General features: G+C 47.4%; 19 protein-coding genes and 1 long non-coding RNA gene across 39 annotated transcripts in view; 12 read left to right on the top strand and 8 right to left on the bottom strand.

Annotated features, from left to right (window-relative positions):
• Window positions 1–7,139, top strand: part of coro1cb (coronin, actin binding protein, 1Cb) — a 7,339-nt gene extending 200 nt beyond the window's left edge. Inside the window, exons 1-12 of one of the 4 annotated variants that reach the window (XM_029168211.3) lie at window positions 1,367–1,719; window positions 3,483–3,640; window positions 3,749–3,948; window positions 4,028–4,150; window positions 4,248–4,377; window positions 4,563–4,744; window positions 4,861–4,980; window positions 5,306–5,410; window positions 5,493–5,638; window positions 5,734–5,791; window positions 5,878–6,120; window positions 6,243–7,139. In XM_029168211.3, the coding sequence (XP_029024044.1) occupies window positions 3,631–3,640; window positions 3,749–3,948; window positions 4,028–4,150; window positions 4,248–4,377; window positions 4,563–4,744; window positions 4,861–4,980; window positions 5,306–5,410; window positions 5,493–5,638; window positions 5,734–5,791; window positions 5,878–6,120; window positions 6,243–6,362 (1,437 nt within the window). In that variant the 5' untranslated portion in view covers window positions 1,367–1,719; window positions 3,483–3,630 and the 3' untranslated portion in view covers window positions 6,363–7,139. The other 3 variants (XM_055513183.1, XM_029168212.3, XM_055513184.1) reach the window with 3 other exon arrangements.
• Window positions 7,140–7,434: 295 nt separating this feature from the next.
• Window positions 7,435–10,552, top strand: LOC114866453 (mucin-5AC-like). Of its 2 annotated transcripts, none has more exons than XM_029168207.3 (3): window positions 7,435–7,670; window positions 7,887–7,993; window positions 8,253–10,552. In XM_029168207.3, exon 3 carries the CDS (start codon window positions 8,268–8,270, stop codon window positions 9,732–9,734), a length of 1,467 nt encoding a protein of 488 aa, XP_029024040.1. In that variant the 5' UTR covers window positions 7,435–7,670; window positions 7,887–7,993; window positions 8,253–8,267; the 3' UTR covers window positions 9,735–10,552. The 2 variants fall into 2 exon arrangements, with proteins under 2 accessions (XP_029024040.1, XP_029024041.1); XM_029168208.3 differs by having other exon boundaries at window positions 7,887–8,003.
• Window positions 10,553–10,685: 133 nt separating this feature from the next.
• tmem119b (transmembrane protein 119b) lies at window positions 10,686–12,822 on the top strand. The gene is made up of 2 exons (XM_029168220.3): window positions 10,686–11,510; window positions 11,892–12,822. Exon 2 carries the CDS (start codon window positions 11,917–11,919, stop codon window positions 12,724–12,726), a length of 810 nt encoding a protein of 269 aa, XP_029024053.1. The 5' UTR covers window positions 10,686–11,510; window positions 11,892–11,916; the 3' UTR covers window positions 12,727–12,822.
• Window positions 12,823–15,971, bottom strand: LOC121202653 (iron-sulfur cluster assembly scaffold protein IscU-like). The gene is made up of 6 exons (XM_041073269.2): window positions 15,595–15,971; window positions 15,042–15,270; window positions 13,901–14,014; window positions 13,622–13,732; window positions 13,445–13,523; window positions 12,823–13,361 (listed from the first exon to the last, which is right to left on the bottom strand). Exons 2-6 carry the CDS (start codon window positions 15,141–15,143, stop codon window positions 13,270–13,272), a joined length of 498 nt encoding a protein of 165 aa, XP_040929203.1. The 5' UTR covers window positions 15,144–15,270; window positions 15,595–15,971; the 3' UTR covers window positions 12,823–13,269.
• Window positions 15,972–21,022: 5,051 nt separating this feature from the next.
• rnf185 (ring finger protein 185) lies at window positions 21,023–25,459 on the top strand. Of its 5 annotated transcripts, none has more exons than XM_029168227.3 (7): window positions 21,023–21,160; window positions 22,786–22,978; window positions 23,337–23,355; window positions 23,438–23,550; window positions 23,658–23,712; window positions 24,071–24,188; window positions 24,289–25,459. In XM_029168227.3, exons 2-7 carry the CDS (start codon window positions 22,800–22,802, stop codon window positions 24,384–24,386), a joined length of 582 nt encoding a protein of 193 aa, XP_029024060.1. In that variant the 5' UTR covers window positions 21,023–21,160; window positions 22,786–22,799; the 3' UTR covers window positions 24,387–25,459. The 5 variants fall into 5 exon arrangements, with proteins under 5 accessions (XP_029024060.1, XP_029024058.1, XP_029024059.1 ...); XM_029168225.3 differs by lacking the exon at window positions 21,023–21,160 and adding an exon at window positions 22,315–22,455; XM_029168226.3 differs by lacking the exon at window positions 21,023–21,160 and adding an exon at window positions 22,315–22,460.
• A 92-nt stretch (window positions 25,460–25,551) lies between these two features.
• On the bottom strand, window positions 25,552–27,621 carry LOC114866459 (uncharacterized). Of its 2 annotated transcripts, none has more exons than XM_029168218.3 (2): window positions 27,474–27,621; window positions 25,552–26,415 (listed from the first exon to the last, which is right to left on the bottom strand). In XM_029168218.3, exon 2 carries the CDS (start codon window positions 26,384–26,386, stop codon window positions 25,709–25,711), a length of 678 nt encoding a protein of 225 aa, XP_029024051.1. In that variant the 5' UTR covers window positions 26,387–26,415; window positions 27,474–27,621; the 3' UTR covers window positions 25,552–25,708. The 2 variants fall into 2 exon arrangements, with proteins under 2 accessions (XP_029024051.1, XP_029024050.1); XM_029168217.3 differs by having other exon boundaries at window positions 27,334–27,530.
• A 261-nt stretch (window positions 27,622–27,882) lies between these two features.
• On the top strand, window positions 27,883–31,083 carry LOC114866461 (homeobox protein goosecoid-2). The gene is made up of 3 exons (XM_029168222.3): window positions 27,883–30,152; window positions 30,247–30,482; window positions 30,679–31,083. The coding sequence occupies exons 1-3, from the start codon at window positions 29,735–29,737 to the stop codon at window positions 30,754–30,756; spliced, it is 732 nt and encodes a 243-aa protein (XP_029024055.1). The 5' UTR covers window positions 27,883–29,734; the 3' UTR covers window positions 30,757–31,083.
• A 301-nt stretch (window positions 31,084–31,384) lies between these two features.
• ess2 (ess-2 splicing factor homolog) lies at window positions 31,385–36,029 on the top strand. The gene is made up of 10 exons (XM_029168213.3): window positions 31,385–31,739; window positions 31,964–32,132; window positions 32,289–32,372; window positions 32,479–32,651; window positions 32,787–32,904; window positions 32,995–33,128; window positions 33,244–33,346; window positions 33,467–33,576; window positions 33,665–33,780; window positions 33,900–36,029. The coding sequence occupies exons 1-10, from the start codon at window positions 31,599–31,601 to the stop codon at window positions 34,180–34,182; spliced, it is 1,431 nt and encodes a 476-aa protein (XP_029024046.1). The 5' UTR covers window positions 31,385–31,598; the 3' UTR covers window positions 34,183–36,029.
• A 199-nt stretch (window positions 36,030–36,228) lies between these two features.
• Window positions 36,229–47,584, top strand: dgcr2 (DiGeorge syndrome critical region gene 2). 2 transcript variants are annotated; one of them, XM_029168204.3, is made up of 11 exons: window positions 36,229–36,636; window positions 40,853–40,885; window positions 41,762–41,884; window positions 43,323–43,409; window positions 43,529–43,739; window positions 43,997–44,073; window positions 44,150–44,332; window positions 44,402–44,605; window positions 44,741–44,893; window positions 45,109–45,345; window positions 45,428–47,584. In XM_029168204.3, exons 1-11 carry the CDS (start codon window positions 36,555–36,557, stop codon window positions 45,655–45,657), a joined length of 1,620 nt encoding a protein of 539 aa, XP_029024037.1. In that variant the 5' UTR covers window positions 36,229–36,554; the 3' UTR covers window positions 45,658–47,584. The 2 variants fall into 2 exon arrangements, with proteins under 2 accessions (XP_029024037.1, XP_029024038.1); XM_029168205.3 differs by lacking the exon at window positions 40,853–40,885 and having other exon boundaries at window positions 36,230–36,636.
• A 143-nt stretch (window positions 47,585–47,727) lies between these two features.
• car15 (carbonic anhydrase 15) lies at window positions 47,728–51,049 on the top strand. The gene is made up of 8 exons (XM_029168215.3): window positions 47,728–48,591; window positions 48,718–48,744; window positions 49,195–49,371; window positions 49,442–49,587; window positions 49,691–49,783; window positions 49,879–49,945; window positions 50,026–50,186; window positions 50,335–51,049. The coding sequence occupies exons 1-8, from the start codon at window positions 48,270–48,272 to the stop codon at window positions 50,563–50,565; spliced, it is 1,224 nt and encodes a 407-aa protein (XP_029024048.1). The 5' UTR covers window positions 47,728–48,269; the 3' UTR covers window positions 50,566–51,049.
• A 963-nt stretch (window positions 51,050–52,012) lies between these two features.
• On the bottom strand, window positions 52,013–66,360 carry setd1ba (SET domain containing 1B, histone lysine methyltransferase a). Of its 3 annotated transcripts, XM_055513180.1 has the most exons (19): window positions 64,164–64,480; window positions 63,785–63,936; window positions 63,429–63,527; window positions 62,828–63,098; window positions 61,782–61,903; window positions 60,171–61,247; window positions 58,030–58,758; window positions 57,698–57,862; window positions 57,524–57,617; window positions 57,243–57,454; window positions 57,115–57,169; window positions 56,679–57,020; window positions 56,459–56,587; window positions 55,365–56,005; window positions 55,035–55,202; window positions 54,782–54,907; window positions 54,500–54,619; window positions 54,164–54,301; window positions 52,013–54,051 (listed from the first exon to the last, which is right to left on the bottom strand). In XM_055513180.1, exons 1-19 carry the CDS (start codon window positions 64,222–64,224, stop codon window positions 53,878–53,880), a joined length of 4,875 nt encoding a protein of 1,624 aa, XP_055369155.1. In that variant the 5' UTR covers window positions 64,225–64,480; the 3' UTR covers window positions 52,013–53,877. The 3 variants fall into 3 exon arrangements, with proteins under 3 accessions (XP_055369155.1, XP_055369154.1, XP_055369153.1); XM_055513179.1 differs by lacking the exon at window positions 64,164–64,480 and adding an exon at window positions 66,244–66,360 and having other exon boundaries at window positions 55,365–56,587; XM_055513178.1 differs by having other exon boundaries at window positions 55,365–56,587.
• Window positions 66,361–68,609: 2,249 nt separating this feature from the next.
• LOC129604907 (uncharacterized) lies at window positions 68,610–69,666 on the bottom strand. Its single transcript, XR_008696234.1, has 2 exons — window positions 69,530–69,666; window positions 68,610–69,346 (listed from the first exon to the last, which is right to left on the bottom strand). It is a non-coding gene; the product is annotated as an uncharacterized LOC129604907 (long non-coding RNA).
• Window positions 69,667–69,763: 97 nt separating this feature from the next.
• rhof (ras homolog family member F) lies at window positions 69,764–72,448 on the top strand. The gene is made up of 5 exons (XM_029168223.3): window positions 69,764–70,276; window positions 70,463–70,550; window positions 71,310–71,419; window positions 71,713–71,847; window positions 71,928–72,448. Exons 1-5 carry the CDS (start codon window positions 70,142–70,144, stop codon window positions 72,087–72,089), a joined length of 630 nt encoding a protein of 209 aa, XP_029024056.1. The 5' UTR covers window positions 69,764–70,141; the 3' UTR covers window positions 72,090–72,448.
• A 268-nt stretch (window positions 72,449–72,716) lies between these two features.
• tmem120b (transmembrane protein 120B) lies at window positions 72,717–78,589 on the bottom strand. The gene is made up of 12 exons (XM_029168346.3): window positions 78,416–78,589; window positions 77,407–77,525; window positions 77,182–77,298; window positions 77,010–77,069; window positions 76,813–76,908; window positions 76,644–76,733; window positions 76,489–76,554; window positions 76,311–76,372; window positions 75,245–75,337; window positions 74,937–75,001; window positions 74,632–74,700; window positions 72,717–74,349 (listed from the first exon to the last, which is right to left on the bottom strand). The coding sequence occupies exons 1-12, from the start codon at window positions 78,476–78,478 to the stop codon at window positions 74,233–74,235; spliced, it is 1,017 nt and encodes a 338-aa protein (XP_029024179.1). The 5' UTR covers window positions 78,479–78,589; the 3' UTR covers window positions 72,717–74,232.
• A 183-nt stretch (window positions 78,590–78,772) lies between these two features.
• On the top strand, window positions 78,773–80,723 carry morn3 (MORN repeat containing 3). 2 transcript variants are annotated; one of them, XM_055513189.1, is made up of 6 exons: window positions 78,773–78,939; window positions 79,229–79,437; window positions 79,738–79,895; window positions 79,993–80,152; window positions 80,259–80,443; window positions 80,574–80,723. In XM_055513189.1, exons 2-6 carry the CDS (start codon window positions 79,293–79,295, stop codon window positions 80,640–80,642), a joined length of 717 nt encoding a protein of 238 aa, XP_055369164.1. In that variant the 5' UTR covers window positions 78,773–78,939; window positions 79,229–79,292; the 3' UTR covers window positions 80,643–80,723. The 2 variants fall into 2 exon arrangements, with proteins under 2 accessions (XP_055369164.1, XP_029024180.1); XM_029168347.3 differs by having other exon boundaries at window positions 78,774–78,939; window positions 79,262–79,437.
• A 438-nt stretch (window positions 80,724–81,161) lies between these two features.
• On the bottom strand, window positions 81,162–82,984 carry orai1b (ORAI calcium release-activated calcium modulator 1b). The gene is made up of 2 exons (XM_029168348.3): window positions 82,325–82,984; window positions 81,162–82,220 (listed from the first exon to the last, which is right to left on the bottom strand). Exons 1-2 carry the CDS (start codon window positions 82,436–82,438, stop codon window positions 81,663–81,665), a joined length of 672 nt encoding a protein of 223 aa, XP_029024181.1. The 5' UTR covers window positions 82,439–82,984; the 3' UTR covers window positions 81,162–81,662.
• Window positions 82,985–83,035: 51 nt separating this feature from the next.
• On the top strand, window positions 83,036–97,286 carry LOC114866505 (lysine-specific demethylase 2B). Of its 3 annotated transcripts, none has more exons than XM_029168339.3 (21): window positions 83,036–83,231; window positions 83,754–83,898; window positions 84,029–84,107; window positions 84,252–84,298; window positions 85,146–85,324; window positions 85,408–85,514; window positions 86,484–86,577; window positions 86,704–86,857; window positions 87,033–87,148; window positions 87,557–87,683; window positions 87,939–88,291; window positions 88,371–88,457; window positions 91,774–92,004; window positions 92,497–92,640; window positions 92,733–92,819; window positions 92,917–93,243; window positions 93,323–94,425; window positions 94,500–94,663; window positions 95,004–95,165; window positions 95,260–95,478; window positions 95,828–97,286. In XM_029168339.3, the coding sequence occupies exons 1-21, from the start codon at window positions 83,187–83,189 to the stop codon at window positions 96,007–96,009; spliced, it is 4,152 nt and encodes a 1,383-aa protein (XP_029024172.1). In that variant the 5' UTR covers window positions 83,036–83,186; the 3' UTR covers window positions 96,010–97,286. The 3 variants fall into 3 exon arrangements, with proteins under 3 accessions (XP_029024172.1, XP_055369156.1, XP_055369157.1); XM_055513181.1 differs by having other exon boundaries at window positions 92,733–92,820; window positions 92,909–93,243; XM_055513182.1 differs by lacking the exon at window positions 83,036–83,231 and adding an exon at window positions 83,587–83,608 and having other exon boundaries at window positions 92,733–92,820; window positions 92,909–93,243.
• Window positions 97,287–97,386: 100 nt separating this feature from the next.
• On the bottom strand, window positions 97,387–108,462 carry rnf34b (ring finger protein 34b). Of its 3 annotated transcripts, XM_029168342.3 has the most exons (8): window positions 108,324–108,462; window positions 104,639–104,857; window positions 102,723–103,202; window positions 100,483–100,545; window positions 100,215–100,416; window positions 100,111–100,134; window positions 99,957–99,998; window positions 97,387–99,346 (listed from the first exon to the last, which is right to left on the bottom strand). In XM_029168342.3, exons 1-8 carry the CDS (start codon window positions 108,327–108,329, stop codon window positions 99,162–99,164), a joined length of 1,221 nt encoding a protein of 406 aa, XP_029024175.1. In that variant the 5' UTR covers window positions 108,330–108,462; the 3' UTR covers window positions 97,387–99,161. The 3 variants fall into 3 exon arrangements, with proteins under 3 accessions (XP_029024175.1, XP_029024176.1, XP_029024177.1); XM_029168343.3 differs by lacking the exon at window positions 99,957–99,998; XM_029168344.2 differs by lacking the exon at window positions 104,639–104,857 and having other exon boundaries at window positions 108,324–108,452.
• Window positions 108,463–109,800: 1,338 nt separating this feature from the next.
• On the bottom strand, window positions 109,801–125,979 carry lrrc75bb (leucine rich repeat containing 75Bb). 2 transcript variants are annotated; one of them, XM_029169013.3, is made up of 4 exons: window positions 125,102–125,979; window positions 120,740–120,868; window positions 119,276–119,388; window positions 109,801–112,726 (listed from the first exon to the last, which is right to left on the bottom strand). In XM_029169013.3, exons 1-4 carry the CDS (start codon window positions 125,393–125,395, stop codon window positions 112,135–112,137), a joined length of 1,128 nt encoding a protein of 375 aa, XP_029024846.1. In that variant the 5' UTR covers window positions 125,396–125,979; the 3' UTR covers window positions 109,801–112,134. The 2 variants fall into 2 exon arrangements, with proteins under 2 accessions (XP_029024846.1, XP_055369419.1); XM_055513444.1 differs by lacking the exons at window positions 120,740–120,868; window positions 125,102–125,979 and adding an exon at window positions 119,566–120,733.
• A 2,041-nt stretch (window positions 125,980–128,020) lies between these two features.
• ggt1b (gamma-glutamyltransferase 1b) overlaps window positions 128,021–131,812 on the top strand; it is a 6,469-nt gene continuing 2,677 nt past the window's right edge. Inside the window, exons 1-7 of one of the 2 annotated variants that reach the window (XM_029168972.3) lie at window positions 128,021–128,179; window positions 129,731–129,932; window positions 130,016–130,146; window positions 130,597–130,686; window positions 130,797–130,989; window positions 131,080–131,240; window positions 131,335–131,484. In XM_029168972.3, coding sequence (XP_029024805.1) covers window positions 129,766–129,932; window positions 130,016–130,146; window positions 130,597–130,686; window positions 130,797–130,989; window positions 131,080–131,240; window positions 131,335–131,484 — 892 coding nt within the window. In that variant the 5' untranslated portion in view covers window positions 128,021–128,179; window positions 129,731–129,765. Of the gene's footprint in view, window positions 128,180–128,858; window positions 128,990–129,730; window positions 129,933–130,015; window positions 130,147–130,596; window positions 130,687–130,796; window positions 130,990–131,079; window positions 131,241–131,334; window positions 131,485–131,812 lie in introns of those variants that run through there. The other variant, XM_055513439.1, reaches the window with a different exon arrangement.

The raw sequence follows: 131,812 nt of genomic DNA, 5'->3' as shown, positions 1-131,812 counted from the left end.
GGTCCAAATGACACGAAGGAGGACGAGGAAGACGGTCCTTCTTTTTCATTGGAACAATGCTATTTGGTGCCCGGCTGTGATGTAAAGACACACAGCGCAGCCTTGGAGCGGGAGCCGGACCTCGACAGCTTCTCTCCCCTCACAACCCCCCCACCCTGCGTTTGTCGGTCGCCCGCGGCAACACAGCTCCAGGCGGACGCGACCACACGCGCGTCCGCGGAGGAGCCGGCGCCGCGGGAGAAGCCCCGGGTCAAAGGTCCACCTCCACCTGTGCCCAAGAAACCGCGAAATCCATTCATAAAGCTGAAAACCGCGCAGCTGATGTCCACGGACGAGCGAAGACCGGGCGGAGATCACGAGCGCTCTGAGGAGAGGGTCAAGAGGAGGCACACCTTTCACTTTAACAGGGCTCTGCAGCGCAGCACGGCCGCTAACCAGGACATGTGCTCGCTGTGGGACGATGAGGGCCCCCTCTCGGCGCCGAGCAGCACCCGGCGGCGCTCGCTGGGCCCCTGGGAGCCCCCGTCCCTCACACACATGGATGATCCGTACGGGGACGTGGTGGACTTCCATTACTGCCGGCGCATGGCCCGGCTCTGTCCCGACGAGCCGCCCCAGAACCTGGACATGCTGCAGCGGACGATTTCCCTCGAGAGGAGGTCCGGTTTCAAGAGCTCGCCTCCCACGCCGGCGAGGAAGCCCTCGAATCCTCTCGTTCGCGCGTCCCAACCCGCTGCCGCCGAGAGACGAGGGCCCGGCCCCGAGCTGGCGTGGGACAAAGTCCGCTCCGACCCGGGGGTCGGGGATGTCAGCGAGGTGGGGTCCTACAGGCCGGTGGCCAAGATCGTCCGGGAGACGAACCAAATGCAGAAACTCCAGCACCGAGCCAGGTCCGGAGGAGCCAAGGCCCAGGTCAGAGCGGCCGAGCCCGGTCCCAGCGTGAAAGTGTCCCAAATGAAAAGCGCCTTCGACGTCCCGCAGAAATCCAAGGAGAGACCGCAGCCGCAAGAGGTCCAGGCTCCATCAAAGAGAGGTAAGATGGAGTTTTCAAAGCATACACACACACACACACACACACACACACACATATACACACACACACATATACACACACACACACACACACACACACACATACACACACTAGGGGTTCTGCATAGTGATGTCACAGGACATGCTGGGGTGGGATGGGACAGGGGGGAGGGTAAGGACCCTAATACAAAAGAGGCTGCTGGACATTAAACCCACAGTTTCCCCAGAATGGACAAAATCAGCTGACCGAACAGGTTTAAGCTGCTATAAAAGACACGAGGCGGACGTACGATGGGGAGAAGCGGCCCCATCCCGTCCCAGTTCACAGCTTTAGAGACGAAATCTGGCGTCTCGTGTGCGCATGTGCCGTGGCCGTCATCAGCGCAGCCCCACAATTTAATAACGATGAGAAGAGGGGATTACTAGTCTTCCGCAGGTGACGAGCGCGCAGGGGGATGCTGTGTCTGTCCGCCGGCATCCTTAAACACCACTAGACCGATCACACGGCGTCAGGGGGCACGTTTTCCGAGGCGACGGAGCCGAGGGAGCGCAGCAGCGGGGCATTTTGTGGAGGAACGGGGCACCAGAGCAACGTCCTGCAGGATAAGGGCGCGCCTGAACTGCTAGATTCATGTGTTGTGATTGATCACCCCCGTGGTTACGAGAATCCTGCCTAGATTTCTGGAGGTAAGGACGCGTGGAGAGAGCGTGCGCGTGGCGCATTAAGCGTGCGATCTGTCATCATCATGCGTGTGTCTTCGCTGGACGCGTTTGGGAATGGGAGCAGCCGAAAATGTTGGGTGGAAATCTGCACTTGCGTCAGCTGGCGGCGGTCCACCGCAGCTAGCGGCTAGGCTAGGCTAGGCTACTAGCTAGCTAGCTTCATTGAACAGACTGGATGCACACGCACGGACGTGCCACTGGGGAGAAAAATCACACCCTCGCTCACAGTGGCCTAGTCCGCATGCATGCGTCGTTTTGAAAGATGTGTTATTTTAACAACACCCCGTGAGGCGGTCTCCTCGTTGGCGGTGAGGCTAGTTTAGTGTCTGTTAGCAGCGGCGAATAACGGCACCATCTCCGGCACAGCTGTTGAGCGGTCGGAGCGGTGCGGCAGAGCACGTTATACGAATATGCACGTAACTACAATTATGCTATGTTCGTGCGTACGTCTCAACAACGCCCCAAAGACGCCGGGTTCGTTTAACGTCCACCTGAGGCCACATCTGGAGCGTGCTAAGCAAAATACGGCATACATCTGCACCCCCTCCCCTCCTCCTTGTCTCTGGAGCGGCAGCGTTACGCCTAGCAAGCGGAGCCCGAATCACAGCTTCCGCACAACCGAACGGACTGGACTTGAAATCACCGGGACGATCGTTCAGCGCCGTCGCCGCAGCTTCCCGGCGTTTCGCTTGAGTTTGTGCCGCCCGCGTGAACCGGGAGGGCGGGACGCGCCGAGGCGTGTGGTGAACGCGGCTAACGCTAGCCAGCGACCATTGTTCAACGCTAGCGCCGTGCAGCTGTTTCCATCTCCAGAGGATGAGATGTCCCCTGCGCTCACTGTCTAAAATAAATGTAACATGTCGCTATTATAACACAGGATCTGTGGGAGTGATATAGATTGTGTGTGTGAAACCCGTTCACTCAGCGTTATTATCCAGACGGTGAAATGACGCCTACCGGTCCGTTGCCTGCATTTTATTGATCAACCGAAGCCATCACGTTGCTCGGCTTACTTTCCTGGACCCTCATGCATTAGCGTTAATCAAAACGCGGGCCCGATGCTGAGTGCGCCGGCGTCAGGATGCTCGGCGGCGTCCCGCTGCGCGCTGGGTGGCGGCGCGAGAGCGGCCGCGGCTCCTCGCAGTGTCAGATGGGCGGTTGGAGCGGGGCTGGCGGCTCCTACCTGGCGCTGGTGCTGACGGAGGGAACACGGTGTTCCGGTCCGACAGAGCTGCAGAATTCATCGCCAGTGTTAAATATGATGCTTTTCATGGACCGCTGTCACAGTAACAAATGAAAGGGTAGTAAGGGTTTCTGTCTGTATTTGCTGTGGGATGTTGTCATAATAAAGCCAGTTGTCCACTAAATGTGTGATATTGATATGATATAAATGTCTTGGCCTCAGCAGATGTGGAATCAAGGCAAGTGGCTAAAAGCCTTGTGGGTGTGTAATAAGTCAAACAAGTTTTGTTTGAGTCTTTCTCTTTGCTGATGAATCCATGTTCAAACACCAGGCTGTTATTCAGCGCTTCTATTTTGAAATTGGTGACTAAATGTAAAGAAGCAGGTGGTGAAGATGATGATGATGAGGCTCTGCAGCCTGTATGTAACTGCTCAGTGTGTGAGTGACGGCTTAATTACCGCCCTGAGATGCTCCATTTTCCAGGTAATTACATAGCAATGCACGCCACTAAAATCATGATGCATCTCCCCCTCACATGTCAAAGACCTTTTTATATTGAAGAAGGTCAAGAAGTTCAGCAGGCTTCTGCCGTTTGTCTCTGACAAGAAGGTTATGGAGACTAGAGATCAACTCACTGACATCTAAAAAAACTGAGCTAGAGGTAAACACAGCCGGCGAGCGAGAGGTGTCTCATGTTTCCTGGTAGGTTTGGGCTGATTTAATTAATGTGCAAACTCAATCAATAAACACAATCTGAGCCAAAACTTCCATGTTCAGTGGTGTTTCATCTCCCTCTCTCTCTCTGGGCAGATATGTTGCGGCGAGTCGTGCGACAGAGCAAGTTCCGCCACGTCTTCGGCCAGGCCGTGAGGAACGACCAGTGCTACGATGACATCCGCGTCTCCAGGGTCACGTGGGACAGCTCCTTCTGTGCTGTCAATCCCAAGTTCGTCGCCATCATCATAGAGGCCAGTGGCGGAGGGGCCTTTCTCGTGCTCCCTCTACAGAAGGTGACGCGATGAGCTTACGGAACTTTATTGCTGTACGTCAGGTCACTGGTTCTTGACAAACCTGTCCTCTGTCCTGCAGACGGGCCGCATAGACAAGGCCTACCCTACAGTATGTGGCCACACGGGCCCCGTGTTAGACATCGACTGGTGTCCCCACAACGACCTGGTCATAGCCAGTGGTTCGGAGGACTGCACAGTCATGGTAACGCCCACCATGCAGTCTACTGTGTGTGTGTAGAGCAGTGGGCCTATTTATTCCTGTGTTTAGTGTGTCACTCTTTACTGTCTTTACTTTTCAGGTCTGGCAGATCCCTGAGAACGGGCTGGAGACGGCCCTTTCAGAGCCCGTCGTCGTGTTGGAGGGTCACTCCAAGAGGGTCGGCATCGTGTCCTGGCATCCCACCGCACGCAATGTTCTCCTGAGTGCAGGTAACCTTTGGCTGCAGCACCTGGTACACCGTGTACCCTCAGACTGCATAAATCCCGCCTGACCTCTGAGTCCGCACAGCTGAGCTCCGCATTGGGCCCGTCATTTCATGGCTGCATTGCTTTGTGATGAGAAGCTCTGGAAATAGACGCGTGTGTAGTCAGGCTGTGCCGCGTGTCCATTTCAGGGTGCGACAACCAGATCATCATCTGGAATGTGGGCACGGGGGAGGCCATGATCAACCTGGAGGACATGCACCCCGACGTTATCTTTAGCGTCAGCTGGAGCCGCAACGGCAACCTGCTGTGCACCGCCTGCAAAGACAAGAAGGTCCGCGTCATCGACCCGCGCAAGAGGAAGATTGTGACGGTGAGAAGACTGAGAACGGGTTGGGACTCGATGCGATGCTCCACGCGTAGATACGCTTTCCTACAAGGCCTCGGACACCGGCTGCCTAGTCTGACGGGGTTTTTTGTCTGTTACAGGAAAAGGACAAAGCCCACGAGGGAGCTCGGCCAATGAGAGCTATCTTTTTAGCGGACGGAAACATCTTCACCACTGGATTCAGCCGCATGAGCGAGCGTCAGCTCGCCCTCTGGAAGAGTGTACGTCACCGCAGTAAATCTCAGTCCTTCCCACCTGACACTGCTGAGGCATACGATGAATAGTTACTATGCAAGTTAGCAAGTCATGATTCTCTCATTTTTACCAGTGGCTTCGTTAGTCGTACCCTCTGCATCTTTAAGACTCTCGTGTCTGTTACAGCTGAGCTCCAGCAGGTGGCAGTAAATACAAGGAGAAGGAGCTGTGAGACATTTTTAAATGAGCAGATAAGACTTTAAAGACGATGGACATTGGAACTGTAGCTCAGACTTTCATCAGTCACGCGCATGTATGTTCATAATGTAGAATATGTTTCTGTGTTTACAGGACAACATGGATGAGCCAATATGTGTTCAAGAGATGGATACCAGTAATGGAGTCCTGCTGCCCTTCTATGACCCTGACACCAGTATCGTTTACCTTTGTGGAAAGGTATTGAGGTTTACATAATCGAATTAGTTTTTTGAATCTACGATTAAAATAACTGGATTCACAAATTTACCCCTTTTTACAGGGCGACAGCAGCATTCGGTACTTTGAAATCACAGACGAGGCACCGTTTGTTCATTACCTCAACACGTTTTCCACCAAGGAGCCGCAGAGGGGAATGGGATACATGCCCAAAAGAGGCCTGGACGTCAACAAATGTGAAATAGCAAGGTGCCAGCTATCGCTGACTCATCACGGGGCTGTTTTAGAGCTTTGTGATGAAAGGGAGTAGAAATGAGTTTAACTTGTTATTGTTGTCTGTGTAGGTTTTACAAATTACATGAGAGGAAATGTGAACCAGTTATCATGACGGTCCCACGCAAGGTACTGTTTACATCAAAAAGAAATCTACAGTTATTTCTCTCACGGAGCTACTTTGGGTTTTACACCGTCCCGTTCTGTTTCCCCAGTCGGACCTCTTCCAGGACGACCTGTACCCAGACACGGCTGGGCCCGACCCTGCCCTGGAGGCAGAGGAGTGGTTTGCCGGGAGGAATGGCGGTCCCATCCTGATCTCCCTCAAGGACGGCTACGTCTCCACCAAGAACCGCGATCTGAAGGTGGTCAAGAAGAATGTGCTGGAGACCAAGCCGGCAACTAAAGCCGAGAACGTCTCCCCTGTCCAGAAACGCGCCCCTCCACAGTCCTCTGTGGTGAGTGCCAGGAAATCACTGTCAGACCTGTCGAAAGCTGATAGGTCGGATTAGGTTTGAAAAGTCAGTTTAAAAAGTGAAACAAACTTTATCGATCTAACTTCGATTCTGTTTCTGGGCAGAAAATGGAGGATAAATTGGATGAGGTGCTGCGAGAGTTCAAGTCACTCAGGGACCGTGTCATCCTCCAAGACCGTCGGATTGCCAGACTGGAGGAACAAGTTGCCAAGGTCGCCCTGTGAGACCCCCCTCTTTCCACGGAGCGCCCGGGATTTTTGGCCGCGCGTCAGATTCTCCAGATTCGGCTTTTATTCATCTTGGCGTCGCCTCCGCGCCGACAACCAAGCCTACATTCCAAGATGGACTTTTATTTTCCTCATCGAACTCGGTTTCACTCTCAGCCCCGACTCTCACACTCACACACGGAAAAGGAAAAGCTCTCCCGGGTTCTGTACACGTTTGAAGGAAAAGACGTTTTTGTTGAACAAAAAGTCTTAATTTTTATTGTCTCTCAAATTGTGGTAAAACATTCTTATGTGAAGTTTGTACTTACTACTCAGAAACTGTATGTAGCATCAGTATTTCCATTCTTTTTGTGTTGCCAAATATGAATTGTGTGCTTTTTCATGCACTGCTTTTACATTTGTTTCCTCTCCTGTTGTACATTCCACTCACGACTTCGTAGAATAAGTTAGTGGAGCTGGATTTTTTTTTTAAACAATAGCTGTTGAACTTTTTCCCTCCCATCCGTTTGTTCTCGATTCATGAATGTGGAACAATTCCTTGGAAGACATTTGTTCCTGTTCTTCTCTGTTTGAAGTTCTAACAGAGGGGGGGGGTCGCATCTCTTCTGGTGTAAAATGTTGTGCAAATCTCGTGGTACCTCTTGACACCGTTGGAGGTCTGAAGCCGCGGCCTCGATGCGTACGTGGTGTTGAGAGGGGGGCACTCGCCCAACATGTGCTTCACCGAGCCCCCGACAAACAGTTCTGTGGACATAATAAAGATTTTACACAAGATTGTGCAGCGTTGTGTCTTTTTTTGGGAGGGAGGTCATTCAACAAAATGGTTCCGTTAAGTGTTTTTTGTCACATTTGCCTCCTTTATGTTTCTCAACAGGAAATCTTCACATGTAAATGTGAACATGGCTCTGTCTTATGAACTGTGATATATGAAGATGTACTGTACTTCAGGCCCCCACGGGTCAAAAACATATTTAATGTATGTACGTTTTTGATGGCATGGCAACAACCGCAACTAAAAACAGTTTTTTTAATAACGACGTTTCAGTGTGAGTCACAAGTAAAGGAAATGACATTTCGACACCAGAGGAACAGTTTTAGTTCCTCGCACGTCACATTTGGATCTCGGGCTTCCTGGCGGCTCGAACGCGCCGCTGTGTGTTCGCATGCAGCTCGTATGGACGCGTGGCTGATCTTCTGCCACTCTGGTGACAAACAGCTGGTTTTAGGGCAGACGGCGACGCGGGACGTTTGGTGGACTTCCACCAGAGCAGACACACGTCACAGCAGCAGCTCCTCATCGTTACGGTAAGAACCTCCATCTACTCATGAATGTGAGTGAACGAGCAGCTGAAATCAACGCATCACAAACATTTGACCTATTTAAAGTTTAAACTGTGGGTCACGAAGGAGGTTCCTGTATCAGACACGACTGAGCGTTTTTTTTTTTTCATACCATGGCAACAGGTTTAGTGCAGAGTGACTTCATTTCAGAGTGTGAACGTTTCCTGTTTCCTTCGACAGACAGAGCAGCCGTCGACATGTCAGCGAGGCGCGGACGGTCCTCCACTCTGCAATGAGCTCGGTCTGATCCTCCTCCTGTTCTCCAAGGTTCTCTAAGGTTCTGTAAGGTTCTGTAAGGTAAGACTCTGTCTCTATACACTGATCTAATCAAAAAATGCGCAGCCTGCATCTTTATAAATATATATATGTATGTATGAACAGTCAGTGAGGATTCTCTGGGTATACACAGTTTATATAGATAGATATAGATTCAAATGCAGTAGTTCTGTAGCACTTGTTGTGGGGAACGACTCATGACTGCTTGATCATAAGATGTCACAGACGCATGACTCATTGTTTTTTCCTGTTGTTTCCAACACGTTTCAGCTCTTTTACCCAGCGATGGGGCTCCTCACCATGAACCTGTGCCTGACGCTGCTCTGGGCCTCTTCTGCTTTGCTCCCTGTGGAGACCGTGAGTTCGAGCGCTCCCGTCCCACAAACCGGCAGCACAAGCTCCACTGCTGAACCGAGTCACGCAACAGCGCAGCTCAACACTTCCCGTGTCCCTCGCGATGAATCACAGGCGCAGATCGCAACTCGAGGCCCAACGCCGCAGACCAACGCAACGGCTGAGGCGGCTGCGCCACACACGACGGAACGTCAGGAGGCGCCCGTGAGCAGCGCCGGCTACGGGTCCAACGTCAGCACGGCCGCGGGCGGCCGGAGTCACGTCTTCACACCTGCTGCCATGGCAACGCCTTCCCAAACAACAGCGGAACCTGAACGCACCGCTTCCACAGTAGCGACAACCACGCCGGCGCTGAGGTCCTCCGCAGCATCTGCTGCCATGGCAACGCCTTCCCGCAGTGAAACAACAGCGGAACCTGAACGCACCGCTTCCACAGTAGCGACAACCACGCCGGCGCTGAGATCCTCCGCAGCATCGTCAGCATCTGCTGCCGCGGCGACGCTTTCTCACAATGAAACGACAGCAGGAGAAGCTGAACCTGAACGCACCGCTTCCACGAGAGCGATGCTGAGATCCTCAACAGCAGCAGCCGCGTCAACGCCGGAGGCCGCGTCCACCACCGGGCCTGGAGCCACGTCGAACGTCTCCTCCACCAGCTCCTCTCACCCCCCGACTCACCCCCCACCCTCCACGCAGAGCTTCATCTCTCCTTCAGCTTCCACAGGAAGCACAAACACAACCAACCGCACTGTTGAGCCACTGCCGGCGTTCAACCCGGCGGTGACGAAACCCGAAACAGCCAGCACCGCAGCTGGGCCTCCATCTCCCCCGCAGCCCGTTTCTGGCACCCACACCCCCACGTCCGCGTCCAGGCCTCCTGCCACAACGGGTTCTGGTTCTGGCTCAAGCTCAGACGCTCCCTCTCCGTCACACTCCACCGCCTCCTCCTCCAGCACGGCGGGAGTCTTCATCCGCCCTGTTTCCAGGCTTTTACCCGTCTTCTCGACCAAAGCGGCCGCGGCCACTGCAGCGGCGCCTCGGACCTCCCAGAGCCCGTCCGGCACCGCGGTCCAGACCTGCTCCAGCCGGGGCCTGGTGACGCAGTGCCTCATCATCATCGCCTCCCTGGCCGCGCTGGCCACCGTCTTCATGGTGTCCACCATCGTCCTCTGCGCCAAGGCCTCGGCCAGGAAGTCCAGGGTGAAGAGGCCCGCGGAGGAGACGGAGATGATGTGCATCTCCGCTCTGCTGCCTGAGAGGAACCACGCTTACACGCGGCAGCACAACCCGGTCTCCAACGGGGTCCTGGTGCTGCCCATGGGCACGGACAGCGACGACGACATGGGGGACAACCTCACCCTCAGCAGCTTCCTCCCAGACAACGAACGCACTGTTTAGATGGATTTATTGTTATTACTGTAACATATGTGCTTTCACTGGACTCATTAATGGGCTGGAAACAGCCGCGGATGTTTCCTCTTTGATACCGGCGGCTTAGTATCGGTGCACAGGAAGCACCGCATTTGCCACAGACACCGTTCACCATATGTGGCCTCTGGTGAGGTCACGCCATCGGATGTAAACTCTGAGCTGGAACGAGATCTGAATGATTCGAGGCTCGGTTCTTCACAGGAGGCAGGATGAGACGCCATCAAAGCGCCGTTGAACATCCTGAGCGGAGCCCGCTGGTATTTCACTTAGCAACAGGAGACAGGAAGTCTTATTTTGTCGAGGGATTACTGTCCTTCACAGACGCTCTTCAGTCTCCGAGTGGCAGCTGTGAGGCTTAATTCTATGAACGGATTCACTGAATTCATCCTAAATGTTTTGTGACTCTTATGTGGGTGTGTTTCTAGAGTGAGTTATTTCAACATGTTTAACTTCATGACCACATATATTTTCTGGTATGTTGTTGCCTAATGACATCTTCCTGGAAAGAAGAAGTGTAGTTTAGTTTCATTGAGTTTGTTTTTTATTTTTCTTCAGTCTGAAATCTTCTCAAAAAATAATTTGAAGACTGAACTTTATCCACCTATCAAACAAAGTGTGACAGAGCATCTGTTCGCTCTGGGATGTAAAATAAGAACGACTGTACTCATTTTAAACAGCAGCTCAAGTGGCAGCAATAACAAAACGCGGCAGCTATGTTCTTCAAAATGTGCTGGTGTTTGTTTCAATGTGTCGCCAAAATAAAACCCGACGCTCCGGTGAACTCAGTCACTTCCCTTATTCCTACGAGGCGAAACAAAAGGGTTTCCTACCCCGAACCTGCTTTTATATTCACTTCCCTCCATGCACAGTGAGGCCCAAGGCCCGGTTTCTAAATTCTCTATCCTATCTTTATTCTTCGCAGCGGAGACAGACACCGGTGACTATCAACAGAGCTGAGACCAATGTAAACGATGCGGCGTCTCATCGGTGACCATATAAAGGCTCGTCTCAGCGATCGCAAACGCTGTGAACCTGCCAGAAACGCATTCACCCTCGCACACACTGACTTGGACTCACGCTTGTGAGTGTGATCGCGCACACACTGCTTCTCGGTGTGTGCGCCCCGTCCTCTCCCCCTCTTCTGCTGGCGCTCACTGAGGTCGACACAGGAAACATTAACCTCTTCCTGCATTAGCTGGTCACTCGTTTTTCACCCCCGGAGGTGCTGTTCATCCTCAGGGTCCGATGCTGAGGCTTAAACAGGAGGCCCTGCTGCCATTTAGAGGCTGTCCTATTGACCTCCACACGTCTGGCTGTTTTAAGGATAGTATTTGAATATGTTATTTATACTATTTATTGTCTTTATTCCCCCTGTCCGGGTCCTGTGCATCCAGACAGCCAGAGGAGGGTCCAGGCGAGGCCCCTGCCCCCACAGCCCTCCATAAAGTCCTACCTAACAAGAACAATCTGGAGCAGACTCTGTGGAGGGCTGGAGGGGGAGGAGAACAGTGGAGAGGCAGAAGGAGGGATCTCAGCTCGTGCTTAACAACATGGGTTCGTTTTTTTTTTTGTTTTTTTTTTCCAGCCTGAAATGTGAAACTGCAGAAGTGGTGGGACCCGCGCAGCCGCCGCCACTCTCTGCTGCGCTCTCGCTCTCGTTCACTTTTTCCAGGCCGCTTGAACGCGTCCTCCGTCTGAGGCGCTTCCAACAGAGACCGTCTCCGTCTCCAGCCGCAGCGGACGGTGAGTAAAATGTCTGCGATCTTCACTTTGACCCTCCGTGATGATGTTGTGATAGCGTGGTGATGCCTTCAGGGCCTCCAGTGAAATGAAGACTTAAAGATTCAGAGTGGCTCCATGTGTGCATGCGTTTACGTCTGGCCTGTACACTGTAACTGGAGTCAGTGACTAACTGTGAAAGCGACATCTTCCCACCCTCCGCGTCCACACGAGTGGAGCTCCGTGTGCAGCTTGCTCACAGATGCGGAGCTGGAGGCTGCTGCCAGCTGACACAGACAAATACCTCAGGCAGCGCTTTAACACTTGACTCACATTATTTTCAGTGGTAGTTTCAACTGACTCAGTTTAAATGCATTAAACGTAATGACTCATTCACTGTTCCAGATCCTGTGGAGAACCTCTGATCCCAATGGCGCTCCGTCGTATCGGACTGTGTGTGTTGCTCGGCATCAGCTGCAGTTTGGCCAAACCCTTAATGACCCACAGTCCCCTGGAGGGAAGCACAGAGGAGGAGGAACTCAGTCACTTCACTTCCTCCGTGTCCACCAACGACCTCGTCCCCGGGTACCGGACCACGACCGTCGGGCCCACTCACGTCCAGCCCGACTTCCTCAGTCACGCTGTGAGGTTCCTGGAGGAGAACATGCTCCTCATCCTCGTTTCGTCCACCTTCATCCTTCTTCTCCTCCTCATCATCACTGGGGCGATATTCATGAGCCGCCGGCGGAAGGTCAACGCCTACTACCCTTCCTCGTTCCCGTCGCAGATGTACGTGGACCACAGGGACAAAACCGGAGGCGCCAAAGTCTTTGACGAGGTGCCGGAGAAACCCGAATCCGAGCAGGATGCCGAGCCGGTGGACTCCCACAGGCAGCTCCAGGAGGACATCATGAGGGCGGCCAAGAGCCTGCGCACGCCGAACAAACCTGCCGACGCCGCGGAGCGAAGTGACCACAGCCCAAAAGCAGCGGGTCAGAACCCCGAGGCCGGTTCTACGCCGGACGGCGGCGTCCAGGACCGGCGGCGGGAGTCCAGGGGAGCGGCCACGGACGGCGGCCCGACGGATGAGCCTCGACCAGAAGCTTCAGAGCAGCTGGATCCGGAGAGAGACACTTCACAGGAGCCTTTGATGGGAAGGAGTCTGCGTCCCTCCTCGCTGCACCTCCACAATGACTCGGCCACGCTTCAGCTGATGGCAGGAGAGAAGACGGCCTTCTAGCTCCATCACTACCGTGGCTGTGACTTGTCTTTACAGGTTGAAAATCAAATCTTATCATTATTCATATTCAAATAATAAACAGCAACTGAAACCAGATACGGTTCAAGATACTTTTATTACAGACTTACAAGGAAGCATCATTATCGAAGTATAAATTACTCTCAGCCACTTTCCTTGATTGCATATCAAAACGTCAGTCTTTTGGATACTCAGCTTCACTTCTAACCTAATTCTGAATCCCATCACAACATTCAAACACTCCTCAGGCTTAAATTCCTAAATGTAACACAGTCTCAGAAATAAGGCTCAACTTTGTACCAACAACCTCAACAGTGCTTCGTTTGTGCGTTTACGTGACAGGCTAGCAGGTACAGTACAGGGTGAGGGGTCACAGCCTAAGCCCAGTGTGACACCGCTACTGGGGTCGTCGGGGGGGTACTGGTTATCAGCAGAGTAGGTGTGCGTCATCGACGCTGCAGGACGGGAGCTGGGGCTGCTGGAGGACCGCTGCTTCCAGCTCCAGCTCGGGTTGGGAGGGGGGGTTCAATTGCTGGCCCTGACTGCCTCCTGCTGGTCGTCCCGCTGCTTGAGCCGGTAGTCAGCCAGCGCAGCCTTGATGGCGTCCTCCGCCAGCACTGGAGGATGTGAACATGACAGAGACGCCTTGATGCGCGCGTGCAGGAGAAATGCACTCACTGGATCATCACTGACAACTTACTGGAGCAGTGGAGTTTAACTGGAGGAAGACTGAGCTCTTTGGCGATGTCCGTGTTCTTGATCATCAGCGCTTCGTCCACCTGAAGGCAAAAGCACATCTTTCCGCTCCAGCGAACGCGCAAACCCCCGAAAATGCACACAAAAAAGAACTGTCATTCGTCAAAATGTGATGACTCACAGATTTGCCCTTCACCCACTCAGTGGCCAGGGAGCTGGAGGCGATAGCAGAGCCGCAGCCGAAGGTTTTGAACCTGGCATCGACGATCTTCCCTTGGTCGTCCACCTCGATCTGCGCGCGAGAGATTTATTCAGGAAGAAGTGGACTGAAATGATTCCCACATGTTTGATTTACGCAGTGGGTTTACTCTGAACTGTAAAAGTATGTAAAACCAGACTGGATCAGTACCAACGGGCAGCAGCTCCCTGTGGGATCCACTGACTCTAATAATAAACACACCTGAAGCTTCATCACGTCTCCACAGGCTGGAGCGCCCACCAGACCAGTCCCGACCTTCTTGGAGTTTTTGTCCAGAGAACCCACATTTCTTGGGTTCTCATAATGATCCACCACCTTCAGACAACAGACAAAACAGTGTCAAAGTGTGTTTTAGTACATTACTTCATATTAAAAAAAAATATCTGCACTATATTATTGTTTTGTACAAATCAACCATTACTGTTACACAACTGCAGGATTCCTCTATTACATAAGGACAGTGAAACAAACAGATCGGGCTTGATTGTATTGTCCTCTACAGCCGCTCCTGCATCCGGCCGCCTTAAACTGGAGTCTGCTGAGTCATTCTGACCAACACACACGAAGAAACCCAACATACATGTGCTTGTACTTTTACACAGAACCCACTCATTCTAGTATGTATATTAATTTATGCACATGTACTTGTATTTCAATGTTGTTGGTGACATCTGACATGACTCTACTGACACTTGAATGTGCACGCTAAATTATTTAAAGAGCTGCATCTTCCCGTTGCAGAACACTGACATCACACTGTGCTCTTTCATTACTTAGAGTAAATTAATCGGATATGATTAACTAAAGCTGTTGCAGTGCAGAGCTGGGGAGGGATTAGTGATGTCATTCCAGTCTTAAACTTACAAACTAGCTCTAACTTTAAAAAACGCAATTCATTATTAAGTCACTACACTTAATGACTTCCGGTAAAACAAGTGTTGCATTATCTCCTGCTATGTAAATGAAAGTAACCCATAAGAAAGCAGACTGGCTTACATCCAGTAATTTCTGATGGCTATTTCTCATTATTATATTACGTTTTATTCTCTAATAATTACTAGTAACGTCACAGAATAAATTCATAAATTTATAATAAATAAGTCGTGTGTCATAAGCTCGTGGTTGTATTAGTTGAAAGGAGTGAATTGGTTAGTTAACTAATCAAAATGTAATACTTTCAAATGGAACAAATACATTTCATTTCATTTAAAAACAATTTAACAGCGCTTTGTTGTGGTAATTATTATCCTGTGCAGACCCTCTGACCTTAACCGGGTCAGACAGGGTCCCGCCAGCATCACGCGCCACACTGACACCGCAGCACGCGACGCACACGCTTTACCTTCTTGTGGTAACAGCACTGGGTGATGAACTCCGGCGCAGACAGCCTCCTGGTGAGCAGAGCCAGAGGACTCAGACATTTGTTCGCCACAGTACCCGCCATGTTGACAGTCTCGGCAATGACGCAGTTCGAAAGAGTGGAGCCGCTCGAGCCCGAGAGGGGAAGGTACGTCACTCGCAGGGGGCGGGGCTAACCTTGTGGCGTCTGCGCACTCACGGGCGTCTGCAAACTGTAACGTCCATAGTAATAAAGTAGTAACAAGCAGAATAAGTGAATCAATATTTAAACGATATTCATACATACAACACAAGCTGCCTGGTGCTGGTGATGTTTCTCTTTTACAGTTATACATGTTCTATTGTATCTTTTATTCATATGTAGATGATATTTGATTTCTAGCAATGAGGAACTACAATAATTATGTGTCATGTTTCACGCCATGTCCTGTTGTCACACTACTTCCTGTTTTATTTTGTAGACTTCCCGTTGCCAGTTCAGTGCTCACTCCCTAGTTCATTCACCCACACCTGTCTGTAATCAGTTAATCACTCACCTGTGTATTTAGTCACCTCCTGTTCCCGTAGTCACTTGCCAGATTGTCGTGTTTCATCAGTGTCGCGTGTTTCCTGAGCGTTCAGAGTTTCCCGTGTTTTCGTGTTCCGTGTTCCGTGCTCCTCGTGCCTGTTCCTGTTTTGCCTTGCTCCGTGTATCCTGCCTGTAAGAGAACCTGGACTAACTACCTGACCGTGAGTTTGCCTTATCCCCGTTTGTACCTTTACCGAGCCTGCTTGTGTATCGAACCCTGCCTGGACATTTAATCAGAGATTGCCTGCTCCCTTGTTTACCGCTCACTGAACACTTCCGTGTATGACCTGGACTGCCTGACCCTGCCTTATCTAATAAACCTGTGCTTTATCATAATCGTGCCTTCGTGCTGTGCATGTGGGTCCGCCGCCTGCCCGAGTCCTGACAGAACAATCTGGCCAAACTTGGACCCAGCCAGCACTTAGCCTCCGGTCAGGTCAGTGACTGTTTTTTTTTTCCTTGTTTTTGTACGGCGAATATTCTTCTCCCGAGGGAGCATGGAATTCACCTGCGCCGAGCTACCCAGCGACCTACGTGATTATTTCAAGATCCTCGCGGAGGATTACCGACGGGCGATTAACCCGGAGAACCAGCGTAGCGCCGTTGAGGTGGCGATATTGACGCTGGAGGACGATGACAGCGCGTTAGAGCGCCCCAGCGTTCGTCGCCTCTATGAGCGGCTGTGCGCGAGGTACGAGGAGTTAAGCGACGCGCTCCGCACCACGCCAGCGCCGGTCGCACCGCCGATGGTTTCGGCTTCCTCCTCCCAGCCCCGTCGGGCCGTTGTGTCTGCACCAACCTGCCCAGCTCCATGTTTGTTCCGCTGGGAGGACTTCCTGCTCTCATGCGGTCCCCCGCCTCCAGCTCAGTCGTGTTTAGCCCAGTCCCCAGTTCAGCCGTGTGTTGCCCAGTCCCCAGTTCAGCCGTGTGTTGCCCAGTCCCCAGTTCAGCCGTGTGTTGCCCAGTCCCCAGTTCAGCCGTGTGTTGCCCAGTCCCCAGTTCAGCCGTGTGTTGCCCAGTCCCCAGTTCAGCCGTGTGTTGCCCAGTCCCCAGTTCAGCCGTGTGTTGCCCAGTCCCCAGTTCAGCCGTGTGTTGCCCAGTCCCCAGTTCAGCCGTGTGTTGCCCAGTCCCCAGTTCAGGGTTGCCAGCCCAGTCATGTGTTGCCCAGTCCCCAGTCCAGCCGTGTGTTGCCCAGTCCCCAGTCCAGCCGTGTGTTGCCCAGTCCCCAGTTCAGCCGTGTGTTGCCCAGTCCCCAGTTCAGCCGTGTGTTGCCCAGTCCCCAGTTCAGCCGTGTGTTGCCCAGTCCCCAGTTCAGCCGTGTGTTGCCCAGTCCCCAGTCCAGCCGTGTGTTGCCCAGTCCCCAGTCCAGCCGTGTGTTGCCCGGTTCAGCCTCCAGTCCAGCCGTGTGTTGCCCGGTTCAGCCTCCAGTCCAGCCGTGTGTTGCCCGGTTCAGCCTCCAGTCCAGCCGTGTGTTGCCCGGTTCAGCCTCCAGTCCAGCCGTGTGTTGCCCGGTTCAGCCTCCAGTCCAGCCGTGTGTTGCCCGGTTCAGCCTCCAGTCCAGCCGTGTGTTGCCCGGTTCAGCCTCCAGTCCAGCCGTGTGTTGCCCGGTTCAGCCTCCAGTCCAGCCGTGTGTTGCCCGGTTCAGCCTCCAGTCCAGCCGTGTGTTGCCCGGTTCAGCCTCCAGTCCAGCCGTGTGTTGCCCGGTTCAGCCTCCAGTCCAGCCGTGTGTTGCCCGGTTCAGCCTCCAGTCCAGCCGTGTGTTGCCCGGTTCAGCCTCCAGTCCAGCCGTGTGTTGCCCGGTTCAGCCTCCAGTCCAGCCGTGTGTTGCCCGGTTCAGCCTCCAGTCCAGCCGTGTGTTGCCCGGTTCAGCCTCCAGTCCAGCCGTGTGTTGCCCGGTTCAGTCGAGTCACGCCCCAGTCCTTGTCCCAGTCAGAGGGCACCGTCTGTCTGACAACTGTTAGTTCCACCCAATCAGGCCCGACGTCTCCCCCGTCGAGCTCGGCAGCTGTAAGCTGTCATGCCAGCTCCGGAGGGGACGCCGTTCCAGTTCCTGTCGATCCATTAGGGGTCGTTCCAGTCCCTGTCGGCCAAGTAGATGCCGTTCTTGTCCCTGTCGGCCAAGTAGATGCCGTTCTTGTCCCTGTCGGCCAAGTAGATGCCGTTCTTGTCCCTGTCGGCCAAGTAGATGCCGTCCCAGTTCCTGTCGGCCATGTTGAGGTCGTCCCAGTTCCTGTCCCAGTTCCTGTCGGCCAAGTTGAGGGCGTTCCCGTCGGCCATGTTGAGGCCACTCCCGTTCCTGTCGGCCCTGTGGCGGTCGTTCCAGTCCTCGTTCCTGTCGGCCCGAGAGAGGTCGTTCCAGTCCCTGTCACCCTCGGAGCCGCAGCGCCCGCCGGCCTCCAGGAGGAGGCGGAGCCGCAGCGCCCGCCGGCCTCCAGGAGGAGGCGGAGCCGCAGCGCCCGCCGGCCTCCAGGAGGAGGCGGAGCCGCAGCGCCCGCCGGCCTCCAGGAGGAGGCGGCGCCTGCTGCAGTCCCCGCGCACCTCCAGGAGGAGGTCGCGCCAGCTGCAGTCCCCGCGCACCTCCCGGAGGAGGTCGCGCCAGCTGCAGTCCCCGCGCACCTCCCGGAGGGGGTCGCGCCAGCTGCAGTCCCCGCGCACCTCCCGGAGGGGGTCGCGCCAGCTGCAGTCCCCGCGCACCTCCCGGAGGGGGTCGCGCCAGCTGCAGTCCCCGCGCACCTCCCGGAGGGGGTCGCGCCAGCTGCAGTCCCCGCGCACCTCCCGGAGGGGGTCGCGCCAGCTGCAGTCCCGGCGGACCTCCAGGAGGGGGTCGCGCCAGTCATAGTTCCTGCCGACCCGGCTCCGGCCGCTCCTGCATCGGTTCCTGGCGGCCCGGCTCCGGCCGCTCCTGCGCCTGTGTCTCGTCGCGGTGGTCCAAGGAGGACGCCGCTGGTTCCTGCCTCTCGTCGCGGTGGTCCAAGGAGGACGCCGCTGGTTCCTGCCTCTCGTCGCGGTGGTCCAAGGAGGACGCCGCTGGTTCCTGCCTCTCGTCGCGGTGGTCCGAGGAGGACGCCGCTGGTTCCTGCCTCTCGTCGCGGTGGTCCGAGGAGGACGCCGCTGGTTCCTGCCTCTCGTCGCGGTGGCCCGAGGAGGACGCCGCTGGTTCCTGCCTCTCGTCGCGGTGGTCCGAGGAGGACGCCGCTGGTTCCTGCCTCTCGTCGCGGTGGTCCAAAGAGGACGCCGCTGGTTCCTGCCTCTCGTCGCGGTGGTCCAAAGAGGACGCCGCTGGTTCCTGCCTCTCGTCGCGGTGGTCCAAAGAGGACGCCGCTGGTTCCTGCCTCTCGTCGCGGTGGTCCAAAGAGGACGCCGCTGGTTCCTGCCTCGTCCTTGGCTCGGCTGCCGGACTGGTGGCCTCGCCCTCGGCGCCTCCTGCTGCCTGGATGGCGCTGCCTCCTGCGGCGACGCCCGCCTCGACTCCTCAGCCCATCGGATCAGCGTCCGCCTGGAGGACGTTGCCATTCGGGGTGGCCCCCGGGGACATCGGCCCAGTTCAAGGGCACTAAGAGTGCCACCCTGGCTCAGCGGCTGCTGAGCAGGATCTCGCCACGCCGTCACCCTCCGTGACGGAATCCCTGGACTTCGTGTTCTTCCCCGTTCGTGGACTTTGTTATATGGACTCTTGCCTTGACCCTCCTCCGGTCCTCCCTCCACCCACCCTGCTCGTGTGCCTTGTGGGGTGGGGGTTCGGTCCCTCCTCCTGGGGCCACCCTCCGCCCGCCCTGGTTTGGGGGGGGGGGCTTCCGTGGGCGCCGTGGAAGGCGCCATAGGGGGGGGGGGTACTGTCATGTTTCACGCCATGTCCTGTTTGTCATGTTTCACGCCATGTCCTGTTGTCACACTACTTCCTGTTTTATTTTGTAGACTTCCCGTTGCCAGTTCAGTGCTCACTCCCTAGTTCATTCACCCACACCTGTCTGTAATCAGTTAATCACTCACCTGTGTATTTAGTCACCTCCTGTTCCCGTAGTCACTTGCCAGATTGTCGTGTTTCCTGAGAGTTCTGAGTTTCGTTCGTGTTTCATCAGTGTCGCGTGTTTCCTGAGCGTTCAGAGTTTCCCGTGTTTTCGTGTTCCGTGTCCGTGCTCCTCGTGCCTGTTCCTGTTTTGCCTTGCTCCGTGTATCCTGCCTGTAAAAGAACCTGGACTAACTACCTGACCGTGAGTTTGCCTTATCCCCGTTTGTACCTTTACCGAGCCTGCTTGTGTATCGAACCCTGCCTGGACATTTAATCAGAGATTGTCTGCTCCCTTGTTTACCGCTCACTGAACACTTCCGTGTATGACCTGGACTGCCTGACCCTGCCTTATCTAATAAACCTGTGCTTTATCATAATCGTGCCTTCGTGCTGTGCATGTGGGTCCGCCGCCTGCCCGAGTCCTGACATTATGAACGGATTTTCAAAAAAATATGCAAAACCTCCTACTAAAATAAATGCTGTTAACAGGGAAAGAATCACATGTTGAAGTGGATTGTGCAATGAAAAAAAACCCAAAAAACCAACAACATCCTGTTTTTTTTCTTTTTGTACGAGTTCTATCACTGAAGAAAACCAGTGCAACAATGCTGATTTCTGAGAGACTGTATTTGTCTTTCTTAGCAAAACTTTGTTTGCTTTTAAAAACGTGTGTGTGTGTGTGTGTGTGTGTGTGTGTGTGTGTGTGTGTGTGTGTGTGTGTGTGTGTGTGTGTGTGTGTGTGTGTGTGTGTGTGTGTGTGTGTGTGTGTGTGTGTGTGTGTGTGTGTGTGTGTGTGTGTGTGTGTGTGTGTGTGTGTGTGTGTGTGTGTGTGTTATTTTATATATATTATATTCTAATATTTTTGAAGAATTTAGAATTTAATTTAGAATTGATGTTAGTAAGGGATGGGATTCTTTGACTGTTTTCATTTTATTTCAGTGTTTAACAGCTGAATTAGTGTTAGTGATGAGTAACAACACATCAGAACCTTTTTTATTGCTTAACTATTTAACCTTTTAGTCAACCTACTCAAATTACTGGTAATGTTTGCAACAACAAAAGGAAATGCCCCTGACAAATTTGAGATGGTTTTGCATTTCTTGGCAATGACACAGTTTAGAAAGCACAAAAGCAGAAGTTGTGGAAACAAACCTTCCCTGTGAGAAGTCACTTTCTGTTATTTCTACGTCAGCACACAACGTGAGTACTTACTTTAACCTGTATAAACATATTTTTGTTGCAGGATTAATTGTTTATGAGTAAAGATTTATACAGACAGTCTGTGCTTATTATTACAGGCAGTAGCAACAATGGACTACATTATATTTGAAGATTACACTGAAGTAAATGAAACGGAGAATGACACTACCACCGCTGAAATCCTGAACTTCAACAATTCGCAGTCGTCTTTGACTCCTGTTCTGGTGGCAGTGAATATCTTGATATCTGTCCTTGGCATTGGAGGGAATTCATTAGTGATCTGGATCTGTGGATGGAAAATGAAGAGATCTGTCGTCACCACCTGGTACATCAGTTTGGCCATTTCAGACTTATTATTCTGTTTCTTTCTGCCCCTGGAAGTGTTTTACATGATAACCTCACACTGGCCTTTTGGACTAGCCTTTTGTAAGATTATCTCCTCTGCCCTGTTTCTTAACATGAACAGCAGTGTGTTTCTATTAGTTCTTATCAGCGCTGATCGCTGTTTAATGGTTATGTTTCCTGTTTGGTCACATAACCACCGGACAGTACGGAAAGCATCTGCAGCTGTTTTACTCATGTGGCTGCTTGCTGCGCTATTAACGTTGCCATCAATGATCTTCAAACAGACCACAGCTCACGGTTCAGTCATTCAGTGCTACACAGAGTACGGGAATCAGTCCAATCACAAGGCCGTGGTACTGACTCGATTCATCTACGGGTTTCTGATTCCTCTTCTGATAATTGTGTTCTGCTGCTCTGTGCTTTCTGTGAAGCTGAGAACGTTGACTGTCAAGTCAACAAAGCCTTACAAAATCATGTTAGCCCTCATCTTGTCATTTTTCATCTGTTGGTTCCCATACCATACCTTTGTTCTACTGGAGCTAGACTTAAAGAACAGCAGTACATACGTACTTAATACTGGTCTGAAAGTGGGTTCCACCCTGGCTGCAGCAAACAGTTTCATTTCTCCAGTTCTTTACGTGTTCATTGGTAATGACTTTAAACAAACCTTAAAACGATCTTTGACATCAAGGATGGAGGAGGCAATGGCAGACGATATTCGTACAGGTGGTCTTAATCAGTCAAGATCAAGGTCAATGGAAGTCCTATAACAATAATTTGAACCATTATCACTGGGTAATTTACAGTAATGACACAGCATGGAAAACCCTGAATGTTTATAAATTGATCAGTTTTTTTGATTCATTATCAATATCTTTATAACTTAATGGTCAACACTGGACAATGTTGCTCAGATATAAAATTACTGCATCTGCTTTTGAATGTGTTTCTTTTTTAGGTGTCAGATACTGTTTTGTGTTGGTAAATACTTGATAAAATAGATCAAGTGTAACAGTAAAAGCAAGATTGTGTAACCTAATACACGAAAGTAAAAAAAGGTCCAACGAAATCCGTCGATTTACGGTTATAATGTGGTCAAGCGGGTACTGTTTTGATGTTCAAAAAACAATAAATCTGAAAACAATTATAAAAGAAAACAAGAAGTTTAGAAAACGGTTCTGCTCCTGACAGGCTGCAACCAGGGCAAACTTCCTGAAAAAATAAGCCACGCCCCCTCTACCCACTACCGGTCACTGCTGTGTGATGCAACCAGCTGTAAGGTCGCGTTTCAACTTTTAACAATCCAGAGCGACAACTTACAATTTTAGCCAGAACGTCACATATCTAAGGACGCTTCTATGTTTCTTCTTCGTAACATGTCACTTTGCTCAGCTCTTCGGTAGCTAGTTAGCAACTTCGTAACGTCACTATTTCTGAAGGGAGCTTAGCTAGCTTGTTAGCAAGCTGTGTTTTTAGCCGATCCGCTCCTCGAGTTCTGTCTCTAGGCTTCTGCCATTTACTAGCCCGTCCATCGCATAGTCCTATGTGTGTGCATTAAAGCGCTGGGTGCCAACGGAGTCACCCCAACTGTACCTTCTTCTTTAGTGGAGGTGCTTTAAATGGCCACCGCCGCCCCCCCTCCAGCATCGGGCTCTTCTGGGGCCACAGAAAACCAGACTCCCGGATCGAGCAGCTCGACCGCAGCAGACAGTGGCAACCAGGACAGCACCTTCGAGTGTAACATATGTCTGGACACCGCCAAGGACGCGGTGATCAGCCTGTGCGGACACCTCTTTTGGTAAGTTGCAACCACGCCACTTACGTCTGAGACCTGTGTTATGAGCAGGAAATAACTGTTAATTAAAACTGGCTGCTCTTAGACATAGACCTGCTTCTCTGGCACGTTTAAAAAAGCCTCTGTACCTTGGTCTAAAACGTTGAACTTTATCCATCTAAGTTCATACTAAACTTACTTATTAGAGGTTAACAACATAAGTTGATGAGTTTTATCATTTTCTCCTTTGTGAATGTAGGTTTCATCACTGACATGTGTCATATGTTGCATAAAATACTTTCCACTGATGTGTAATGTTTTACTCATCATCCCTCTCTCCCATCCCACACCTCAACTCGTATCTTTTGCTTCTCTTCGTTAGTTGGCCTTGTTTGCATCAGGTAAGCCAGACCTGTTTTTATTTCCATTATTTTATGTTGTTGTTGAAGAGTCTGTTTTTAAACTTAACTTGTCTTTTTGCAGTGGTTGGAGACCAGACCGAATCGGCAAGTATGTCCAGTTTGTAAAGCTGGTATTAGCAGAGATAAAGTTATCCCATTATATGGACGTGGAAGCACAGGCCAACAGGACCCCAGGTGGGTTTTATTTAGCGTAATGGGCCAAACAGATTCTAATGTCACATGCATAAATGTAACATTTATTATTTCTAGTGAAGATTATTGCAACTGGTTTTATTTCACAGAGAACGAACGCCCCCTCGACCACAAGGGCAAAGGCCTGAGCCTGAAAACCGTGGCGTAAGTTCTTCACACAAGTGCATTTACATTGCCACACAAAGAATATTATTTGCTTATTTACATGAATCATTACATGTTAGCTTTGAGTAATGCATCTATGATGAAACTGTTACATACTATGATGTAGATGCTGTGGTGTAAGTCCACGCTTTACTTGTTAGCATCTTCACCACTGGGACTTATTAGCAACTAAGTGTTGAGTTGTAGAAATTTCTCTAGAGAGTGATTGCACTTCATGCTGCCCCTTGCATCACATTTCACTCTTTGCTAAAATGTACCTTAGATATATTAACAAATTATGGGCAATATGACAATCTCTGTCCTATTCTATGTAGATGATGAACCATATGTTTTACAGGGATTTCAAGGATTTGGCTTTGGAGATGGGGGTTTCCAAATGTCATTTGGAATTGGTGCCTTTCCATTTGGTATTTTTGCTACAGCTTTTAACATCAATGATGGAAGACCTCCTCCAGGTATATATATAAAAAATATATATGTCACACACTTCACTACGACCACATATGCTTTGTCAAGAAATAATCAGATAACCTCTGTGAACCCTTTTCCAAACAGCAGCCCCTGGGACACCGCAGCATATGGATGAACAGTTTCTGTCTCGACTTTTCCTGTTTGTTGCTTTGGTGATCATGTTTTGGCTGCTGATTGCATAAATGAATTCAAAGACAACATCTTCCATCAATACAAGCATTTGACAGATGAAACTTTGTGGTACATTGTCACAGGAATCTAACACTTTTCATTTTCTGTGCCTCTGACTAGCATGTCATAATTCATCCTCGTGTTTTCTTCAAGCTGTACACTGTGGTGTACAAACTGTACTACATGCATGTCTGTTTCCATTGTGATTTTTTTTAGATCAGACTTTAACAGAAGGCTTAAGGCAAGAGGGGAAGAGGTGACTCTCAGTGCTCTTTCAGTGTACGTTACATTTTTAATTAAAGTGGATGTTGGTTCGGTACTATGACTGTATCAGAACATGCCCTGCTAAACAAACATGTCATTACAATCTGTACTAACATACAAGTGAGGTTGTTGTTGTTTTTTTTACTGAGGTCTGTTCCAGAAACCGAGTTTACCTAACTCGATTTCTAATTACTGTGATCTTACTTTTAAACTACAGTTAGTTCGGGTTTAAAACAATATAATTAATGATTTATTTTTTAGTATCTTGTTGCAGAATCTTAAACCTAAAAAGACAGTAGACAGTAAGGTTACAGTACACGGTTCAGTGCAGGAGAGCATGTTTTTTTAATTTACTTGTTTCAACGTCCACTATCTGACAGAGCAACTGACTCAGTTAAGTCCCTGTTGTTTCTGCAGTGGAAAATGTATTTTCCATCAACACAGGTTGGAAAAGGTGTTTTTTTTACTAAATGGATTTCTGTAATACCTCGTTGATCTCACAAAGTAAACAACTCATCTGCAAAACTCTAATTGCAGTCATTAATTTGCATAATCAAAACAAACTAGACATTGTTGCTGTATTGTACATGAGAATTAAGAAAATGTATTATGTAACTGTTGAAAGATTTTTGGACAGTGTTCCTCAAAAATGCAACATCTTTTATTTGTCTTCATTTACTGTACGTCACTGTACTTTAATGTGAAATGTTGTATTATTAGTTTAAATGCGGATTGGATGAAGAGAAAACCACTCTGCTAAATGTGAATTCACTCTATTGACAGTAAATCTATGTAAATAAAGAAGGTAATAAATCTATAATCTATTTGGGCTTCATTTTTCCACGAGCCTTTCTTCGATTAATATGCAAATCAAAATGCACAAAACCTACAAAGACTTGTTCAATGCAGAAATCTGTTAAAACAGTGATGTTTTATTATTTTTCATTTTTAATTATTTTATATGAAAACACTTTGCTGTAAAAAAAAAAAAGAAAAATAGATATTTGGTAATTTTGTGGAAGGGTGAATTAAAAAAAAACTGAAAAAAGTACAAAAAAGTCTTTTTGTCCTAGTCCTGTGTTTCTGGCTCTGTCTGTTTCTCTCTGAGTTCTGGTTGTGCAGCGTTGAACTCTGCTTCATACATGATCTGCTGGATCTTTATCTTTGTCTCACATCTTTTTTGTGGTGGAAGCCGCTTCAGAGCCGGGACGAAGCTGAGCATGAAGAGTTCGTCCTCATCGCGAGGCCTGGTGGGCAGCGAGGTGCCATTGTCTTTGACCAGCCACTTTGTAGGGGACTGCGCCCTTTGGGAAGACGGCGGTGAAGCCGACTCTTGGACCGCTTTGCGTTTCCGTCCGGTTTTGCTGACGGAGGTGCTCTGAGGGCTCGTCGACACCTTGGCCATAACAGCCAGCGAGGTCATGTCTGTATCAGGAGGAACTGATTGTAGCTGTGGTACGAACGGCACCTGGGTCTTGGTGTCTGGTTGACTCACAGGGACCTTAATGGACTGTGGGATCTTGACTCCGTCAGAGGATGCCGTTTCCCCATCTGCACTGCAGGACTGATCTTGATCATGATCGTGGTCGTCGTCGTTGCCAAAGTTGTCTGCCACCCCACTCCGTGATCCAGTGAAGGGTGCGATAAAATTCATAATTTGTCTATATTTCCATCTACTGGGCACAATCTCTCCTTGCTTTTTGCATTTTATCTCCATTCGAACTTCCTTCAAGTACCGGTCTCTCATGTTCTTCCATTTTCGTTTACACTCTTCAGCTAAAAAGGTAAAAAAGTGTGAGTAGCCATGCAGGAAAACGAGTGTCGTACGTGAGAAAACAACCAGTATCAACAAGTGTTGGGATATAAAATATCAGAGTAGTGGGAACATTCAACCAAATTATAAAAATATTCCGATTGGCCAAAAATCCAAATTTTTCCTGTTTATTATCAAATATGACTGAAAAAAAATTGAGCTAAATATTGTCCTTATTAAGGTATAATTTACAGACGCTAATGAAGCCACAGTGCTTATTATGCAAATTAATATAGGACACATGCTCCATCTATTGTTTCCTTGTGTATTTATTTATATATATCAGCCAAGCAAAAACAGAATAATTGTCCGTATTCGTTCCCTTATAACCGGAGGTCACGCTTAGTTCAATCTCTCGTGCACCTGGTTAAATTTCGGGCTGGGGGCCTCCACCTCCTCGCGCTGACATTTACCCGGCACACTACGCTGCCGCGGTCGCGTCCACGAGACTTCGCCAAGCGTCCGGTTCACGTGGACCTCACGCTGGTAAACGACCGAGACGAAAAGCACGCGGCTCGGTGGACGCCGCGAGCCCGTGATGCTGAGCTCGACCCCTTCCGCCGCCGCGTCGCGCTGGACACGCGGCGGGCAGCGCACGAGGAGGAGAGCGGGACCGTGCCGTTCGGCGCAACGCGGCCTACGGATGCTACCGCTAGCACGGTACGCGCGGCTGCGGCGGGAGCACCGTTCTGTAGCCATGCGGATAAAAAAAAAGAAAAAGCTAGAAATGACATGGACGAGAGCTGTGAAATCGCTCCATTTCCCACGAACCCTAAATGTTTTCTCATTTCTGTGTGTTTGGTCGCCCACGCCGATGTCGGTTGAGCAAATAATAACTAGCAGTAAAGTTGTGATAAACAAATAAATAACCACACACTCACATGGGATACCGAGTGCAATACTGATGGTTCTCCAAGCATTTGCCCGACTTTCCGTGCAGCGATAATTCGGCAAAGTGACATTGTACAGCTCTGGGCAATTAAATACAGCCAATATTAACTTATCGTCCATTTTGCCTTACTGTTGTGTCTGTGCTGCGGTGACGCGGAAGCGGCAGTCTTCTCCCGCCTTTTCCGCCCAGCTGCTGCTGAAACGCGAGTTATCGCGAGTGGCGGCTTGTGTGCCGCGCGGTGTCGCTTTGCCGTTCAGCGGCAGCCGTAGCAGCGTCGGCCCAGAGGGGGCGCACGAGCCCGCACCGGCCCCAGTGTTATGGCGGGCGTGCGGGCAAAGACCGCGGCATCTGAGCGTTGAAAGGAATAAAAACGCAATTTATGATAATTAATACAGGCAAAGTGATGTTGTTAATAACATGAATACATAATCATTGTCTAAAGCTGATTTAACTTATACCTTTAATTTAAATTAATTTACAGAGTCAAACTTTATTTTCGTTAATTTTAATAATATATCGGATAGTAGTTTAATTAATTCTCCTCAGAAAGTTTGTCAATAAGCAAATATTTTTATACAAACATTTTAATTTGAGATTTTGTGTGGTGCAATATGGTACTTTTGAAATGTACTTGAGAATGAAGTCTTTAATCAAAATGGATTTAAATACTGCACCAGAATGTAGACAAAGGGATTAAGTAGTCATGATTCTATTTTGGTAATCTGAACCTACTTAAATAATGAAGCATACGGTCACTGTGGCTCATTTTGGGCAAATACTTGATCCCAGGTTATTTTCAGATTTGAGGAACATTATATGCGAGAAGGAGAGAGAAAGATCACATTTCCATTTGGCTATATGATATGCGTAGCTACTGAAGGTCCTCGTGGGTATTTGTATCTGACATGTGTTTTGTGAACTTTCAACACTCATTGTGTTTTCCTGCGTGGGTCTGGAGAAAACGCTGAGAGGGAGGTTGATCCTCTGCATTTCCTGGTCACACGGCTGCGTTAACCAGTTCCCCAGGAGGCTTTGGGCCCAGTCCAGCAGTAGGAAGAGACACTGAGCTTTTTTACACGTGAATATTCTAATGCCATGTGGGTTCTTCTGCTCCCTTATCAACAGTCAACGTGTGGATGGGTTTTAATCCTGTTTAAATGGTACAGATTTGGGTCCTTTATTATTGTCTACATTTTTCCTCTCTATCACAACATGATAACCAAGAATTATTTTCCAGGAATGTTTTTCTTTTTGTCCAATGTGATGGGAGAAAAGAATTCAATCTTCCTGTTTCTTTCAATGTTTAGTATAAATGTATTTTACTGATAATTACATACAATACAATTATACAATTAAATACAATTATACAATTACAATTACAACACATTACAACACATACAATTATGGAGCAGCTCCTGAAAAACACAGAAGAATTAGAAAATGGTTTCTTTACTTTTCTTTTTGCAGCGAATTTTGCGTTTATAACAACAAAATGAAGCTTTATCATCCTAATCCCCAGTAATGAATTTTGAGCAGTGGACATGGTGCAATTCCTTCTTTTCCAGGACAATAACTACAGATAACGATCTCACACACGCTGCAAACTATACATCAACAGTCTGGATGCTATTAAGCTCAGGTGAAAAGGATGGGATGGTGTTTATTGTTATCTGTTTTCAAAGCCCTTATAAGAGGAGCTTAAGACAGATTGTGGAAATCCATTAATTCTCTAGAAAAAAAGGTGTATTGCCTTGTATGAAATCACAGGATTTGTTGGAGGAGGGATGAATTTAACCTGTAATAGCTTTAGCTCCGCTGTGCACATTGTCAAGAAGTCAGGCTGAAAAGACTGCAACACACAGATAAGACACATGCAAGATGCATGATTGTGGATTCAAAAAGATAGAAGGACCCTTTTCTGGTTTTACTTTTGCCATTTGTATTTATTTTACTGAGTAATAGAGTCACAGCATATGTCACTGACAACTCATCTGCAACTCCCTAATTACTGAGCATAAGGTCTGCATTGTCAGTTCACTGGACATATTTACATGTTACCACTAAAGATCATTTGTTGATAAAGCTAAATGCAAAAAATTAAATAAAGTAAATTAGTATATTAATACACTAATCCTCACTTTCAGCGTACACAAGTCTCTGGCCACACCAAAATGTCCATCTTTAAATCCAGGTTTCTAATACCCAGCAATCCCCTTTTCTCTAAAACCTCAACAATGAGGATCTTAGGAGCGCTCCACTTCTCATTTTATGCACTGAAATCTGATTTCTTTTAGAGAAAGGAATGAGGCAAGATTAACTGAATCTGCCGTCCTCTCTAACCTCTTCACAAAACTGCCCAGATTAGCTAGGAATTAAGTTTCAAACGTTTTATGTGTCTGGTCCATAGGGGGGATTATAGTTTTACTTTTTTTTCCTCCCAATTTCACTATAAGGGCCTGACACACTGTTGCACAGAGGGGAGAAGGAGAGGAGCAGTAGAGCCTGAACAACAAAACGGTTTCTTCCATTATTCTGTGATTATTGTTTATTTCATTGGTATTTCTTTGGAGCTGAATGGACTGAGGATGGTGGAGAGACAAAAGTTTCCTTTCACTATTGAAAACATACTGAGCAAATATCCGAACAGTAATGGAGACAGGCTGTCATTTGGGATAAGTGGTGCTGGACGAGACCAGAAGGCTGCAACTCCAGATGGAAGAAAGACAGACACGGCTCGTCACGCCTGCCTGTGCTGCTGCTACTGCTCCCACTGCGGAGACATAGTCCACACTGATTTCATTCAGGAAGGTAAGATCAACTCATCAGCCCCTTTTAAAGGTGGTTCTATCATCAGCATCACTTATTGTGCTCACCAACCCCAGACTTGATCTCCTCCTCGCAGCCTGTCAGTACGCATGGCCCCCGGTGATGCTCTCGGACCCGTGCAGGTTGGGAGAGGCTCAGAGGGAGGAGAAGTTGCCCAGTCAGGCGCAGAGGAGGACCAGGCGTCACCGCACTATTTTCACTGAGGAGCAGCTGGATGCACTTGAGGAGCTGTTCCTGCAGAACCAGTATCCAGACGTGAACACAAGGGAGAAACTAGCACAAAGCACTCACTTAAGAGAAGAAAGAGTGGAGGTATGACTGCCCTCTGCTGAGGTTTTTATGTTTTTATATCTGATATTTATGTAAGAGTAATAATAAGAATAAGGAAACCTGTAATTGTCCCACAGTGGGGAGATATTTAATGTTACATTTATTTAATTGTTAAAAGATTAAGACCTAAGTATTGTGTATATGTGCAGTTGCTCACTCAAGCATTTTTTTTTGCTAGGTTTGGTTTAAAAACCGAAGAGCAAAGTGGAGGCGTCAGAAAAGACTTTCGTTTGGTGTGGGAAACACAGAAAAATAAGTTTTATACTACTGTATGTATGATTGCATCAAAGGGAAATAAGTGTGTGTATGCCTGTATGGGTGCTGAGGTGTGTGTGAGTTTCCTAAATACCTAATAATATCTTTTTGTTATCTGATTTAATGGACACACTAAGTCCTTCTTCCAGAAAATAAACTGACATACAGCTTTTGTGACAACCCATGTGACTGATGATAGTGTTTTAGATTATTTCTGAATCTGATGGGCAGGTTGCATGATAAATGTCCTGGCAGCATATGATAGTGCCAGTCTTTATAGTTAAGGCTTGGATGTGTAAATGGATTAGCTTGCACTGGCTGTGAAAACAGAAACAAATAAAGTATTTTGAAGATCAGATGGAGGTATTTTATTTATAGAGCACTCGATCATGCATGCAAGTGATTGCATCAATATAAAATTTGGCCCATAAATAACCTATATATATTGATATTGAGTATATCTAACTATACAATCATACGCATTTTTACAAAAACGATTACGATGCATTACGATGGCCACCAACGAACTACTCTAAAATAAACCCTATATTCAACAAAGCATATTAATTCACCGTCTTGTTTAGTAATATTTTCCATTTAATAGTCTCTATATGCGTCACTTCCGGTGACGCAACAACGCTGCGTAACGACGTTATTAGGACGTTGTTGCACTGTGGCTAAAAGTTAGCTAACGTACGTGTGTGTTATTAACTACAACAGGACTGTCGTCTTTTATACACAGGCATCTGTGAAGTAGATAATCGTTTGCTCTCGTCCTCTGCCCGCGTTAGTGGTTTAAAAGCCTCAACTGGTGTTTGGACTAAAAGACTAACGGGCTCCACAATGGAGGGCAGCGCCAGCGTGAGGAAAGCGTTGTCCGGGACTCTGGTGCCTTCGGCAGTGACTACTGTGGCTCTCCGACAGCCGCCTGTGGAGAAGGGCAAGTTCCAGAGAAAGGTCCTTGACGAAGAGGACTACATTGAGGTAGATAAATGTGACTTATCATACGGAAAGCAGCTAGCAGCTAGCTAGTGTGTTAGCAATGTTACTGCTAGCAAAACACTGAGCACAACAAACACTGATTAGACGTTGAGCATTGTGTGACTTTAACATTTGCCTCAGAAATACAGTATAGGTTTGTGCTTTAAGACCATTTAATTATTGATGCCTAATCAAAGTCAATTGTTTCTATATTTTTATTCTGACAGAGCTTAGAGAAGATCATCCAGAGAGACTTCTTCCCAGATGTTACAAAAATGCAAGCGCAGAAAGACTATCTGGAAGCAGAGGAAAGTGGAGACCTTGAGAGAATGAGAGAGATATCAATCCGATATGGATCCTCTTTGACAAAGTCCACACCACGATCTTCAGCACCCTGTAAGTAGCAGAAGAAATGACAACACCATATACCTTTAAGTCACATTAAGAGAAGATAGTATCTGTTTGTCTGTATCTGTAGCTATAAGCTGTAGCACGACTAATCAGGTTACCAGAGTCTGCTTATTAAAAATTGTATTTTTCTTTTTGTGTAAGATGTGACTCCAGCTAGTTTTGAGACACCAGTGGGAGGCTCAGCATCTCCTTCATCCACTCATGGCGGTAAAGGTTTGGAGAAGGGTAAGTACACATTGTATATTTACTTACTACTACTATGTTGCATAGTAGTACTTCCCTCTATCACATATTTTATTCATTGATACTTATGTCATTGTTTCATTTATAGAACACAAAGATGATGACGACAATGAAGAGAAAGAGCTGCCTTGTCTGGATCGTTTCCTTGCTAAAAATACCAGTGAGGATAATGCATCATTTGAACAGATAATGGATCTAGCAAAAGACAAAGAGAAGCTTAAGCATGCTTGGTTATATGAGGCAGAGACTGAGTTCAAACAGGTATTGATGTACAAATTAAAATATTGTTAAATTTAATGTTATATTGTTACTTGACAGCAAATGATCGATTGACTGACAACTTTACACAACTCTTGCATGCATCATAAAACATCTATAAACATTAATGCCTTTCAGCGCCACGAAGAGAACCTTGCTTTACCATCAGCAGAGAAGGCTGCACTACAGTGTGTGAAAGCTGGACTGGAGACATGGGAGTACAAAGCGAAGAATGCTTTAATGTATTATCCAGAGGGTAAGAATGGGAAAAAAAAGATCCATGAAGACAATATTTTTAAGATTGATTTCAGGAAAAACAAATGTTTTTTTCCATTTTCTGTAATAGGTGTTCAAGATGATGATGCTGTGTTTAAGAAACCACGGGAGGTAGTTCACAAGAACACACGCTTTGTTGGCGACCCATTTAGCAAAGCTCTCAACAAAAGCCAGATTCAACAGGCTGCAGCTCTCAATGCACAGGTATGTTTTAGGAACTGCTCTCTGTTTCTGTTTCTGTCTCTGCTCAACTGTTTGTTGTCCATTTTAAAGAAAACTTTATGAATAATGATGCTTATTTTTTGCGATTTCTGTTCAGTTCAAACAGGGTAAAGTAGGCCCAGATGGGAAAGAGCTCATCCCACATGAATCCCCAACAGTGAATGGATATGGTTATGAAAGAACACCTTCCCCTGCACCTGGTAAGTGTATTTTAAAATAAATGACATACAGTAACCATCCTGAAATAATAGTATATTGAATAGATAGTTTGACAACTCCAAAACGTTGAGTGGATTTCTGATAGCTTTTTGTCTTCTCAGGTGTATCTGAGTCACCTCTGATGACATGGGGAGAGATCGAGAGCACCCCATTTCGTCTGGATGGATCCGACACCCCATATGTCGAGAGGAATCACGGCCCTTCATTTAAGGTATTAAACGTTTGCTGGTAGCTATTTTAAGAGCGGTTTTGTTATGTCAAATATGTTTAGTTACAATTTAGAACATGTTTCTAAACAGATTCCAGAGCCAGGAAGAAGAGAGAGGCTGGGTTTAAAGATGGCCAATGAAGCTGCTGCCAAGAATCGTGCAAAGAAACAGGAGGCACTGCGAAAGGTTACAGAGAATCTTGCAAGGTAAAAACATCTGGCATTATATCTAGATGCACATGTCATCTATCAAGGTAAATGTAGGCTCTGTGATAATAAGATGACAACTGTGTACTTAATTGAACATCTCAACTTTTGTGTTGCAGTCTTACTCCAAAAGGTCTGAGTCCAGCCCTCACCCCTGCCCTGCAGAGGCTTGTAAATCGGACATCTAGCAAGTACACGGACAAAGCACTCAGAGCAAGTTACACCCCATCTCCCTCACACAGAATTACTGGCTCCAAGTCTCCGTTTGTTGGTCCATCCACTCCGTCAGGAACACCAACACCAAACAAAGCCACAAAGACACCAAGCTCTCAGGACCTCACATCACTGACAGACAATCTGCTACAGCTTCCCAAGAGACGGAAAGCTTCAGACTTCTTCTAAGAAAAGCAGTTATTTGCTGAAGACTTGACTCCCTATAGTGTGGAGAACCCCAAAAAAGTCTTCATACCCAGATTAAAGCGTCTTCAAAGAAATGTACAGTGAACTGAAGATTTTTTTTAAAGACTTGTAAAATGTTTGTGTAATAGCCTAATCTCTAAAATATAATGCCCTAATTCTATTTAAATCTTTGGTTATCTTATTTTTGATATGTTTTTTTTTAATGCAGGCTATAGTTTTCACTTGTGTTTTAGTTGTGACATTCCCACCAACGAAGTATCTAGTAGCGTACTGCCCATATTCTTTACAAGCTGCTGTGATATTTGTTGATGTTTTTTTTTTTTTTGCTGCTACCCTACAACTGATTTCCCCAAAGTAAACTTCTGTAACGGTGTAGATTTGGGAAAATTAAAAAAAACTTGCATTCGCTCACTCACTGACAGTGACTGTAGAATGATGAATGTTTTAATCTTTGAGTGGAAAAGTGTTTCAGGAAGAGCTGGGCCCAAGATCATAAAACCTGCTGGCATCTTTGGTCTTTAAAGTTATGTAATATGGGGTGCAATGGGAAGACAAGCTTATTAGTATTTCTATTCGACATCTTACTGTTAGAATAACACATTTTCCCCTGTCTTCTGTTTGTACATATGACTAGTCATATTACTGAGTTGAAACTACAGTCAATAAGAGACCCAGCATGCCCGCAGGCTGTTGTTTTGTAGCTTAGAAGTTACAGGGTACCCTGAGACTCAGTTTTATGTCAGATGATGTTATTGCGTTGTCTGCATGTGTTTTGTTAACCTTATGCCCTTCTCAGGGGAATCGTGGTTCATGCTATGAGCCAACTGGCAAACCAGTATGTGAAGCTTTTAAAGTGTCTAATAGTAATACTTGAAGGTTCATGTACACATTGAAAGAATGAATCCTTCTGTTTATAGCGACAACAAAGCCTGGTGCAATAACACTGAAAGCTCTACAGTAGCTCTCCTGTGCAAAAGCAGTCAATCACTCAAGTGAGTAGCTCCCCAGAAACAGGCTTTTTCCCCAAGGCAGAGTTTTATTCATATGGTGTGGCAGAGAAAATGTATTTAACTCAGAAGATAAAAACTTTCACTGATGGTTAAGGCCGGTTATATAATGATGCTGACTTTATTATGTAAGGACGTGAATGAATATTATTAATGTCAAGTAAGTCTGATTAAGATGCTTATCTGAAGAATAATGACATAGCAGTAGAGCGAAGCAGTGATTTGGATGAGTCAGCCAAAGAGGCAGCTTCAGATGCTGTTAGATGTTTGTACTGGTTGTAATTCAGGACTTTTTTAATTTTTGTTTCATTTGCAGTGTGGGATTTGACCTGTGGCCCAGTGGTTGTCTCACTTGTGATGATGGTTTAACAAATCATGAGCATAATGTACGTGCTTTAGGCCTGAATATGGTCGCATGACATAAAACAACTTTTCCAGTAAAATCTAGTCTGTTGACCATAATCAGATCTAGATATTAATCTCAAAACTGATTTCGCCTGCTGCAATAATTCCTCTTAATACTAAGATCCTCCTATTCAGAGGTGTTTTTTTCCACAGAACATGGGACTGTGGATTTCAACAATAAAATTGACTGTATGGAATAGCTCATGAAAGTCTAAAGGAATAATTACAACTAACAAAACATTTAGTGTTACTGTTTTCAAACAAGCCTGGGAAAATGTGAACCAGCCCTTCAGGATTTAATGTAGAATCACCTGTTATATTAATTGCTCTTTTTTACCTACAGGAAATACAAGAATGAATATAAAATAGAATAAATGATATAATAATATAATAAATCTTCTCATTCAAAAGAGTAAATCTAATTTCATGTAGTTTATTAACTTGTATTGACAAAAACCTGCGCTAGTCGGGTTTAAGTAAACAGTGATAACCGTTTGCCTTAGTTTCGTCACTTCAGTTCAATGGGAGCGCAGACGCGCGCTGGCTTACGCGTGACCCAGTGGGCGTGGCCTTGTGAGCCCCGCCCGAGCAGCTTCTCCAGATGACTCCCTGCGAGCTGCGTGTTTGGGATTGTTATGATGGGACGCAGCAGCCATCTTGGATCAGCGACGCTGCACACCGAGCGGCGCGAGGACGGACGACGTTAACGGCGGAGCCAGCTAGCCAGCGTTAGCTGCTCGGGCACATTAACCACCATCCGCGGCGCACGGGGCGAGATTATGCGCTGCACACGTCGTTTTTATAACTTCGTCGGCTCTTTAAAACGAGCGTGTCGGATGTCGACCCTTTAAAGGTGTAGTTTGGGAGAGGGCGGTGTCGGCGCAAATCCTCGGTATATTTGTATAATTTCTTGATAGAGGAGTTACTATGAATGGAGGATAAATGTTGCCAAAGGCTGACAGCAGCAGTTTCGTCCTCTTCTCGCTCCTCTTCGTCCTCACGTTAACGGACCCACTACGGACAGGTAAGCAAAATAACGCCAAGCGGTCGCTGCTCTGCAACGCACCGCGCTTCAAAGTGGAATAAACGCAGATTAACGTGAGCTACGCCTGACTCCGTGCAACTGAGCCGCGAGCGGCGGGTCGGGCGGAGAGGCCTGCGGGAGACCGGGGACTCTGGTGGTCGCTAACCCGCCCCTGGCGCCGCTGCTGCCGCTGGGCAGCGTAGGAGCCGCTGTCCGTCGGTCGGCACTGGGGCAGTAAATGGATAAAGTAGGCCAACTTATTAAACCAGTGCTCCCTTAAACAAAATATGCGTTATTTCCAGGACAAAATGCTAACATTCTTTCTAAATACAGGTGTTTCCCAATATATGGAAGTTGCCGATCAGACTAACAGCCAACGTCTACGGAGACGCTTTGTAAACAGGTTGAGGGTGTTATCGTCCGCATCTCTCGGTTGAGCTCGCTGGCAGGCTGTAATTTAAAATGCATGTCAGAGATCCATGTTCCCGCATCACTAAACCCGGCTCACCGCCTCATCCTCCAGCGACACACTTCAACACATCACGGATGAAAAACGCAGCCATGTCGCTGCCCCGGAGATTAGTTGGATGTGCGTTCAATGCGTCTCCTCAACGGATGCATGGAGATGAAATATGTTGTTATGGATGGAAACTTGCGTACAGGTGGTTAATGTACTGAAGAACGGAAAATATCCCCTGTAATGACGTGCTCTATAGATCAAGGTCTGTTTGTTACCCAGTGGTGGAACATCTGAGCCTCAAGTAGGCGAGTGGCAGTGTTTATAAGTCAAAAAGGCAAATTATTTAGTTCATTTATCCATGTAGCTGTTCTTTGTGTGATGTTTGTTCTAATATTTAACTTGCAACAAGTGGAAGTTATGTAAAATTGGATTTTATGGCTAATTGCGACATTTTCCTATTAGTTTGGAAGCTTTGGTCCTATGGTTTATTAAGATCACATTATGGGTCTCTTTGTGGTTTATTTGCACAGTTCTAGAGTCCAATCTTCCGTAAGGAATCACCTTTTTAAATGTCATTGTTTATTTCAAAATTCTCAAGCAAATGAACGATACATTTGTGTTTGTTACTTGAGTTGATTGTTGGGAAAATGAGATTTACATCATCCACATTTCAGCCTGTCGTCTGCTGAGTATTGATCTTTGCACATGTTTTGAAACCACTTCTGTAGAAGAGGCTTTCTTGCACAAGCTTTGTCAGGGGATGTGAGTGAATGCTCGCATGTCTCAACCTCAGAGCAGTTTTAGCTCTGAGGTTGGAGCATGTGCATGTTGTGTGGCCACTTCAGTTTACTCCCACTACATTTCAATCAGGTGGACTGTTAACTATAGGTTAACAGACCAACCTCATAGATGGAGTGAGGTAGAACTACTGGCGCACACCGGTTTCAAACAATATGAAAAGTTTGTCTGGGTTCATATAATTTGATCATGCGGAAAGATTAAAACTTTTCCTTTTTGTTTTTAATTTGGAGCCACTAATCAGCTAGACGTTGTTTGTTCTCTGCTTAGTGATCTGTGTGTGTTACTCTGGCACCTGATTTATTACTGTTTGTTCTGCACAGAAAGTTGGCAGTAGCAACTTCTGGCAGGTTTCAACAGCCAGCAACCAGTCAGATGTTTTTGTTCACCTGATTCCCCCATTGACAAGACCACAGTTGAAGTTGAAAGTCACTTGCAGTGAGTCAAATAGACACTTGAAATCCAGCAGTTCAGCAGTGTTGTTAAGGATAGTGATTTTTTTAACTGTGCATTTAAATTACAATTAGACTACATTCATATCTTTTGTGCTCTAGCTTTTATGTTGATATATAATTTTCCAAGTGGAAAGACGTGAATATGCTGAAGACAGGTAGTAAACAGCTGCTGCAGGTGATTTACTATCAGATGTAGAGCAGCCAAGAGGGTTCCAATGGTTCAGTGAAGTGCTCTTAAATCACACGTTCAGGTGATTTATAACCTACTAGTGTTAAATAAATAGTTGATGATGAAACTAACACCTCTTAATAAAAAACAAATGAGTGCCCTGTGATGATTTTATTGAGACCTGGCAGCATTTACAAGTTAAAAGGCAAATCATTTAAAACTATTACAGATCTCTTCTTGAGGAGGAAACTGTTCTACACTCACACTTAAAGTTCATATCTTTCTGTTATTCCATCTTGTTGAAAAGATGAAAACTTTTGTGGAGCCTATAAAAAGGTTGAGAAGACTTCAGATAAAATGAAATATGTTTAAAGCCAAAGGTCTTGTGCTTGAGATCCAGCCAATGGTAGATTAGGTTTTAGAAATGTTCTGTAGTCTTAGTGCTGAAATGCCTTTTTTCTATACAATAGACTGCTTATCAAGCCATTTGCAGATTGAACCGTTCCGTTTGACCCGCAGTGCTGTTATTCTGTGACTATCAAAGAAAATAAATAAATGCTTATTCCCACTCACTGCTTTTAATAGTGAGCCCTAGCGTTGATGAATCATCGGAAGGTGGAGATGATGCAGCCTGTGCACAAGGCCAGTTCACAGAGCTGTTCTGCCGTTAGGAGGACTGAGTTGGGGTAACCTCATAGTCTTTATTGTATTTTCCTCTTGGTTATGTAAGAGGCGCAGAGGCTCACTTCTCTAAGGGGAGCTAGTGTTCACGAAGTTGTAGACGTGATACAATCCAAAACTTGTGAAGGAAGGAGTCTAGGGGAGGAATGGTTTCCTTCCGTGCTCCGTATTATTCTTGGCTCATGTCAAAAACGCAGCACTTCAACTGTGTCAGACACAAATGCAGTGATTTCCAGACTGATGCATTATAGTGTATACACAGCGGCACCGTTGGCTTGGTTCTGTGTGCTGGTCCTCTAAGGAGCTTGACCTTCTGTGTTATTATGAAGCACCAATTGTTGTCTTCTATCTTTTAAAATAAACCCTCTTATCACATATAGGCTATAAAAATATCTCAAATGAAATCTCTATTAAAACACGAAGGGGGAGGACTTTTAGGCAGCTATTTTAACCACAGCTGATTCAGATACTCATTCTAATCAGCAGGATGTTGGCTCAATGACAAGGGAATTGCATTTCAACTTGAAGCTGCTGTCAGCAGGGGTTGGTTTTATCTGGAGATGGAGAAGTAGAAGTTTTGCCTTCTACATGTAATATCTGATAACCTAGAGCAATAGGCTGCTGCTATCGGAATAAATTCTCCCCTTGTAGATTTTCGGCGCCGGTAGCTGTCGGAAAGGCATAGAAAGCATGAATACTGATGTGTGCAGGTCTTTATTCAGACTGAGTGCCGATGGAAAGCAGAAAGAATTTATTTCCTAGTTTTAAGGAGATGTGATATAACTCCTTTTTAATGATTTATAAGCAGTTGGAGATGTTTGAAGGAACAGAGAACAGGTGCATGTGATTTATATTTGCTTAGTAGTTTACCTGGAAAGTAAACGAACTAGTCTATGAGCTGTAGATTATTGCAAAAATGACACAAAGGATAAACCTGAATTTGTAACATCCCTTACACGTCCTCCCTAAACAGCGTCTTATACATGGTGTCTAATGTTATCCATCACCTTGACACACATTCTGGCTCTGTGGGATCAGTGATAATATATTCTGTCCTCGGAGACAACGGCCGGTCTGTAATGCGTCTCGATCCACTTAGCGTTAACTAAGATAAGGTGACATCTGCTGTCTGGGGCCTGTTTAAACACCTTTTGGCAGAGTGAATGTGATCAGATAAACGATGGGTTTACTTTTACCAACATGCTTTTTCCATGTGCTCACAGTCTGATTAATTTGCTCAGCAGCCAGAGCTCTAGTACAACTAAAGGCCCTTTGAATCGCTGTATTAAAGTAGACTGTCCATAAATTGCAAAGCCTGTTTGGTTTCATGCCTACTGTGTGGCAAGACAGTTGGTACACACATGAAACAACAACCACAGTCTGCAAATAGACACGCAGCCTTTTTCTAAGTAAAAATAGTGTATCTGTATTTATCAGGTGAGTGGGTGGTCCAGATTTTCACCTGTATTGGGGAACAGGTGGTCTAATATACCTCCTGCTGTGAACGCAAGTAAATAATCAGCATCAGTGATGAATGACAGAGATGTGTGAGCAGTGAAACTGTTGGACTGGTCAGGGGCTTAGTTCATTTAACATTAACAGGTCGGACGCTGACATCCAGCTTAGTTACTTTATTGTTTCTATTTGTTTCAGGTCCTCGGCTAGCTCTGGCAAGATTATTGTCAGGTAAGAAGCAGTACGTCTTCTAGTGTCGGCCTGTTTGTTAGGAGTTTAGTGGCGTTTTATAGACTGAGTGTAGTGTTTCTGTTGGGATGGTCAGCGCTGTTACTTTTACTTATTAGAGTTTGCAAACAGACAGATTCAAGTTATGGTTATTATGAGTTATTTTAAAGTGAAGACCGCTTTAGAAACCAATGTTTTCAAAAGCAAGAGCTGCAATCTGATTTCAGTGGTATTGAGAATTCCGTTTTGCTTATGACTTGAGGCTGAAGCAGATCTGAATCAAACTTTTTGTGTAACATAATCTGAGGTTTTTAAAGGATGTTTGATAAACTCAGCTGGCTGTCAGGTGCCTTTTACCAATCTAGGTTTCCATCTAGCCCCTCAGCCATAAGACTCAAGTTACCATCGAGGTTCTCTTGTCTGGTAAATAATTTTCATTGACAGACAGCCATGGTTCTGAACTTCTTCCCTTAGGTCCTTTTTGTCATTTTAAAATAAAACCAACAATGTGTGCAAATTGCAGAGGTCCAAATGCATCGCTGGTCCACTGTTGCACGGTGCATGGAGGCCTACTTACAGTTATCAGCTGCATTTGAACCTTTACCAGCCATGTTTTTTCTGCTGTTTTGCTTTGTTGACACGTCCAGTAATGGCTGATGGGGTCATTCCACTAGTAGTGGTGGTGCTGGTCTCATTTAACTGTGAATTCCTCAGTTCCTACTCTATTAATAACTAAGGCATTCTTTTATTCTACTGCCTTTAAACCCCCTGTGGTCAGACTCCGTCCCTCTGCTGCACATTGAAGTGGTTTTCTCCTGTCTGAATAAAGGCCTTGCTTGCATGCCCTTTTGACCACGTGAACCCTTTTCTTTATTTTAGAGCAGCGCTGCAGCCCCGGGCAGTTTGCCTGCCGCAGTGGGAAGATGCAGTGCATCCCGCTATCCTGGCAGTGTGATGGTTGGACAGCATGTGAGGACAAGAGTGATGAGATGGACTGTCCCCGTGAGTATAGATTGCCTAAACCCTTTTACACCCACTATGTTACCTAACACCAGAACATGATTGGTTGTCTGGAAATAATAGCAACACTTAGGACACTCTTTCACAACGGGAAAATCAGATTGTAGCCAGTGTGGTTTAAATTCACCAATCAAGCAAGAGTCAGATGATGCGTTCTATGGTGACCACAGGCCAGTGCCTCCATGGCTGCTCTGCAGGACATGGCAGCGAGGGCCACACTCAACTCGGAGTAGCTGCACATGTGACCTTTTTTTGTTTACTTTCGTTAACTTGATCTTTTCGCCACTAGCTGGATGTTACAGTGTTAAGCCTATTGTTTCACCCACCTAAATCCAAGCAGACCTTATCCCCAGATCTCTGACCCCATAATGGGAATTATTGAAAGGATTGAGTGCAGCACGTGACCTCCCTAGAGCAGTTGTGTGTGCTTAAGTTATGGATTGCCTCTGTTTTACTCCTCTGAAACAAAAACTTTATCAGACAGAAATTTTATAATAATATCTAACTGAAGCTGAAAAATAACACTTATTTTAGTTTGGGTGCTTATTAATCTTGCACTTTAACATCATGATTGTTTCTGTACAAAAAGCAGCTGTGTTCATAAATGAAAAGCAGAAACCCAAACAGTGCCCACACATACCTCACTGGGGGCTTACTGTGGGCTAAACCAACACATGCATGGAAATCAATGTTCTTGTTTGGGATTAGCTCTTTGTTGATTAACCTGGCAAGGTGGAGGAATCAGTCACACTCGTTCCAGCCACTCAGATACCAGAAGGAACCCATGCCAGTACTGAGATGTGTAGAGGAAATGGTTTTACAAAATATCCTGTTGGCAAAACAGAGAGGTTTCGGTCTGAACAAAGGAAATCCATGTTCCAAAAAGCAGAATAGCTGTCGCACACACAGAACAATACCGTAGTACACCACAGTACAAGATGGTGTTTTTGTTTGATTGCCCTAAAACCAGCTCATTACCTTGGTGTCATTAATATTTATCTACTTGTTTTCTTTTTCTTAGTTTTTCATGATCTCTGTCGTGCTGCTTGGCTCTAGGAGTTACCATAAATTACTGGTTGCACCAGAGTGTATAGTCTGCTCAATCGGCAGATCTTTGGTTCCTCAAATGTATAAACTTGTTTACTTGTTTTAGGTTGAAATGTTGTAATGAATGTGTGATTCAGAAACGTTGATTTGACAGTTTGTGTAGAAGCAGACATCGATTATTTATTTATCCATGTCTGTCGGGCAAATGGAGGAAAGGTTTATACTTCTCAGTGAACAAGAACAAACAGTGGCCCATTGCATCATGAGCTTGCACAACACAAACCATTGTGTGCAGTGAACGTGTTTTAGGAAAAGTACAAAAGAGATTGAGGGACAAATCAACACTTGTTCACACAGTCTGTTTTTTTTACAGCTATAAAGGAGGAAAGGTTTCGTTTTGGCAACGGATATGACCAAGTAGAGGATGTGATCGGTGTAGCGCAGCCTGTGCGCTTCAACAGTAAGCATCTCAGTTCTCCCTCCCCAACTTTAGCTAAATATATATGTTCTGAGCCTGTGTCATGACTGGACAGCCGGTCTCCAACAAGTAAAATGCTAAAGGTTTGGTTCTGTCTGTAGAGAAGTGTCCCAGTGGGTGGCACCACTACGAGAAGACGGCCAGCTGCTACAAGGTGTACCTGAGGAACGAGAACTACTGGCAGGCCGTGGACACCTGTCAGAAGGTCAACGGCTCCTTGGCCACGTTTGGGACCAACGAGGAGCTGCAGTTCATACTGAAGATCGAGGTGGATTTCGATGAGAAAGTGTGTGAGCGCAGAGATCAGTGCAAGTGAGTTTTCTCTGTTCGTTCATGACAGTAGAGACTAAAGTGAAAGCTCTGCCTTTCTATGATTATTAAAATGCAGGTAAATAAATCAAACCTTGCCCCAGCAAAGGTGGAGTGAGTGAGTGGTTGCTCTGTTGCTAGTTGTGGGCCCTCTAGTGGCTAAGATGGCAGCTTTATTGCTTACTTGTGAGTCATACCTGAAATAGACCATTTTCCTTGTAAATGCAACATTGTGTATTTTTGTTTTTGCTGGTTTAAAGGTTTTGGGTGGGTTACCAATATGTGATCACCAATCAGAATCATTCCCTTGAGGGCCGCTGGGAAGTCGCATACAAAGGTACTCGAGATGTTTTTTTTTAGCTAATGTTTGTCTGAAAAAAAAATTTGATCCATGCTTCTTTTCTCTTCAAAAGGATCAATGCAGGTGTTCCTGCCGCCTGAGGGCCTCACCAATTTTGGTGACGCTTCTCCCACCCAGGACAACGTCTTCTGTGCCCAACTGCAGCGCTTCCAGATTAAGAACATGAACGAGCGAGGTCTGCACAGCTGGCACGCTGAGAACTGCTACAAGAAGTTTCCCTTCCTGTGCAAGAGAAGTACGTTTGTCAGATAGTCACAGCGTGCGATGTGCTCTGGACTGCGTTCTCACCGTATCTCTCCCGTAGGGCAAACGTGTGTGGATATTAAGGACAATGTTGTAAACGAGGGCTACTACTTCACCCCCAAGGGGGACGACCCCTGTCTGAGCTGCACGTGTCACGACGGCGAGCCGGAGATGTGTGTGGCTGCGCTGTGTGAGCGGCCGCAGGGCTGCCAGCACTTCCGTAAGGATCCTAAAGAGTGCTGCAAGTTCACCTGCCTGGACCCAGGTACTGAAACCTCCAGGAAGTAAAGGGAACTATGGCCCCGTGTGGAACAGTCCCACAAGATGGAGCTGCTCACAAACCTATGGTGTATCTGCGTCTAGACTGAACACTGACTCAGCGTTTTTCTTCCCTCTTCAGATGGAAACAGCCTGTTTGACTCCATGGCCAGCGGGATGAGGCTGATCGTCAGCTGTATCTCATCCTTCCTCATCCTCTCTCTGCTGCTCTTCATGGTGCACAGGCTGCGGCAGCGGAGACGCGAACGCATCGAAACGCTGATTGGAGGAAACTGTGAGCGCTGAAGCAACACACACGAAACTTTATGCTTTCTCACGCCTTTTGTCTAATGAGGTTTTCATGTAGTCATTAGTAACTATGCAACACTTTTGCAAATCCACAGTTCAGTTTAAACCACAAGTTTTTGTTGTTTGACCTTTGACCTAATTTCACCATTCATTTATACCATTATTCATTTTCACGTCACGTGTTGGTTTCTGTTTTTTCAGTGCACCACTTTAACCTTGGGAGGCGAGTTCCAGGCTTTGACTACGGCCCAGATGCCTTCGGTACAGGCCTCACTCCCTTGCATCTCTCCGATGATGGAGAGGGAGGCGCTTTTCATTTCCAGGAGCCTCCTCCGCCATATGCGGCCTACAAATACCCGGACATCCAGCACCCTGACGACCCCCCTCCTCCGTATGAGGCCTCTATCAACCCAGACAGCCTCCTCTACGTTGACCTTGGTAGGTCTTTGTCTGGGTTTTCACGTGTCTGATCTTGTAAAGAGGAGGGAGTCTTCATTCTCGCTCTTGTTCTTACCTTCAGGACACAGTGGGGTTTCCATGGTGCCGAGCCAAATGAGCACAATGGGAGATGGGCTTCAGTGCAATATTCCCAACGCTTCTGTTCCCGTGCCAGACTCTGCACCACCATCTCAAGAGAGGGAGGACTCCATAGATAGCAGCACGCTCCTAGTGGGTCCTGACACCCCGACAGATGGCCACGCCCCCACTGTGATGCCTGCAGACTGCACCTCCCTCAGCACCATGGTATAGGACTGGATGAGCAGCGCTGCACCTGGACGTTATCTGCCGATGGAGGAGGGTCGTGGCGCGTACGCAGCAGACAGAGCGGAGAGCGTGTACAGGCGTGTCTGAGGACGGAGCAGCGGGTTTTTATGTCCGCTGTCCGAAGACTGTGCGGCTGAACTTCTGAGTGCTTTTTTTTTTTTTTTTTTTTTTTTTAAGACAATGACATGATGTCATGACGTTTTTTTTGTACAGATGAGGAAACACAACTTTCAGGCTGAGGAGGCTGCACTTTTTCTTTTAGTGTCAATGGGCAAAGTTTTGAAAACACTGCAGAATTGCCCCGGTGTAAATAATGTCTCAGGTCTGCGCCGGTCAAATTTGTAATACTGGTGTGTCTCGGTCCAGCACAAGGCGTAATGACAGTGAAGCCAGCTTTTTGTTTCTCGTGGGCTGAGTTTATGTTTTGCATCGACAGACACATCTGCATTGAGCCGTTCCCAAGCTAAAGTAATGTTCTCACCAGACCCGTCTGCCGCCAATCAAATATGCTTATTTCAATGCGTTCATAAAAGCCTATTGTCTCCTCACTGTATTGGTCGGACACATAACGCTGTCTTCCAGGTTTAAAGTGCATATTTGCAGCCAAACATGTTTTGTAGTTCAGGGGGTTTAACCGTGGGAGGAGGTAACGCAAGTTTCCTGCTATGGGATTTTTATGAGGCAATATGTATCGACGAGCGTCGTGGTACTGATAAATAATGGAATTTGCTGTTGTGTTCTTTTGGATGATGATTTGTGACTGTGGGCTGTAGCCTTGATTGTTTTGTTATGGGTTTGCAGTTGCAGCCTGATGAAAATGAAAGCATCAGCTGGTCAAATCTATGTGAAGATTAGTTATTAAACTAAAACAAGTAATGTAATCATGCAGATGGTCCCATTGTTACCTTTTCCAGGGTTGAAATTGTCAACTGACTGATGCTACTGAGTCGAAGCTAATGTAACTCAAGTAAATCAGGTTTTATTCGGTTGTTTTTTTTGGGAAACTGATTTGTCAGTTGTAACATTTGGACTCTGCCTCTTCCCTGATCATTTTTCTTTGTGTGATTCGTTTTGCAGCTACTGATGATGGTTTAACTGACTGTGGCTGTGACTCTCTTCTGTTTTGGTGTCGATGGGTCTCTTTTTTTGTTTGTTTTCAGTGAAGTCACAGTAAAGAATATAATGTCATAAAAGAAAAGCATAAAGTGTACAGCTGCGGCACGTTGGGCCCCCGTCATGACGACAATCATTTGAGTCACTTAAGGATGAAGCCTGAGGACTTTAGAGTCGAGTTGACCCACAGTCACCAGCATTCAATGCGCTTTTGAGAAGAAAAGCTGTAAATGTGTCTGAATGACTGCATGTCTGCGTATTTCATGTCTGGATGTGTGTTTTGTGTGCGCTGAAGCTTGTTTAACCATTGTTTGGCAGATCGACAATCCACAGTGGATTATCCGACCAACAGCATCTCAAACTGTGGGGAAAAAGCAACATGCATGCGTCTGTAGGAGACGGTCCCGTTTGGTTTTCTTTCCTCTCGTTGGTTTGCTTTTTGTTTCTCACCCTGCTTTTTGCCTTTAGTGCATGTTTGAACATTTTTATCTCCACTGTGTGTCCTGTACAGTAGGTCCAGTGACTCCTGCGTCTAGTTTCTCTGTCTGCATCCAAAACCTGGCCACAACCTCCACAGCTGCATTTCCACTGTAGCTTCTGTGCTAGACTCTGGTGGTGTGAGAACTAATTTAACTGGATTTGAGATGTTTTATGTGTAATACAGCAGATGCTACAGTTTGTTGTCTTATCTTATAGCGTTTACATTTTACAAACCGCTTCGTTCAAGGGGGAGGAGCCTGTCTTTTTCTGAGATAGATGTACATCTAATCAAATGCCAAATAAATTCACCATGAAGGAAGTCGCTGAGCGTGAACACGTGTTGAACTTTACGCTGAACCTCATCAATCACGACATTTAGCCGCTCCGTGGCCATCGACCTGCGGAGGGAATTCCTGCTCCGGCAGAGACCAAATGTCAGGGGATTAAAGTGGGAGGCGGGGAAATCCCCCAGCGGTGCGTCTGGGGGTGATGGGATAAATCTGAACCGCTGCAGCCAAAAGATTAAAATGATTTAAAGAAAGCAGATATGGAGCACCTCGGTGTGACTCATGTGGCTGCAGACAGAGCAGAGATGGTGATACTGCTGGAAACCATCACCGCGGAAGAAAAGGGGCTTTGTTTGTTTGCTGGATGGGAGAGATGGAACCCTCAACACGGAGCTGCTCGCTTGAGTCGCTGAAGTGTATGAAACAGTGATACATCGGTTAAAAACATGCAATAATGTATATTTCATAGCTGCTTTTGTAGAAGAATGAGAGAAGTTGCATTTTATTGCATTCTATATTGAGATTTAGTTTAAAGACTTGCACTTACTAATCTCAACTGTTGATTTTCCTTAGATTTAAATTAAAAGGACTATTTATTTATGTATACATTTATTTATGTCATAGTCCTACATTTATTCTGTTCAACTATTGGTGATTCAAGGCGGATTCCCTTGTAATTCAGCGAGCTACACATCCTCCCAGTTTCCCATGAGATGAATGGGTCTTGTTACTAGTCACTGGGCATCCATAGTGGCAGGAGCGTGGGGGAGGTGGGGGTTAGCGGGTGAAGCCGTCTTTGAATCAATGAGCCTGTTGATCAGAAAAGCCCAGCGGACGGGCAATGACGGGGTTGAGCGATCAGACGAGCGGGAGATAAAATTGGGCTTCCACCTCGGCGCCTTTTACACGCGCAGCGTCTGCGCCTGCTTCTTCAGTCTACCTCAGATGCTGGCACCTGCCTGCTCCGTCGGGCCGCGGGCTCCCACAATGATTTGGATTGTTGCGCTCTCCGTGATCTTCGCTGCACACGCCGATCCGGGTGAGGGCCCCGCTTTGGTCTATTCTCATAAAACATTTAGAAATGAAAGTTTTCCTTTGTGACATTTAAATAAGAGCCGAATATTCAAGTTCTGTTTGTGAACATTTTGCTGTGTTGATTTTCCAGACTACTGTTACAATGAGCCAGACTGTGGTGAGTAACCTCTGAACCATAGAGTCTCTTTAAGATTCACACGCAGCTAAAAAAGGTGCCCACTCATTCACTCAGCAGCTCAAACTCTGCTTCTTTTACTATTTTGCTGTATTAAGCTCATGTGCAGCTGTTTTAGTCACAGGTCCTAGAATCTGTCCGTCAACTCTACAGTGAGGTTTAAAGTCTCAGACCTTTATAGGAGTTCTTTGATCCTATCACAAGGATATTGTGATCAAGAACATCCACTTAATGGAGTTTTAAACCTACTTATGCTGAGGCTGCTCAACATAAATAAGTAATAAGTTGTTATTTACCTTCACTTGTCTCCAGAGTTAGAAATTAGAGTTTCAGACTTTTTATTTGTCCTATTTCACGTCGTCGTAATCATTTCATGGCTCATCAGACGCGAGTCGTGGGGACTCATGGGGCTGCTGTCGGTTCCGCCCCCAGATCCGTACGCGTGGGGGGACCTGTTCCCGTCCTGCCACCCCTTACTGGAGGAGCCCCACTCCCCCATCAACCTGGACCACCAGGTGGCCAGAGACGCGTCCCTGGGCTCCTTACACCTGGAGGGCTTCGACGTGACCCAGACGGGCTACTGGACGCTGGTGAACGACGGCCACTCTGGTAAATAAACCCTCTGCAGACCCCCCCCCCCCTCGCTCATCCGGCCTCACGCTCCTCACTTCGCCCGCAGTCGCGCTGCGCTTCGGCAGCGGCATGTCGGTGAGCGGCGGCGGCCTGTCCGACGTGTACCACACGGTCCAGCTGCACTTCCACTGGGGCGGCGTCGCCAGCAACGGCTCGGAGCACACGGTGGAGCGACGCAGATACCCGATGGAGGTACAGTACGGTCAGTAGGCGGCGCTACACTGGCACCAACCCAGTGCTGCGGTGACGCGGTGCGGTGCGGGCCCCACAAATGTGTCTGTGCCCCCGTGTCCAGATGCACATCGTCAACATGAAGGCCGTGCACCCGAACCTGACGGCGGCCTTGGACGACCCCACCGGACTGGCCGTGCTGGGATTCTTCATCGACGTCAGTTTGTGGAGCCTCCTCTCGGTGCATGCAAACATCTGGCCCCGCCGTCCGCTGCAACATCTGGATTGCATTCTTTTCTTCTTTTTTTGCAGGTTGTTTACGCAGACCACGTGCAATTTGGACACATATCACAAAAACTGTCCTCAGTCGCCTACAAAGGTTTGGAAATATACACTAGGCTTCGTCGGTGTTCGGCTCGTTTTGAGGCGTTCTCACGGCGCATTCCCTCGCTTTTCCAGGCCAAACGGCTAAAGTCAAACCTTTCCCTCTGATGAGCCTCCTGCCAAAGCACAACATGAGCCAGTATTACCGCTACTACGGCAGCCTGACCACCCCTCCGTGCTCCCGGGCAGTCGTGTGGACGCTGTACGAAGTCCCCATTTACATATCGTGGTCCCAAGTAGGTCTCGTTTAATTTTTAAAAAGACGCTCTCCATTAAAAAGCACGGGCTGATCTCCCTCTCTCTCTCCCCCTCTCTCTCTCTCTCTCTCTCCCCTCTCTCTCTCTCTCTCTCTCTCTCCCCCCCCCCCCCCCCCCCTCCCCTCAGCTGGCCCAGTTTACCTCACAGATCTTCTCCACGGAGGAGGACGCGCAGCAGGTGACGCCGCTGCAGAACAACTTCAGGCACGTGCACCCCACGTTCAGCCGCGTCGTGGCGGCGTCCAGGGACGCCCGGCTCCTCGCGGGGTCGTCCGGGGCCCGGCCCGGGTCGGCCGCGGCGCCGCACGTGCTCCTGCTCCAGGTCGCTTTGCTGGGAAGCGTCGTCTCCGGACTTTAGCGACGGGTGACGCCCCCGAAAACCGTCGAACGCCAAAATGCCAAATGGAAAGCGATTCGTGTCCTCAGTTCACCCCGACGTCAGCTGATGATCTGCGCCAGCAGAGAGCTGGTAAAACGTAGTTTATATAAAAAAAACTGTGAAGACGAGTACTGTAAAATATCCGAATGCCTCATGTTATTTAACTCCATTCTTACTAACATTAATGGGAACTAAGCAGCTAGGAGTGAACTGTGTTGTTGTATAAAGTAGGGTCGGTCTCTTCTGCCTAGTTCTAGATTAGCTTTCATGCTAACACAGCATCTGTCATCGGCATCTAGACAATGATTAAAACGTAAAACCCGGTGTTGTCTCTAGAAAACGAGGACGCAGACGTGTTCAGAGGCTACTAACATAACGAGTACTTTCAACCTGTTTCTAATGGACATTTTATTTTGTTTAAATCCAGCTGCTGGCTGACTAAAATAAAGTAGCTAAACCTTAATGACTGTCTCGAGTTTTGTCTGCTTTTTTTACTTTAAGAGTTTTCACAGCACGTGTTTGTTTAATTGGAAAACTAATTTTAGTATTCACTCACTGTGGTTTCTTGTCATCAGCAATATTGACAGAAGGCGTGTGATAAGTAATACTACTAATAATAATAATAATAATGACTGAAGCGGTTTTGCATGTTTGCTCAGTAAACTCAGGTCAGTTCAGTGAAGCTGTTGTTTCCTTAATGCACGTCAATGCACCACAGGCATCGTTAATGGGACTGGCAACACCTGTGTTGTGTTCGCATGAATGCCGTGAAAATGGCCAAACAGTCCATTTAAAGATGCCTTCAGGGACGCGGCCGCTGAGCTGACTACTGCGCAAATAGAAGCACTTTCCATATGCAAAACATTACTATGATGAACGGATGCAAAACAGCTGGGAAACTAGTAATTATCACTCACGTGGGTTAAAGTTCAGAGTCTTTCTTTGCTTTTCAAATCTGCTTTAACACAATGAATATACATTACATACATTATTGTCGTGTGGTTAAGGGTTTTACATCTGACCTGTGTGTGTGTGTGTGTGTGTGTGTCCTGCTGTCACAACCTACACACACTCACTGTAAAGCCTCTCTCTCTCTCTGCCTGTCTGAGTGGAAGGCTGCACACGTTCACTCAGCAGCAGCTAAATTTAGCCATTTAAACAGTCAACAACAGAAGAGTGAAGTCAGCAGTAGGTCGCCTTCGGGTCGGGTTCAAGTCAGGTTGACAATAAGATGCAGTTACATAAGAGTCTTGTGTTTAGAGAGAGAGCAATAGCAGGACATTAACAAGTGGAAGCTGTATGTGAAACCAGTGTGAGGCATCATATGACTGGGTTCCAGCCCAAACGGGCCTGACACAGACTCATTGTTTCCAGCTGCTGTCTCCTGTTTCATCCGGAGGCTTCAAGAAAAGACGAGTTCCATGGGTTTATGCAAAAAATTGCTTTATTTCCATTTTTCCTTTTTCATACATTTGTCGTGTAATAAATAGACACGGGAGACGGGCTGAGGCTTCATTCCTGCTCCCGTGCCGATTCTGCACCTTTTCATTTTTTTTCCACATCGCAAACAACTTCTCATAGATTTTACAACAGAAAATAAAAAAAGCTTGACACAAGCTGAATTTCCTGCTACCAGCTCACCACTCGCCTCATGTTACATAGACCTCTGAGCTCGTAGCAAATCCCAGGGAACAAAAATATATATATTTATATAGTATTCACAGTTACAGTATTTACACATTACAAAGCAAATGGGCTGAAAATCAAGACGTTTCTACAAGAAACAATCTTTCAAAAAGGGAAGTGGAGAATTTTCCTGTACACAGTGGACCTTTTATTTAAATAAACAAGCTTCTGACCCCTCAGATTCCTTTTACAGATCCCTGAAAATAGTTTTAAATACTCAGTCTTTTGCTTAAAAAAAGAGCGAGAGAGATGCATCTTAAAAGTGTTTCCCCTGTGAAGATAAAAAATTTTAGATCTTCTGTACAAGTCATCATTTACAAGTTACACATTGACGTTGAAACGAGGATCCAACTGAATGAATAGCAGTTACTGACTTGGTCTTTAAGAGCTTAGAGAGAAAAGGGGGGCGACTGGCTGAGAAGCAGAAGTGCAGGCCTTGAATGCATTCATAAGTATTCATCTTAGTAGGGACAGAGACACAACAACCCCCGCACTACCGTGGACCGATCTGCTGGGTTGTGGAAACACTGTCATCTCGTAGCAAACGTTCGACCCGCTAAATAAACCAGTGGAGAAGAGAGAGAACGGGAGGCAGCTGAAGGTAAACAAACGTCATCCCAGGTCCACGAGTGAGAGAAAAGAGAACCAGACGGTGGTTCTGTTCAGGGAACGTTGCTCTGATGCAACACTTGTGTGTCGCCTGTCTGCTCGGGTCGGGCGCCGACAGCTACACATTCATATGGCACGGTTCTGTCCTCCGTGTTGCCCCGATGCAGACGAGTCAGAACCAGGACCGACCGATTGCTGGCCTTCTGCTCTGTGACCTCCAGGGGGCAGTGCACTCACATCATCGCTTCCACATGCACACAAACACTGAGATGTGATGATAAATACCCTCAATCAGAAGCCCTTCCACACACGCACACGTGCACGCACGCACGCACACACACACACACACACACACACACACATAGTGTCTTTGAAAAAAACACGCAAGTAAAGAATCACCTTAGCGGAACTGGAGAACATTGAAATATGGTTGAATACAAATGATGCACGCCCACTTCAGCTTTTGCATAAACCATTTGTGTTGCTTGCGTTGCCGCGGAGGCAGCGCTGGGGTCTGCCGTCGCCCCGCTCGCTGCTGCTGGGTGCTAAGCGGGCGTCCGCCCCCCTGGCTCTGACCACGTCTGTTCCCACAGGGAGGCCTTTTCCCAGTGGGCTTGTGCATCTCAAAGTTTTAGTGAGCAGCTAATCATGTGCGTTTATGTCGTCTGGTACCCGGTGTGGTGTACGTAAAGCTTATGAGACTTATGAGGGGCTGGGGGTGTAAAACTGCACAAACTGTGACTGTTGGTGGAAGGAATCGCACTGAAATACTGTTTGATGCCTGGTGGGGGGGGTTCTACTGCACCAGCAAGTCAAGTGTTTTGTAAATTCACTGGGTCACTGGCAAACATAAAAAAAACGATGCGTTTTTCATCTCGAGAGCACCATAAATCGTAAACAATCTAGAGTTTAATGTGTGTAGAGTGCTGCACCGGTCGACTTGCAGGCTGCGCCCCCTCGCTCCTCCTCGCCGGGCGTTCGGCCCCCGGGGTGCTGTTAGTTCAACGTTCCCCTGCAGTTCTCGGCCCCACACAAACAGGGGATCTTCTCGTCCTCGATGGGGAACTTGTAGTCGTACGTGATCTCCTCGTTGACGTTGATGGGCTGCCGGGAGTAGATCACGATCTTCTTCTGAGACTCCACTGTGATGACCTTCGCATAACAATTAGGCTGAAGAATAAGACGCAGACATGGTTAATAAAAGTTTGCTTAAGGAGTTGGAAATTTCCTCCACTGCTTCTGAAGCTACTATGAAGTGATGCCGCGGGGGTCGTCGTCTTACGTTGCAGCTGTGGTTGATGAAGCGGGCAAAGTTGCCGCATTTGGTGGCGTCTATGATGGTGTCGTGGTCAACGCGGAACATGTAGCTGCTGCCGATGCCTTCCTCCTCGTAGCGCTTCTCCCGCATGTCGGCGATCACCTGGACAGGAAGGAGTCAAAATCCACTGAGTCTCCAGCTTCACATGAGAAACTGTGTCTCGCTGTGACATGAAGGTGAATGACGCCATGTGTGCGATTGTTCACGTCAATCACAGGAATTCATGAACTGAGGATTCATTCATTAGCTCCTTAGACCCAGACAGACTAGACTGAACGGGTCAAATGAAGCGCCTCTCACCTGTCTGATGTTCTGTCCCACATACTCAATCACCATCTCATCAGCAGCGATGGGCTCCATGGCAAACAGACCCCAGTCGTGGATGTGCGACTTGCAGAATCTGATCTTCTTCTTACGGAACTAAAGAGGAAAAAAAGTTCATAGAGTGTCACTTGCTTAATTATTAGCTGCGAGTGCATTCCTAATATGATGAATTTCTACTTTTGACACTTACATAACACAAATCACACGCTCATCGAAAACTACGGCCACTAGCCTGAAGGTCCGTTTGCTTCTACTCACCTTCAGCTGGTTGAACTTCAGCAGGTCGCTGTCGCATGCGAACGACGAGAGCAACCGCCGCTGCTCCGAGCGCCGCTCCGAGCCGGCCCTGGTCGAGGCGTGCACCTGCGCGGGGATGCTCATGCCCTGAAGACAGAGGGACGAGTCAGACCTTCTCATGACGAGCCCACACAAACTCCCCTGACGCTTCTATGAGCACACTCTAATAAACCCCTACAGACTCCTGCACCATCATTTTCACCCTCCCGCCCACCTGCGTGTCCACCGGCGGCTCCTCCGACTGCAGCCGTGTGCTCTGCAGGTACTTGATCTTGTCCTTCTTGTCGATCTTGTAGTATCCCTCGCTCCTGGCGCAGCCGGTCATGTGGTCTCTCATGCCGTCGTCTCTCCTCTTCTTCTTCACTCCTGGGATGTTGGTAGGTGCAGCGGAGTCAAGGAAGAAACTGAAAAGACTTTGGACCTCACTCAGCAAGCACTTGCACATTTCCACCACCAGGGGGCGATATAAGAGTTCCTCAACTAGTGGTTTAGTTCAAAAGTACTGATAGTTTGTAAAAAATCATTAATAATAGCAAAGGATATGAGGATGGTTGACCCAGAGTGTGTCGTTGAGCCAGTCGTTGCCATTGTCCTGCAGAAGCATCTTGTCGTACGTGATCTGCAGAAGGTGAATGTCCTCCTCATCGATGCCCTCGTTCCAGATGTCGTAGAGGATGGTCATCTCCTCGAAGTCCGACCGCGGTTTGTAGTACGAGCGTGGAGGCGTGGTGACAGGGGACAGGCTGTCCAGCAGCATCTCCTCCCAGTTCCGCCGCGCCCTCCTCACCGGCTTCACGGCCACCGGCGCCTCGTCTTCGTACGACTGGAAGCCGTCTTCCGCGGGCAGCACCGTCTGAGGCTCCGGCTCAGACAGCTTTTGTATGGAAACGCCTCTGAGACGCGAGTCGTGAGACGGAGTGGTGGACTCGACCGAGACCTCCAGAGACTCCGCAGCCGCCGGGATCTTTTTGGTTTTAGGCCGCCCGGGCTTCTTCTTTGACGCGGCAGAGTCTGATGGCACGTGGAGGTCCGCGGTGAGGCCCGCGGGCAGGTCTCCAGGGACGCTGGCCGAGTCCTCTGTGCCGGCTGACAGGGCCTGGTCAGGCAGCGCGCTGACGGGCGGCTCCTTAAAAACGGACCGGTCGCCCAGACTCTCGGAGGATACTTTCCTGTTAAGAGTCAGCGCTGTGGGGTCAGGGAACACAGGGGTGAAGGTTAAGTCTCTTCCTGGAGTGCGTGGGATTCCAGCGCTAAGAACAGGAGACTGAGCAGGATACGAGAAGGGGCTACCGGGGATGTGAGGGGAGCTAAGCAACAGGCTGCTGCCCGTGAGAGGAGCGTCGCTACCTGGGGTGTTGGGGACCGTGTCGGTGCTCTGGGACTTGGCGCGCTCCAGCAGATCCCTGCCCGGCGTGCGCGGTACGTCCTCGTCTGTGGGGAGCCGCGCCCGCTGGGGGACGTTGGCTAGGGGCCCGGGGGGCGGGTGAAGGAGGGAGCGGCCTTCTATCGCCGGGTGAGTAGGGAGAGGCAGGTGCATTGAGGAGGCAGAGGCGGGTTTGGGAACAGCAGCGTTAGGATCTAGCGGCGACGGGAGCGAGTGGCCGGGGGCGCGGGCTACTTCCTCGGGCTCTCCTTTACCTTTGGCTTTCGCCTCCTGGTCGCTGTCAGGCAGGGCTCCTGTGGGAGTGGGAGGCCGAAGGCCGGCAGCGTGCTCCTGGGGCTCCGACTTCACCACAGGAATGTTGCTGTTCACAGTGACGTCTCGCTCTTTGACCACAAGACAAGAACAGGATATTTATTTTAAACACTCCATTGAAGCGTTTCACATGATGAATGCACGTCGGGAGCTGACGCTCACCTGCGATGCCTTCGGGCGACGGCGGCTTCAGGTCTTCAGTCGCCTCCTTGGAGCTTGGTGGTCTACGTTTGAGAGCATCCTCCAGTCCCACAGGGCTCGGCGATGCAGCGTCCGGCTCCGCCTCTTCATCAGAAGAGGAGGAGGAGGAGGACGACGACGAAGAGGATGAAGATGACAACGATGTTTCAGCTCCTCTGCGCTCGTCCTCCAGGACCGCAGCCACCGCCTTCTCCTCCTCCCCGTCACTTTCGTCCTCCTCCGAGCTTAACTCGTACTCGGAGGAGTCGTCGCTCCCAGCGGAGGAGCCGGAGCTCGCTTTGGAGGACGCCGAACTTTCTGCCTCTGGAAAAAAAACGGGTAAAAAAAAATAAAGTCAAATGTAGGAAGTCTGTTATAAAAAGAAATCAGCGATATTGTAGTAAGTTATTAAAAATACCGTCATCAGATGAATCTGAAGACGAGCTCTCACTGGACGAGTCTCCCTCGCTTTCCTATAGCGTAAATTCACATCATAAGAATAAATCCAGTACAAACAATAACCTGACTTTATTCAGTGACGCTTACTTTGTCAGACGACAGCCTGTCCGCAGCCTCCGCGTCCTCGCGCTCCTCCTCTCTGTCCGACAGGGACTCCTCCTCCTTCCCTGACGTGTCCACCTCCTCCTCTCCCTCGCTGTCCAGTTCTGGCGGGCGTGAGTGGCGTCGCTTCGCAGACATGCTGTCGCTGTCCATTTTGGAGTCATCCGAGGGGAGCTCAGCTGGGTCTCGATCTCGGTCTGGCAGAATCGACCCGTTAGCGTTCGTGGACCGCACAGCGACAGAGCACAGAGTGTTTGGTTGCTCACCTTCGTCCTCCAGCTCGTCGTCCACAGGGGTGGACGGTCGGGCCCGTTTGGTGTCACTCGCTGCTGCCGCCTCAGGTGGATCCTTCCTTTTCACCTGAGCACAACCACAAAACAAGGCGGCGTCAGCGACGGAACTGCTTCCTCCCAGTTCCGTCGCTCAGACTCAAAGCTCACCTTGAAGGAGGGCAGGCGGATGGCTCCTCGCAAGCCGATTCCCAGGCCCATTCCCTCGTAGCCCAGTCCCTCGACCTTGTTCCAGTTCTCCAGACCCGGACAAATGAGCGGTTTGGGTTTGTCTTCCTCTTTCCCCTCTGCACCTTTCACTGGGGTCAAAGACGCCTGGAAAAAGAACACGACTTTCAGATGTAGCTTCTGTGTTAGACACACAAGCAACACAAAGCTCAGATCATCACTCATCCATAAATGACCACGGCCCTGATTTGTGTCAATATAATAGAGTAAAGTATCCAGATGCTCATGTGTAGAACTATATAGTGAAGCCTTACCTTTGCCGAGCGTTCCTTCTTTTCCCACCATTCATCAAAGGCTCTAAACGCCACCACCTCCACCATCTTGCGGTTGAGGTCCCTCTTCATGATGGCCTTTAGTTCCTTGACGATGACCAGCAGGACGCCGTCAACAGTCGCCTTGTGCGGATCCTCCTTTTTAGTGTCGTACCCAGGAGGAGGAACCGTCGGGTTGAACTTTGGTATACTGGGATGCTGCCAATGTTGCCCATGTGCCCCGGCACCTGCAGGCATGGCGCCCATAGACAGAGGAGGGTAAGGGCCGCCGAACGGCCCGGACGCGCTGTCCATGAAATGCGGGTACGGATAAGACTGAGCCATGCGGCTCAGCATCTGCTGCTGCATCTGGAACGACATGGGAACCGTGCTCCACTGTTCCCACCGCAAGCAGTTCATCAGCTCTATCTGCATCATGGGCATCATACCATGAGCGTAGGGGCTCATGTGCGGCAGCATGTGTGGAGGCACTCCGTGATGGGCGGCTAGATGGGCGGGCATGGTGGAGTGGGGGCCCAGGTGGGGGTGCGGGATGGGGAAGCCGGCCTGATGCGGCAGCGGGGGGAAGCCGGGAGGGGGCATGGGAATGGTCTGCATGGGGGACACGGCTGAGTTGACCACGATGCCCTTGCCACATTCTCCACTGGTGATTGGCGTCCCGGGCATCTCGTCGTCAGAGATCTCCATGTCTTCTCCTGACGACTGATGGCCCTGTGGGAAAGAACAGCCTGTCACGATGCCAGGTAAACGACTGTATTCAGGGGGAAACCTGATCATTTTCTCTTTGTATCAGCCTCAGACAAACACTCTACTTATGAAAACCTTGAGATAAGATCAAAAATCCAGTCAAGTAAGGAAACAGGTGAAAGTGTTTTATCAAGTGCTTCCATTAATATTATCATAGATGAGGCTGGGTGCTGGGAATTATCATACATTTTCCTGTTTTGGTGAAAAAACACATTTAATGCTAATGTTAAATCTAAGCAGACAGAAAAGCTTTGTCTGCTTCAATCAGACAGAATCCGATCTAAGAACCAGTAAAAAGCATGATGTACTTCTCCTAACTTTCAATGCTTGAGAGTTTGTGATACTGAAAAAGCTAATGAGTGGGTTTCTAATAGAAGGCTGAAACCCGGGCAGATTTATCACACAAGAGCGGCAGAGTTCAAAGTTTAACAGTCCAACGCAGCCGAGCCGTCAGCATTCCTCTAAACACAGACGCTGGCCCACGCTTTGATACTGTAATAATAAATATGAATGAAAGACTGGTGTCATCACATCGCTGCAGACATCGCTCCCCTGTCGTTTCATATTATTGAAGGATCTCCGTTCCACTGGCTGCAGGAGTGAAACCACGCGGAGCAGACCCAGCATGGGAGCGGCGTCGTTACCCAAATGACCTGTTTGGACTGTTTGCTTTGCGATAACTCGAAATGCGAGAGCGGAGCGGCCGCAGCCAATCGGCACCGCCGGGGCGCAGCAGAACCAGGAAGCGCGGCGCCGGACGGGGCAACAGCCAAACTGTGTTTTCCTCCGCGCGAGCACGTGCGGTTAGCGTTAGAAAGAGGAAACAAGAAGCTTCATTTCCCCCCCGACAGCAGAACGGCTCCTGTGTCTCCGCTCAAAGCGCAGCGTCGGGTGCAGAAACACAAGATGCTGCTGCTGTGATTACAACAGGGAGCGCAACTTAATACAAAACGTGGAGGTGTTTGTGAGAGCTACGCGTCTAAAAACGTCTCATTCACGACTCCTTTGTCCGACGTTTAAGATCAAACTGCGCTGCACCCAGTCAGCAGTTAACACACCTTCAGAGGGACCCTCACACACCGAATGTGGTGAAACCGGAATTTCCTTTACAAACTGAACAACAGTGAAACAAAAGAGAAAGTTCGCTACTACCACCTTGCAGTGAAACTAGACCTCACTTCCTGGTCCGTGTAACTGTCATTTTCAGCTGTGAGTAAATATCAGCCACACTATCAACCCATCCAGACTATTAATACTAAGTAACTGTAGCCCATTTGGCAGCTAATGAGGTGATAAACACAGGGAGGCATGCGCTTGTTATTTGTCCATGCATCTACACAGTTTTCAAACGAAAGGTGGGAAAACTCGAGTCTTACCGTGTCCATTTTTTCAGTGGGGCTCTGACCTTTGAGGTCACTGTTTGTCTTCTCGTGGACAGTAGGGCTGACTCTGTTGACCTGAGAGGCGGTTCCAGGGATCGGCTCCTCGTCCTCCGAGTCCGGCAGTGGGGTCGGACTGATGTCCTCCAGGCCCGTGCTGGGGGGCCGGGAGTTCTGCTGGCCGCCCTGGGAGCCGCTCGTGTAAGGGGGGATTGGGGAAAGCTGAGAGGACGAGGAGGAAATGGGACTTCCCTCCATTCGCACCTCAGTGTCCGAGTCCCGCTCCTCGAGGAACGGCAGCAGTTTTGTCCTTTTCTCCTTGAGGAGCATCTCGATGCGGGAATCCAGGCTGTTGCGCTCTGGGTCCAGAGCGGGGGAGCCGGGCGAAGGGCAGCGCTCGGGCGTCTGAGGAGGAGGGGTCGTTGGATGGGGCTCGGGCGGGGGTTCGGGGATGGGGGGAGTCTCTGGTCGGTCTTTGACGGGCAGAAAGTCAGTGGCAGCTGCCAGGGGCGGCTGCGGCGGTCGGAGGTACTCGCCATCCCTTTGGGCTGGGTGATGGAAGGCGGGCTCCGACGGGGGGAACGCGGGGGGCAGAGGGGTCTGGTAGGGCGAGAAGGCAGACTTGAAGTTGGGGGTGGCGGGAGGAGGCGCGGCGTAGGCGAAGGAGGAGGTGGAGGGGGGCGGTTCGGGCGGCGTGACCTGGTGCGGTTTGACGGGAGCCTGTTCGGGAATCGTACTGCGGTACATGCTGCGGTACTGCGGCCGCTCCGGCCTGCGGTTGTACGCATCCTGGAACTTGCTCTCGTGCCTCCGGGGCTTGTAACCTCCAGAGCTCTCCGGCCGGCCGGACTGGTACGCAGGCGTAGACTGCCGGCTGGAATAGCTGGAGTCTTGGGAGAAAGGCGTCCCTGCCTGGTGGGGAGTATGGGGGGTTCCCTGGGACTGAGGGGTGTCCTGCCTGAGGCTGGAGTAGCCCGTCTCCTGCGACAGAGGAGTGGTGGAGCTACTGGGAGGCAGCGTCGCTCCCACAGCAGACACGCTGCTCTCTGATAGTCGGCGGATGGACGCGCAGGCCTTGGAAGAGAAAGATAGAGCGAAGAGGAGGTCAGTCAAACCTCTACTATGCAGAAAAAAAGAAATTACGAAATATCTCATGACATTTCATTTTGACTCTGTTAATCTGTGGCTTTCAGCCTCAGCCTGAAGGCGATGTCGTCGTGAAGAATTGCTGGATGTTTATTTCCAAATAAATTTGATCGTGTTCGCCTGATCGTTTCAAATACCAAGTGTAGTTGGGCACGGCGCCCGCGGGATCTCACGCCACGGGGCCAAAGTGCACATTTGAGTGGCTTTGTGATCCCAATCCACACACACGAGCCTGGGTAACATTTCCTCTGCTCTACTCCACCACCTGGTGCACTGATACAATCGATAACAGATAAGGATTTCAACTTAGCACCCAGCTGGTTAGTTTCTACAACGCTTTCACCAATAACAGGAGACATGAACTATATCATATCAGAAACTAAATCTACATGGTCACAGATTAGGAAGCAATTTAAAACTATAACCAAAAAACCTTGTGCATAATAATTAAAGACTATTTACCTCTAAGGCTTTTGCCAGACTTCGAGGGGAGACTTCCCTGGCTTCCTCTCCACCAACAGGCAGGGTCCGCGGAGTGTAGCTGCCATTCATCAGGAGCTGGTAGTACCGGAGGCGATTCTCACCTGTGTGTGTGGACAGATGCCAAGTTTATATAGCAGACTCGCAGCTCCTGCACTTCATTTAAACTAATACGATATGATTTAAATAACAGTGATTACTCGCTGGGAAGATAAACTCAAAGCCAGATATCTGAGGCAACATAAAGCTAATGCAGTAAGATATTTTGTCTCACAAAGTTATATCATGTAGTTATATGCCTGTCTCCACAGCATCTGTGAACTATAAACACAATAATAAGTAAAAATATTTACTCCCTGACATATTTGTTGATATAAAACATGATGGATACATAGGTGCGAGAGTAACATGGCCAAACAATAACTCTACACTTCTTACAAAAACACTTTATATTAAGAAAAAAAGTGCAATGTTGCCGAGATAATATTAGAGAATATCAGTAACCAAATAGAGCATATTTTTATATACACTAAAAAAACACCATTTATTATTTCTGACTATATAAGCACATATGCAAAACTGTTGCCAGTCAAATACTAAATAGTTTGCTCTGTCTTAATAGTCAATGACTTCGCTGCTTTGCATGAAAAACAACAGACCTTTTTGGGTCCCAGCGCTGCTACAGATCACTTCACTTCACCAAAAGGCTAAACGAATTTTCAGAGCTTTCTATTAAAAATTAATCAGCGCGGTCTTAGTGAAGGGGAGCGCACCAGGACAGACTGGTTTCTGTTTGTTTACAAGTCTGAAATTAGACACAGTGGGAGTACGGCACCCTCGGCTCACGGCTCGTGGGAGCACGCTTAGATTCTATGAAATTGAATTACCCCACGTTACCAGGCAACGCGTTACATTGACACACGTGACTGATGTCCCTTTTTATCATTTAGCTCAAAGCGTCGCATTGTTTTAAACATGCCGTCTCGTGCGCGAACGCGACTTACGCGTATGAGTGAATCACTGTTTACCTTTTGGGTCCAGCTCCACGTGGATGATGTTTCCCATAACAGACGTGTTGTGGAGCGACTGCACCGCCACCTTGGCGGCTTTCACGCTCTCGAAAACAACTTTGGCTATTCCCAGGTGCTTCTTGTTCTTAGGGTTGTACAAGATCTCGACCTCCTCGATGTCCCCGAATTTTTTGCACATGTCGGTAAGAAATCCCTCCCTGATGTTGTCGTTCAGTCGGGCGAACGTCACCTCCTTCGGAGGCACGGGGCCGATATAACAATCATCGATCTGCAATGAGAATGAGAGGCGTTAATGCTGCGGGGAGCGTCGGGGTTGACGTCGCGCCGCGCGGGGTCCGTCGTGACAGCTGAGCCCGGGACGGCGCCGAGCAGCGCCGCGCTTCCTATGAACGTGCAACCGCGTTAAAAAAACACAAAAAGTCCAAAGATTGCGCCGCCGCGTTAAGTGCGTGTTGTTTTAGCGCCCAACGTCTGTCCGACAATCCTACTTTCACTTGAAACATCCCATAGAGGAGTGAAGGGGGTGTGTCTGCAACTTTTGACAGCACCACTTTTCCTCAAGGAAAAAGCTGCCACCGCACTCTGGCAGCGCCGCTACCTTAAACTTCGGCACCGGCAGGTCCGTCTCCTTGTACTTGGTCCAGAGACGACCGATTCTCGGGTCCCGGACGATGTCCACCGGCGGCATCCCGGGGTTCTGTGGGAGAGGAGCAGAACGGGGGAGGAGGAGGGGGGCACGATGCTGTTAGTCACACTTCACATGGCGCTAACTTGTTGCAAAGTAGTCCTGCGCGAACCGGACGCTTGGCTGATAACGCCGAATCCCACGGACACGCCGTGAAAGATGCGGGAACATTCCCGTGCCCGGCCACGGCCACATTGTAGCCTATCATGGAGGTCGCCCGCTCGGTTACTATTGTAATTGTTGCGTAGCGTCAACGGCGGTCCACTTACGGGCATGCTGAAAGTCTGTCCATCGTAGCGATAGAGTTTGTGCGACCCCTTCTTCAGCGCTGGGTCGATGATCAACTTGTAACTTCTCCAGTGGTGATTCCGTTTCTCCGCCGGGGCGCAGACGGGATGACTGTCCATGCCGTTCGCCAAACCTGAAACGACAGGCAGCGACAAGGAGAAGAGAGCTATCGTGAGGCAACGCTAAATACAGTCCCGTTACCAACCCCCAACACTTTAAAAGAGCCAAACGTTACACATGCATGACTTTAGTGGCGGGGGTAACCCAGCGGAGAGCGAAAACGGGATCTAACGTATATCCCAGTTACGGAAAGCAGGCATTAGGAGGTCTGGAGAAAGAGGAAAAAAAGAACAAGCTTACTTGAACTCTGCTTTCTGCCATGGTCTTCGTTCAATCTGTATCTATCCCCTGACTTGGACATGGTTCGTCCGATCGAGAGATTTCCTTTAATTGATGAAAAGACGAAATCGCTTTCCTTTCGCCGCTTACATTACATGATTTAGCTTGAAGAATACTGCCTCCTTTTCGGCGAGAGCCAACACATATTGTGTGCCTCTGGTCTGTAGCTTCTGTCTCTCCCACAATACACCGCTAGGCTTGCCCACCTCCGACGCTAGCCGCACTTTCGCTACTAACTTCTTTCTCTCCACACTTGTCATATATTTCGGTTATTGTTTTGTGCAGCGTAAAATATTTTGAACGACTTAAACAGTGGCGTTCTCACGCTGACAACGGAATAATAAATATTTTGCGATATCTATTTACTAAACCTCCAAATCCCTTTGTGCCGAATCTGCCGAGTGCATTTACCCAACTGTCAAACACAAGATAGACACAGGGGGCAATATCTCCTTAACGGCCAGTTTGGTCCTAATAAAATGTATTTTATGGCAGGTTTTTCTGCATGGACTCGTGCTCGAGCGAATTCAAACGTGTCTGGACATATAAGCAACCGAAAACAGACAGACGAGAGATGAGCTGCTGTCGAGCTAGTCGCTTACGACTGGCTGTTAGCGTGTACGTCGTGACGGCGGAATCGCCTCAATACGAAACTCCGTTGACTTGGAGTTGAATTTAACAGTCGGTTTTATCGCCTCCAACCGTTGGAACGCGTCACATCTGTGAGCGTTAACCTAAAAACTAGAGCCGAGCCGCGGTGTTAGTGACCGTTTTTTCGCGGTGTACAGTTGTGGATTTGGATATACGTACTCCAAACCGTGTGGATTTCTTATTATCGAACCTTTTCGTTGGGGAAGCGTGCGCTCGGGTTTTTGTTTGACATTGCCTGGTGTATTTTTTTCTTTTTTTTTTTGCAGTGCTCGGGCAATTGGCTGGTTAACAGCGGCAGCTCGGCGAGCCAATCAGAGCGCGGCGGCACCGGAGCCGTCTGCTATTAGAGGCACGGCTCAGGAGTCCTTCAACAGAGAGCAGAGAGAGGGGGCCGAGCGCTCCGGCAGCCATTTTCCTAAAAATACAGGACTCAATGGCCTAGATGGGTTTCCTTTGTACCAAAAGGGATCTTACACTTGGTTTCCTCATCTCTCACGGACTATGATAAAACTATGATTCCTCCTTTTAAAGGATTGAGAAGAAGGAAGAGAATGTGCTGGATGTAATACCCCGTGACATTTTGAGCCTTTTTTCCTCTGCCTGGAATCCATCTTTGTCTTAACTAGGTCATGGCACACCCATACTGTAACAGCATTTATATTTCTAAAGTCAAACGAAACAAAGTGTTGAATAAACAGCTTTTGTGGTTTTGGAGATGTTAAATTAGAGAGAAAAAAAACACAGTTAAACTGACAAAACACGTAATGGCTGGTTGTTGGCATTGCACTTATGGCCTTGTAGGAAATTAGTAGCAATGAGTAAGTTAAATTCTTTTATAACATTTTTTTATTATTTAGTAATGTAAAATACGAGGCATGCAGTTTATGTAATTAAACGTATGTTAACGCCTTATGTGCTATGTGTATTTGATATGTTCACTGACATGGTGACATATGAATATACAGAAACAACCCAGGTTAGGCTGTCTGTCCTGCCACTGCTGCTCACAGGACAGAGAGCAGGTGAAGTAATGGCCCGTTTGCAAAATAGTTTATTCTGCTGCCTGCAATTTAGACTTTTGATTGATCACCCCTTTGCTTTGTTTTATGTCTGTTACTCCCACAACAGCAACGTTAACCTAGTGGCGTGTGTTGCACTCTTCTCTGGAGACAGCTTGAAGCACGACGAGGTTCGTGCTGTTCATTTGCCATTTACGACCCAAACGCGTCCAAAATGTAAACGGCGACTTGACCTTGCTTCAAGGGCATTTTATATTCAACAAATACGGTTATGTTGCCTTTTTAAAATTTTTTTTACAGTTTCTAAAAACAGGTCGTCAAACGTAAGAGTAAACAGATGGAGGGAAAACTCTGGTGGTGAAAATATTTACCTCAGCACTTTGGTGAAATGCAGTTAACAGGCCTAAACGCAGGGACAGGACGAATGCTTTCAGCTTCATCTTCGGATCCTCTAATAGTGGCATTAATAAGGGGAGGGGATGCGTCTTCTGGAAAGGAAAGAATCCATTAGCTCGACAGATAGAGCTCTTTTGAAAACTTTTTTATCAGTGGTAGGCATTGCCTCTCCTCCAGCGAATATGCATCTTCAAGCATCATTTGTGTGGGCAATATGCAAACCATCTCTCTCTCCTTGAAGACAGGATTGCAGTCAAGTGTAACCTCTTCTATTTCGACATTTCTAACTCAGCAACATCATATAAAATCTCAAGGAAGTAATTTGAAAGGTAATGGATTTTGAGCTATTTCACTTTATTTTGCCAGCGTTTAATTGTACGTGTAAGTGTTTTCACAGAGGACAGGCACGGACAACAATTAACGGCGGTTAAAACTGTCAAAATAACTGTGCTCGCTATTTAAATGAATAATCTTAATGTAACCACATTTTATTGCTTAATAGTGTGAACTTACAGTTAGTATTCAGAAACATGTAATCCACGTCTTTAAAGGAGGAAAATGAGTCTTTAAGGGGAGAACTGTCGTATATTCACTGCTTCCCTTTGTCCAAATAGACCTTTTGGTGATATGTAGGCTACTTGTGCAATGGTTTCTCTGCTGTTCTCTGTCTCAAAATGGCTTCTTTACAGACAAAGGAGAGCGATGTGCTGTTAAATGTTGCTGCGCCATAACTGGGTGAGGCTCGCTCACTCGGGGGCTGAGAGCAGTTTTTTTTTTTATCTAAGGACATCTCTCGGTGATTCCACGGCGAGTCTTCACACCGAGCGACGCACGGGTGAATTTTTAACTCGACGTGACGTATGTTTCACAAGATGTAGAAAAGAAGAAGAAGAATCGAGCGCGTGAGGAATGAAAGGCTAATAAGGTGGCGCAGCCCACAGAGCCGGTTGCTGGGGCTGACTCGCCCTGACAACGCCAGTAATCCGAGCGCCCTGGACGCCTGCCACGAGCGCTCCCCCACACTGCCATATAAGGTCAACAGGAATCGTCTGCGCCAGACCTGTTGTGTTGGCTGGGCGAAAAATAACACGGGGGCTGCGACGGGCTTTGTCTTCGCTCTCAGTGGCGCGAGACAAAGCGGCGGATCACTATCATCAGCTGTTCGCCGCGCTGCAGATTAGACCACGCAAAGACACGGCACGCGTTTCTGTCTTCTCTTCGTCGAAGGAGTTAAAAGTTCAGGAGAGATGCTCTGTGATCGCGTCCGTAAAGAGAGAGGGGGGGGGGGGGTCTCCACGTGCGCCCCCCGGGCGGCGCGGCGCCTTTTAGGCACCGTTTTCTGCGCGTGAACGCGCGCACGACGCTTCTGAGAACGCAGCGAGGCGCAGTCGGTATGTCGGAGGCCTGTTTTTCCTGCTAACCACTCCCAGCCCATTCTGCCAAGTGCGCGCATTCCTCCATTTGCAGGTCACGAGGATATAACGCTGCTTCCCTCTCTCAAACCTCCTCTAGAGCCCCCCAGCCCCAGCGCAGCGCGGCCCCGCGCGTGTTACAAAGGTGACACTCAATTAGGTAACAGTCTGTCTGTCTGTTTTCTGTTCAGATTCGCCAATAATGTTATTTATAGGCCTTTGTTAAAAAAAACCCTCCCAGGTGGGTTGAGCCATGCAGTTCTGCGCGCTGCTGACAGACTGGAATATTCCACTCAGAGGATTGGCCTCTCTAACACAGATGTCTCTCAGACCGGCGAAAATAGTTTCGATAATTGTTATTTGTTAAGTGATGTAAAGGGGAAGTGCCTGTTTGGATATTTGGCTCAACTAGAGGACATTTTATTATTCTTTATACGTTATTTTAACCCTAAACTGGAAGTTTCATCTTGTAAGTCAAACAAGCACTCTTTTTTATTATTGATTGTATTTTAATAGTTTGTGCTACACCATGTTGTAGTGTAAATTATTAGGGGCACATGAGACCGTCGTGTGGCGTTTTGTGTGGAATGAGAACCACCAGGCATTGAGCCAAAGTGATGTGCTCTGCTTTTCTGCTTCTCTTTGTGTGATCAGTCTTTTATTCTGACGGATTGCTCACCATCACCATCAGCCGACGCTTTGTGCAATTTTGTGTATGGGTGCCTTCGCTTGTTCTGTAACCTTTTATGCAGATTGGTGGGTTCTAAGCATTTGTTATATTTAAAACATTGTATCCTTTTAAGTATTTGCATGTTTAGTGTCTTATTATTGTAGTATTCACACAATGTTTTTATGATTTAGTCTTTTGTTTGTCAGATCTTATTAAATCCTGTCTGTGCGTTGAGATGTCTAAATAAATACACTATACAGACCTTTTTATCTTTTATTGTGGTGGAAACTAAAACAGAATGGCCCATGTTTAAAACAGTATTTCAGTCATGACTAAAGGGTATTGTGACATTTTTTACAGTACAGAATCTCACTCTGTGGTTTTAGGCAAAAACAGACTTTGTTGTATTGAAATAGGCAGAGGACATTGTCAGCTTATTGTCTTAAAGGGACAGACAGCTTCTTCAGCTTCCAACTGCTTCCTTTCATACCAATCAAGACTAAAATAAATCTTTACTCTCTTTACTTTACTCTTGATTTTGCAGCCATCTTGATTTGACTTTGACCATTTTTAAGCGACCTATTCCAGAACCGACACTGAATCAAGAATAATGTCCTAAACGTTTTTGTACATTTCGATCCTGCTCCTCCTCTTTAATCTGCTCTTCTTACTACTAACTGGTTGGTGTCACTTGGCAGCATGGCATCACGTATTCCCAGTCCCAAAATGAAAACGTCCTCCAATATCCTATTGCTCCGATGTTCTGTATTCTTTTATTCACGCAGCCTCATGGTTTTGGCCTCAAATAGAGCAGTAAGTCACATGTCGTGCCTCTGAACCTTCCCTCGAACCCCGTCGTTTGTGGTCGTTCTTCTTTACCCTGGGACGAGAGAGAAGCGCGTCCTCACGCCCAGCGTGTGATGTCACCGTGTTCAGCCATACAGGCTGAACGGAGTAACGTGACGGACATCCTGCACATCTCGCTTCTGGCGACCGCTGAGCATCAAAATGAGACAAAATGAAATCTGATTTCCCAAAACTCCATTTTCAGAGTAAATAAAAGATTCATTTAAATGCGTGGGAGAATGCAGGTTACTCAGAAGAGGAAGAGGAAGAACGAGGGTTTGACCAAGATAGTTTCTGAGAAAAGCTCTAATAGGAAGTAAAGGTCAGACGCACCCTGTGGACCTCTTTAATCAGATCATGTCCTGGCTGGTACTTCACAGATAATCACTACTGTCTGTTAACAGAACAAAAATGCCACTTTATCTTCGGTAATAGGTGTCTCTCTCTCGCTCACACACACACACACACACACACACACACACACACACACACACACACACACACACACACACACACACACACACACACACACACACACACACACACACACACACACACACACACACACACACACTTCAGTGGAGGGAGGCAGTGCTTCAGAACTAGTACCCACCCAGAAAACGAATAAGGCAAATTCATGTAATAAAGGAAGTAGGAGCAGCTAGACTCAGCTGCTGCATTATTCACAGTCAGAGATGCTGTCAGTGAGCTGACAGCTAATGGGACAGGAGAGATGTGAATGGGGTCAACTGGGAACAGGAAGTGGTGAACAGCTACCTGTTTGAACATGAGGCTGGTCTGTTCCTCACTCGACGCTGTCTGCAAATCCTCCCAGCGCCTCCAAACGTGGCTTTGTGTGTCGTTGCTATGTATTTAACTTAAATCTGGAGGGAGCATCGTCAGTGCCGTGCCGCCTGGTAGCAGTCTGACTGCGAGGAGAACAAAATGACACACAACGGTGTTGGGGCTCGTAATGGCAACGTGAAGAAGGGAGGCGAGTTTAAAATTGTGATTGTTGGAGATGGAGGCTGCGGGAAGACGTCTCTTCTGATGGTTTACGCCAAAGGTGATTTTCCAGAGGTAAGAGATGCTCAATGTTATATAGAGTATATTTAAAATTAAATAATAAATAACATGTAGACTTGTGTAAATATGCTTTTAAGAGCTTTATTGTAACTGAAGAGGGCGGAAACATGACTTGAAAGAATGTGTCAATATTTAGTCATGCCATAAAGTGGACATTTCTCTCTTGTGTGTCAAAAACAGAAATATGCACCGTCTGTGTTCGAAAAATATGTCACCACAATCACTCTGGAAGGAAAAGAGATACAGCTCAACCTGTACGACACCGCTGGTAAGACTCACATCACCCCCACCTCCAGCCTCCACCAACGGCTGCCTCAGTGTGCTAATGAACAGCATGAATCACCTCAGTGCTGGAAATCAGTTTATGTTAGAAAGCTCAGCTGTTTTACCAGCGAAACACATCAACATCACCAAGCAGGAGGTTCAGAAGCAACTTCACAGGAGCATTCAGCATCCTGAGTCTTTTTATTAGCTATAAACATAAAGACAAGGAAAAAGCAGGTCGTTATTTATTAATGTTGAGTTAACAGATAACTCAATGTTGGATTATTTGATATACATCAATGTCATTAGTTTCCTAAACTCCAAAACCTTACAGGCATCAATACATTTGCATATTCAGCAACGCTCTTACAAAAGGATTCACATTTAAACAGCAAAGTCCTCTATAAAACCTGGGTTTTCGTGTTTTTTGAGGCGTTTAAGCAGCAGCTTGCCTCAAGAAAACCAGCTGCTGCGTTTCTGTGGAAATTCTGTGAGGTTTCTACATGAAGTGAAGTCATTTTCAGGAAACAGATCTGACAATTTATCTTTTGTATAACGCAGCGCAGCGTCTTACACCAGCGGAAAAACGGAAGGCGAAGCCAGGATGTGGTTCAATGCGGCTACGCTAACATGTCAATCTGCACAGCGGCCAAAGCACATCACATTTATTTCAGTCCTGCTGCCTTTACACCTAGTTGTGATTCATGTGTGTGTGTGCACGGTTCACCATTGACCTGAAAACCCAACACCTCCACTCTTTCAGGGCAGGACGACTATGACAGGCTGCGTCCACTCTCCTACCAGGAAGCCAACCTCGTTCTGCTCTGCTTTGACGTGACCAACCCGACCAGCTTTGAGAACGTAATGATCAAGGTAATCCTTCCTGCAGCCCGTCATTATCGGCCTCCCGACCTCTGCATGCAGATGCACGGGATTCTCACTGTTGAGAAGGGGTTTCAGGTCTGCACTTCAGTCTCAGTTAGTTAATGATTGTCAGAGTCGGGTGCGTTGGTATTTGCTGTGCTGTCGCTCATGATTAACTCATGTGGCTCTGCCTGCATGTGGACGTTGACCGGGTAATATACCCAACCTGAACTGGCCCAGCTGTTATAAATGCATAAAACGGACTGACTCTCAAACTCGGGCTCACTCTTTTTTTGACCCAGTGGTACCCAGAGGTGAAGCACTTCTGCCGTGACACGCCGGTCATCCTGATTGGCTGCAAGACCGACCTCAGGAAGGATAAAGAGTGCACCAGGAAGCTGAAGGCCATGAACCTGGATCCCATCACTTACTCACAGGTGAGACGTGTGCACACGCCGGCTCATTTGTAATAAAATAGGCCATTCTGCGTTAACCCCTGGGTCTTTTGTTGGCGTAGGGTGAGGAGACCAGGCAGCAGATGAACGCAGAGCTCTACCTCGAGTGTTCGGCCAAGTATCAGGAGTACGTAGCGGACATTTTTAGAGAAGCCACCAAGACGATTCTGGCTTTCAATCGAAGACAGAAGAAACGCAAGAGGAGGGTATGCAGCGTTTTGTGAGACTGAAGGGACCGAAGGCTTCAGGACTTGTGTCGTCTGCAGCCACGTGCGATGACACTGACGTGCGCTGTCGCGGATGTTGCGCATGCATATGCTCATAGTGCCTAGCGTCACAGATGCGGATCGGATGCAGGCGCAGCCTCACTGAGCTTCAGCGTTTACCGTCAAAAGACCTCTGATGCAACAGGAAAGACAGTTTTGCAAGAGGTTGCAGCCAGAGGATTTTCCAAACTTGTATAAAACTTGAAATATATAACAATTTATTTTAACTTTGGTATCTATGTATTTTTGTACTTTTGCTAACACCTGTACTGTTTAAAAGCCAATGTTCTACTGAAAAATAAAATAAATAATGAACATTTCCTTTGTGGGTGCTTAAATATTTGCCTTCACTGCCAGTAAAAAAAAACAGTAACACACAACAATTCGTGAGGGCATTATAGCGTAACGTGCTTCATAAATAAGTCCAATCATAAAGTAGAATATTTTATATTCATCAGTAATCCCAAATAATGAACACAGGTTTGTTTGAAAGGTCAAATTGAAGTCTTGTCTTTAACAACGGCGCCCACTAGTGTTGGAAACATGGATGTGTGTTCGAGCTGCACAAGAAACACAAACGTGTCAAAAGGTTTCATTGTGTTTAATTAGGAACATTTTAACATATGTCCATATGTAGGAAATCGTCAACTGTCTCATGTTACCAATCATAATCAGGCACCCGTTACAGTCTGGAAATGAATTATGAAATATTGTTCATCAGTTACATCATGAAAATGTCAAAGTCCAGTGGCTCTGTGCTCATCAAAACATACTCTCTTATTCAACGCGAGAAATAAATACTGTTCAGTAGAGGCGCTGCACTGCGAGAAATGACAGGTGTGACTCCAAACATCTTTGGATTTACACATAAGAAGAGCAGAAGGCAGAATAAGGCAGTAAAGTCCTGACACCAGACAGCTGTTCATTTGAACCCACGTGACCCCTCGCTGGAAAAACACCACAAGGTCCGTGTGTGATAGTGTAAACATGAAACAGAAGATCTGCAAATGTGACGTAAACAGTCATGATTGAAAAATTAATTTATACAAATATTTTATTGTGTTAGGGAAAAAAAAAGAAACTATGAGCCAGCAAATTAACAGATCACTGCATTACAATCTGAGAGGACCAGTAGCAGCATTTGTTCATGTGTACAGAACTAAATGGGAGCTAGCAGCACAGTAATGACAAATACAACCTCCGTGGTGCGTGGACTTCAAGTGTTAGGATGAATTTCTCTTTTGTTGATGGTCTATGACTTTAAAGCTCTTACATGTAGAGACACTGAAACACGATGAACACAAGTATGTGTAAGGGTTTCAGTTTGGACCATACGTTTACATTTATGGCTTATGTAACAGCTGCCTGAGAGGAAACAAGTAAAAAAAAAAAATTAAGTGAGAGCAGCCAGTGACTCCAGACTGGAACAGAAACAAGAGGTTTTGTCATTAAACTGTTGTCAAGTATCAGGTTTAGGTTTTTTGTTTTCCTATTGCAGACCTACATTTGTCACTATCCAAAAATAAACTAGTAGAAAATACTGTGAGGCAATGTAACAGGGAGCTGAGATCAAAATATAAAATGTTGTGAGAAATTAATCTCAGTGCCAAATTGAAGATGTCAGAGACAGTTTGACTGTTACTTCACAGAAGTATGAGGCGCGTACATGACCAGCGTCAGGTCAAGTCAAACTATCCTCTTCTCGTATCGGATGCTACCTTCCCTCCTGCTGTTGCATATGATTTGAACGAAAGGCTCTAAGACAGTCATGCACTAATACAAACACCCACATGAAGCACATTCTTCCTACTCCCTTTTCAATGTACAGGATAAAGTGACGAGCTCTCCATCTATCAGGTGAATACCACTTTGTGTTGAGACCGACTGTGCAGCAACATGAGCGGGAGGAAACAGCTGTTAGCCAGACGGACACGCCGGCTGAAGGCTGCTGTTGTCGAGAAAGCCTGAGAGAACCAGTGGTTTCAGCTCCGTCCCCTCGGCCTCGTCGCACTGAGGTGAGTCTACGAAGCGACTGTGCGTGTGAGAAAACAGGAAAAAAAAAAAAACAACACTGGCCGATTGAGGAATCTGAGTTTTTGCATCAGTCACTTTTTTGCACCTTTTTGTGATTTTTCTGAAATTTTTGGTGGACGACTTTTAAGGTGGTGAGGAAATTTCCCAAAAAGAGGACAAGGAACGTCAGTGCCAGCATAAACACCTGAAAGATAAAAGAGGAGAGAGCTTCACTGAAAACAAGTCACGTCCAGCTTATTTGACAGCATGTATCTGTAATTTGAAGCCCTGATGAGCCAGAACACGCTGATGCCTTTGCTTTATGTGCGGCTACGCTTAGCATAACTTGAATGCGATTCAGTGACTAACACAGCTGCCCCAAATGTGCTGCTGAGTGAAATGCTTAGATCCAGACATGCAAAAAAATGCACAAAGGATTTTAAATAGAAGCCTGTCCCTTGACATTTAAGTAATGGATCTGCCTTACCTGCCACTCCTTACAGTCCTCATGTCCTGCCAAGCGAAACAGGGTCACCGAGTTGTAAAGCTGCCAAAACTGAAAGGAAGAGAAGGCTTCATCTTTCATAACATCACCACACATACACTGGTTGAGATAATATTAGTTTGGATTCACGCCTCCCCCCTTATATTCATAATACAATCTATATAAAATGTATAATAATATAAAAATTTCTTCTATAAATGTATTTTAATGCACTGAACTAAATAAGTAAAAACTGTCTGAGCAATGCACAGTTTACTTTTAGGCGTTTAGGAAAAATTTGAACTTACATGGCCAAAGAAGAGGAACGGCAGAAGAAATGTGAGGCCTCTCCACATCCAGGACTGGAATCCCTCTGCAGAGACAGAGGAACTTTAACAGTGACCCTGAAACTCCAAGACCACCTACACCACAGATTATCTCCGTGCTGCCACTCAGTTGTATCTAACATTATGGCGTCAAGAGGTCTGACATCTGCGCGGCAGCAGACTGATGTTAACAGCTGTCTTCATCGCTCACCTTTGCCCTATTTTTCCCCCAGACATGGACTTGCAGATGGTTCGAGCGATTGAAATGACTGCCACTGAAAATAACTTACCGACTGTGAGGTCCAGCTGATTTCTCTCTCCTAAAGCTCGCAGCCGATACAAACAGCCGCTCTGGTAGTAATACTGCAGGAACTGAAGAAAGCCTGGAGGACAAAAAAAATGTAAGGGAGGTGAAGATCATTATATTTATTTCCAAGTACAGAAAAACAAGGCTGTTTGAGATCCAGATTATCAAAAAGCTAAATAGCAACAAATGATGTGGATCTTACACTGAAACAGGGACGTTCTGCCCTCAGACATTACAAAACAAAGCTGCACTCAGTTTAAGCCAAACGTGTCAGGTGAGGATACATCTGTCTGTCTGAACAGCGTGATAAACTATGCAGTGACTGTAACCATCAGATATTACTTCCCTATTTTGGTGAGAAGAAAAACAGAGCAGCTTTACTAAAATGAAACTGTATAAAAGCAGAAGTCCAGCATCATTTACTCAAATGGCTGCATATGATAAATGATTAAGTGCTTCATTCATCACGCGTCAGAGTGTCAGCTGTTGACATGAGGACTGTTGGTTTCACCTCTCATATGCTACACATAACAAAACATGCTTTCAAAGACATTTGACTGTTACATAACAAGTGCTGTGTTGCAGGTGATCCCTGTCCCTGACCCTGTCTGGCCTCGGTGTACAATCACACCATGGTGACATGTGACAGAACATTCGATGGGGTGAGCAACTCCTTCCGGGTCCTAATGTTTACTTACTCTACACATCTGTGTAAAAGTGGAAAGCTGTGCAAGACGGCAGATAGCTACAATTTGGAGGTGTGCAGATATTTGTCTTGTCAATACCTTATCTCAAAGCTTGTGTGTTTTGTGTATAACTTGGTTCTTTTTACAGTCTCATTTTAGATCTAAACACAACACAATAATGCCAAGATTCCAAACCACAACCCATTGTGGTTTTGGAATCTCCTCTCTATAAAAGGGTCATAGGTCCAGCCACAGATCATACATAATCAACATCGCACCATCAGTAACAGCTCACAAATTAAATACAGCAACAATATGACAAACACACAGTTTGAGTATCATGGAAAGAGTCAGAACTCTTACTCTGGTAAATGGAAAATGCAAGAAACTGGCTTCTGAACTTCTGATACATGAGTCCTTCTGGCCTGTAAATACAATGTTGAACAAAAACTAAATGAATCAAACATGTACAAACTAGTAGTTTTACAGGTTTGTTAGTTTGTACAATTGATGTGTGGCATAAATGACAGGTACGACTCACCAGGTAAGCATCACACCTGACAGAAAGGTGGATACATAATGGTGAGACACCCACCAACCTTTAATCCTAAAAACACAAGAAGAATACGTGTAGAGAACAAACTACTGACAGATCATGAATGATATTTCAAATAAAAGAAAAACAAATATAATTACCTGGAGCCATTACTCATGAGAATGCTTTCCCTTATGGTCAATGTACAATAATACCACACCAGCAAAAAGTTGAAAATTTCATCTGTGACTCTGGAGACAAAGTAAAATTGTAAGACACACTTTAATAAGCAATAACATTACATACGACATGTGGATACTTTTCTCTCACCGACAGTTCAGAAAGAAGAGACAAGTTATTGCTCCAAACATCAGGATAATCGTCATATAAAGCTTGAACTTCTCGTACTCGTCTTTGTAGGCAAATCTGCCAAAAGCAATTGAAACAAAGCAATATGACAGAAACAGTGAATGTGAACCGGTCTATTCATGCCTACATCATGCCCTCAGGGCAAAATATTCACATACTTTGCCTGGTTGCTAAGAAGCGTTACGTTCACGTTGCCCAGGACCAAATTCAGGTACAGTCTATGAACAAAGCAAACACATAAATAATGTAGATATGGGAAATAGACACATGAATTGTCTGTGACTGATGAATGACTGACTGAATTATATAAGGAAAAAAAGCAACACGTACCCATTCTTCTTCGGCAAATATGCTTCCATATCAAAGAACACATTTTCTTTATCTTTGATTTGAGTCTTGATGTCCGTTATTAGCTTAATGTCTTTATCATCACAGGCTTTTGCACACCTTTAGTAGAAACAGTAAGTAGAAAAAGTCACAAAGATGATGAACAAACTGACATAGAAATTTAGATATGTTCCTAGTGTAGATCATTTCTAGGAATCATATACTCACCTGGCCAACGTCTGCCTTAGGTCTTTTAGACATTTTCTCTGTTTACTGATGGCACTGCTGCACGTTGCCTGAAGATTCGTGAGGTCCTCAAGTTTTTGTCTGTATATTTTGTGTGTTTCCTGAAGATCAAAGAAATACAAAAAAAATCAAATATTTGACAGTATAGAGAAATCCCTAGATGCTGACTAATCCCATCTGTATTTAAATAAATCTACAGAGCACTGCTGACTAATAGAATAAACTGAACACTAAAAGTCCTATGTGGACTACAATATAATAGATGGAATATGTGACTTCACTTTAGGAACTTTAGGCTTCATTTCAAACCTCTAGACAGCTGACAGTCACCTTCATCATCATCCTCCTTCCCCGCGGAGCAGCTCCAGATTTAAACATTGATGTCATCACGGAGTCTAACCTTCTGATGGTGCCACGATGAGAGAGATGAGGGCACGTGAACGCCTTTGACTTTAACTGCGCTCTCTCCCATCATCGACCAACTACATTACCCTGTTGTTACAAGTTAGCCAACCAGCGTTAGCTAACGTGAGCTAGTGCTGTGATAATTCATGACACAGTTGACGACAACCATAAAGACCTTAAAATAGCAGATACGCGCGGATCGCGCTACCGACACGACACTTAGCGATCATTTTAAGCAACTTTCGCCACTATCGTTGAACCAGTCGCTGTTTATTGACGGAGCGGAGTTACAGTAGCTCATAACTCACTAGCAGCGAGACGAGCAACATGCTGCTAGCGTTAGCGGCGGCGAGTAAACTCTAAATGATACCTGTCAAACCAATGAAACACGCATTGTTCATCGGTTACAGCCACCAAAAATGCAGTTCTTGCGTAAAGGCGGTGTTTATAACTGAGCTCACAATGAACGGCGAACAGGAGAGAACCAGTTGGACAAATATATAGCCAACGCCGCTTCTACTGTCACTGTCATCCACGACACGCTTCGCGAGTGATGAAGATGCACTCGTCTTATTATATTCCTCACCTGTAATTGTTGATATTCCCCCTCGATTTCCTCCCACTCCGCCTGCAACCTCGGTTTGGACATTGTGATGCGCCGAACAACGCGGAGAAAGAGGACGGATCGACGAGGTTTTCACCCCGAGTGTCTCTACTCGCACGAGCTCAACTAGCCGCTCACACACACGCTTTTAACTGGGCTTCACGGCGCATGCTCACAAAACACTGCCCGAACAGTTGGACCACGAGATAATTCAATAAAAAATAAATAATTAAATACGGCTACATGTGTATTATATGTCACGCCAGATACCGTTAACTCTAAATATAATTTTACATTTTATTTATTTTACATTGCACAAAGTGAGGGACGCGCTGCTGTTGCTAGGATACAGCGAATGCTCCGCTTTCTTCTCGGCGGACACCAGCTGTCTGGTAAAAAGTAAAAGTGAAGTTCAGGTTCTTCTAACTGCACGGCATGTCCCAGCTTACGTAGCTGATTGGCCTGAGTTTGCTGGGTTTGATTATCCGGTTGGAAACATCGCTAAGGTATAAGTGTTTTCCTTTGCATGCGCTTTAAAATGCTGCTTTTACCTTTTTTACAGTGGCTAGCATTCCGTAGTTAGCAGCTGATGCTAAGGCTAATTAGCGGCAGGTAGAGTTAGTTAGCGGTGAAAAAGTTGCTAATGAAAATTAGAACGAAATCTACTTCATCATAGACTGAAACAAATGTATTTGAAGGAAAATGAATTGATAAAATGAATGTGCGGTTTAGTTCACCTTAAAAAAAGTTTGGCAAACAAACAAGTTTAGTAATTATAACAAATACCATTTACAGCCTCATGGATCTAACTTATTATTGATGTTGCAGCGGTTTCATCAAGATACCTTAATATACAATCATGCCATATATCAAAACATCTCAGAAACATCAGTCATTCTCAACATGGTTGGATGTTAAGTCACAGAAATGTGGACCGAGGCACACGGTTTTCTCTGTCAGTGGAAATGAATACACTGGAGAGTGGCAGGACAACAAAAAGCACGGTGAGATACCATTTCCTTACAGTAACTAGAATAAACTCATATGTCTATCATTGTCTTGTATGTCCACCCTTCATGCTGAAGTTTCTTTTATATTTTTATATATTGTTGTACGGATTGTAATTACCGGTTTGAGAGTAACATATTTTTTTATACACTGTGTCTGAAACATAGGGTTGTACTGAAAATAAAGCAGACTTTGATTTGACTTTGACTAGTTAGTTAATACCATGTACCATGATATGAATTACTACATATTTTGGTTGTACAATTGTTAAAAATGTTGCTTATTAATCTTTTAAGGTAAAGGGACTCAGGTTTGGAAGGAGTCTGGAGCCATTTACAATGGAGAGTGGCAATTTGGAAAGCCTGATGGATATGGTACCTACAGTGTACTACTCCCAGAAACTAAAGCATTTACAAAGAAGTACGCTGGTGGATGGAAAGATGGAAAGAAACATGTATGTGTTTCATTATCGACCATACACAAACTTCAGTTACAGTACAAATGATTTAATATAGTTAAAGTTTTATATGTTTTCACGTTTTTCTCATTAGGGGTATGGAACCTACTTTTACAATAACTCATCAGTTTACGAAGGGGAGTGGAATGAGGACCATCGGAGTGGCTGGGGGAGAATGTACTATGAGAATGAAGATATCTATGAGGGAGAGTGGTGGAAAGATAAGAAACATGGGCAGGGCATCATTCGATTTGGTACAGGCCAATTTATTTTACAGTACATTTTGCCAATTACTGAATACATTTTAAGTAAGTGGTGAAAAAAATCTTCACAACCTTTATCTTCCAAACTTTATCTAAGAAAATGGAAATTGGTATGAAGGTGCCTGGAGAGATGGCAAGAAGAACGGCAGTGGGAAGTTCTACTATTCTGACAAAGGCCAACTTTATGAAGGCTTTTGGGTGGAAGGAGTAGCAAAATGTGGAACCCTGTCTGATTTTAGAAGAGATGAAGCACTGACACCACCTAAGTATCCAATTCCACAGGTACACCATTTAAATTTTTCTTACTTACGCGGCCATATATATTTAATAATGACTAGATTATCACCATTTTCATAGACAACCAACTACGTCTTTAAATTTGATTTAAACATGAACATGTCTTCTTTTAAAGGTGCAGCTGATGGACATGCAGTTGGTTTTAAGGGAAGCCAAGTCAGCCTGTTTTGGACAGTGTTACTGAAAAGAAGCAAGATTCCGGAAGCAGCAAGTTCCAGTCTACCATACACACACTCGTGAAAACTAATAAACGATGTGCAGCATATTTAGCTTTGCGAAAATATTTGCATTATATTTTCATATCTGGTGCACTCTCATAGTGCTTGAATGGTTGAACTTGTTGTTGGTTGAGCAGTTCATTATACAATGCACAGTACCCATACTTCTATTTAATCCAAACTCTTATCCAACAGTTTCTTAAATATTTTAAAAAATACTAGAACACAAACCCCTGTATATAAGAAAATGGGTTTTCAGATTAAAATGAAATATCTAATTATTCTGTATGTGGAATTTTAAAAACATTAACTTTCAAGAATGTACAAATCTATCAATTATCAAGAACATACATATACATTCATTATCATACAGAACCAGTTGAAATAGCTAAATGTTTAGTTGTGACTTGTGTTCTATTATCAATGACTGCATGTAAGTTACATAAATAATTACAAATAAAGTGTTTTTAAATAAAAAATCCAAATGGTTTTTAAATGATCATTTTATTGTCAGAGGAAGTGCTACAGAAGGTGGGAAATATATTCTCCTAATACTGTGTTTGCAGCTGACAAGTCAGTGTATAGCAGGCATTAGTACTGCAGATGGTGAACAATACAATGAACCATAGACACAGTTAAATACTTGGGGTTTACAAAACACAACAAGACACTATATATATTAAGAGCTAAATAAATGCAGCAGGCAACAGACAGGATTTCAACACATCATTCAGAAGTCTGCCCCATTTTAAGATATAAATCCAGCAACTATCACAGTTAAGACTTACCACTTTCAAGTTACATGCATCGTGTCAGATTTGTGTGTTCAATTAGTCAAACGTATTCTAAAAACAACTCTTCACAAAAGTAAACTTCACAATAAAGATGTGAGACATGTCTTCATTTCTGTAAAAAAGGAGAAGTCTTTAAAGTGGCTTCTGGCAAGTAGGAGCCCACGTGACTAGAATCCCACCAAGGATCTGCGTCTATGGGAACTGTGAGCTCGGAGACTGTAGAATGGACGACTCCCCTCTGTTGTCCAGCTCGTTCTGAAGCCGGGTGAGGTTGGACAACTCCTCCAGCTCCTGGAACTGTCTGTCAGTTTTGTGGCTGACCAAGGAGCGGTAGAAATGCACAGCAAAGACTATGAAGACTAGACCAAAAGGAACCATGATAGAGGTTGAGGTAATAGCAGCCGCCACACCAGAGGAAACTGTGTTATTGCTGGACTTGTTGGGCTTCACGGGCAAGAACTTCACCCAGCAGAGAAGAACCACCTCAGCGAGGAAGAGCAAGGTGCCGATGACCGTGGAAAAAGCCCACGCCAGTTCAATGTGTCGGTGCATTCGCTCGTGTGGCGATTCCTTCACAGAGTTGAGGTTGTGGACGTTGCTGACCGCCTCTATGTTAGGCAGAATACACGTGCTGACCATCAGTGCGAACAGGTGGACGGCCACAAGGACCGTGGTGCAGGCACTGAAGGCGATGAGCAGCGCGGGGGGGTAGGGGTAGCTGTTGTCCAGCTGCACTTCCACCATGGCTACCTGTGAACACACAACAGGTCACAACTCCACGCAAACGTCACCACGGGGGAACGTGACCGACTCATTCACAGGGGAATGAGGGAATGGCTGGGAGGCATCGTTACCATAGCAAAACCAGAAAGCAGCGCCGACGTCCGACTGGAAGCCTTCAGTTTAGCTCGACTTAGATACAGCTTCCTCCAGGAAAGTGCCTGCAGCGAATGCTCGCTCAGAGTCATGTTTTAGCGTGAACGACACGAACGGCGCCGGCGTAGTTACCTACTTAATCAGCGTTCAGCATGCTAACCGGGCACAAGTGCATGAAACCTCGCAAGCCGACAGAACTGCGGAAGCTATTTTTTTTCTACCACACTCACACACTCCGGCGGGTGCGTGCACCTTACACTACCCACAAGGCTTTGCGCCGAGGACAACATCCGCTGCTCAGTAAACTATCGCTTTTGCTCAGTGTGCAATAAAGTTAACGCTCCATCCAGAGTTATAAAGCAATTACTACGCTCATATTATATATTATCTTAAATTTAATGTTTTATTAACATTTAAGCGGGCTGGGGAGCAGCCCACGTGGTGCACGTAACGTCCAACACACACAAAGTATTACTATTACAATGAATGAAAGTGAATATAGAGCTGTTCCTTTGATAAATACACTCTGTTACCGCCTGGCTTTTTTTCTGACCACGGTGGATCTAGTCATGCGATTAAAGCTGCTCGAAACACGCTGGACCACAAACAAGCCGTGGTGAAATTGATGTGACGGCGTTTCTCTGTAAAACAGATGAAAAGCGCTGGACTGACATGCCGTGACGTTGTCCAACAATGTTTTGGTTCCTGGCGGTGACGTAATACACAAAAACATGGTTCCCTTGTTTTGAACCTGAAAAGCGTGCTAAGTGCTTCTTTAACTTCCCTGCGCACGGAGACACCATCGCGAAACCGAGTGACGCGGAAATATTAACACGGACGATGGCTCAGGCCGTGGAAACGTGCGCCGAGTCTGGACGCAGGCTGGTGTGTACCATCTGCCGTGTTAACGTTAGCTTATGAAGCGAGACTGGCAGCGAGCTAATTACTTAGCTAAGCTAACGCTGGAGATTGGAAATGTTGGGACGTTTGTCCTGCACGGACTCAAGTTCGAGGCCGCGTGTGCAAGCGACCGATAACGGATTGCACGTGCAATAACTTGTTTCATGCGTGCATTAGTTCGACGAACTGTTAGAAAGATGAGCCAGCATGGGTCTTTGAAATCCCGCAAAGCATTTAATCTGACAGCAATAACGCCCGAGGCGCTGCCTTCTCCCAGCACAAGTGTCCAATAATGCGTAATCTACTGAACGTCACTTTGAGGAAAAACGCTACTGTAGCAACGTGGAAATCGAAAAGTGAATGTGAGCCATTGCTCCAGTTTTAAAGTTAGTCAAAGCACTATTTAGGTGTTTGAGTGATGTTGATTGGGCTGCATGTGGAGCGGACGGGCTGTGCGTTGGGACGGAGTTTCGCTTCGCCTGTAAATCGTGTCGTTTTCAATGGCAGCGCTCCATCTGCCGGAGGATGTACGACGAGAACGAGGATCTGTCAGATGTCGAGGAGATCGCGAACATCCGAGGGTTTAGTGTCGAGGAAAAGCTCGCCAGTGACCGTTACAACGCGAACTTTGTCCGCTGGATGGACGGCAAAGGTAAAGTAACGCCTTTTCATTAGCTGTTGTTGCTCGTTATTACATATCTCACAGTTGAGTGCCCTTTGATTGACAGATATCCTGCTCTTATGACCAGATGTGCTTTAATAAGGCTCACACTGTTTTGCAGACTTCACCTATGAATATGTGCAAAGGGAGGCTCTCAGAATCCCACTGATTTTTAAGGAGAAAGATGGATTAGGGATAAGGTAAGAAGCCATATAGGTGAATTCTTGGTTTACAGACATGAGATAATATTTGAAAATGTATATAAACTTATGCTTTTACATACATAGCAACCATGTGACTCATTAACTGAACACTGTCTGTCTCTCTGACTTTTATTTACACAGAATGCCTGATGCAGAATTTACAGTGAGTGAAATTAAAGGTTTAGTTGGTAAGTAGCTAGAATTTGACACTTACACTAAATCAAATGCAAGATATTTTATTTTATATTATTACTGATTTAACATTTAGATATATGTGTGTATAGAAGAGGGGGGGCGTCCCAGATGCCATTACAGGAAATATCTATTCAAATTGATGGAGTAACAACTAGGGAGGGTGGTGAGTGAGTGAGATGCTCAAAATAACAATAATTAATCTAATAAATCTGCACTGGTTAGTTGTGAGAGGCTGATTAGAGGCACCCCAAACACGTGTAATGTGTAATGTGTAAACTATTACACTGTCTTATCCAAAGTTTTTTTTCTTATCACTTCAGTGTTAGTTGAGGGAGACATAGTCCAATGCTGTGGGCTGGATAGTGATTTTGACTTGTCATTTCTGTAAATGGTAGGAAGGTTTACTGCAGACACTTGTCTGTAAACATCTTTTCAGTTTTTTTTTTTTTGCATGTAATAAAATGTTATGTGTGATGGTTAACTTCCCACATTCTGAGCCATGTACTTGTTTAAATTATCCTTCCATTTGTTATTTCATGCTTTTATTTAAATGTTCCTGATTAATTATTTAATTATTATTTATTTGTAACATATTACAAACTGTGTAATAGACCCATGTAAATTTAAAAACGATTGCGGCACAGTTTCTCCATCTAGTGGAAAGACAGGGAAATACATGGATATAAGGAAACTGCAGTCTCCCATGAAGGGAATCAGATTTCAATGGTGGAAATGTTCTATATATAAATCTGTCAATAATTATACCAACTTACAGACAGATTGTAGAATATTACAGTGGACCTGGCCATAGTCTGATTTCATGTTGTTCCCTGTTTGCAGGCAGTCGTCGGTCAGTGGACGTTATGGATGTGAGCACTCAGAAAGGCTCTGAAATGAGCATGGCTCAGTTTGTCCGTTACTATGAGACACCGGAGGAAGAACGGGACAAACTGTTCAACGTCATCAGCTTGGAGTTCAGCCACACTAAGCTGGAAAACTTCATCAAGCGACCTACAGTGGTAATATATGGTCATACTCTTTCAAATGGTTTAGGGCCACAGCTCTGGTGCTCTTTTTAAAGTGTAGTTTTGCTCAATCGCAGGTGGATCAGGTCGACTGGGTGGACAATATGTGGCCTCCAGATCTGATACAAAGCCAAACAGAAGCCACCAATGTAATCTCAGAGATGAAGTATCCTAAAGTGCAAAGGTTTGACTTTGTATTTGCATTTTTCTAGAGATGTCTGTAAGTTTATAAAATGTGTTGACAGATAAAAAACACTGGTTGCTTATTGTTAAATAGAAATTCTCATTTCCCATCTTCCTCTCATCATGGGAGAGAGCTGCATGCTGTCAGCGTTATCCACCTCCAGATTGTTGCTAGGCAGCAGAGTTCTTCACGGAGGAGGATCGTTTATACCAGCTGTGGTCTGAGTGCACAGACACCTCTCAGCCAATCAGCTGCCATCACTCGTACACAGAAACAAATCTGATTGAGCCTTTTCTTTTTAACCACAGTTGCTTGTATTCCCTCCCATCAAACCTTAATTAGCTCACTTTTCTCCTCTATGTTGCTTTATTTAATTTTAATAATATAAAATGTATTATTGGTTTGTTGGTATTCGTTGATGGACATTGGTCTGTACAGACTGGAATGCGTAGATATAATGTTTACAGCTTTATTCCATCCTGTATTTTTATGTCAGTGCCATCACTAGTGGCATGTTTCTACCAGCCGACTTCAGCTGATGCTGAAACCACTGCTCCACTGTGGACATCACTTTGTGTGCTGCAGCATGTTCTCACACTTATTCCTGCAGTTTTCACGTGCACAAGTTATCATTTGTAACATATTGCGTTTTCTTGATCCAGAGCGAGCAGCACACAAATGATTCATTTCTGTTTACATTTTTTATAATTATCAGAGCTGTTTCACTGGAGCCAAATTAGCGTCTCATTTAGGTCTCATGGTGTTAATTATTCTCCAGTTAATTTCCAGAGGACTGGCGTCCTGTTGCGAACAAAAGTGCTCTTGTGAGCATTTTCTTGCGGTTTGGTTTTGTATTGCCTGCACAAATGAGGCAGTCTAACAGTCTGTGTTTCTCCACACAAGTAGAGCAGATAATAATGTGACCTAATATTCATTTTAAATGGCTTTGTTGCTTTGTTCCTGTTTCAGGTACTGTTTGATGAGTGTGAAGGGTTGCTACACAGACTTTCATATTGACTTTGGGGGAACGTCAGTTTGGTATCACGTATTCAAGGGACAGAAAGTAAGTAGTTTAAGATAAGTGTATATGTACTAGATATTTTGTGCTTTGTGCTATTGACAGTGTAGCTCATAGTTTAATACATGACACATTTAAAGGTATAACCTCTACAACTCGGCTTGTCATCAGGTGTTCTGGCTGGTGCCTCCAACTAATCATAACCTTGCTCTGTACGAGGACTGGGTTCTGTCGGGCAAACAGAGCGATATCTTCCTGGGAGACCGCACAGAGGGGTGCCAGAGAGTGGAGCTTCAACAAGGATACACCTTCTTCATCCCATCTGGTGTGTTGGCAGAGTGGGATGCGTTTCAAAGTATCCAGCAGGAATGCTGACACGTGAATGCACAGAAATGTGATGCTACCAGTGCCACTACTCAGTACATCTAGTTCTGTGCATTTGCATTTAATTGTCTTTACCTTCCTGATATTTTCCTGATCTTATTCATCTTGTGTTCAAGGGTGGATCCATGCTGTCTATACTCCTAAGGACACGCTGGTGTTTGGAGGCAACATCCTGCACAGCTTCAATATTCCAATGCAGCTTACAATTCACGAGATAGAGAACAGGACCAAGGTAGGGCTCATTTTAAAGACTAGCTTTTATAGGTAAATATAGCATGTTTGGTTCTTCAGGCTGTTTTAAAGATAAATAGTTTCAACAGATTAGCAATCGCATCTCAGAGCTGAAGCCTGTCTTCTCAGATTGCAGGTTTGTTCCTGATAGAGTGCATGTTTGTTTGTGTGTTCACAAGAGAGGAAAGTGTCTGCCCGTGATAGAACACAACATACTGTACTGCAGTGAGTAATGTTGTCTCTTTACCCTGATGCCGCTGTCAGCAAGCTGCTTCCTGCCTGAACGCGGGCATATGAAAGCACAGACCTGCAGCGGGAGGACGCGTTCGGTCCACGTCCAGGCGTCGGGTTACGGAAAATAACAAGATTAGCCGTTGAAGTAAACAAATGCGTTTGCTCCTGTTTTCAGGTTCGGTCCAAGTTTCGTTTTCCGTTCTACTATGAAATATGCTGGTACGTGCTGGAGCGATATCTACACTGCCTGACCAAAAGGTCCTACCTTTCCCAGGAGACCCGCAAAGAGCCGGTACTAATGGGTGTGTAATATAAAGTAATGTGGCTGTTGTGTTATATCTCTTGTGTGTCAGTGGATACAGCACTACTCTTTAATCAAAGGTAAAATTAGCTCTCCTCAGTTGCTAAATCTCTTATTAGATGTTAATAATGAATGACATTTCTGCTCTTCGTTGGCTGTGCTGTGTCTAACACTCTGCAGCAGCATTTCAGATATACGTATGTATTGCAGACATCTTTGTTGTTGTTAATTTCATTTTTTTACTCCCACCCTTTAGATGATGAGACAAAGACCAACACAGAGAGCCCATTCTCTGACTCGAGGAGTCAGGACATGAATGAGGACTCGCAGGACGGCCCCTGCTCACCTGAGGGAAAGGGCCAGCAGCTCAAAGCCGCGTTATCTGTGGACTCTGAGGACAGCTGTAATCCGGGCTCCGTGTGTCTAGATTTCCCCAAAACCCCGTTGGACTCTCCAGCGTCAGAGTCTCTGAGCAAATGGACGCATTTGACGGAGTTTGAGCTGAACGGACTCAGGACGCTGGTCGAGAAGCTGGAGTCGCTCCCTGAAAATAAGAAATGTGTTCCAGAGGGGATAGAGGACCCACAGGGTCTGCTGGAGGACATGAAGGTAGGAAACAGCAGGATGACACCAACAAGTGTGTTTGAGCTTCAAACACGCCTGTGTGCTTTGCTCTGGGCCTGTACAGGTTGCCTTAAAGGAACATGCTGACGATGACCCCAAGTTCGCCATTACCGGCGTTCCTGTAGTGTCCTGGCCGAAGAAAAGCACGAAGGTAAGAACTTATCAGCGTCAGTGAGACGTGTCCTGGGCCTGTGTACACTGGTGCAGCAGCAGTGGTGTATATATACAGTATGTATGATTTCATCACATCTTTAGAAAAGCAGCTGTAAAACACATTAAACTTGAGGTTTTAGAAAAATAAATTTGGTCAAAATTATTAGTTTTAGTATTAGAATGTAAAGCTATTATAGTTTGCATGAGCTTCATTTACTCTATTCTGCTTGGTTTTATTGTACTCTTTAATATTTTTGTATATTAGATGTTTCCATTGTGTAACAGAGATAGAAGCGTTTGCTGTTGGATATGACTATTTGTAAGTGATTTCTGTTGGTTCTGTGGACCTTCTGAATCACCTCCACCCAACCCTCCAAGGACCAGCTGCTGGTTGTGGGGCTGCTTTGTGTTTGCCTTTTGTAATGAGATGCCATCTGGCTCTATTGGCTGTGCAGACACTATGCGCCTCTCCCCACAATACTCATTTTGAATATGACAACACCATTTCTGCATCTTCTCTCCTCATTGGACACGGACATCCACCCCCCAGCACATATTCTGGTGCAGCGCGGCCTTCCATTGGCCCCACGCGTCCCAGCACCCCTCCTCTTTTTTCAGGGAGCTAATCCATATTAATGAGGCAGGCTTGTCTGTGTTTCCTACATCTGCTTGTGGTATTGTGGAGCTGGGGAGCAGGAGGGAGGGCTGTAGGCCAGGCAGCAGTAGCACGAGTAGAAGGAGTGGGATACTGCAGCCATGTCAGTGCGCTGTGAGCTGGACAGTGTGTGAAAAGCAGCCATGGCCATGTCGCTGAGCGCGGACGATGAGGACTACGACTCAGACTCTGAGCAGGTTAGCGCACCGGTCCCCTGCAGCAGGCGTAGCGAGGCCACCAGAGGAATGCTCGCGCTAGGCAGAGCAGCGAGCAGCATCACAGGGCAGCAGTGAAATGGAGCTACCTGGAGAGCGTGGCGCTGATTCCGTCCACTCTCCGTGCTAAGGCTTTGGGTTTTTGATGGTTCTGTGTGTGTGCATGCTCGTGGGTTTCTGCCAGATGAATTCAGCGATAGGAGAAGGCTGTGTTTTTGTAGCTCAGAGCCTCAGGGCTGCTATTGGTTGTTTCAAAGGAGAGAAGCAGAGGAATTGGAAATCACGTTGAGACAGAAAATACAATCAAACCGTGGCGTCATGGTTTGATTGTAAAAGCTTGCATGTTTGAATATGTAACCTAGACCAAAAGGGATTATTATTGCTGAATGTGTTAAGGAGCATGATTTATGTTTATTTCCTTGAGTGTAAATGTCTGGTTTGCTTGCACATACATTATATCATGAATCATTTTAAATTGAATTTGCTCCATGCTCATGCAGCTGTTTTTATGCCGTCGCTGCGGAGCAGTTTGAACACTTGAAGATTCACTCATTCATTTAATTGGTTTCGCTGACATACTTCTGCAGCATTTTCAGGAGTTCTGCGCCGGATCGACTGAAACTGTTTTCTGTTTCTCAGTCCAGTCCTGCGTGTAGCTGCTCCACAGTTACTGTAGCTGCCGGAGGCTTCGCCTCAGTCGCTGTGTGATGCGCTTCTCTGATTTTAAATGTGCGTTTGAGCAGCTACACATTGTGGCGCCATTAGATTTGCGGCATACAGTATGTCACCTCTGAAGCTTAACAGGAAAGTAATCCTTCCTAGAACTCGTGAACCCAGTTTGTTGCCAAGACAATTGTTTGCAGACTTATTCTTTGAGAAGATGGAGGTAAAAGGAAAATGAAATGTCCTAAAAGTTTTCTGTTTCCTGCTTTGATGATATAAGAAGTCCTGCTGTTTCTGCAGTTTGTGCCCACTGGGCCATACTTGAAGTTGAAGTTCTAGCTGGACGCTCGTCTGCTGCGTTTACAGGACACGTGTGCAGAGGTGTGCACGGCTCAGCCCCCGGCAGCCGAGCAGGCGCAGGCTAGCGACTGAGACGGAGACAGTTGGGTCCGTGGCCGGTGTTGTTGTCGAGCTCTCGTGGTTTTACATTCTGAGCATCAGAGGGATATCTGCTTTAGGGATCACCCACTTAGCAGACAGTGGGGGGTTTAGAAGGGACTTAGTGGACAATATGGGCCGCTATCCCTGATCTGTTACCCAGTTTATATTTTCATCTCTGGCCCCGGTTCAAGTTACAGGTGGACATTAAAAATGAGTTTGTGCCACAACGCCTTTAGAAGTCTGATCCCTTTCAACCTGTACCCGGGGACCAGCTCGGTCACAGATCCGGTTCCACTTGCTGACATATCTGGTCCTATTTTGGTGTCCCTACTGTATGTAATCCACATAAATACCTCGAGAACAGCCCAGTGCAGACTGCCCCCCCCACTCACACACACACATAATATCTCACTCTAATCCTGTCTGGTAACCACATATCTGACTCCCTGTGTCACTCTGCTTCATGGCTATTGTTGGAGAAACATATTAGAATATGCCTAAGATTGAGCCTTTCTGTTCGAGGCTCTCATTACAGTTCTTATTGGTTACAAGTCTGTGTGTCACAGACTGTTCTGTTAGGGAACGGGACGTGGCTGTTGCTATGCTGGTGCTAGGAAAATGTGCACTGCCGATGCAACTAAAGAAATCTGATCTTCCTTTCCAAGCGCTGCAGCGTTTTGCACCCGTTGTTCTTGTTTATTTCATCTCATACATAGCTACACATTCTCTCTCAAGCTGTGCTTGGCTTCTTTTTTTTTAAATGTGGTTTCATGTTAAAATACATTGTTGTGGTTGGATTCAAAGCTTGAAGGAGCAGAATATGTAAGAAAAGAACAATAATGATGCAGATCAAAGGCATCTAGTCTTTATTATGCACTTCTGTGAAATAGAGCACATTGAGTGTGTGCTATTATAAATCAGTCTGCTCACCCTCTAAAACAGAATAATGGATCCTAGTGATCCATGTGTGAAATGTAACTATAAGTGCAGTTCCTCTTTGAAGTAGAAACATGCAAGCAAGTGAAGGGCTAAATTTGGAGGATGCCTCTGGGGACGTGGTTGATGTGTGTTTGTTTTCTCCTGGATCTTGTGCTTTCACAGTCATGAATAATGTGTTTGTAGGCTGCGTGTTTCAAGCAGATCTGTGTGTGATGATGTACTTTCTGTGTGCGGACGCATAGATGCAGGTGCTGTTTCCTTTTTTCTACGTGCTTGGGTCTGGACCTAAAAACTAAAAACAAAAAGTGCAAAGTTGAATAGATGCTTTTGTAATATCATGTTTGTCAGAGCTTTTCATTATTTCATTTCATGAATTTCACTGTAAACTTATGATCCTTTAGCCCCGGCTTCCCAACCGGCCGAAACCTAAGATGGCAGCTTCCCCTGCATCAGCAGTCAAGCTGTCGGCTACGCGGGGAACATCTGGCGCCAGGAGGAGAAGAACGCGCTGTCGAAAGTGTGAGGCGTGCCTGCGGACGGAGTGTGGGGAATGCCACTTTTGTAAAGACATGAAGAAGTTTGGTGGGCCCGGTCGCATGAAGCAGTCCTGCATCATGAGGCAGTGCATTGCAGTGAGTACATTCCTCACATTGGTCTCATCAAGTGATCTAATGATGATGATTTAACTGTTAAAACCACTTCATACTTTTGCTTTTTGAAACACTCTGGTTTGGTTGGGTCCATCACGCTTACCAGGGCAGTGCAAGGTGGTTTCTATGGTAACAATAGTTGCAGTAATGACACCTGTAATAAAGCTAAAGTAGTGGCAGCAGCAGCAGCAACGTTTGAATTTTTCAGCACCTTGGAGAGAGACGGATGATTGCTGAAGCTTTAGTATATATGGACTGGCTGCAACAATCAAACCAGCAGCAGGGTTAATGTCGGTAGACTGGGATTTCATCTACCACTATAAACCTGCGTCGCCTTTAAGGCATCTTGATGAGCTTTCACGGCCACATCGGCCTATTTGTTGGTAGTAAAACTAGAACACTATGGACCAAAAGTGTTATTTAGTGACAATTGAAGTTGCCTCATGTTCTGCCTTGTGTGTTGACTCTCTCCAGCCGGTTCTGCCCCACACAGCAGTGTGTCTCATCTGTGGCGAGGCAGGGAAGGAGGACACTGTGGAGGATGACGAGGAGAAGTTTAACCTGATGCTCATGGAGTGTTCCATCTGTAACGAGATAGTTCATCCCAACTGTCTTAAGGTCAAATGCTCAATCCTCACGTAATAATTATAACGTTTTGTTCTTACCATGCTTCTTTCCTTGTGTGTAATGACTGTTTGTTGCCTGTTCAGGTTAAGGATTCAAATGGCGTAGTGAATGATGAGTTGCCAAACTGCTGGGAGTGCCCGAAGTGCAACCACGCAGGGAAAACGGGGAAAGTAAGCATCTGTATTGGTTTCACAAACAGCTGATTGCACCTCTAATCCAGAACAAGAGAAATAAAGTGTTTCTCCCTCTAATCTTTTGGCCTCAAAGCAAAAAAGGGGGCCAGGATTTAAGTACGCGTCAAACCTTCCTGGCTCGCTGCTGAAGGAGCCGCGCTTGAACCGGGATTTGAAAGAGGAGCCCGACCTGCCCATCGTGGCGGCCGCAACCTTTGCTGCTCTGACGGCCACGTCCGCTGTGAAGAGAAAGGCAGATCGGGACGAGATCCTGAAGAGGAAGGACGAGGAGCCCCCGAGGAAACGGTCCCCGCTGCTGTCGCTGGACGGGCCTCCTCGGCCGAGGCTCGAGGAAAACCCGCTGCGCAAAAAGAGGAAACTTTTCGACACGAACGAAGAACCTGTCATTGTGAAAAAAAGGGTAAGACCCTCCACTGTTTTTAAAATTTCGAGGTATATTAAATTCTAAAACCATTGACGTTTCTTCTGCTTTTTCATAGAAGAAACTTTTAAGACTGGATGATCCCTTAAATCCAAAGGTGCTGCGTCATATCAACACAGAGAACGATCACGGTGACGATGACGACCTGGAGGATCATGAAGACGATGGATTTTCCCTGGACAGATTCCATTTAATAGAGAAACACGAGTATGACGACGAGGAACCAGAAGAAGAGGAAGAGGAGATGCTGGCAAAACAGAGAGACATTTTAGAAGACAAAACTAAAGTCTTGTTAAGTCCATTGCTGAGAACATCTGCAGTCCGGGAGAGCGACCAGTCGTTACCCAGCTTCACCCTGCCTCGAGCTGGACCCAGCGGTGAAATGGCAGCTGCTCAGGAGAGGAGCTTTGCTCAGCTGAAGGCCCGCCATCAGCGCCGACGCCCCCTCAACAAGGAGCTGAGCAAAAATTTTAACCAGGAGATTATCAAGATGGAAGACTGTCTGACCAATCAGAACCACGGGTCCGTGAAGACAGAGGACGGTCTCCTCAACCACAACCGACGGCCCCTTAAGAATGAGGACTCTGTGACCAATCAGAACCGTAAGCCACTAAAAACAGAGGATTTAATCACTAATGAGAGCCGTAAGGCTCTTAAGATGGAGGATGGTGTGGCCAATCAAAACAGACGACCCCTGAAGACTGAGGACAGTCTGGCCAATCAGAACTGCAGGCCAGTTAAAACGGAACCTGAGAGTGACGTTGACGAGCAGAAGCCTACATGGCCTCTGAACCACAGCAGCAGCGACCTGGGCGACTGGCTGCGACAGAGGGGCCGGGAGGTGAACGGGACCCCGCGGGGCTACTCGCCGCTGGGCTGGAACAGAAGCCCGCCCGTCACGCCCGTCACGCCCGTCACGCCCGTCACGCCCGTCACGCCCATGTGCCCCCGGCCGCTCCCCTGCAGGTCGCCCCCGAAATGCATCCAAATGGAGCGGCACGTGATCCGGCCCCCGCCCATAAGCCCCCCGCCCGACAGGCTGCCGCTGAGCGACGGCGAGGCCCACGTGATGCGGCGGGAGACGTGGATGCTGGTGTTCGGCCACCTGACCCACAGAGACCTGTGTGTGTGCATGCGCGTCTGCAGGGCCTGGAACAGGTGGTGAGTACGGGGTCCGACGCGCGCCCTCCCCCCGGCGGCGCTGCCCTGACCGCCCACGCTCTGTGTCCATGCAGGTGCTGCGACAAGAGGCTCTGGACGCAGATCAATCTGAACCGCTGCAAGTCCATCACGCCGCTGATGCTGAGCGGCATCATCCGGAGGCAGCCGGTGGCTCTGGACCTCAGCTGGACCAACATCTCCAAGAAGCAGCTCAGCTGGCTCATCAACAGACTTCCAGGTGGAACAGTCGACCGTGATAAACAGCACTGTGTAGCCTGTAACTGGCAGAGGTGGAGTCAAACGGTTGTTTCTGTGAAACCTTGTGAATATGAGCCCAGTGTTTCAGTAACAGGCTCCCATATGGCTCCTTCATGTGGATAATTGTGTCCCGAGAGCCGTCTGAATGTAGATGGATGAACTCAGATGCTTTTTTTGTTGCTTTTTATTCACTTAGCGTGATAATTTGGTTAATTAGTATGAATCCTGCCTTCATCGGGATGGAGAAACTGGAGAACCAGCCTGAAGTTGAGTATCATTAGGGCAATAACAGAGACTTTCGGATCTTTGCGTTCTCGCAGGTCTGCGTGTGCTGCTGTTGTCAGGATGCTCCTGGGTGGCCGTCTCCGCTCTCTGCACCTCCAGCTGTCCCCTTCTGCGAACTCTGGACGTTCAGTGGGTTGAGGGCCTGAAAGACGCCCAGATGAGGGACCTGCTGTCTCCTCCTACAGATAACAGGCCAGGTACCACCCTCCCACCCATGAAGGACATTTCATGCTCAGAAATGTGAACTACGTGTCCTAATTACAGTAAATCTTGCGTATGAAAACGCTGTAGGTCAGCTGGACAACAGGAGTAAGCTGCGTAACGTGGAGGACCTGCGGCTGGCGGGGTTGGACATCACCGACACGTCCCTGCGCCTCATCATCCGCTACATGCCGCTGCTGTCCAAGCTGGACCTCAGCTACTGCAACCACGTCACCGACCAGTCCGTCAACATCCTGACGGCCGCGGGCACGACCACCAGAGACTCGCTCACCGACATCAACCTGTCAGGTAGGAGCCGGCGGTGGAGCAAATCATCAACGCCGTCGGTGGAGAAGCGATGTTGTTTGGTGGTAATTTGAGAGATTGTGGTTTATGAAGCAAATTGCACAGATGCTCGATCATTAGGATCCCATCTTATACTTGTTGTCTCTCTGGAATACCATTAAATGTTAAAAGCCTGGAGTCAAAGGCTATTAGGGAATCGGCTAAGAGGCAAATGAAAGCATCGATCACAATAATGAGGCCTTTGGAATTCAGGCCTTGGAATATCCTGGGGGCAGATTAATCCAGGCGTGTCACAGGTGACCCCTCACGCACCATTCGCCCCCCTCACTCTCGCCCGCGTCTCCCCCCGCAGTGTGTAACCGGGTCACGGACCAGTCGCTGGCCTACTTCAAGCGCTGCGGGAGCATCTGCCACATCGACCTGAGGTACTGCAAACAGGTGACGAAGGAGGGCTGCGACCAGTTCGTGGCGGAGATGTCGGTCAGCGTGCAGTTCGAGCTGATCGAGGAGAAGCTGCTGCAGAAGATCAGCTAGGCGGACGAGCGCGGGGCCGCGTCCACACGGAGGCAGCAGACGACCGACCGCGCCGACTACTGAACACACAGTCCGCTTCAAGGGAAGCGGCGCTGCTAAGCCGGAATGTAGAAATGGCAAATCTTGTCCAACGGAGGCAATACTGCAAAAACCCTGTTGTTTATAAGTAATTTATTTCTTATTACGTCACGATTATCTTTTGGTGTTCATAGATCTGTTTTTGTTACGATGCAAGATGCGTTGCATTAGAGGAAATATTTTTGTATCAGAAAGTGTTTCATACATTTATGTGCAGTATTAAATGCACCAGTGTACAGTATCATAATACTGAACTTGTAATCGCTCAGCTTTGCTGTTAAGCTCTTTATTACTGAGACAAAGGTCTAATCATTCATTGCCAAACTGACGGTAGTTTGATCTTCAGTGAGTGTGTTTCTATTTTTTCCTGGTTGGACAAAGGTTTTGTCCATTTTGCTTTTTCTAACAGTGTTGTTGTGGATGGAATACATCAAAGTGAACATTAAAAAGTCATTTGCACTGATAAAGTCACTACTAATACCTGAATGTATTCACATACACAAACCATGTGCAGTGTATAAAGCATATTTTTTCCAAACCTAAGCGTTCTCCTATAAACAGCTTCTAGTTACTTTAGCTGCTAAAACTAAAGTGTCCATCAGTCGTCACCACCCTCTAGTATCATCGCTGCTTTTGTGATGCTCTGCATGCAGCGGAGAAGTCTCTTCATGCTACAGTAGATTTAGTAACAGTCAATATAATCATCTGTTTACTCGTGTCCTCAGCTGAACTCTGTATGATAAAAGACTGAGACTTGCTGCTGAGTCACTCCCAGCTGGGTTTTTCATCTGCAGATCTCTATTACAGTCATTTTCTAAAGCAAACGTCACGTCATGACACAACAAGCACTGTTTCTCCACATCTGTCCTAAAAGATATGTAAATTGCAGATGTTTTGTTAGATAATTCACTAAAATACACATATTTCTTTTTTTATTGTTTCCTAAAAGTTTTATTTTTTTATTGTGTTACAGGACTTCCCCCCTAAGACATGAATCAGTTTGGATCACACATTTTGCTACTTCCCAGCGTAACTGTTTCAAAGATCTTTAAACCTTTGACTGAAATAACGATTTGATTTTGAAGCCCATGAGTATTTTAGTACATCGTTGTAAATGTTCTCTGTACATAATGTAAATGTAAAGCCTCTAGGAAAAGTTAAGTCCACCTTTGAGATATTAAATTCATTTTAAATACGGAGCTGTTTGTGGTCATTGGGCCATTTGGCGTGTGGTCGGTGATCTACACGTGGAAGCCATCATTACTGTAACAAGAGCTAGAAAAACAAATCACAACAAAGTTTTACTTTCTGGTTTGTAATACTGCATTTTATTGAATCTAATAAACAATTTTCTCTTGTTAAAAATAAAAAGGTACAACATTCCAAAATATAAAGATCCAGGATTGAGTGCTCATGATCCCCTCCTAGCTGCCCATGAATGACATCTTTGAGAAACAGCAGCATCAACAAACAGACTTACAGCGTTGCAGTGTTTGCTACAGTGCGCGGTGTCAGTGTCAGTTTGGATCCGAAGCAGACGAGGACCAAAAACAAAAAAAGTGCTAGAATGCAAAAATGGCGCAGCTTTAATGTTGAGTGACGGGAAAAAAAGACAACAACGACGAAAAAGCAGAAATACATTCGCAAGAAACTGCATGTTTAATTTTAAAACCTCTTTCAGAACCAGAATTTCACAAGTAAATGGAAAAATAGACATTTAATATATTGTCAGTAAACAATAGTAGAAGCTACTTTATGTGGTTCACTACCTGGCAACCCAGCATTTCAGGCATACATGTACTGTACACGCAAATACTTCAGTGACATCGGAGTCAACTCATGACGAGAAAGTAAAGTGATCAATTTGCATAAGAGATAAGGAAAACCTGCTTTTTCTACCTCTCACTGTGCGATGGACTTTTGGAAGGATGCTGTGACGACGACAAGCAGCTACGTGGATGTTAACGCTCACAGACGAGGAAGTAGCACCTGTTACCTACTAAGACGGACAAGACAGGACCAGGCAGCTGAACGGACGCCCGCCAGGCGCTGATGGTGTTGCTTGGTGGAAGTTATCTAAGATGAAGGAGAAATGACCCTTCAAAATAAGAGTCCCGCCTTAGCTCAAGGCCCACTGGTCCAAAGCTGCATGTCACGATCTGCTGCCGTATCAGCAGCTACGTTACAGTGATGTCAGGTGAACCCAAATACAGATGAAGACGAACGTGGAATTTAGTTGAAAAGAGTTGAGAGGCTTTTTTTTGTTGTACTGCTGTTTCAAAAGGTCAAGTATGAGCGTTAGCGCCGGGTCAACGTAGCAGGAATGTACCGCAGCGCAGACAACAGGAAGTCACGCCTGGGCTCTTTATTCCAGACGAGGGCACGTCCGCCACACGCTTGGAGCTCAAAGTCTACACAGACACCACTTCACTTCCTAAGGGTCATTTCAGAAAAGAGAAAACTAACACGTCAATGTTGCTGGTTGTGAAATGCGTCGCAGTGTGAAATCCTGGCCCACGTGTCAATGGAAGGCGTGACCTTTGGCACCTCGCACCCGCCCGCGTGAGACGGGACCACTCGGTGCCACGTGGTGTGTTTGGGATCAATAAGTCGACGTTTTCTAAAAAGCACGCGTGACTCTCTCTTCTCTAATATTGCACAACCTAAAGAACACTGCAGAACATCACACGGCGCCGCGCGGCATGACTCTGTAAACCATTGACTCTAACCCTGGGATCTTACATTTTCATGCCTTCGCCACCTCGTCACCACGCAGAACAGACCCGCCGGACGCGGCTCCTCTCCCCTACGGCGGCCGAGCACTAAACGGAGAATGGAGTCAGAGAGCGATGACGGGGGGTGTGGGGGGGGTTCTGCTGTGGGCGAAGACAGAAAGACTGAGGGTCCCGGTGCTGCTGATGACGTTCCACCACGGAGGTGCTGAACAGTTAGTAAGGAGTGGGTGGGGGTGGGGGGGGGGGGGGGGGGGGCAGCGTCGGCCCCCGGGTGACGTCATGCACAGCAGTTCATCCTCAGCCGCGGGTCCGGCGGCCCACGTGCACGCCCTCGGGCGCCTAGGACTTGAAGACGTGCACGGCGCGCACCACGTACTGCCTGCAGATGGGGCACTCGCTCATGCGCTTGCCGCACTTGGTGCAGGTGACCATGTGGCCGCACTCCAGCAGCACGCAGTCGATGATGGCGTCCATGCAGATGCGGCACAGGTTCTCGTCGGCCACCAGCTGCGCCCTGACGCCGTCTGAGGGGGCGGAGCCAAAGAGGGGGCGTTAGTTTTTAATTTTTAATTTATTTTTTTTTTTTTATAAAATAAAAAATAATAATAATAATAATAATAATAATAATGGGGACGTGGGCGACAGGCGTGGAGCTCGATGACAGGGTGAGAGGGCGACACGGACGCAGACACCCACCAAATGCATGAAACAATGAATGAGTTACTGTGAACCGTCCACAAGAAGCCGCCTGGGTTTGACGTAAATCGGTGTGAACACTGGCTGATGGGAGCTAAACGTCTGGCAGCTGACGGACGGCTCGCTGGCCTGAATCTGACTCCCGCTGCTCGCGTGTGTAAAAGGCCAGCGATATGATCCGCCGGCCCTTGGTGTCAGCGGCGGAGCCTCCAGGAAGCTGGAAAATGGAACTAGACCTGACGGAGGCGTCTCGTGGAGACGTAAAGGCTCCGAGAGAGCGCGTTAATGACAGACGGGAGGATGCGAACGCTGACGACGCAGCGTGGAGACGCGGGGGTGAATGACTGGATGTGATGTGACCGTGATGGATAAAACACAGCAGGCAGCGCGTGTGCAGTAAAGGGTGACGGGGAGCAGCTTCTCATGAAAGCCTCTTACCTCCAACTCCACTGTTGCACAGAGGTGGAGGATACGCAACCACTTTATAGGTGAACGGGGCGGCGACAAAGAAAATCTATTAGTTTGGGAAACTAATGTGTGTGTGCGATTTCAAGCATTATCAGCATCATGACGCTGATAAAAGAACACGTACCTGCTGTGATGCTCACATTCTCCACTGCAATAAAGGAGAGCAAATATTTCATTAGACACGCGAAACCGGCTGTCACGAAACAAAGCAAACGCACAGGTACCCACTGGATTTGCGGTTCTGCTCGTTCTCCCTGTAGAGCCGGTGCACTCGCTCCAGGAGCTCCCACTTCTCGCAGCAGCCGGAGTAATTGACGAAGTTCCGGGCCAGGATCTCCTTGAGCTGGCGCACGGAGAGGTTCTCGATGGCCTCCTCCGTGTCCAGGTCCGACAGCGAGGCCCTGATCCTCCTCTGCGTCGCCGGACTGACCTGATCCAGACAGAGCGGTGACCCTCACTGTCGGAACCAAAGGCTCCGCCACAAAGCATCACATACCTCCATGACGTTCTCAGCAGGCTCCAGGTTCAGGAGAGACGCCGTCGGGGTCTCCTCGTGCTCCTGTGTGGAATCAAGCGTGGGCCACATATCAACTGCACCGTAATCAAATCCTCTGCACTCGTACAGATGGAGTCAAAGTCGACTGACGTGTCCTTGGATTTCACACTTCACGTGGAAAACATAATTGCAAATTGGACGCAGCTGAACTGGAAACGAAATCTGTTTCTCTCATTAACGAGATTCACCGTTGAGCGAAAAAAACAAAGAAGCTAATTACGGTCCATCCTGGTTTTAATAATCGTCCATCGACTCCCTCGTCCTGCGTCTGATTCTTCGGCTCCGCGTGAGGCTCAGTGTCACGGAACCTGACTTCGCGGTCGTGATCTAGTGCTTTGAACCGCACCCGTTCCCATTTCTCACAGACGCGTGGAGACGTTGGCGTGGCTGCTTTTAGCTCAGCGGTTAATTATTCTCTGTGAAGGCGGAGGTCAGGAATAAACGGGGCCGCTGAGCACTTGTGGAGAGCTCCGTGCTACAGTATCTCCACGGCCGATGTGATTCTCTCTTTGTTCTTGTTAGATCTGAGAGTTATTATATGAAGCTGGAGCGTGGACCGACTTTGTTTTCATGTGGAACCTTCTTCCTAGAACGAAGAGGACGTCTCTGTCAGCGTTGAAGTGCCAGATGCCTTTGGTCAAATTAAACTCCTCAGACACGACAACGTGAGCAGAGTCTGCTTCACCAGAACAGTACAGAACCTCTGTGTGAACCATAAACCATTTCAAACATATAAAAGTACTAGAAACCCCTCAGAGAGTTGCTACAGCTGTGGGCGTCACGATCTACAGCTTTACTTCCTGCCTGGAACTTTATTTTGAAAGTCTACTTCCGGCTCCACTACACATTGATTCTTGCATTGGTTTTCACCTATGTCTCTTCTTCATGTCTCAAGGACATGTTTACCTTGACTCTTCACATACTGGAAGTGCTAAGACGAATCGTTTTTTGCTCATGCTTTGCAGCTTAAACGTAGCTTTTGTTCATCTCTGGCCCATTAGGTGTGAAACCCTCCCAGGTCCCAGTAGATGTAATATGCACAGCCTGTTTCAGGAGGACCGTCTACTTTGATATTCAATCAATTTTTCATGTTCAGGCCGACAGACATGAGACGTAACTGCATGGCGCGGTTTGGGGAAGAACGGGCACGAGGAGCCTTAAACCCGCCGAGTCATCGGCGCGGCAGCGGCACCGCGGCGTGTTGTTGAGCCGCAGCTGTGACGCTGTGGGGAGTTCTCAGGCAATGTGTCCGTTACATAACGGACTCAGCCTTCAGGCTAAAGCCGGTCTCACACACGCACGCACGCACACACACACGCACGCACGCACACACGCACGCACGCACGCACACACACACGCAAGCGCGCGCACGCACGCACGCACGCACGCACGCACGCACGCACGCACGCACGCACGCACACACACACACACGCACACACACACACACACACACACACACACACACACACACACACAGCTGTTTCCAGCTGTCACACCAGCACTGGGCCGACCGCTCTCCTGAGCTTTTTCACTGCCGTTAGAGAGAATAAATCTACAACTGCTGTAGTTTTTTTTGGTTTCATTCAGAGCAAAATCAGGAAGAAAGTAAACAACATGGCCTGTAATGATCTGAATGAAGCGGCTAATTATGCAAAAGTTGTTTTGTTTGTCAGGAAGTTGTGAGTGAGACTTGTAAATAAGCTGATTTCACCTTTGAAATTAATTATCTTGGATGGATTGAGGACAGATGTGAAAGAAGTGTGGCGTATGCAAATTAGCGAGCGAGCGCAGACGTGTGTGTGTGTGTGTGTGTGTGTGTGTGTGTGTGTGTGTGTGTGTGGGGTGGTGAGCTGTGGTGTGTGAGTGGTGGATTGTGTGTTTGTGGTGTGGTGAGTGTGTGAGTGTTGTGTGAGTGGTGGGGTGTGTGTGGTGGTGTGATTTGGTGTGGTGAGTGAGTGTGTGGGTGTGTGTGTGTGTGGGGTGTGTGGTGTGTGGTTTGTGAGTGGGGTTGTGTGTGAGTGGTTGAGTGTGGTGCTGTGTGTGAGTGGTGTGGTGTGTGAGTGTGTGTGATTGTGTGTGTGTGTGGTGTGTGTGCGTGTGTGAGTGTTTGTGAGTGTGTGTGTGTGTGAGTGTGTGTGCGTGTGTGAGTGTGTGCGTGCGTGTGTGTGCGACTGTCAGACCTGGCTGCTGGTCCCTGAGCTGTCACTTGGGCTGAGCGCGTCTCCCTGAGAGGCAGAGACGACCGACTGCTCCGAGGCGGAGCGCGTGGTGGAGGGGGGGGGCGAGGCGGCACGCGAGTGGGGGAGCGAGTGCAGACTGTCCGTGTCGTCTCCCACTTCCTCTTCCTCCTCTTCCTCCTCCTCATCCTCCTCCTCGTGCGTGTCCTCCTCCTCCTCCTCCTCCTCCACCGCTCGGGGGGGCTCCCTCGTGCCCTGGTGACACAGCACCAGGTCCACCAGGTCCTCCTTCTCCCTGCACGTGTCGGTGGGGATGTTGCGCAGCAGCAGGTACTGGCGCAGGTCCTTGACCCGGAGCTGCATGAGCCGCGGCCGCTGGAAGGCGGTGCCGCGCAGCAGGTGGCAGGTGGTGCAGCAGCGCAGGTTCTCCTGCAGCACCGAGCACAGGGCGCAGAAGCTCTTCTTGCAGTCGCAGCAGATGTGCTGGAGAGAGAGGGGGCGACAGACGCGGTCCATTAGCCATTCCGTTTCATTCCACGCAGCCCAACTTTAGCCATTTCATCTCTAACATCATCATTCATGAGGATTTCTAAATAAGCTATGGTGCCTGGCTTCTGTTGGCAGGTTCAGCTCTCCATCCTCTGTCACTGTGATGAATAAACTAACTACGTACTGAAATTTACCACATCTGGCAGGTGAGAAATGGATCAGATGATGAAACCGGAATCTCAATAACTGGCAACTGACAAATATTATTGATTAACAATGCAGCACGATCATTTATTTCAACTCAGTTGCTCTCCCTGCTAATAATAATTAAGAACTTACTAAACAGGTTCCGAATTTGGGTTTGTTCCTAATGAGTTTTGTTTAAATAGAGACACAGAGCAGATGAAAATCAATGAACGCATTCATGCACGGTTTCTATTGTTGAAACCTTGGAAAATGTGATTAAATGTGATTAAATGCCTGAATCATAAACATTTCAATGAGAATAAGTCATGAAATGCACAAAATGGTTTTGTCTCTTACTACACAGCTGTTGCTAATTGCTCGGAGCGTCTTATTAGGACAGAGTGAAACCGTAAACCACTAAAGCTTAATATTATCTGACAAACGGAACTAAATCTGAAGCAGTTTGACATTTTACAAACTAGCGGCGTCTCCTGATGATTGACACTTCAAGCGGCAGGAAAACAGGTCGACCACGGCTGCAAACGTTTCCTTATCGCTGGCGCACAAGCACGCGCCCGCCGCCACAGACGCGCTCCTTCAGTCGCTCAGTTAATCCTCCGGTGGTTCTTGTGTTTTTTATCACCTGACGCGCAGATGTGCGCGTTCAGGGAGCTGACCCGCTGTCAGAACGGCAACACACACACACACACACACACACACACACACACACACACACACTGGGAATGTCAGGATGAATATTTAGGGTTTTGCCTGTAGTCCTGCATTTCAGTCACAAATTAACTTGAGTTTCTGTTAATCAGAAACTCTACTAATTAATTCAGAGCAGGTTTATATATTTACCTGTCAGCGTACGGGATCAGGAGTTTTATTTCATCTAGCGGATAAAACAGCTGCATCATAAAAAATAACGTGACTGAAACTTGAAGCCACAACATTGATACGTATTTGCATGCATGGTGTCATAAATGCACGGTGTTTTAAATGTGAGTCAGTAATTATGGATGTGTTTACTCGGAAGAGTCCTTCCTCACGGCAGCGATTACGCAACGTGAACGTGGACGGTGAGGGATTATTATGTCCGTAAGTCCCCGTTCTCATCAAGATGATGACGTGCGGCGGTGGCGCGAGGTGAACGCTGTAGTTGGTGAGAGAATACGCTTTTATGCATGAGGAAAGCTCCAATCAGAGCCCCAGCATCAACCACGCACGCGACCCGCGTTTACCTTGCGCCTGAAGACGGAGAAGGCGAGTCCGCAGGCCTTGCACAGCTGCCCGGCGCTCCCCGAGCCGGCGGGCGGGTACGTGGAGTAGCCGGCGCTGGGGGCGAAGCGGAAGGGCCCGGCCCCGGCGCCGAAGCCCGGCTGCTGCGCGCGCACCGTGCCCGTGCCCATCACCTCGTTCAGCAGCCCGCAGCATGACGCCCACATGGACGACGCCCCCGCCTGCGGGAGAGGACACGTCACGTCCAGAGACACAGCATCACACGTGGAAGCGTAGTTTTCATGAGTGACACAGATTTGAGCCCTCGTTAACGGGCCCGCGCTCCATAATCCCCAAAATGGCCCGAGGAGAGAGTCTCTCTCTGCATTTGGAGAGAGAGGAACATGAGAATGAATGAGAAACAAAGAGGAGGAGAAACACGCTGCAGTCAATTACCGAGAGTGCTCTTTAAGCGTCTTTGGGGTCAGACATGATTATATAGAAGGAGACTAAAAGCTCCTATTAATGCTGCTCTCTAAAGACATCTGTGGGTTAAACTTCTCATTCCCTGTGTTATTCTGTTATTTTACAAGATGATGAGTAAATCAGCTGCGTGGACGAGGGGATGCGTGGGCCATCCTGAAGGTCATATAGGTGAAAGCTACGTAGCCAGGCGGGAGGAAGGGGAAGACGGCGGGACGTATTCGCTGAGCACGAGGCCTCCTCGGAGCATACTGATGAGAGGGAGGACGGCCGAGCGGAGAATGCGTCTTCTGTTGCTCCCTGCGCGATCAATAGCTGACGCAGGCATAATGCGAGCCCTCTGTGGATCCCAGCGCCGCGTGGACAACAAAGGAGCGCGCGGGGCCGTGCCACGCGCCACGCGCCCGGCGCGCCGCGGACGCCCGGTGATCCGACCTCACGCGGCTGCCCAGGGACTCGTTACGTAAGCACGGGAGCCGGGCGCTATATGTGGAGGGAGGAGCAGAAAGGTCGCCTCCGCAGGACGGCTTCTCCAAAAGTTCAGATATTTAACTCGCTGCATTATTTAAAAGTTGCCATTTTAATTTTGTTAAATATTTAATCATATACTAAACATCCATAAGTAACGTTGCAGTGCTTTGGTCCCAAAAATGTATAATTTACCTTTAACGTTTACAGCATAAACAGCTAATTCAAGAAGCTGCAAGTAAATTAAATCAAACGTCTCCACTGACCACGTCCCTATAGTTAAGCTGTATTTGCCACAAGCAGTTAACTTTATCACAACTTTATGCAGATGATAAAGTTGTGATGCAAAACAAGTTGAATTATTTGCCGGAGGCTTAAACTCGAGCATAAAGTCTTCCTCCTGAGAAACAGAGGACACTGAAAGCAACACAGACTGCGTCCTGCAGCACGAGGAGCTCGTGCCTCCACGCAGAGTCACGCTCACACGGCTCTGAGCCCGCCACGCGCGTCCCCTCCGTCCCTCCAATTAACACGCCGCGCGCGCTGCAGGCGGGGAGTCCCGCGCAAACAAGCGGCGGGAACAAACGTCACGTGGAGCGCGCGGGCTTTGATTCCGGCGGGATCTCGTAAGGTGCAACTTTGACAACGTCCGTCTGTCCCCCTTCGGCCAAACGAACGAATAATGGAGGCTGCAAAAAGCAACCGAGGCACAAATTTAAACCGCGACGAAGCCGCTTAAAGTGAACCAATCTGGAACCATGCACTGACACAGTGGGACGCTAGAAAGAGCCTAAATGGGTCAAACGGAGGCTGGAGCGCGTGGCCATGACTGAACCAAGACGCTGACTGTTATGATGGTTTCAGCAACAACCGCCATGTCTCTCACGTTTCAGTCCCATCCGCTGAATCTCGCTCCCACTTTTCTCCGATATCAAGTGGAACTGTCACTCATCCCGCGGCTAATAAACGGAGCTGCCTGGCAGTTTCTTAAAAAAACACACACACAACTTTCATTTGACACCTTTTACATGTGTGAAATGCAGTATTCCATTTGGGCTCCACGCGCCCCAGTCACGTCTGCAGACGTCAGAGCCACGTGAAACCTGAGCCACGTCCGTCATGATTTGCATGATTTGCTCCACAGATGAGGATTTAGAGGATTTAGCCTGAAAATAAGCTTTGGTGCAGCGATACAAACACATTGACGGCTGCAGAGATTGTACATGACTCAACTGAACTGTTTCCGAAATGGGCTCTGGCCTCTGACTTGCCTTCATCCACTTCCGTCTGGACTGAGCTCGAGCTCATTCTGAACGTGCTGCATCCGTTACATTGTATCATTGCAGAGATTAGTGAGTATTTACACCGGTGACATACGTCATGTTCTAAATGACCGTGACCTCGGAGGATTTTCCGTGGGAAACATGAAGAACCCGAACTGGCGCGGAACCGGCTTTGTGGGTCCCAGCACGGGGTCCGCCGCTGATTGGAGCGGCGCTGACGCGGCACACCGCGCGCCCCAGTCCGCTCCATCCGCTTCCACGGGTGCAGAAAAGCTGCTTTTGCATTCAAAGCAGATTATGCCATAAAACCGGCCGTCGGCGTTGTCTTCCGGGGACGCGGCAGCGATGACGCGCCCTCTGTGAATTAACTGCACTGTACAACACAGATAAGCACCTCGGCGGCGAGCGGGACGCGGCGCGTGCAGACGTTTACATAATCGCGGGGATGTTTGGAGAATTATTCATAATCAACAGAATGGGCCGGTTCAGTGTAGCGTTACTACTGCATTGTGTAGTAGGAGTAGAAGTACTCGTAGTACAGTACATCCTCTGTGACCGTCTCTCTAAGGTCTGGAAACTTTGTATCACAGCGTCTTGCACGTTTTATGTGAAGAAATAAGCCGATGCACAAAGAGTTTCATCAACTCCAAGCACAAAAACACCTGTAATAACAGGTGATGATGATGATGAGGATGATGATGGTGGTGGCAGTGCTTCACCTTCTACCCTGGCTGTCACCACAAACCTGGCGCCGCTGAAGGCACCAATGACATCATCGCCATCATCTTCATCGTTATCATTCCTGAGCTGCCAGACAGCATCGTTCCCACCGTCCTCCCCGTGCTGCAACCAGCCTCTGCTAAACACACACACACACACACACACACACACACACACACACACACACACGCACGCACGCACACGCACGCGCGCACGCACACGCACACGCTGGGGGGAAGGAGACTCCGGTGAATCTCCAGCCTGACAAAGCGGTAATCCTCTGTCCTCCCCCCGTACGCGTCTCCTAAACATCCCCACACTCACCCATTCACTGGCCACAATCTCATTAGAGCGGATTAAAGCCTCACGGTGAATGGACGTCGCTCCGTCGTCCGCTGAACTATCGCACAGGGGGTCAAAGCAGGCTCATTAAAGGCTACACACTGTACCAACTGCTCATCGGGACGAGCTGGGCTGCAGGGAAAGCCTCTGCGAGCGTGCACACGACCCAAATCGGACCCGAAAGGACCCGCGACAGGCGGATCTCTGCTGCCAAGTTAACGTCAGAACCATCGGCGGCGTTTTAAAACGCGAGCCTGTTGATGGAACTGCCGCTGAGTGCACGCGAGCCGGATTCATGTCCATTAGGCTGGAGGTATTCCCTGACTCTCGGCGCAGCATCGCGGGGAAAACCCAAGACGCCGGTGCCGCTGTGAACCCGAATCAAACACGATGTGCAGACGGGATCACGTACCTTCATTGCACCTCCGGTGTGAGGAATCTGCCGAGTAATGTCAGGACGACGACCATTGCAAACGCAAGGGGGAATCAAACCATTACGTCTTCCCTCTCTCCGACTGCCTGTGCGAGTGGAGTAAGCATAACGTAATGGCAAAAAGAGCCGTAGCCAACCACAGAGCGCACGCACGCGCTGGTATCTTTAGCAGCCAATCAGCGCCGAGGAGGGCGTTCTGTGCCGTGCGTAAAGACGCAGGCCCTGAACGCATCACGCTATTTCACATTATTGTAGGGAATTAGATATTTTTTTCCTCCCTCAGCGTGTGTGCCAAGTATTATTATTATTGTTATTTGCATTTAATAGTTACCATTAAAATGTCTCATTCATTTCAAAACGAAATATCACCTAAATAAAATGCGCAGGTTTCAACCACAGGAGGCAAAACTTACAATGATCCTCTGTGCCAACTCGAAATGTCACTTATGCTCCTGTTGCGTTTTAAATGCAAAAGGTTTCTTACATGAATATTCAATGTGTGTGTGTGTGTGTGTGTGTGTGTGTGTGTGCTGTGCTGTGCTGTGCACAAGGCCGCAGTCTGCAGCAAGAGATCAGAGGGGTTTTCTTATATCGCATCGCCAGTAGCCGCTGTGAGCCCGCAGGGGGCAGCAGAGAGCGCCACCACATCATTATTATCATCACTCAGACATGACTGAGCCGCAGGGGACGAGGCTGCTCTCGCTGTATAATGACGCTCACGCCATACAGCCTTTATAAGTTATGCAGCTGTTGAGGCAGCGGTGCAGCAGACGGAACTCTTTTCCGGTGTCTCGTAATAATGCTGCATACGATGTATTTCATCAAGCATTCACCCCACTGTGTTAATTTTCCTGCACAAGACTACCTTAAAAGATCCGTGGAGGCCTTCGGGCCAGCAGTGACACACTTTAGAGTTTCAGACTTGGCCTAGAATTTTCAAACATTATAGTTGTACTGGAAGATGGAGGCACATTCTCATGTTAAAAGCCCAAATTACAGAATTTACTGTAAACTTTTAGCACATGCAACTTGAAATATATCATTTCACTATGAGCAGTTTTGCTTGTTGATTCATGTTTTATAGTATCAGTTTGAAAGAAATTCCTTGACCCAAACACAGGAAATGAATCCAATTATCTTTGCTGCTAACACTTATTCTACTTTTGACAGTTTCCTCCTGTGATGGTCCTCAAACATGGATTCCTCAAACACCCGTTTGCTGGAACCACTGGAGAGAAGTGTGGAACAGGGATGCAGGTGTGGAGGCGATCCAGTGAAAAGGCCACGAGACAGGGACATCTAGTGGTTGGAAGTAAGGTTGAGTGAAAGCAGGGAAATAAATAAACAAGCGACTGTGTCTCCCATTTCACTTCAACCACACAGCAGATACGAACAGTACGAAATCCTTCTTATGTAGAAGCTAAAGCGCTGCACAAATAGAGGCTTCAAGTTCCCGAACTGTCAGAAACACTTTAATATTTTACATTACAAAGGAAGACGACATAGAAAAGATCTACAGAATATTTCGAAGCATGTTTTTGTGATGTTTTTTTTCAAGGTAATAGTAGAAAACACTACAACTGTCATATAGATTAACAGGAAGCAGCAGATCTGGAAGAAGCTGGAAACAGAGTCACGACCATACATCATTTCTCAGCCCGACATTATCTCCATTTTTACCATCTTCCCACAGTTTCCTATGTTCATAAAGTTGCACAATCCAGCTGCTTGTGGTTATGACATTACCAAGACGAACACATTTACTGGAAGACCTGCTGTTTGGAGAATCATTGAACACTTAGCCTGTAACAGAACAGAAAGTAAAAGTAAGACCCTTGGCTGGGTTCCCTGGGGATCTGTGTGTGTGTGTGTGTGGGGGGGGGGGGTATACAAACACTGGAGAAGAAGCAGACGACAAGTTGAAACTGCACAAGGATGTTGGCTTTGAAAAGTCCAGGAGCGAGTCCAAGAGCTATCTGATATTGCGAAACACAGCTTTACCCCCACCCCCCACTGCAAACAGAACACACACACACACACACACACACACACACACACACACACACACACACACACACACACACACACACACACACACACAAACGTAAAACACATTAAAGCATATAATGAGAAACTGTTTCTGGTCTAAGCCCTCGTACCCATGTTAATACACCACCCCATGCACATTCATTTCATCTAATGAATCACTCATTGACAGCATTCTTGGAAAGTCCCACGAATGTGTGTTTGATTTATTTTAAGGTGCATGCTGAGAAAAGAACCGGGGCTGTTGTGCATTGGCTCAGCAAAACGCACATTCGATCCAACCGTTTTTCATTCCAGCCTTTTATTTGCGCATTCAGCTGAATCCGTCCAGATGAGCGTCAGCAGCTGCTCCGCGCATCCATCGGTAGCCACTAGATGGAGCATGAATGCCGGAGAATCCTTCCTGCACCAGCACTTGCTCACTGTAAACATGCGGGCCACTAGTTCTAGCTCTCCTCTGTTTACTGGGACGCGCAGAGATCCAGGACGGATGCGCTCAGGCTCCCCAGGCTCCCCAGGAGAGCCTGGCTCCCCCGGCTCCCCTGCCCTGCTAGCAGACAGTCCTTGGCAGCAGGGTTTTGATTATTCAGTCCATACGAAACCCCGGGCTCTTCTTCAGATGATACTAAGTGATCACACTCATACATCTATGACTTCAGACAACATGATGTAGCTATTAAATAGAAAAATACACATTTAATATTAAAGTAAAACAATATAAAACTGAAGATGAGTGACCTCCAGTACTCAAACCATCAGCTGGTTGCTTCAATAATGCTTTAAACATTACAACATTTCTTTTGTTTTAACCCAAAATTCCAGTTGTTGGGAGATTAATTCAGCAACAGTTTACTGTATGAACATCCATGCGCCAGCGTTGTTTACTTCTCCAACAAGCTAGACAAACTCATGTTTATTTATGATGAACAACATGTATTTTAGGACACAACCGGGTCAATGAGCCTGTTTTCTTTTATATCAACAACAAAAATACGGAGCTTGTGTTTTTAAGGACGGCGTCATCCTTAAAGTGCAAATGAGTAAACATTTCATTTCCGTGATCAAAGGTGCTCATTTTCTCTCGTGTAATTTCCTCTCACGCCCTCGGTAAACAGAAATGAACAAAGTCTGAATGATGGGATGGAAACGTGAACACGCTCTGTTGGTGGGAGCTGACGTCACAGGAAACAGTCATGCCTGTTTTAAAAAAAAAAAAAACGTTACAAAAAGACGACAACACATCTCAAAAGGACGCAGGTCAAAGTGTCGCAGTTTATGCAGCGCCACAGAGGGAAGACGAGCGCGGGTTCAGCTCTGGTTCCCAAATGGAAGCGTCCATAGAACCGGCGGACAGAACATCATCCCACAGAACCGTGGCGCCGAGGTGGCGGCGTCTGGGCCCGTGAGCCACGTGATCTGAACGGCCACTGGCCCCTCACGGAAGGCACTTAAGCCCCACCCGGCTGACGGGGAGCTGGCGACCCCAAAGAGCGCCGCTGGAGGCGGAGAACAGCAGCGTCGGGGGGATGCGGCTGAAATCGATGCTGTCTGTGCAGAGCTGTCTGGGCGGCAGCGGTCAGCGCATCCACGGGGACCACGGCACCGCACATTTCAGTTATTTTCAGAAACGCGTGGGCCGCTGGAAGCGCCTCGGCTCGACACCTGCTGACGCGGGAGGCCGGTCACGGGGCGGTTGGGTGGTGGTGGTGTGTGTGTGTGGGGGGGGGGGGGGCGCTCGGGGCGATCACCTCCCACAGAAGTGCAGCGGCACATTCTTGGCCGCGCTTCGGTCGCCCACGCCCCACGCCCGCAGCTCCAACCTGTCCTCCTCCTCCTCCTCCCTGTCCTCCTCCTCCACGTCTGCCTCCTCGCACAGCGTGGGCTCCTCCACGGAGGTCTCCACGTTGGGGGCGCAGCCGCCCCCGTACTCGTAGATGGTGGGCAGGCTGCTGCGCAGGCCGAAGCGGCGCCGCAGCGCCACGAGCAGCGGCTGCGGCACCGTGAAGATGTCCACGTTGTTGCCGAGGTCCACCCAGGCCAGGCTGGGGAAGCGCCTGGGGTCCTTGACGGCGTCCGTGAGGTCCTTGAGCACGGCCGCCGTCAGGCGGTTGCCGTTGACGGCCAGGATGCTGAGCTTGGGCAGGAGGCTGAGGGGCGGCAGCAGCAGCCGGAGGCTGTCGTCCTGCAGCTCGGTGAAGCTCAGGTCCACGGCCGACACGGCGTCGCCGCTGCCCTGCAGGTAGAAGGCGACGCGGTGGACGTCGCGGCCCGAGAGCGGGATCCCGGACAGGTTGACCACGTCGCCCGACAGCTTCTTCTTCAGGGTGCTCTTCAGACTGAGAGGACACAGACACGGGACTTAGTCACGAGTCGAGGCACAAAATGGCCGTCGATCACAGACTACATTAAATGTGAGCTAAATGATCTTTACCTAATGATCCTGAGCATATCGATTCAAAAGAGAAATGCTGCCAGTGTAGCAATCAATAATGGAAATAGGAAAATTTGCATTTAAATGCGTCTGGGTTTAAATCCCCCAAGCAACAACTCCTGTGTTCCTTAAAAAGCAACAGCTGTTTTTAGATTCGTCACTAAACATGTCCATAAATATAAATTAACAAACGGTGAGGACGTAAAAGTGAAGGCGCCCATTCGAACCCAGCACACGTGTTCCATAAACACTTTCATAAAAGCAGCTGAGCGGATGGAGGGATGAGCGTTCACATCATAGTAAGTTAAAACATGTTTATTTGCTTTGTTAACTGATGCTGATGGATTGGACTTAGAGCCTATATTTTCCTATGTACAACCCTTTGTTTTTACTGGGATTTTGACTGGGAGGAAGTCGGAGCGAAGACGTCTGCCAAGCGAACGACAACAGTGTGCGTGTGGGAGACCCAACACATGGCTTGTTGACCCGGCCTAAGGTTCTGCTTGTTTCCTTGAGCACGGCCAGGATCGCCCCTGCTGCCTGCTCCGTCCTGGAGCCCATAAATCTACAGGTCGTGCTCTTTTCATCTGTCATCCTCGCCGCTCGCCTGAGAAAAAGCTCTGCAGCGCACGGAGCCTGAGATTCCCAGGATTATTGATTCCAGGTCTGGGCTGTAATTCATCTCACACGCCTTCGTCCTTCTTGCTCAACGCGCCCCTCGGCCCCTCACCCACCGGCTCGCTGTGAATTTGATCTGCTGCAGCACCTTGCATTCAAATATCCCTTTACTGACTCAACAACTTCAGCATTAGGTTTTACACTGATGCTTGACTGATTGTGAAATTAATTGATTAATTGATTGGTTAATTAATTTGATGATGATGGGCGATGGCACATAAAGCTAAGACACAAACAAGTTCAGAGCAGCTGCCCACATGAACACCAGCGTCCGCGGTACCGGGACTCATTTAAAAGCAAACAGCTGAGGGAGATCCATGCATTGACATCCTCAGGAGCAACTGATACAACAGCGCAGGAATCTAATAAGAGCCGACTCTCGTGTGTCAAACTATCGGCTGCCTAAACGTGGGCTCGGGCGCGACGGTCTAATTGCTTTTCACAGGCTGTCTTTCCCCGGGGATGTTGTTAACTTCCCCGCACCGAACAAGGGCCCTCGCTGTTCTGTAGTTACGCAATGCCCAGAGGTGCGGGGAAATAAAACATCTGGGGCCCGCGATGATGAAACGGCGTGCGGGCGAAGACGCGGGGCTCACGGGGAAAAAGGTCGGAGCCAAGCTTTGATGAAGCCTTTTAAAAACTGGGCTAGTTAAACAGCAGTGAGCAATGTTGAAACTAGATCATAAACAGCAAATCTGTTCCAGTGACATTTATTAGAAATAATAAAATACTGTAACATGTACACACGCCTTATTGATTGTATCTGATAATCAGTGCTGATTAGGTTGATTAGATTTCTCTGATCACACGCCATGTGCTTGGTGAGAGGTCAGAGTTCTGCGGAGGTGACCTCTTCTCCAGGACAGTGGCATTCACAGACATTCAGTATTCTGCCACCAGGGCCAGAGTTAAAAGCAAACGGCAGCAGAAGCTCGTTTTGTCTCCTCCAACATACAGAACTTGTTCCCCTTCATTTCTTCTCATGAATCAATAATTAGGGCAGAGCAGAGCTGCAATTTGTTCCTCATGTACGTTCACTGTGCGATTGAATATAACAAGTAGCAAGTCTAGTTAAGTTAACATTTATTTAATAGATAAATCCTTAATTTCTTTCAGAGAAGTATTAGGGAATCATGAGCTTTTTTAGTGCTTAAGTTTGTCTGATTCAGTTTCTGTCAATTTGCATTCATTGACTAATCGGTCGCTCTCCTTCTCTTTGCGTCCGTGTGATAATATGAATTATGAATCTATAGTCAGGAACTGGGTCATTAAGTTTAGCGTAAAGCTGCAGTAAACAGTCTGTCCCCGTGTGACGTTCACAGACCTGCTGTAAATCTGAGGACCCGGCTAGAGATAAAACAATTACCAGGGTCAATGCTGTGCGCTGATTGTTAACGGTTCGATGACCTTTAAAGGATTAACACATTTATTAGCAACCAGTCCAATAAGTTCAATAAGTCTCTGAGCTCCTTCAAAACAATATCACACGGTGTCTCAGCAGGCAGCGCGACTCTGAGACACTTGACTCGTTTCAGGCTGATGAAATCAAAGCACTGGAGGAACACTGGCTGTGGACGGCGTTCCTCAGACCTGTGGGATCTGTCAGATCGATGTCTGCTCCGTCGCTGCTTTGGTCTTGAGTTGTTTATTCCCGCGATCGATCCCAGCTGTTTTGCCTGGAAGCGTCCGTGTAGACTCAGGGACGTGGGAAGCGACTGCTTAAATCAACGTGTTTCAGGACAGTCACTTAGCATCAGATGCCGCATGTGACTCTCAGGCCTGAAGAAACTTTAACTGATGTTAATGAGGCACTTTTATAGGTAGAAAATGTGGGAAAAGCTTCCATTTTCTGTGACTCTGCAGAATATAGTGGTGGCTGCGTATGCTGCACGCTGTCCTCCAGTTTCATGGGGATAATGGCACATTTCCTGGGAAGGAAAAAATAGCCTCAAAGCTCATTTGGATTCGGATTAAATTTTAGTGAAACATTCAGCGGATGCTCTGATTAAGGCTTCCTCCACTGCATGCTGTCAATGGAGCCGCTCCGGGCAATTCTGACGCTCCAGTCCCTCGGTTTTTTTAGCAGCTTTGAATTCGAGGTAAGTGTTGAACTCAAGGCAAAAGCCATGGTTGAAATCATTAATGAGAATCTACATCAAAAAGGCAGGAATTATCAAATAAATGTGACAAATACTCAAATACCCACAGCAAAAGCGAAGCCAAAGATGGAGATTTGTCCTGATTATTAATGGGAAAATGTGGAATAATCTGACAGATAAGAGCAACAGGACGTGGTGCATGTTAACCAAATATAGTTTAGGTCTAACATATAATATGTGACGTCCCACCCGGGTGAGTGTGTTTGCGCTCTTGTGCCAAAGATTATAAAATGTCTTGGTACAAAATGTGCAGCTTATGAAATGCTAAACGCGCTTCATGGCTGAGCTATAAATTCACCCGTGATTTGATTCAATGTGACAAACCGGATGCTGAGGAGAAGAGAATCCTGCGACGGAGCGCGCTTTACATAACTGTAAATGATGGAGGAGCCGTTGTGAGAGCGGGGCTTCGATTTTAGGCAGCGATCGTCAGGAGCTCCAGAGGAAAGCGACCACCAGAAGCACAACAATAGCTTCACAGCTACAACCCAATCACTCAGAGGCTCCGAAACCAGAGGACACTGAGAAATGCTCATATTTTCACAGCATGCGTCACAAGTTCACAATTCTCATCAGCTGAAAACGGCTCCAAACTCATGTTTACCAATCAACGCGCTTAATCACTCTAATTATTTCATTAAGGCCCTGTGGCCTGAAGACAGGAGTGAGTGATGCTGAGTGTTTCTCCGCCCCCTCATCGCCCAGGATCTGCGTCTGCACCGCAGGAGGCCCTCAATTATTCATGCACAAGGACCGTGGCTGGATCTTTAAGGCTCTATTAAAAGTGGAGGTCAACTAGAAAGCAGATCGAGCGGACTGAGTGCAGCGGGCAGTGGAGTGGAACACTCCATCTGCGCAGAGGAACCTTTCAGAACCACGACATCAAACACTAATTTGCGCTTTTTTCCCCACGTGCCCTTGAGCCGCGTGGTCGGAGTTTGGCCCCGGCCTCGGAAGGTGACCTTGTGGGTGAGTCAGAGGTGAGGCGTGCTGAGTCAGAGCCCGTTCCAGCTCTCGCTGGGTGACTTGGCTCGTGGTCGCGCCAAAGGCGGGCGACAGTCATGTACAGTAAATTAACTGTGTGATTGAGCACGAGCACCAAAACAGCGACAGGGCGGAACCACATACAGTAGATATGACTTTCAACACAGCACAACCTTTAATGGCTGTTAATGTTAATGATGTCATTCAATGACAAATGGGCAAAGAAGTTGATCATTCATATTGAAAAAGACAAAAATAAGAGGCAATACCTGAATATCAAACAGATTTAACATTATATTGACCTTCACTGTAGAATAGGTCTAAATTCATTAGTCACCACTGCCGACAAGAGTCAGGACGCCAGTGTCTTGACAAAACGACTGTGGCCCTGGAAAGATGGTGTAAAGAAGAAGGGCTCGAAATAACAGAAGGAAGAGAGCTAGGAGGGATTTCTGCAAAGATTAGAGCAAATTAGCCTGAGCTGAGCAGGAAGGACGGGGAGAGAGGATCCCAGAGAGCACCTCTCTGGTGATTAGCCCACGAAAAGCCGTCAAGAAATGTGGGAAAGAAACACAGCACATGCAGACACTTGGAGGAAGCAGCACAAGTGCTTATAGGCATCCGGACTATAGAGCAGATATAGCTGCAGCCAACATGCCCTGACAGCTTCAACGTCAGCCTGTTTATAATTCAGCAGTGAGATGATGATGATGATGATGATGATGATGATGATGATGATGAGGGGTGCTACTAGAGGAAGAAGTGTCTGGTCTGAGTACAGCAAAGGGGCAGATCGGCCCAAGATGGACTCCATAGCCTCCATTCAGGACCCCCTATGCAGCATGTGCTCTATCTAAACTAACTTGTGTGAGGGCAAATGATTACTTTCTCGGCTTCACCAGATTTTTGTAGAAGTTGCTCAGAGAAGCCTTAATTTTGACTTTTGCTCAGATACCGGCATCTATTATTTTAACAGATACTGTGAAACCCCGTGGAGTACTGATTAGCTTCTAACTGAGCCACCTCAGCGTACAGTCAGCGCGTCGTAGTGGGTGAAGCTCTGCAGGTCGCGGCCAAGGCATAAGCTGTAACGCAGGAAGATAAATAAAGGTGATGTCATCATTATTTACTGTCTAAACAGCCCTTCAGTGGAAGGTGTGGGTCAAATATCTGATGATGACAGGGTATCACAGCAGCTGTCACAGTTACCACCAGTTAGGAATATTAGAGTCAAATAAAACAAATAAAACACCACATGGAACGTGGAGCTGAGGGTCCTAACGTGCTGCAGATGTCTTTAATATCTATGTTAATTATCTGGCAGCAGTGAAGACGAGCAGCGAAGCGCCGTCTGCAATCGGAGACCGATCCCTTCGAACTGCGCCGCGAACGCCAATTTCAGCGTAATAAAACAATACGAGCTTGATTAATCTGGAATTCAGCACCGCTTACGATACGCGGGGAGACGGAACCTGCGGGGAGGAAAGATGAAACCGCCTCCGTAATGCGTTGTAATATACGCCATCGCTTGTCGTGCAGTCGCAGTGGTATAAAAACCAAGCGGGCCGGAGCAATAAAGCGTGAGTTATGATCCCAGCGTCGTCTCAGGCTGCAGGGATTCTTTAATACCAGTTTATGGAGTGAGAACGGAGCGCGTTTTACTTTTCCTGCGGAATGCGAAGAGATCAGATTTCCCATCGATTTGACGCGACCTCCCGTCAACAACCTGACCCCCTCCCGCCCCCCGTTCTCCCGCTAGCGCTTCCCCAGAGCCTCAGCTCAAACTGTGCAATGGCTGAACAAAATGGAGTCCCGCGAAACGCAGGGAAAAAGCGCAGAAAGACACAGGAGAAGGAAAATCAATGCGAGGAGGGGAGAAATGGGGAACGAAACAGAGACGAGAAGGAGGGAGCGGCCCTGAGAATGTCAATAAGTGTAAGCGAGATACATGAAATCCTGCATGTTTGGCAGAAGCAGGAAGTCCCTGAAGCTGCTGTCTGGACGTGTGACTGGGCGCTAACGAGCACGCTGGAGGGTCGGCCTCTTGTTCGGTCGAGAGCTGTTTGGCATTATTGCAACCAGGAGGCTGGAGCAGGAAGTCGGCGCCGGCTGTCAAATAATCTTTCAATATGGGTTAATTGCTCGGGGAGCGAGAGTCCCGTGATTATCGCCAGAGGGTTGTTGTTCCTATGCACAGACCTGTTACTTAATCCGAGTTCAATGATTCGCACGGAGTCTTAGTGCTGTTCTCCCGTCATCTAATTGAAACCAGTTCTGGATGCTGTTTGTGGAGGTTTGGAGACTTCAGTTGGAGTGGATTGATTTGGTTTGTGAGTTTATGCTAGCGCGGGAGTAACGTGGGAGGCCCCTGTTCATTTCCTGTGTCCTGTGCCCTGAGCCTAAGCATCCATTATCCTAACTGCCTCTCCCTCTAAGGGTCACCGGGGGCGGGACGAGCTGTCCCTGGGTGAGAGGCACTCGACACCACGGACAGACTGAGTGTCAGCATGTGTTCATTAAGACCAGTATGAAGGTGCCCGTCACGTTAGCGGCGTCGGCCTGAACTGGACCAAACCAGTGACGTCCAAGGTTGGAACGCAGAGACAGAGACGGAGACGGACAGAAGGACTCACCAGGCCTGCGACTTTCTCCTGGGAACGCTCTGTCTCGTCCACTTGGAGTGAGGGGTCAGGTGGTAAATCAGCTGGCGGCAGATCTTGTTGGTGGACTTGAGCGAGGCGGTCTCCTGAGAAACACACACAGAGACGGATGACGGGCGGACGACACGCGCGAGCGCTGTTTTCTCCTCCCTCTCCCTCACACAAAGACTCCGAGGAGGCGAAATCTAATTAATGGTGCAACACGACAACAAGAGCGAAGCAATGTGGCAAGAGAGGAGAGAAGAAAGACAGGGGCAATTTACCTTAAGGCGATTAACCAGCGCTGGAGCCATTTTCTTTCTCCGGCGCCGAACAAACACACACTTTGAAACGTTCAGAGCTGCTGTTTGAGCTTCTTGCATGACTGAGCACAACGCCACAGCTCCGCATACTGATTTATGTTCAGAGAGGAGAAAAACACAACACCCATCTGCAAAATTGTGTTTCTGAGGAACTTTACAGCCCGAGCGTCGTGCAGATTCGTCCTGGAGGAATGAATCGAGCCCAAATAAATGCCAGCGTGACGGGAAGACGCAGCGGCCGGGCCTTAAATCCGGCTCGCCGCTCATCGGCGCCCTCCTCACGTCGCCAGCCAGTCGGCAGAGCGGCCGCCAGCCCCTCACAGGCCGTCCTCGCCGCAGACACGCGATTGGATTCTCCTACAGGTTGTCGTCTGACCTCGCTAAGCAGAAATTAGACCGCAGCCGCTTAATTGAAGGTGTCCAATCGACAGGCTTGAAGCCTGACGTCTGCTGCATTCATCTGCCTGACTGCCACACGGGATAAATCGCACCTGATTTAATTGATTTTACACTATTATCATCCAAATCTGACCTCAGATCAGAGGCATAATTTAGCTTTCATGATAAAAATAAGCTATTTTGCATCTGAAGCATTGTTGCCCCCTCAGTTGTCGAACATCGGTCTGTACCTATCAGTCCTTTTCTATTAAAGTGCAATGTTGTACAGTATCAAGTCTTCTTTTGTCTTATTTTGGAAGGTAACGGCCGAGACCACCGGTTCCTCTGACCTCAGCATCCCGACCTCTGGGCACCTACGCATGCTTGTGAGCACGACGCTGCCCAGGAGCAGCACAGTGGCAGCGGAGGCTGAGCCTGACGTGACCTTTGGCCCCAGGCTTCTAGCCACCATCCAGCAGGCATGCAGTTTTCTGCACAAACAAGTCCAGCTGCATTTTTTTCTGTTTGTTATTGCACTTTTTTTTGCACTATTTTCTGAATCCTTCTACAGTTTTGTTGTTGGACTCGTCTCTGTCTGACTCAGGGGCCGTGGCAAAAGGAGAAGTCTGCAACTTTTTGCTAAAACCAGTGAAACAGAGCTCAACTTGTCACAACCTGGGGTCACTTTAAATCGTCCCAGTACGTTTTGGATTCATTCCCAACTCCAGTGAATGCGTGAACAGTTAAGGAGCGTTACCCTCTTTGGACACTGCAGGTCTCGGGCGAGGTTGAGCAGCAGCTCGTGGGAAATGGGGTCCACCAGGTTGAGGAAGGCCGCGTTCTTGTACAGGATGTCGTTAAGCGATGTCCCCTGGAGACCCAAGTCCTGAAAGGGAGAAGAAGAAGAAGAAGAAAAAGAAAAAGAAGAAGAAGAAGAAGAAGAAGAAGAAGAAGAAGAAGAAGAAGAAGAAGAAGAAGAAGAAGAAGAAGAAGAAAAAGAAATAAAAGACGAAAAAGAAGAAGAAAAAGAAATAAAAGACGAAAAAGAAGAAGAAAAAGAAAAAAAGAAGAAAAAAAGAAGAAAAAGAAGAAAAAAAGAAAAAGAAGAAGAAGAAAAAGAAGAAGAGGAGGAAGAAGAATATTTTTCTTATTAGACAATCTGAGCTTAATTTAATACTCAACTGATATTATGTGACAGTGATAATGTGCGTTTAAAAGCTTCTCTCAGCCTCCTCCTATCTTGTGGTCTTATCTCGGCACTCACTGCTGAGGATTTCGTCGACGTGGTGTTTCAGCCCAGCACACAGCTGATTACGTGCATGTATGTGACAGTGTGAGGCGCCGGGGGTTGAAACCTCACGTAGCTTCAGATAAAAGCTGTGGTCGACTTTCATACATCACAGCTCCGCTGTCTGAAGGGAGTGAAGAGCTTGCTTCATTTCAACTCATTTGCAAGTTTCACCTCTAACAAAACCCTCGAGACTTTTTTTTTAGATAATCCATGTGGGGAACGTGATTTTTGATTGCATTTAAACTCGCCTCCACTTTCTACCACCACTCTTCACAATGAGCAGCGAGCCGGGGCACGTCCCCAGGGGGCCGCCGACGTTAGCGTCGTCTCCCATTTGCAATGTAAATACACAGAAGCTGCGTCTTCAGGTGCTGCGAGGCCTGACGCGTCGTTAGCGGCGCATTCGAGAGCGTTTCAGGCAGATCAAACGAGGCCGCCGGCGTCAGGCGCCGCCACCTTCTCAAAGCTGGTGACGGCAGCCGGGCCTCCAAACTGAGCCTGTGAAATAAAATGATCAGACGATGAAAGCTCAAAGGATTCCTCATCTTTCTCACGCCTGAAGCTTCATTATGTTCAACTGCTCCATTGCAACGCTGGAAGATTCCTTTAGTCGCGTACTGCAACATGGATCTCAATCTGTTGTTGCTGTGCAGAGCTATTACAAAGGTCCCGGGCTTCGCCAGGCCGGCGTCAGCTTGTTTACAGCGGCGGATGTTCTATGCGGCGGAAGTCTGCACAAAACCCGCTTATGATCCATAGGAGCTGCAGAGCTTTGGGTACGGCGGCTGTGTAAAACACGCTGTGTGTGCGCTGACAGCTGTAACGCTTCAGGGCACAGCCGAGGCGAAGAGGAAAAGTCCCATCAGCGTTTTCTCCTCCTCCAGCTTTGAGTTGATTTATTACAGTGGAGCTTTGAGGGATTCCCTGATGCTGGGCTATCCTCCAGACCAGCTCTCCCTTTAATAAACCTCACTTAGTGCAGGCTGTGGGTGTCATGTGTCCAAAAGTGGAAGAGGATACACAGGATGTTGAGGATTATTTTGCGGAGGATTCACAGCTGAAACAAACCGTTTTTTTTTTTTTTTCTAAATCTGATCCCATGGATTAATTTGAGTGGCTCTTAGTCATAAACGCATGAAGCGTTCTGTTATTTGTCTCTGACAGGAAGCCTGTGTACGTGCCTGCGTACGACTTCGCATCCCACCGCGAATGTCCTCGCGAAAGCTGCATATCTAATCTGATGCCTCGCCACAAAAAGTCAGAAGAAAACGCGATAAGCCCTGAATCGCGCGCGCCGTCCCACACATGCAGTTTATGAGAATCCAATTAAATATATTGCAGGGTGCGACTAATCCAGTCCCACAGTTTCCTGCTCCTGTGCACGGCTGTCAGGTGACGGACCTTTCAGCTCCTGTTTTGTTTACGCTCGATTGAATGCTCCTTCCTCCACTGATAGCGTGTAGGATCCCCTTACGCAATCGCTGCTAATTCAAAGGTATGAAATGCTAAAAAGCTGCTGTGCTGAAGTTCCAAAGACACAAAAGCTGTGCCCGTGGCTGCAACGCTTCGACAAGGACAAACCGGAGGAGGTCAACGCGTCAACTTAGTCAGACGTGACCAAACGTACGAGGAGGAACTCCTTCATACGCGCCCTGAGGGGGAATGAGACCACGTCCTCACGTCCATCAACATTTTACTCTCCCTAAAACCAGGAGTAGTTGGTTTTATCTGACATTTTAACCTGTTGGGCTGCATCTGTGCCTCGTTGCAGATTTAACACTCGTCTTATCTGCACAGAAAAGCAAATGTGTACATTTTCCAAAATATCCATCTCTATAAATGCTCCTTTTATGTGTAGCTGTGTCAAGCATTTTGAATTTGGCATCGCATCCCATTGCACATATCGTGCAGGAGACGTGGGGAGGGAGCCACAAGCATTCATAAATACTGAATAATAATGCCACAGTATCAGAAAGCAAACCTGCACCTGGAAGACACAGCGTTCATATACATATAATAAATCAATATGTGGTCATAAAGGAAGCATAATGTGACAGGCAGTTGTTTGGGCTCATGTATTTTTTCCAGTTGGATGAAGTAAACATATTGAAATCTCTGTGTTATGACAGCTGACCTTATACTGTAGAGCACTTAAAACAACACAGACCACTTTAATTAGTCTCTCCTCCTTTGCTGCACGTTGGTTACTTCGTGTTCATATGTTCTAGAGCATAACTGATACTTGCTGATTATTTGTTTACTAATGAATGGATAGAAGACCCCAAACTAATTAACTTAATGGCCCGCGAGGCAGATCTGCGAAGGAGATACGGCGCGGGGGCCGACGTTATTGGTTCGCCTTTGAAACACGTTGCAGCATCCGTCATCTCAAGGTGATTATCTCCGAATCCACCCGTCGCCAGCAGGAAAAGCTGCTTTGCTGCTCGACAACAACAGGAGCTCCGCCGCCAGTTTTTGAAGTGTTATTAGTCAGACACTTGGCCTCAGCCCCAGCGACATGCAGCAGCGGCAGCAGCAGCAGCAGCAGCAGCAGCAGCAGCAGCATCATCATGAGCATCACAGAGAAAGCTGGAGGAAGCCGCCCCGGCTCTCGGCCGACAAACCTACATGTTGATCTGCCAGAAAGGTCAGCGTTAGCGGGAAGCGGCACCTTATGACTGCGGACGCGCTCCTTTGATGTCATAAGGAAAGTCACACAGCTCCTGGTGCATGAATATGAATGCACTCTGCAAAAAAACTATGAATTCATCCCACTTCGAATGCAGAGTGGATGAGACCTGTCTTCAGTTCAGACTTTGTTTCCTGCTTTAATCTGCACACATCTGTATAATTTATTCTACAGATGGGCAGGGAGTTTTCATAATGGGGGGGGGGGCGCTCTTGATCAGAACTGCTTTTGTCTCAGCTTCAAATCTGTTCCCCTTTGATCAATGCACAGCTGCTAGAAGCCAAGTAGAAAAGCTCTGGAATCTATTTCTTTTTTATTCCTCGCTACCGTAGTTTGACTACAGCCTCAGAGAGCGAGGATTAAGAGACGAGAAGGTGTTACAACGGAGTGAACACACACAAGTGAACTGTGCCGCGGTGTGAAACTAACTGTGAGCGGAGAAACGCTGGAACGGAGCTATTTGAGAAGATGAGTTTGCATAAATCGCGTCTTTATGTGTGAATTAGTCAACTTAATGATGGAATTATAGCACAATACAACACATACAGTACAACACTGTAGCTTCAACCTCAGTCTCATGCCTTATTCAACAGCATGTGAAATCCAAATCATATCACTGTAAATATCACATAGTTTTAAATGTTGCTGATTGAACATTAAACATTCAGACCTCAGATCAGCTGCCTTCCTTCCTTCAGGTCGGCTTCCTCTCAGGCAACACAGGTGGGTAATTTAGCTCAGACTCTCACAAAACGAGGCATCAAGTGCGGCTTGTTCCATGCAAACAGTAAATAGAGGGAAAATCCCCAAGCACCTTTAACGTGTCAGCAAATCTTCGAGAATATTTATGAGAAGAAAGAAAAAGTGAACCATTAAATGACTTTAGGGGTGATGATTCCCACCCTGACACCTGCATGTGATGCCTGTTAGCGGACTCCATAATTCCTATTATATATCATCATAAAGCAATGTTTGCAGCAGATATCAATAATAAATGTAAAACATGTTTGATTTACTCATGAAAGGTCTGCACGAATATAACCAAACTTTATGCCTATGAATAATAAACACTGACCACGTCCGTGCAACAAACTTTTAAGTGCATATAGTGTCGGATTGAACTGATGCGGACGTCGTACCTTCCTCAGGAGGCTGAGCGTCTCCGTCGCCTGCTCCGTCTTCTGCTCCCGGAGAAGCCTCTGGATCTCCCGGATCCACGCCACCCGCCTGACGTACGGGCTGCGGTTGGTTTTCCGCAGCATCCCCGGGAGCTTGTCGGACTTGAGCATCAGGGACGTAAACAAGAAGTCCCCCCTCCGGTCCCTGCCGCCACTTCTCTCGCATTCCTCGCCGGCGTCGTGCCTCGGCCGTCTCCTCTTGGGCAATTTGCTTTCCAGATCGAGACTTCGCTGTCTGGTCAACTTGGAACCCATCACTCGTGAGAGGACGCGTCGGCGGAGGCGGCGAGACGGATTCCACAGCGCGCAGCCAAAACATCACACCTAACTCATTGCGCGGATGGACGCCCTCCCCTCAAATAAACGCCAGCACACGGGGATGGGGAGTTTCAAACTTTCAAGGCTGCTCACGTCCGTAGAGCAGCAGCAGCGGCAGCAGCATCGCGCCGTCGTCCCCGTGCCCGCATCCGTCCACGCACCGAGCGCTCCGGCATCCTTCGCGTTACTCGCAGCCGAGGCGCTCGTCAGCCAATCAGAGAGCGGCTCCCTGCGCGGCGTGAGAAGGAGATTCGTGAGAGGCCGCGCTCAAAAGGCGCAGGGCACTGGGATCAATCAGGGCGAGGAGGCTTGTTTAATTAAACAGGCGAATTATAGCGTCTTATGTCATAATTTCACCACCTGATGGCATGATAGAAACGCAGTGAGCCTAGAAGCACCAGCACCGGGTAATGCATCTGCACAGACGTCTCAGAGGTGTCGTTTTCTGAAGATTCTGAGGCAGCAGTCAACACAGTATTGAGATAAATTGCTGCAGGGTGCAGCGTCCGCTGATGGAATTAGAACATTCAAACTTTCTGCTTGGAATTGCAAAAGAGGCTCGAACCGCCCCGGCGTCCGTCCGCTCCATGTTCAGTCCGCGCGGGCCGAACCGGAGCGGGCCGTCACATCAGTCACAGTATTGATCGGGTCCAGGCAGTCGACAGCAGAGGAGCTGATGCGGAGGGTTTCCCCACCAGAACGCTATTACTGCTCAAAGCCATGGTCTCTCAGCTCTGCAGCTGCACTGACAGCGTCCAGAGGAGGAACCTCCTTCCACAGTGATGGATCTCACATGATCTCACACTTTTCCCACATAACAAGAATAGCGTCTGTAATTGGACGCTGTTTACTTCCATTTTGTGCGATTTCTGCCTCCGACAGCTGAAACCCGTCAAACCGCAGACTCACGCTTCCTGAGCCTTTGCTCCAGTTTCCCTCTGTCTGTCAGCTCAGGCTAATACCTTCAGTCTGACTAAATAGGAACACAGGAATAAACTCGTCCACACTAAAGTCCATTTAAGCTGATGTTTCGATTGCCTCCGTTGCCGAAAAACCTCAACCTATTTATGTCTTGGGTTTCAAATAATGATCCACAGATTGAAATCACCACTTCTCTTTATTTGGGGACTTTATGATGTTACTGGGAATCAGAGTCATTACAGGATCATTTAACTTCTTTCCAGTAAAGAAACATTTTTTCACTCAGGTGATATTTATATATAAAGAGGGAAACGAAGTCACAAAGTCACAGCTTATCCTCATTAGGCCTTTTGTCACACGACAAAGACAGCGAAGCTTCACACTGACTGAGATCTGCGAGGTCTCATGAATCTCATCCAGCGTCTCAAAGGAAAACTCAGAAGAATCCACTTAGGAAATTATTACTTATTCATTAGTGTCGCTGCTGAAATGCATCTCATTACTGTGTTCCTTGTCTTTGTGGGAAAGAGCTGCTCTGAAATAAAGCAAATGGGAAAGCGTGAAGTAGATTATTGCTGAGGAGAACTGCTGTAAATGTTCAATGAGCTGTGTTCACGTTGAGTTTACGCAACAGAGGAGCTGTCATTCATCTCCCAGTCCAGTCCCATCCATTAAACTGGTTCGGTCGCTCTCTTCCTGTTTGCAGGTAACTCATAACAAGCTACACTTTGGACCTCGGCGTTTTGCTGACGTTACTGCTGTCATGGTGTCCAGTCACTGTGTCTGAGATGAGGCCACGCTGATGCTTCAGATCTAACGAACACAAGCACATTCAGGGGGTTTGAGGAAACTCTGAGCTGGTGGACTCACCTTGTGTCTAACATGTGTAACGAACACGTGGTGATGGTCCAGGAGGAGATTTACTGCGCTGCAGACGAGGACAGGTTTATGGTCCCGTGTGTGAGGGACACAGTGTCATTCTGTGCTTTATGAGTTTAACGCTGTTCAAATTTATGCTGAGTCATGGTCCCGGTGCCAGAGTAACAGTGACTTTGTCTCTGTGTTTTTATAGTGGGGATTTGGCACGAGGCGACGCCTGTCGTGTTAAAATAACAGCCTCCTCATCAGCTTGAGCTTCTTCTTCTCTACAAACCGCTTCACAGGAGCAGGTCATTTTGGAATGGAGTTATTGTTAGAGGCTCAGTTCAGTAGCTTCTTATGGTCTGCGCGTGCAGTCATATGGTGCATCATGATATCGTAACCTAAAAATGAACTCGCCTCAGTGGCCCCGAGCGTAATGTGTGTCATTTATTAGCAGGAGCTTAAATATGTACTGTACGACTCAGTTAAGTGAACTTTACAAGTTGACAAACTAGTGTAAACAACCGTGGAGTCGAATAAAGAATGAAAAACATTAAACAGGGAAAAATGAAGCAAAGTAAAACCTGTCCTTCTCTCTGTTCTTTTCATTCGTTTGTCCTCTGGCTCCTCTTTCCTTCACCTGTCCCTGCTCTCTCTCTCTCTCTCTCTCTCTCTCTCTCGCCCCTGCTCACGCCCCCTTACCTGTTCCCCTGTGATTGGTTACCCTCGTGGGCCCTTCGCCTTCACCCTCAGCTGGATTCACTTAGCAATTAACTGCCTTTTTAAACCCACGGTGAATCTTCCTGCAGTTTAAATTTATGCTGAGTCATGGGCTCCGTGTGAGAATAACGGTGTCCGCTTTGTCTCCTTGTCTGTCTCATGGTCATTTAGGATTGAGTGATGCCTTTTTAGGTGGTGCCAGGTTCATTCTTAGTCATGGTACGTACAGTATGTCTGCGTTCATGCTCACCTGTCACAATGGTTTCCTTAGGGTCCAGACTGTCTGACGTATTGTAGATACAGTACGTTTAGCTTTGGAGCTCACATTAAGGGACTGGATTTCAGTTCACACGTTGTCTTGTCATGACATTGTGTCCTTTTGGAGATTTTTCTTCTAGACAGTTCCTGAATTCGTGTTTCCCTCAAACATGGAGGAGCTGTTTTATGGTGATTTATGGTTATTCTAGTGTATAATGGAGGTACCAGATTCTGGGCACATGAAATATACGCATCTAGAAGAACACAGCTTTGCACTGGAATGTAAAGGGTGATATATGGGGAAAAGGTCCTGGAAGCTAACATGCTCTGAAATCAATCTGGGGCGATGGTTCATCTTTCAGCCTGATGACCAGAATCATCCAGATGTTCAGATTTCCTGCTAAGCAGCGCTGAAATGATCAGCATTAAAAACATGGAGACCAAATGAATGTTAAAAGTGAAAAGGACGCTTTACTGTAAATGTCTAATTAAGGAAGCAGAACCTCTGCAGAAAATAGTCAAATACTGGATTTGATGAAACAGGAACGACGTTTAATTAGAGGCACGAAGCCGAGCGTCGTCTCAAGCCTTTTTCTTCTGCGTCTGCAATTTTTCACTTCATAAGTAACACAAGTTAGAGCTTTTATGGGGAGGCAGGTTAAAGTTTAATGACTGTGATAGTTGCACGTTGCGATATCAACTGCTGCGCGTTGGTAAACACACACAGGGAACAGGTCCGTCGCTGTGACGGTGACAGTGAGGGAAGTCCAGGTAAGAGCAGATTTACATTTCACATTTATTTATTCGATCTGTTTGTGTCTGAACTGAAACAGGACCAACGACCCCCTCTGACCTTTGGATCTTTCGCCACATGCTGCTCACACGAGCGCTGCTTTAGGCGTTTTTATTTGCTGGAGTAACTTACAGTAGCGCCTGGTGAGCGTCATGAAGCCGGGCCGACGAATGGGGATTGTACAGCAGCTCGCGTGCTGTGAATGTGCAGAGAAAACGCTGTATGTTTGACCTGGAGCGTTAAAAGCAAATATTTAACGAATGTTCCACCAGTGGTTTTGCAGATGAAAGGAGAGATTTTTTTTTCTTTTTATCGGGGAAATGTAGAAATGGCAGCTGGGGCTGATTCAGTTTCACTTTGTGACCAGTCCAACGCTGGTTTAACACACAAGCCTGAAAACGGGCCCAGAATTCATTTGGACAATCATGGACACATCACTTGATGAAGGCTTCTCATGTTATCATGTACAATCATATACTTGCTGTAGATCAGCTCTAGTATTGACAAGTACGGTTGACATGGTAACGCAGTGTGATGAATTCTGGGAGTACTGGGTTACGCAACACGCCAGAACCAGCTGTTCCTGGTAACGTTCCATTATTTATCGTTCTTTTCAGCCATGTTTATTATTAGACAAATGACTGTTTAAACTACAAGCTATAGGGTTGGTTCCTCCAGCATATGGATAAGTGGCTAACAATATGTTTTTTCTGTGCTAGGTTAAACTAAGGCTTCGTTGCTTCTGATCCACACGATGGTGAGGAAGACGGTGACGGTGTCGCTGGCCGTGCTGCTGCTGGCCTGTGTTGGCATGTTCGTGGGCGTCTTCTTCGGGGTGAGCAGGAGGCCGCCCCCAGGCGAACGGGTGTACCTGAAGGCAGCTGTGGCGGCCGACGCTGGGCCGTGCTCCGAGGTCGGCAGGTGAGCGGCAGACAGACCCCCAGGCGCTTTAACGCCGCTCCGGCGCGTGCCCTCTTTACGCCTGCCTCCATTTTCTGCCGCAGAGACGTTCTGGCGCGAGGCGGCTCCGCCGTGGACGCCGGCATCGCCGCTCTGCTGTGCGTTGGACTCATGAACACTCACAGTGCGGGAATCGGCGGGGGGTTCTTCGCCACCATCTACAACGCGAAGACTGGTACGCGCCCCCGTCCTGTTGATTGAAGTCTTTGGTTGTTTAAAACAATACTTCACTGCTGAAAAGCAAATTGTTATAAATATTTTACATTTTATCAGCAAAAATGTGCAGCAACATTTAACATTGATGCTCCGTGTCCAGAGAAAATAGGGAAAACAGGAGTAATGTGTTATGGCTGAAAATTGACATATCCTATAACACCCAGAATGCATTGTGCTTGACGATTCACCTGAGCTGAAGTGATTGGACCTACCTGTCATGTATCTCCGCCCCCTCCCACCTCCAATCAATTCCCTCAGACATCTCAGTGGAATTTTGAAGAGGAAAAATATGGAGGGTCCCTTCATTCATGCAGTTAATACTTCCCACCATCGTTTAAGTCAATCCCCATTGAAAATTGGTGGAGTTTTCCTTTGATTTCCTGTTCTCTGACTAAACTGTTACACGCAGGTAAAGTGGAGATCATTGACGCCAGGGAGACGGCGCCGCGCAACGCAACAGAGAACATGTTTGGGAACAGTACAGATCTGTCCCGTACAGGTAATGTTTAACCAGTGAGCGTCATCGGGAGACAGGATGGTGCCGTGTTGGTGACGCATGAACAAACCGCATGCTGACTTCAGTGTGTGCGTTCCCTTGGATTCCATCAGGCGGCTTGTCCATCGCCGTACCAGGGGAGATTCGCGGTTATGAGCTGGCGCACAGGCGACACGGGAAGCTGCCGTGGAGAGACTTGTTCCAGCCGAGCATCAAGATTGCAGAGCGAGGCTTCCCTTTGGGCAGAGCTCTGGCCTCTGCCTTGTCCAAAAACAAGGACACCATCGTCAGTGACCAATCAATGTGGTGAGAACCGCCCTGTGAATACGCCGTCTGCTGTCTGGTGCTGCACCCAAAAACAGCCAGAATCTCAGCTGTTCCTTTCTCGTCTTTCAGCGAAGTGTTTTGTGGCAAAAATGGTGACATCTTGAAGGAAAATGACACGATAAAATTCCCCAAGCTTGCAGAGACCTATAGGAAAATAGCTGACATGGGTCCCGGCACCTTCTACGAGGGACAACTAGCTCAGGACCTTGTGAGAGATATTCAGGAAGCAGGTACAACACTTGTTTCAGTTCAGCCTCGTGTCATTTTCTTCAGGCTGTGACTTTTCTGCTTTATTTACATTTTTCTACTTTGGTCTAAATGCAGGAGGAATCATCACAATGGAGGATCTGAGGGATTATGTGCCGAGCCTGGATGAGAACCCTCTAAGGGTGAACGTGGGGGAGTACGCCATGGTTGTTCCCAACGCCCCCGCCAGCGGCCCCGTTCTCTCGCTGATGTTCAACATCTTGAACGGTGAGTCGTCATAAAACCTTGATGCTCTGTCCAAAATCCCACTGAGTGGGAGAGACGGTGAATGTGAGCTGGCTCCACTCGCGGCGGAGTGAACCTACCCTCAAAATAAAACTGCTTGCTCGGACTAATGTTACGTAAGAACAGCGTGAACACAGAGAAAGACTGACCTATTTGTGTCTAGTGGGACTACAACCAAGTCTTTCCTTTCCTCTGACTGCTCAACCACCGCCTCACACTACCACCATTCTCACCAATTTACCTCTAATCAGAAAGCGAACCAGCAAACGCTTCAGCCACAGCCCCAAACCTTTATCCTGGTGATTTAATG

This window comes from Betta splendens, chromosome 12, assembly GCF_900634795.4.
Source record: "Betta splendens chromosome 12, fBetSpl5.4, whole genome shotgun sequence".
Lineage (NCBI taxonomy): Eukaryota > Metazoa > Chordata > Actinopteri > Anabantiformes > Osphronemidae > Betta > Betta splendens.
The sequence above is the reverse complement of the archived record's forward strand: the minus strand, read 5'-3'. Positions and strand labels throughout refer to the sequence as shown.

Excerpts from the sequence above, each read along its gene's own strand:
- rnf185 (XM_029168227.3), top strand. The coding sequence starts at position 22,800 with ATGGCCACCGCCGCCCCCCCTCCAGCATCGGGCTCTTCTGGGGCCACA. Across the intron at positions 23,551-23,657 it reads ACAGGCCAACAGGACCCCAG|AGAACGAACGCCCCCTCGAC; the intron begins GTGGGTTTTATT and ends TTTATTTCACAG. Across the intron at positions 23,713-24,070 it reads CTGAGCCTGAAAACCGTGGC|GGATTTCAAGGATTTGGCTT; the intron begins GTAAGTTCTTCA and ends TATGTTTTACAG.
- lrrc75bb (XM_029169013.3), bottom strand. The coding sequence starts at position 125,395 with ATGGGTTCCAAGTTGACCAGACAGCGAAGTCTCGATCTGGAAAGCAAA. Across the intron at positions 119,389-120,739 it reads ACCTGCAGTGTCCAAAGAGG|GAGACCGCCTCGCTCAAGTC; the intron begins GTAACGCTCCTT and ends TGTGTTTCTCAG. Across the intron at positions 112,727-119,275 it reads AGGAGAAAGTCGCAGGCCTG|TCTGAAGAGCACCCTGAAGA; the intron begins GTGAGTCCTTCT and ends GTGTCCTCTCAG.
- car15 (XM_029168215.3), top strand. The coding sequence starts at position 48,270 with ATGGGTCTTGTTACTAGTCACTGGGCATCCATAGTGGCAGGAGCGTGG. Across the intron at positions 48,592-48,717 it reads CGCTGCACACGCCGATCCGG|ACTACTGTTACAATGAGCCA; the intron begins GTGAGGGCCCCG and ends TTGATTTTCCAG. Across the intron at positions 48,745-49,194 it reads TTACAATGAGCCAGACTGTG|ATCCGTACGCGTGGGGGGAC; the intron begins GTGAGTAACCTC and ends TTCCGCCCCCAG.
- orai1b (XM_029168348.3), bottom strand. The coding sequence starts at position 82,438 with ATGACTCTGAGCGAGCATTCGCTGCAGGCACTTTCCTGGAGGAAGCTG. Across the intron at positions 82,221-82,324 it reads TGCTTTCTGGTTTTGCTATG|GTAGCCATGGTGGAAGTGCA; the intron begins GTAACGATGCCT and ends GTGTGTTCACAG.
- tmem120b (XM_029168346.3), bottom strand. The coding sequence starts at position 78,478 with ATGTCCAAACCGAGGTTGCAGGCGGAGTGGGAGGAAATCGAGGGGGAA. Across the intron at positions 77,526-78,415 it reads GGGAATATCAACAATTACAG|GAAACACACAAAATATACAG; the intron begins GTGAGGAATATA and ends TTTGATCTTCAG. Across the intron at positions 76,555-76,643 it reads CTCATGAGTAATGGCTCCAG|GATTAAAGGTTGGTGGGTGT; the intron begins GTAATTATATTT and ends TTGTGTTTTTAG.
- rhof (XM_029168223.3), top strand. The coding sequence starts at position 70,142 with ATGACACACAACGGTGTTGGGGCTCGTAATGGCAACGTGAAGAAGGGA. Across the intron at positions 70,277-70,462 it reads CCAAAGGTGATTTTCCAGAG|AAATATGCACCGTCTGTGTT; the intron begins GTAAGAGATGCT and ends TGTCAAAAACAG. Across the intron at positions 71,848-71,927 it reads ATCCCATCACTTACTCACAG|GGTGAGGAGACCAGGCAGCA; the intron begins GTGAGACGTGTG and ends TTGTTGGCGTAG.
- LOC114866505 (XM_055513181.1), top strand. The coding sequence starts at position 83,187 with ATGGCTCAGGCCGTGGAAACGTGCGCCGAGTCTGGACGCAGGCTG. Across the intron at positions 85,325-85,407 it reads TCATCAAGCGACCTACAGTG|GTGGATCAGGTCGACTGGGT; the intron begins GTAATATATGGT and ends GCTCAATCGCAG. Across the intron at positions 92,005-92,496 it reads TCATGAGGCAGTGCATTGCA|CCGGTTCTGCCCCACACAGC; the intron begins GTGAGTACATTC and ends GACTCTCTCCAG.
- LOC114866453 (XM_029168207.3), top strand. The coding sequence starts at position 8,268 with ATGGGGCTCCTCACCATGAACCTGTGCCTGACGCTGCTCTGGGCCTCT.
- rnf34b (XM_029168342.3), bottom strand. Across the intron at positions 103,203-104,638 it reads TCTCCGTCTTCAGGCGCAAG|CACATCTGCTGCGACTGCAA; the intron begins GTAAACGCGGGT and ends CTCTCTCTCCAG. Across the intron at positions 100,135-100,214 it reads CGAGCAGAACCGCAAATCCA|TGGAGAATGTGAGCATCACA; the intron begins GTGGGTACCTGT and ends CCTTTATTGCAG.
- ess2 (XM_029168213.3), top strand. The coding sequence starts at position 31,599 with ATGGAGGGCAGCGCCAGCGTGAGGAAAGCGTTGTCCGGGACTCTGGTG. Across the intron at positions 33,129-33,243 it reads CTGCAGCTCTCAATGCACAG|TTCAAACAGGGTAAAGTAGG; the intron begins GTATGTTTTAGG and ends ATTTCTGTTCAG. Across the intron at positions 33,577-33,664 it reads ATCACGGCCCTTCATTTAAG|ATTCCAGAGCCAGGAAGAAG; the intron begins GTATTAAACGTT and ends GTTTCTAAACAG.
- tmem119b (XM_029168220.3), top strand. The coding sequence starts at position 11,917 with ATGGCGCTCCGTCGTATCGGACTGTGTGTGTTGCTCGGCATCAGCTGC.
- LOC121202653 (XM_041073269.2), bottom strand. The coding sequence starts at position 15,143 with ATGGCGGGTACTGTGGCGAACAAATGTCTGAGTCCTCTGGCTCTGCTC. Across the intron at positions 13,733-13,900 it reads GAGACGTGATGAAGCTTCAG|ATCGAGGTGGACGACCAAGG; the intron begins GTGTGTTTATTA and ends TCTCGCGCGCAG. Across the intron at positions 13,524-13,621 it reads AGTGGGTGAAGGGCAAATCT|GTGGACGAAGCGCTGATGAT; the intron begins GTGAGTCATCAC and ends TTTTGCCTTCAG.
- setd1ba (XM_055513178.1), bottom strand. The coding sequence starts at position 64,224 with ATGTCCAAGTCAGGGGATAGATACAGATTGAACGAAGACCATGGCAGA. Across the intron at positions 63,099-63,428 it reads TGCCGGTGCCGAAGTTTAAG|ATCGATGATTGTTATATCGG; the intron begins GTAGCGGCGCTG and ends TTCTCATTGCAG. Across the intron at positions 57,170-57,242 it reads ACAGGCTGTCGTCTGACAAA|GAAAGCGAGGGAGACTCGTC; the intron begins GTAAGCGTCACT and ends TTTACGCTATAG.
- LOC114866459 (XM_029168217.3), bottom strand. The coding sequence starts at position 27,463 with ATGGACGATAAGTTAATATTGGCTGTATTTAATTGCCCAGAGCTGTAC. Across the intron at positions 26,416-27,333 it reads TATTGCACTCGGTATCCCAT|CTGAAGAGTGTAAACGAAAA; the intron begins GTGAGTGTGTGG and ends TTACCTTTTTAG.
- LOC114866461 (XM_029168222.3), top strand. The coding sequence starts at position 29,735 with ATGTGTCTGGTCCATAGGGGGGATTATAGTTTTACTTTTTTTTCCTCC. Across the intron at positions 30,153-30,246 it reads CACTGATTTCATTCAGGAAG|CCTGTCAGTACGCATGGCCC; the intron begins GTAAGATCAACT and ends TCCTCCTCGCAG. Across the intron at positions 30,483-30,678 it reads TAAGAGAAGAAAGAGTGGAG|GTTTGGTTTAAAAACCGAAG; the intron begins GTATGACTGCCC and ends TTTTTTTGCTAG.
- morn3 (XM_055513189.1), top strand. The coding sequence starts at position 79,293 with ATGCCATATATCAAAACATCTCAGAAACATCAGTCATTCTCAACATGG. Across the intron at positions 80,153-80,258 it reads GCAGGGCATCATTCGATTTG|AAAATGGAAATTGGTATGAA; the intron begins GTACAGGCCAAT and ends ACTTTATCTAAG. Across the intron at positions 80,444-80,573 it reads CTAAGTATCCAATTCCACAG|GTGCAGCTGATGGACATGCA; the intron begins GTACACCATTTA and ends CTTCTTTTAAAG.
- dgcr2 (XM_029168204.3), top strand. The coding sequence starts at position 36,555 with ATGTTGCCAAAGGCTGACAGCAGCAGTTTCGTCCTCTTCTCGCTCCTC. Across the intron at positions 36,637-40,852 it reads AACGGACCCACTACGGACAG|GTCCTCGGCTAGCTCTGGCA; the intron begins GTAAGCAAAATA and ends TATTTGTTTCAG. Across the intron at positions 40,886-41,761 it reads TCTGGCAAGATTATTGTCAG|AGCAGCGCTGCAGCCCCGGG; the intron begins GTAAGAAGCAGT and ends TCTTTATTTTAG.